This window comes from Cyanistes caeruleus, chromosome 6 (assembly GCF_971803275.1).
Source record: "Cyanistes caeruleus chromosome 6, bCyaCae1.hap1.1, whole genome shotgun sequence".
Classification (NCBI taxonomy): domain Eukaryota; kingdom Metazoa; phylum Chordata; class Aves; order Passeriformes; family Paridae; genus Cyanistes; species Cyanistes caeruleus.
In genome coordinates this window covers 65041252-65184545 of record NC_141706.1, presented here as the reverse complement: position 1 = coordinate 65184545, position 143294 = coordinate 65041252, and the positions used below count along the sequence as shown (strand labels likewise).

Here is a 143294-nt window from a genome sequence, read left to right as displayed (position 1 = left end):
CATTCCATGGGCATCCAAATGGCTTTGGTGCCCAGCACGAGGCCTGGGGACCTGCTGGGACAGGGAGAGGTTCCCTCCACCACTCCTGATGGGCTGAGACATCCACTGAGGTGATTAGCAAGGACACAGGTGGAAGGGAAGGGCTTTTTATTTTTTTTTATTAATTTTTTCTTTTCTGTTCTCTGGCTTTTCAGGAAATGTGTGCCCATGGTGTGCAGCAGAACCTCCTGAGACATCCATCCCAATGCACATTTCCATGCTCAGATGTGTCCTACAGCTCAGCACCCCACAGTTTTTATCCCAGATTAGGGGCAGGGAGACATCTGAGAAGTGCCAAGTGAACAACAGATTGCATTGCTTGATTTTTCTGCCCCCCCTAACAAATAAAAAAATAAGCAAAACCCACTAGGCATGAGATTTATGAGCCAGTAGCTTACTCTGCTCTTGGTGTTGGCTGCTGCCACGTGCCAAGCCGTTGTGGCTGTGGCTACTTGGGCTGGCTCTGCTCTATTTTCTCCCCTTGAATATTGTTCAGGGAGAATAATTTGGTTAAAAGGCAGCTTGCAGCTCTTTGGGGTTTTTGGTTGCTTGGCAAGAGCTAGCAGAAGAAAAGTGGATTTTATTTTTTTGTGGTTTTGAGGGAATAACAGGTGGCTTTCCCATTAGCAGGGACCTCCTGCATGCAGGGGACGCTTGGGTGGGCTCCAGAGCAGACCCTGCAGCACATTTCTGCACAGTGCCAGTGGCAGGAGCCTTCACTGGATACCACCAGGCACCTCCCCCTGCCAAATGCTGCTCTTGAGGGGAGATGAAACCCCCACCTTCACCCCATCCACCTCAGCACCCTGTAAAAAACCCTGCCCTTCTCCCAGCCCTTCAGGAAGTGTGGAATCTTCTCGACCTCGTGAGGGATGCTCAGTGTGAGAGGGTGAGGGTGAGACCCTGGAGCTTAGTGCTGTCAGCAGAGGGGGGATGCAGGGACCCCAGAAAAGTGATATAATGGGGTAGGGAGAGAGTGGAACCCTTTGGAGAGGATCAGGTGTGTCCCATGTGGTGACAACATCCCCTCCCTGTCTATGGACCGCATCTCCTGCAAGGTTGTTCCTAAAAACTGCAAGTTGTTTCTGCCATTCCCTGCGGTGTCTGTTCCCATGCATGGCTCTGCTACTGCCAGGAAGTTTTTCCCAAGAATTTTCCTAATGGATGCTTTTCTTTGCTTCAGATAAAGTCGATTTCCTCCTCTTGTAGCCGTGGCGGATGTGGAGAACAATGGGTACCATGTCTGCTCTGCCCACCCCATGGGATGGAGACTCTTATCCCACTTCCTTAGGATGCCCAGACCTCCACTGGGAATGAAAAAAATCAGAGAACCCACCCGAGGGGAAAAAAAACAACAACAAAAAAGCACTACTGCAAAGAAGTGATTTGGGAAACAGCTTTGCAAAAAATGCTGGAAAGCAGAAGTTTAAATCACAATGTTTGTGGCTGTTCCAGGACAGGTCCAGTGAAACACACACAGGTGTCCAGAGTGTAACTTTTGTAAAATTACTAGAAATAAAAGAATCTCATCACTGTGAGCTTCAGGAGTTAAGAAGCAGCCAAGGGTGACCAGCATGATGGAGGAAAATCGTGACCAGGCTTTGTGTGCTGCGTTGCATTGCTGCAAAGGGAAGGTGCTGCCTGGGAAACCTCAGCCCAAGAGCCAGAGACCCACTTTGGGGAGCCAACCACTGCTGTGAAGCTGCTTATTGCGAAACAGGCAGCTGAATGTATCCAATTATCACCCTGTCTCCGGGTAAAGCAGACAAAACCTGAGCTTGTTTTCTCTCTCTGTCTTTTTTTTTTTTTTTTTTTTAAATAGCAGATGGTGAAAAAGTCTGCAGCCCCCAATTCTTTAATCCCTTCTGCGTTGGCTGTTGTTTCCAGACCATGTCAGGTTGCTCTTTCCTGGACCAGCTCCAGCTCATCTGTATTATCCCTAAGCCTTGTGGAGTGTTGCCCTGTGCCCAGGGAGAGCTGTCACCTCTGTCACCTCCCATGGGTGCACCCAAAGGTGGTCCTTGCCCTGACCTTTCCCTCCCGAGCATCATCCCAAGCTGGGGCCCACCACAACCTCCTCAGCTATTTTTATGGTGTTTTAGACCTATCCAAATGCTGCTTCCCAGTCTAGATTTGGGTGTTATTTATCCATCCAAAGCACAGCCCCTTTGCCTCTTTGCTCTTACTGAATTTTGTGTAGCTCACTCAAAATAAATGGCATGAATTTGTTTCTAATTATCTGCCTTCCAAAAAGCTGGCACTCCTCACAGCCCAGGGTTATCCACACACTTTCTAACACACCCTTGAGTCTATCATTGAGTTGCTAATGCAAATTTCGAATCTATGGGGACTAGATGCCCCTTGCAGCCCTGAAAGAAATGCCTGGTAACACCTCGAGGGGCGCAGGTTTCCTCCCTTCTGTTGTGACCCCCTTTGTAGCCTCACCTGGCTCAGGTTTCCTTTGTTTGTTTGCAAAGTCATCAACCAAGACGGTGCCAGGAGCCTCCCCTGAGTGAGGCTCTGTCACAGCTACAGCCTCCCTGCATCCTCCCCTTCCTCCATCCTCCCTTCCCTCCATCCTCCCTCCATCTCCTGGCCAGTTTTCCTGTCAAAGAGCAGGAAGGATTGACAGGAATTTGCTCAGGCAAAATCCCTGTTGGCAATTTCTCTTCCCTTGCTTTCCCTCTGATCCAATATTTCTAAATTCCTTAATAATTTGCACCTGTAGCTTTCCAGCTGCTGAGATCCAGGCCATGGGATGCCCTGGGCACTGCCTGGACACTGCATCTAATTTCTGTCCTATCCTGTCATTGCTGACCCCAAACTGGGACCAGTTTGGCACATCTAATTCACCAGTTCTTTGGTGGGTGAAGAGCTGCCTGCTCCCAGTGCTGGCTGCTACACCAGCTGTGGGTTTGTCCCAGCCCTGCAGGGCAATTCTTCAGGTAGAACACTCCAGGGATATTTGGGAGAAGCTCCCTGCTCTTTGAGGCTGTTGCAGAGCCTTTCAATACAAAGTCAGAGGTTAATTGTGTTTAGGTATTTGGCGCTTGGCAACATTTAGGAAGGACAGAGAAAACATAAGGGACTGGCGTATGTTCCCAAATGCTCCATGATGATGTCAGCCGAGGAAGATTTCCATAGGAGCCGGAGCATATGGCATGCTTTAGCACTGCAATCATCTGCCAGGACATGTGCTGTCACCTAATTACACACCCACATTTTGTCTCCTCTGCTTTACATTTTGCCTGATTCCCTGCAGAAGCATCAGCCATGGGATTTTCAGGCAGAGCACAGGGTGGTGCTCCATCAGAGCAGTGGGACATCCCAGACAAGGACACCGGTGTCCCTGTGGGCATCTCCTGGGCTCTGTCTCCTCTTGTGCTTGTGGATGTCTGAGAGCTTGCTGAGGAGCTAATGCACCTCTTAGCTCCCATGTGGCTAAAATCCAGCTGGACAGACTCCTGTGGAGGTAAAATGCAGGGGATAAGAGCAATCAGAGCAAAGGGATGTCTGTTTAACACATCAGCAGTTCCAAGGTGACACTCTGTTCTGCATCATTCCTACATGCTTGTCCAACTTGTTCTTAAAGATTTCCAGTGACGTGGACTCCCGTGCTTCCCCAGCTAATCTATACCCCTGCTTAATTAACCTTGTAATCGGAAAGATTTCCTTAAGCCTCCCTGAATGTGCTGCACTTTAATTCACCCCTCCTTGTCCTGCCTGCAGTGGCTGTGGAGAACTGTCTCTGAAGGACTCTTGTGCCTCTGAGGACTGGCAGAAGCCCTTCCCTCAGTCTTTTTTCTCCTCATTTCCTCCAGATTTCAGGTTTTCCCCATCTCTGATCACCTTTTGTCTCACCCCTTCAGGCTCTGATCAGTTTGTTTGCACCCTTCTCCTGTGGCTGCTTTGCCGAAGGAGGACCTCGTGTACCTTAAATCCAACAATTCTCTCAACTCACCCCTTTTTAAAATGTCTTTTCCAGGAAAGAAAATTCCAGTGGCTCTCATGGCCCTGTGGCAGCAGTGAAGAGGGGGATGGACACTCTGATGGAGAAGATGAGGATCTGCCCATCATGGTGGGATTTCAGAATGGAGCCCAGGATGGAATCCCTGAGTGGTTTGGGTTGGAAAGAACCTTAATGCCCATCCAGCCCAACCCCCTGCCAGGGACGCCTTCCACTATCCCAGGCTGCTCCAAACCCTGTCCAAGCTGGCCTGGAATATTTTCAGGGATGGGGCAGGCACAGCTTCTCTGTGCCAGGGCCTCCCCACCCTCACAGGGAAGAATTTCTTCCCAAGAGCCCACCTAAAGCCACCCTCTTTCTTAATTTCTGACTATCTCCAACCATGTCCTTCTAGTATGGAAAACAGCATTTCCAAAGTGGGGGAAAAAAAGAAAGAGATCTCTAATGATCCAAATGTTTTGCACTTGGAGCTTGATTTCAATGATATTTTCAGGGCAGCTTTGTTTTTAGTGTGTCTCATTTTGAAAGGACGAGAACATTCTGTGCTGATGAAATTGTTGGGCTTAATTGCATGCTAAAAGCATGTTGGTGTTTATGTTTTGTGAGTATTAATTTTAATCTCCAATATTAATCAGCAGCAATGTAAACAATGTATCGAGTCCTATCTTTGCCAGGTTGTATTTGTATATAATTTAATATTTACAACAGGTGTTTAATATTTTATATTATGTGATAATGTTTCTCTGTTATGGCTCATCAGGGACATGAAAAGAAATAAAGGCTCTAAATGGCAGCCAGGGAATTTGGATTAAACATCTGGAGCATTTTTTCTTAGGGGGAGGGCAGTGAAGCACTTGGGCACATTTTTTGGGGGTGGGGAGAACTTGCTGTGACCTCAGCTGTCACACCAGTTGGTTCTCCCCATCTGGCCATCACCCCAAACCCTTTTAGCTCCATTTTCCCAGTGGGGAAGGGAAACCCTAGCAGCATCAGCCTGTGGGAGGGACTCATGATAAAATAGCTCTGAAAACTCACAGATTTGATTGTCCTGATGGAACTATTTCCTTATTTTTGCAGGAAACAAAGAAGATTAAAGGCAAGATCTGGAGTGGCCAAATTTTGCTTTGATTGGGACATTGGGGTCCTTGAAGTGGCTTATAAATGAACTGCTCAGAAAATCATGGTCCAATTTCTCCTGCTGCCAGAGTCAGATAAAGTTTAGCCATCACTCCTTGTCAGGACTGAAGACCACAAATCCAACTTGCCTCCAGATCAAGGCTGAAAACATCTGCATAAGAAATTATTTTTTCCCTGTAAAACTGATATTTATCCCTCAGGAACACCCAGCACAGGCACAGCGTTGGGAGCATTTTCACCCCAAATTTGTAAGGCAGAAAGACCTGCTGTGATCCAAAATACAAAATAACCTGGTATTTAGTACATTTAGTGGAGATGTCTGCTGTTGAAGACATGGCTTTTGATTCCCAGCACTAGGGAAGAGCAATCCACACTATTTTCTTCCAAAATTATTTGGAGATCTCATGGAAAGACTTATGTAAGAGCTCAACAACATTTTTATTTTTCATGCATGAACCACTTTGACATTTTTTGACTCTTAAACTAGAAAGGCTTTTTATTATTATTATTATTTTCCAGGAAGCTATTTAGTTAAATTATATTTTAATAGTGTTTCAACAGACTCTAGTACAGGAAATAAAGTAGGCACAAATTATGCACCTAAGCACTGATTTGCATTATATTTCCCCACCAAAAAAAAAGTATTTGTTGTTGCTATGAAAGCAGAAGTTTTGCTTAGATCAGATCATTTTGTTCTTATGTCATGAATAGAGGGGATGAATGAACAATGTACTGCTAATGGTGTTCACGTTAAATCTCCTTAAAGGAACTTTTCACCTCCCACACTTCCCCAACAAATAAGGCTTTTTGAAATGGTTTTGGGTAAGTTCTGTGCTCCTGAACGTTCCTGCTGGGAGAGGCAGTGAGAGGAGTGCTGGGGCTGTGTGTTGGTGTGGAAATGTGAGTTTTGCAGTGATTTATGTCTTGGTTGAGGTGTGGATTTTGCTGTTGCATCACTTCCCTCCTTCAATAGAGGAGGATCCCTTGAGAATCCTCCTGCTCCTGTTGGAAGCCCAGAGTGGCACCAGGATGTTGATGGTGACACGTTGATGATGAAAGAATAGTAATGAGTAATTTTTGATTAAACAGCTTTTTCCAATTGCCTTTTAGAAGAAAACTGTGGTTAGAAAAGATTCACTTTTCTAAAAGAAAAAGATTCCTGGAGTTGGGTCTTTAAGGGGAAAAAAAAGGTGAAATTCTGGGATAAAACTTCCTTTAGGTGATGATGTGTCAGGCCTTGGGCAAGGCAAGCAGGTTCTCTGCTTCTTTTGGCTGCTTGTGTGTATGTACAGTGTGCAAGTATCTATATAATCTATCAATAGCTATATATATATAAATATATATATATATAAATATTTATGCATGACAGATATAAATATATATGTATAGTGTATAGCTTAAATTTTAACAAAAACTCTTGAATATATGAATATATGTGTTCATATATATATCACATATATATGTATGTGTTCTTGTGTCTATATATGTATTTATATATATGTTTATATATATATAAATACATATGTATAGATGTATTTATATATATAACAGCATATAAAACCATATATATTTTTTTATATATATAAAAATATAGATGTATATATATTTATATATACATATAATAGAACATATATTTAGATACATTTATATAAATATAATAGCATGTATATTTATATATGCATATAATAGCATACATATTTATATATACATAGTACATACGCACATAGAGGCATACATATTTATATATATCTATATATCTAAATATATCTAAATATATCTAAATATCTAAATATCTAAATATGTCAATATATCAATATATCAATATATCAATATCTAAATAGATATAAACATAAATTTATTTATATATAAATATATAAATATATAAATATATAAATATATAAATATATAAATATATATATTAATATATAAATATATAAAATAGATACTTATAAATATATATTTATATATTTATATAGATATAAAATATATTTATATTATATATAATATTTATATTTATATTAATATATTCATATATTCATATATAAATATATAAATATATAAATATATATAAATATATAAAAATATATAAAAATATATAAAAATATATAAATATATCTATAGATATAGATATAGATATAGATATAGATATAGATATAGATATATAAATATATAAATATATAAATATATAAATATATAAATATATAAATATATAAATATATAAATATATAAATATAGTCCTGCAAAAGGGCTCGAAGACAAAAACTTTCTCTTGCCCCTGCCCTCATTCATTCCTAATTGTGGATGATGGATTGCATTTATATGGCTCTCTCTAATCTCTTTTCTTAAATACAAATATATCTCTGTAAGAATTCCTTGGGAAGAGCTGTGGGCAGAAAGCTAATTCAGCCTCCCTGCTGATTCATATTCCTTGCTTGCCTCAGACATAACAGTGATGGGCTTGTGGAAGTTGGTGCTTGCAGAAAAGCCCCACCTGTTTGAGGGAGCAGCTCTGGGGTGTCTCGTCCTTCCCCCGTTATCAGCACTGGGTGGCTGCAAGAATAGAGCCTGTGTAACAGCCCGGGAATGGGAAACGAGGCACAGCAGCCAAAACGGGAATGAAAGTCTCTTTTTAGCTGCTGAACAGAAGATAGGAGTTAAAATATGCAAGTCCATGATGGAGCCAGGAAAATGTGTGCTTTGTTAAAATTAACTGGTGAGGGCTGCTCCCCATCCTTCCTCCTCAGCCACTGTGGGAACACCATGGCTCTTCTCCAAACAGGGGCTCAGTTTTGGGTTCACCTCGTGTAAGCTTCCATCCTTGGGATGGGGGCACTGGGAGCTGCAAAAATCTAAAAATTTCCTCAAATATCCATCCTGAATATACACATTTCTATGTGTGCTCAAGCACATATATAAATATATATACACACATATACACACACGCACATGTAAAAATAAATACATGTATATACATATTTACAAGTCCTCAGCTGCTCTGCTTGCAAAATAAACTTCCAGTGTAACTAAAATAAAAGGAGCAGAAAAATCAACAGTGAGTAAACCTGGAGTTGTTCAGAAGGAAGTGATGCTGTCTGGAAAATCAGTATGTTTTTAGGCCTGCCTTTGCTGGTGTAGCCACAATTCCTGTCAGGAGTTACCTCCAGCTCCTGTGGCAAATTCACACTCTTGGACTGGACTGAATTTGCAGGGAGCCTGAGGGAACAGCCCTGAATTTTAACCTGGTTCCTACCCCTGTTGCCTTAAAGAGGAGAATCGTTAACTACAACTTAGCTCATTAAAAGAGAGATGAAAGGAGAGGGCAGCTCAGAGGGAGGGGAATTAACTCAGCAGTGAGCAAGGCAAGGGGTAGAGATGGAGTGGGATGGAAAATCCAACATGAGGGACTCCAGGAGTTGGTTGGGAGGGCACAATCACAGGGAGGCCTCAAAATTTTGGGAAATCCTTTTTCTACTCCCGCTGCAGGATTTGCCATAGTGGTGAGATACCTGAGAGTAACTTGGGATATGCTTTATGCCACAAACCCACAAATCCAAATGGGTTTCTGAGGCTCTTCAGAAACTCTGGCATTAAGCTTCCAGTAGTTTTACTGGTTAAACTGGTGGTCTTTTATGGATACAGAGCTGACAGCTAAGGATAAGGTGTTCCCTCTCCCTTTTGCAGCCTTGAAGAAAATCCCCTGTAAGAAAATGTCCTCAGCTTTTGGGGCAGGAAAGGAGCAAGATCCACTATGTTTCTGCTGTGAAACCAGTGCTAATTCCTGTCTGCTTTGGATGGGAGCAGGAGAGGGATTAGAGGATGCATGAAGTGTAGTTTTGTGATCAAAGTGAATTTTTAGGTTTGTTGCACTGGGCTGTGACACACGGGGTGGCTGTTTATACCTCCACTAGGTTAAACTGGAATCCTTATCCCTTGAGTATGATATGAGTACATATTACCACGCTGCCTCTTAAAAAAAAGCAATTGCTGCATCCATTGGGCAGTGCATTAATTGACACTGTTTAATTACAGCCTGATTTATTTCAGAATGAAATACCTTTAAAATTTCCAGTGTGTTATTCCTCAATTACTGCAAATCTCTGTCTGTTTGCTGCCACAGACGAGCTGGGTTGGCAAAGCTGGGCACACACACCAGCAAACACTCAGCTTTTCCCCTCCCATTCCTGGGGAATCAGCTCCAAACTCAGCCCCAGCAGCCTGATTCCTGCCTCAGGTGGCTTTTCCAAGCTTTAGTGGAGGTGGGATGTTTTCTAGCCGTTCCCAGGGCCAGGGAGGTCAGCTCTGGGGCCAACAAGTGAATCTCAAATCAAGCTGATAAAGGATTTGGGAAGGGGCTGAAACATCTTTATGGAATGTGGGATGATATCCCAGATTTACTGAGAACAGAGAGAGGTTGATGACTGTGGCCCTGGGATTGGGGTTTCTCCTGGTGAGGTCTCCAAGGTAAACCTGGAGTGAAGCCAAGCTGAAATCCAACATCCTTTTAGTCCTTCCAGCAGAGTTGCATCATCTAATCCCAGAACTGGAAGGTACCTTACAGTCCCTCTTGTTCCAAACCCCTGCCATGGGCAGGGACACTTTCCACTATCCCAGGTTGCTCCAAGCCCCATCCAACATGGCCTTGCCCCAAAAGCTTACATTTCACAAAATCCCTCATGTTTTCAGCCACAGAAGCTCAACAAGTGAAATAATCATGGGAAGATCTGCCAATCTGGCATAAATTTGTGCAGAAAAATCTTTCTAGCCAAGGACAGCCAATTTGTTGTCCGTGCTTCTAGCCAGTTACAAGAAACACACCTGTTTGATGAGTCTGTGACTAAGGGACCACTAAAACAGGGCTTTGAAATTAAATAAATGAAAAAATAAATGAAAAAATAAATAAAATAAATGTACCTCTGGCTATATATATGCTCTTAAAACCCATCCCATTCCAGCCCCTGCCATGGCAGGGACACCTTCGCTATCCCAGGTTGCTCCAAGCCCTGTCCAGCCTGGCCTGAAGCTCTTCCAGGGATCCAGGGGAAGCCACAATTTCTTGGGCTTGTGGCACACCCTGGGCTCTCCTCCTGGGCTGGCTGTAGCACAGAGCTGTGGGAAATGGGAGAGAAGATTCCATGGCTTTGGGAATACAAAGAACAAGCACTGCTGAAAGAATAACAGTTTTGTGCAGCAAACCAGAAGACACAGCTGCCCACTGGAAGACTTTTAAATATATGATGGCCATTAAACAGGCAATCACAGTCTTGCAAAGTGCAGTGGGAGAGGGAAGGTTTTATTTTATTATTATAATTATTTTGTTATATTGGCATTTTCTGAGCAGCCTAAAACTGGGGAGGAAACTCAGTGGAGTCTGGGAAATGACACGGGCAAAATTCCTGCTGCTTTTGCCCTAAGCTACAAATCTCTGTGTGTTAAACATGTTTTCTTTAAACGTGGATGCCCTCACTGCTTCATCCTGGGGCTATGAAATACTCAGGCATTGTGAAGAGAAGGAAGACAACCCCTTTTCCAGGGACTCTCCAGCTCTGTGGCAGTGTAAACTCTGGCTCTAGTGCATGGATTGGAGCACATGCTGAAGTCCCAGTGATTTCAGCTTTACTAAAAAGGTTTTCCTTAAATATATATTTAAGGTTAGGCATTTTCTAACCTGAGACCTAAAAGATAATTTTGTTCCAGCCCTTTTCCACGGGCAAGGACACTTTCCACTATCCTAGGCTGCTCCAAGCTCCATCCAACCTGGCTTGGGACACTGCCAGGGGCCCAGGGGCAGCCACAGCTCCTCTGGTCACTCTCCCCACGCTCACAGGGAAGAATTCCTTCCCAGTCTTTAATATCTTTGAACTACTCACCAAGTGGGCTTCCTTGAAAAGAAAAATTACTTTTCATTCCAGGTTAAGCAATACTGTTCCTTTTCTTCTCCATCCCTGCAGTTTCTTTTTCATTATGTCTGGGAGAAGGGAACACAAATAGAGACACAGGAGAAACCTGACATTATTCAGCCTAATAGGGAATATGGGACAGCATTTTGCTTTTAGATCTGAACCAAGCCTCTCATCTTTATTAGAGAAGATGACAACTGAGCTTATTTCTCTGTGTGATATATTCACTGTAGTAAAAGGCTGTTTCCAGATGGCAATAGCTGGCACATAGGAGTAAACACAGATATAAGCAAAACATCAGATACTCCCAACCAAAACTGTTGGCTGGTCAAAAATTCTTCAGTTTTAATGGTGTGTGAAACGCCACATGAAACACATTCCCTCAATAAAAATCGTGGGGGATGTTATTTCAAATGAGTTCTTTAATTAAGAATTTTTTCTTTAGCCTCCACGTTTCCACTTCATCCTGGATCAGCAGAAAAAAGCCAACACGGCTGATCTTATCGAGATGACATGGGAGTATTGGAAAACTGGGGGTGGGTGGTGGCAGGGATAATTTAGGTTGTAAAGTGCTAATGACCTCCTGGGATCATCAGAGCATTTGTTTGGGTTCCTTTGGCTATAAATGCCTTTTCCATGAAGGCACAGAACTGCTTTCAGCCTAGGGAAAGCCAGGCTGGATGCAGAGGCTGCGCTTGTGTGTGGTGGGAGCAGCACTTTGCATGGACAATGAGATTTCACAGCTTGGACGAGTTTCTCAAAGCAAGTTCAATCTCCTGCTCTTCACTCCCGTATCATCCATAGGTTTGTTTCACACTGGGATGGTGTCCCTCACATTCCCAGCCTGGATGGGAGGTGGGCAGGTTTGGGAATTTGAGCTGTGTCCTCCCCTTCTTCCCTCTTGCCACTACTTTCTCCTGCTTCTGGCTGCAAGTCTAATAAAACACAAACCCTGTGCATTATGCAAAGCCTTTAATTTAAAATGCTATCCATAAATCCGGTCAGTTTTATTTTGCCATGGATGGGGTTTTAGCTATATTTGCTGTTTTGCTTTTTTTTTTCTTTCCCCTAGGATTTCTGCTCTGAATCCTCTTGGAGCTGTGGTTAGGGTTTGCTTTAGGGAATGTCTGCCCTCACCCTCCAGCCTTCAAACTGCTTCCCTGTGTAAATCCTTCCATGCAGCCTCAGAAATGTGCTATGTATTATGTGCTATATATTGTTTTTGTGCTATATATTGCTTTTGTGCTATATATTGTTTTTGTGCTATATATTGTTTTTGTGCTAAATATTGCCTCTGTGTTATATATGCTCTGTCTGCTGTACATGGCCTGTGTGCTGTGTAGCCATATATTAGCATCCCAAATGCATTTACATTCCATAATTGCTATATAGACTCCTACAATGCTTTGGGTTAGAAGGGAATTTAAAGCCCATATCTTTCTGACACCCTTGCCATGGGCAGGGACACTTCCCACCCGACCAGGCTTCTCCAAAACTCATCACCCCTGGCCTTGAACACTCCCAGGGATGCCAGTTTTTGCTTAGAACCCCTCAGGTTTGGTTTATTTGATGGAGGCAGCCCCCTAGGCCTGTCCTCAGGCACATCCAGCCTCCCTGTAGCAGGCCGCGCCGTTTTCCCAAGGAAAACAGTCCAATATCAGCTCTGGCTCCCACTCAGAGAGTATTAGTGTATGGATTACGTGTAATGCAACCCATTATGCAAGGCAGCCGGGATTGCAGCCGGGATTACAGCCCGATAAACCCCTGGAAATGCAGGTTTGGCAGCCCTGGGTGAGCGCTGAGGCCGTGAGGCCTCTGGCACGTGGGGTTTAACGCCTCAGGCCCCGCGGGGTTTAACTCCTGCTGCAAAGGAACAGGGGAGCTGAGCCTCCAGCATTCCCTCCCCAGGGATACCCCTCAGCGCAGGAATCACAGAATATCCCGAGCTGGGAGGGATCCACAAGGATCAGAGAGCAATTCCTGGCCCTGCACACACACCCCAGCAATCCCACCCAGTGCATTCCTGAGAGCGTTGTCCAAACGCTCCTGGAGCTCTGGCAGCCTTGGAGCTGTGCCCATTCCTGTTCACCCTCTGGATGAAGGATATTTTCCTAACATCCAACCTAAACCTTCCCTGACTCAGCTCCAGGTGTTCCCTTGGGTCCTGTCACTCACAAGAATAAAAAGCTGGTGCTACCCCTCTGCTTCCCCTTGAGAAGATGTTGAAGGCCACAATCCTCAGTTGATGTTTCAGTTCCTGGTGCACATTCCAGCAGGAATGATGTGGGATAAATCCCTGCCACGGGGTACAAAGCCTTTTTACAGCATCCTCAAGTCCGTGGTGAATCCTCTCTCCACTCAGCCCAGAATGATGCAGCTGGTACAAGGTGTGCTGTAAGGTTATGATGTTTGTGGGTCTTTTTTTCTCCTTTTTTTTCTCCCTCCAATCCAAATCTACTATTTTTATCCCTGAGCTATCATAGCTTTGTCCTTTGCTTTTCTGGGATATCATGCTAATTGGTTTGGAACAGAGGCTTTCATTACCAAAAGCAATAGCTCACAAACAGAGTGGTACTAATTATTTCCCAACTAGACGCAGGATTATTTAATCCAAGGCTGGATTTTGAAGCCAGTGGCACAGAGGGATGGGGATGCCCCACTGGCCTGGCTATGGAGTCACAGGGATGGTGGTAATTATCTGAGGGAGGGACACAGGAAAAGCACTGACTGCTTTTCAGGCAGGATTTTGAAGTACGAGGAGGTGTCAGATTTGATGAAAGGTGACTCGCTGCAGAATCCAGCCAATGTCAGGATTTCCTCAGGCTGAGGTATGACCTGCTCAAACCTGTGTGAGTCTGTAGCAGAATATGATAGAACCTGAAATTGCAATAGTTGTAGAAAATGGAAGAGCTGGTGGGGATATTAATTCTCCTGCTTTCACAGAATCACAGGATCATGGAATGGTTTGGGTTGGAAGGATCTCAAAGCTCATCCATTTCCACCCCCACTGTCATAGGCAGGGACACTTTCCACTATCCCAGGGTGCTCCAAGCCCTGTTCAGCCTGGCCTGGAACTCTTCCATGGATCCAGGGACAGCCACAGCTGCTCTGGGCACCCTGTGCCAGGGCCTCAGCACCCTCACAGCCAAGAATCTCTTCCCAATATCCCATCCATCCCTGCCCCCTGACATTGTGAAACCATCACTGCTTGTCCTGTCTCTCCATGCCTTATCCCCAGTCCCTCTCCAGCTCTCCTGGAGCCCCTTTAGGCCCTGGAAGGGGCTCTGAGCTCTCCCTGGAGCCTTCTCCTGTCCAGATGAACTCCCCCAGCTCTCCCAGCCTGGCTCCAGAGCAGAGGAGCTCCAGCCCTTGGAGCTTTTCTGTGGCCTCCTCTGGAGTCACTCCAGCAGCTCCATGTCCCTCTTATATTTGAGGCCATGGAATTAAGCATAAGGTTAAGCTTAATTACATCTCTCTGTTAGATGTCAGGATGAAACCTCTCAGGAGGGCTGGAGCACCTGAGATTTGTTGCTTTCCAGCCCCGAAAACAATGGGGATTTTTTCCAGTCTGCCCAGTCAGCCCAGCAGCACTCAGCCCCTCTGTCTCTCCTTCCCAAACTGGGACCAGAGGGTGCAAATGGTAAAGCCACTAACGCATAGAGGAGAACCAAAACATTCTACAGAGGAAAGAGCACCTCTCCAGGTTGGCACAGAGGGGTGGAAGCTGCGGAACAGAGGCTGCAAAATATCCTTGATCCAGAGGAAATACTGATCTGAGCTGCTCTAGGGCATTAGGAGAGTACAAAGCTGGGCTGTGAAGTAGGGATAGAAACCCCTGGGCTGCCTGGTGCCTGCAGAGCCAGACCTTTGCTAATCCCTGACCCCTGTGCAGCTCCTGAGGGAATCTAGGGGGTGAGAACAGATGCTCTGCTCCCTCAGGAACACCTGACACGTTGGGTTTTGTCCTCCTGGAGATGTGGGGAGAGGGGAAAGCAGTGAGGAATCATCTGTGATGAATGAAATCAGAGCACACACATCCGCAGGGATCAGAGCAGCCCTGGATGGAGATTAAACCCCTGTCTGTCTCCTCCAGCACCCTGCACTGATACTGGCCACAGCCAGATGTTTCTGGGGAAGGTGTAAGAAATCTGGGAGCTGGCAGACATCCCCTCATCCCCAGTGTTTTCTCTCCTCTGCCCTATTTCTCTGCCATGCAAAGGGGACTGTGATGAGTGCTGTGCTCTGGGCTGCAGGGTGAGCTCTGTGTGCTGGAGGCTTTCATTTTTTCTTTTTGGCTCTGAGTTGCAGCTGCCAGAAGATGCTGCATTTGGGGCTGGTGGCTGAGGTTGCAACATGACTGGGATGTGGTGGGAACAGCAGGCTCTGAGACCTTGGCTGTGCTGCTTGCTCTTGGGTACACCACACTGGCCCAACCTCTTGTCCAAAGCATGGACATCCACTTACAAAGTTCAGTCAGCTCAAGGAAGGGATCAAAGCAGGGCATAGAAACACTTTTCTGCATTTATTTCATATTTGAAATTCTCCCTGGCAGCTCATACTTGGCAGGTAAATCCCTTTCCCTCTTTCTCTTGGCACCAAGCCCACTGGAGGCAGAGCTGCAGCCCAGCTCTGTCCCCAGCTGTGGTCTCAGAGGACATGGATTTTTCCGAGTCGTTCCCTCCAGCAAAGGCAAATGACGGGTGAAGCTCAGGCTGGGGACAGGCACGGGGTCTACACCGTGTTCTCCTGCCTCCATGGATGACCTGAACACCTTCCCAGCTCCAGGGCAGGATCTTGACTCCATCTGCCCCTGCTTCCACCTTATTGCCCTCCTTGGGAGCTGGACCCTGCCCCTCTTTGACAGCAAAGGGCTGGTGCTCATCACGCTACTGCCACTGCTGTTGAGCCTCCTTGACTGCAGCTTGCTGTAGAAATGCTGGGGTTTTTTTTCCCTAGAAAAAAAGATTAATATTTTCTTAGATCTGCAAGGCTAATTGAGCAGAGGAATTGATTACCATGGCCATGAAAAATGTCTTATCTCTTTAAGTCTATAAAAGACTCAAGCTGATGCAGTTATGAGATACCTGTGAAGTCCCTGAGGTGTGTTCTGCCAGAGACCAGAGCTGCTGGTGGGGTTCTTTCCCTTGGGAAACACAAAACCCAGGGAGCTGTGCCCATTGCCTGATGCCTCTCCAGCAGGGAGCTGTGATTTCTGCCTCAAGTGACTCTGTGTTGCTCCAATCAGCAGGACTTGTCCGTAGTGCTGGAGAACACGGAGGCAGCTTTTAAATTGCTGGGATGAGGGTGATGCTGGTGTGCCTCAGCTCACCAGTGCTGGTTATCCTTGTCTCACCTCTACCCCTTGGCTTGAAAACGTGGCACTTGCCAATCCTAAACGTGCTGGAAGAACTGAGATATGGAGACGCTTGGATTCACAGAATCACAGAATGGTTTGGCTTGGAAGGGATTTCATAACACTCATCCAGTTCCATCCCCTGTCATGGCAGGAACACCTTCCCCTATCCCAGGCTGCTCCAAACCCCATCCAACCTGGTCTTGGATGCTGCCAGGGATGGGGCAGCCACAGCTTCTCTGGGCACCCTGTGCCAGGGCCTCACCACCCTCACAGCCAAGATTTTTTTCCTAATATCCCACCTGGACCTGCCCTCCTTGAGCTTAAAGCTACTCCCCATTGTCCTGTCCCTCCATCCCTTGTCCCCAGTCCCTCTCCAGCTCTCTTGGATCCCCTTTAGGCCCTGAAAGGGGCTCTGAAACCACTCTGGAACCTTCTCCAGGTTGAACAGCCCCAGCTCTCCCAGCCTGGCTCCAGAGCAGAGGAGCTCCAGCCCTGTGATTGCCTTCATTGCCTCCTCATGGTTTCTGAGCTCCAGGAGGAAATACAGCGAGAGGCACCATCCCCTGGTGTATTCAGACAGCTCTGATGTTTTAACTCTGCCTTTTGCTTGGAACCTCAGCATCCCTTTCTGACACACATGCTTGTGCAGAGCTACATGGAGAATTACAGGCACCAAGTATTACAAAACCAGACTTTGGGGCATTCTATGTGTTTGGATGAATCCAGGGCCATTAGCAATTGCTCCATTTCTTTTTTCTTTTTCTTTTTTTTTCCCACCAGGATAATATCAGCAGCCTAAGTGGATGCTTTCTATTTAATTTTTTTGTGTGTATTCTCGGTGGTGAGAACCACGTAGCGAGCAATTCGTGTGCTCTAAACAAGATAATGCAGAGATACAGCAGCCCCCCTGCTTGGCTGGAGATTGCTGGATAATATATGGCATTCTGGTGAGATAATAACCCCAAATGGAGTGAGTTTTTCTCCCTGCAGCATTTACATCAAATACTTAAGGTAGCCTTTTGTGGACAGAGAAGTCAGAGGTGGTATCATCTGACTGGAGAACAGAAAGGACTTGAAATAGGGGGATAAAAAGAGCTAGTCATTGAGATGATTTCATTTTCTTGAGCTTGCAAGGCTTGGGAGGCTGTGGGATGAAAGGGGATGGAGGGAATAATTGGAGTTATGAAGTGTGGGCAGCGAGCTTGCTGCTGGGGGAGTTAATGAGCTCTATGAAAATGAAATCCCTGGCATGAGAACTCGCTATGAGGACGCTCCCCCTTGGTTTTTTTTTTCCCCTGCTGGCTGCCAGCAGGTACTAGAAAATGGGATTTTGCCATAGATGATGCCAGGCCAACCTGCTGTCACCAGATTTGTTTCTTCGAAAGGGAGCGGGGTTTCTAGGCAAGGGAAATGCAGTGTCTGGAGCGTGCCTGCCTTCCCTAAAGCACTGACCATGTGCTGATTGCAGAGGGAGTCTGAGGATTCCCCAGGCTATTGAGCCCTGGGGAAGGGCTGTGAAAGCTTAGGGGTGATGTAAAACAGGGCAAATGCTACATTGCAAAGGGTGAGCTCAAGAATCTGGGAGATGAAGCAGATTTTCTGCTAAACCGAGGGCTCATGAGTGGAAATTAAAAGGAGAACAAAGACCTTGGTGCATTCCCGATGTGCCATTGATATGGGATGCTGCTGGGAAAAAGAAAAATGGGACCCTAAAGCGTAATAAGCAGAATAAAGATGAGGAAATATTTAAGGACTCTGCTAAATGCTGGGGAAGCCTCTTTGGGAATGTGCCACAGAGTTCTGATGTTTACCCCCGAAAAGGGTGAGTTTAAATTGCAGCAGGTGCAGCACAGGGACGTGGGGAAGGGCAGGGGAAAAGGACCTATTTTAGGCAAGGAGCTGAAAAATATTGTCTGTGTTTGGCCAGGGATGTTGGGAGAGGACGTGATGCCTGTCTATAAATACAGCAGGAATGTAAACACCAGGGAGGGAAGCAAACTGATTTAACTGGAAGGGCCATGTCAGCAGAAAATCAAATCTCTCTGAACCGGGCAGGAATAAATCTGAGAGGGGATCAGCACATGGCTGCGGGATCCTGGGGTGCCTGGGGCTAATAGGATTGTTGGGGGTGAAAGACCTCCAAACTAATTTTGAGGCAGAGTTTGTTAAACTGATGAAAGATCTGGTGGGGCCACTCTCTGCTGGCAGCAGAGTGGGGGCTGAGCTGGGAAATCCCTTTGGGGTGAATTACTGTGAGCTCCCTGACTCACATCCACAACATCCCAGTGACCCTGAGCCTATGGTAATAGAAGTGGGGACTATTCATAGCCCTACAGGATTGTTTATTTGTATTTTCCATACCTAACCCATGCTATTTGTAAGGAAAAAAATAAAGAATATTTGAAATTAATACAGGAATATCTGAAAATGCCTTCTTGCATCAGGCTGGATGGATACCAGGATTAGCAAGGGGGCTTCCAGCAAGGTCCCTGCTGTAGGTACAAAGGAGATTGTGAGGGTCCTGTGCTGATGAGCAGAAGATGCTCGTGGTGGGGGATGGCCAGCCCTGCCTGAGACAAGGATGTGTGGGCACAAACCCTCTCTGAGCTGCTGCATATTGCTCCTATCGTGGGAACCACAACATTGCGTTAGCACCTTAAGGTAGCAGACAAGAAACGGGCAAAAATTTACTTTTTTCTCAGTTAATTTGAGAATTTCCTGCAACCTGAGAGCCTCCAGACAGATGGATCATAAAGCTCTCGGTGTTTTTTTGGGATAGGCCCTCGCATGGAGGTTTTGGGCTGCCAGCCACACTTGAGATTTCAGAAGGGGTCATGTGAGGGAGGTGGGAGAGGCTCCCCTGGGGCAGAAGGGTGTTTGTTCTGCAGCAGGAACAGACCCAGGAATGATTTCCCTATTTTTTTTCCCCTAGGCATTTCAGTTTTGTTAATCAGACGAAGCTTGCAGAACTGTTAATTCGTTGGGCTGGAATTAACCTCGTGATGAGGGTGTTTGGATAAAGCCTTTGGGAGGCTGTGCTGTTTGGACACAAAAGGGGTTTGCTGAAGCTTATGTGGGGTCACAGTGGCCTAATTAGGATTTAGGGGAAGTGGTGTTTTTGTAAATGGGTTTTTAGGTGAAGGAAGGAGGTGGCTGGAATGTGCTGTTAGATGTGGAGTGTAGCATTAAATGAGCATGTAAATGAGATGACTCTTGTTAGAAAAGGGCAAGTTTGATGAACAGTTCCTGAGAGCTTTCCCTGGAATGGTGCCTTTGACTTCTGCCTCCTGCCTTATTATGGCAGGACAGGGAGGCTGGGAGGGTGGGAGGGATAATGAACTGCTGGGAGCACTGGGAGAGCACGGCTTTGATGCTGGCAGTCATTTCACCTCTGAGCCCAGCACTGTTAAATCTGAGCATCATCCCAAAATTAATCTGTTTAGGAATATGGCAAAACCACCAGCAGTTCCAGGGGGCTGAGGTTTGGCTGAAGGTTTTGGTCAGTGTTGGTGGAAGTTTTTGGCAGGGCTGGCATGGGCAGGTGAGTCTCTCCTGGGTGTGCTTATGCTCAAGCCCAGGGTTGCACGGGAAGTTCTTCCCAGCATCTCCCAAAATTCTCCCCAGCAGCATCTCAGCACCCAGGCCTGCCACAAGCCATGGTGGAGAACAAGTCCAGAATTACCTCCTGATGAAGCAGTGCTGGATTTTTCCTGCCTAAAATAATCTTGAGTATTAAGCCTCGATCCCTAGACCTTCTCAGCCTGACAATAGCACTTCAAGATGATTCCTCTTGAGCTCTCTCCTTGCTGAAACAGCCTGTGTATGCTGGCTGTGTGCTCCAGCCCAGCCAAGCACAAAGGCTCCAGGGATGAAAGCAAAATCCCATTTGTCTTTCCTGAATGCAAACAGTTGGAGGATCAGAGATGCCCATCCCATTTTGAAGCAGGTTAGGGCAATTTTCAGGTGCAGGGGATGCATTTTGCTGAATAAGATGATTTTTATTACCACTCCTGCAACTGAAGATGAAAATCTTGCTTCTCATCAGCTGCCTTCCTGAATTTGGTGATCACCTCCTTTGGTTTACTGGAAATAGGCTGACAGACACGAGGAGAGCCTTGGGGATTAATGGAGTGGAGCTGTCCTTATGGAATCTCTGCTGGATCCCCCAAGTGAGACTGAAAAGGATTTTCTGAGCTCCTCAGCACTCCTGGAGGAGGTTTTAAGCTCTGAGACACATCTCCAGTCAGATATCCCCAGGTGATGTAGATGTTCATGGTTCTCCTGGATATCTTTCCTTTGAGACAAGGAGATTGATGCCCTGAGCATCTGTGAAACCATCAAATCCAAAGTATTTTCCTTCTGGGCTCATATTCTTCTGGGCCAGAAATGAAAGCTGTCTCATGCTCCCTCCATGCTGCTTTTCCTCATCCTTCCTGCATCTTTACCCTCTAACTGTGGGTTTTCAGGGCCAGGATTACTCCCCACAGCCAGCGCAGGTTTAGGCAATGAGGTCCTGGTGTTGATTACACCCCTCAGCAGGAACTGACATTACACAAACCAGCCCTCAAATTCCAACAGCTCCCATGCTGCTCCCCTGACTCCGACTGCAGCCAATTGGCAGCCCTGTAATTGTCACTGTAATTGCAGGGGACTTGGAAACCCTGAGCCCTGCCAGAAACATAACTTAATCTTTCCTGAGCTGTAGCTTTTGAGGGCTGAGCGTGGGGATTTGCTCTTCTCATGGTGGCAGGGGATCAATCCTGATCCCAGAGCTGGCAGGGAGGGTCTGGGTGCTGCTGCTCCCCTCCCAGTGCACAACAAAGAGCTCAGGTAAGCTCGTTACAGGGGCTTATTCAGCAGATGGACGAGCTGTTGCCAGGTAGATCTTATTGCTCATTAATATGCCATTGGCCTCATTTGTGTGCCCTGCTCACCTCTGGCTGTATCCTCGTCTGGTGCAGGGATTGCATTTCCAGCCCAGCCTGTCGCTGGCATCCTGTTTCCATTGTTCCTCACCTTGCCAGATGGAAATGACTGGTGAGGGACCTGGATATGGCTATACCCATTCCTGGGGTTTGAGAGATGTCCTGAATGTGGTCACAGTTCCAGGGCTATGGAGGAATGATGCCCCTGGATCCCTGGAAGTGTTCCAGGCCAGGCTGGACAGGGCTTGGAGCACCCTGGGATAGTGGAAGGTGTCCCTGCACATGACAGGGGGTGGAATGAGATGGGCTTTAAGGTCCCTTCCAACCCAAACCATTCTATGAACCTATGATTTGACTGCAAGAGATGCCAAAGGTTTCTGTACCTTCTCCAGCTGTGCTCTCCCAGTGTTAAAAATCTCCTGGAGAGGGTGTTTGTGAGCACGTTGACATGGGGACAGGTGGGTGACACAAAACACCTCGTCCTGCACCACAGCAGGGAGAGATTTGGGGCTGTGAACCTGCTGCGTTCACCTGTAGCATCTATCAAAACTCCCCTGAAAAACCAAAGCCTGGCAGAATCCCTCCTCCTGTGCCATTCTTTCTTAAATGTTTGCCATCAGTACATTTGGTTCTCCATTTTCCCTGGTACTGAAGTGAGAGATTTCATAATGATTCACACTGTGCTCTGCTGAGCAGCTTCAAGCAGCAACTGGGGAGTCTGTTAAACAGGCATCCAGCCTGGAATATTTTGTACACTATCTAAATGCAGTGCTGTAATTAAAAGACATGCTTGAAATAAATGACAGAGGGTTTGGGGTTTGTGGTTTTTTTCCCTCCTTTTTTTTTTTACTCTTCCCCAAGGGAGATAGGAGGGCGGGTGGAAGTTGCACTGAAGTACCAAAAGGCACAACAAGCACATTTGAACAAATAATATCCAACAACACAGGTCGACAGAATTGCTTTCAAATACTGCATGTTGGGTTATCACCCAGGGAACTTTCTGCCTGATTAAAAATAATTATTGCTGGCATTAAATCTGTTCAGAATTACTCAGCGCAATTCGTCTCCTACCGCACGCCGCTACCATATGCCTGGTCTGTTGAGTGAAAAATGTCTCTTTTATTCAGATAAATAATGCTTTGTAAATATTTAGAGATGAATGTTCTGGATGAGTGAGCGGCTATTTTTTTCCTGATGATAAATATGTGCAAATGAGCTTGTTTTTGGCGGTGGCTCCATTTGAGGCAGGCACTATATGGGGCCAGATTAATCCCTGTGTGAGCATGCAGGGGCTGTGCCAGGATGGGGACAGCAGAAGGGTCACAGAATCATGAAAGAGCTTGGGTTAAAAGCCATCTCCTTCCAAAATTACTGCAATGAGCAGATACCTTCCACTATCCCAGGCTGCTCCACACCCTCTCCAGCCTGGCCTGGAACACTGTCAGTGATCCAGGGGCAGCCACAGCTTCTCTGGGCACCCTGTGCCGGGGCCTCACCACCCTCACATCCAAGAATTCCTTCCCAATATCTCACCTAACCTGGTCTTCTGGCAGTTTGAAGCCATTGCCCCTTGTCCTGTCCCTCTGTCCCTTGCCCCAAGTCCCTCTCCAGCTCTCCTGGGGCCCCTTTAGGCCCTGGAAGGGGCTCTGAGCTCTCCTTAGAGAACTCTTTCTCTCTCTCCAGGTGAACTCCTCACCTCTCCCAGCCTGGCCCCAGAGCAGAGGAGCTCCAGACCTTGAAGCAGCTTCATGGCCTCCTCTGGACTGGCTCAGACAGGTCCGTGTCCTTCAGTCAGGGGTCCCAGAGTGGGATGAAGCACTGCAGGTGGGGTCTCATGAGAATGAAATAGAGGGGAAGAATCCCCTCCTTCACCTGCTGCCTGAACTGCTTTGGATGCAGCCCAGGACACATTTGGCATTCTGGGCTGCCAGTGCACATTGCCAGGTGATGTCCAGCCTTTCATCCCCCAGCACCCCAAATCTTTCTTGGCAGAGCTGCTTTCAATCCCTTCAACCCTCAGCTTGTAACACCGAGGCTTGCCCCAATCCAGGTGCAGAACGTTGCTCTTGGTCACTTCTGCTGCTGAGCAAGCGAGGAGAAAACTTTAAAATATTTAAATTCTATTAAGATACCTGCAATTCCTTCCAGCCAAACACAGTAGGTACCTGGATGCTGGGCAAATGCCACGAATTTCCCTTGTTCAGGCTGCTGAAGTCTCAGGAGGATCCATGGGATGTGGGCAAAAGTACATGAGATGGATCCCACATTGTGTCTGGCTCCCCAATATACCTGGGAGGAGGGTTTGTTTAAGAAATAGGATATATTAGTGTCACTCTTGGCATGCCCAGACTCCTGTCTGGTGCTGACAGAGGCACGTGGGACTGGATGGGATGGTAGATTATAGCTCCTGGAGCCGTGTGATGGCAGTGGAGCTGACGCTTTGCATCTTTCCCCTTTTACACTTCAAAAGTGCTGCAGGGAAAACGCTCATCTCCGTGCCAAAAAACGTATTTGCTGAGCACATACAACCTCCAGGACAGCTGCTCTGGCTGGGTCCTGGTGATTCATGGAGAGGGAACACGGCTGTTGGAGGGTGCACAGAATATTTAAAGCAATGCAGTTTTCACATGTTTTGTCCAGAGGCGTTAAAGGAGATGAAATCTCTCCCACAGGCGAAGTAACGGGCTCTGCGAGAGGTGAGAGTTCAGCCAGACACATCCCCTCCCAAAATGCCTCCCAGGGAGTGGAGGTGTTGGAGGGCACGTCCAAAAGATGAATTTCTTTCCCTCAGGATATGCACAGGAAGAGGGATGCAAATCCCAGGCCTCCAGGTCTGCCACCTCTTCACCTCCTTCACCTCTTTCTCCCAGGCAAATTCCAAGTGGCTGGAGATCCTGGCTCGTGCTGCCGGCCTCAGCGAACACCCTCTGGATGTATTTGCTCTGCATTCCATTAAAACACGGAGGCAAACAACGGGCATTAATGAATTCCTTCGTTTATGATGACAATACGTTTTTGAGTCCTTCTATTGATTTGCCGAGCAAGCTGATAAAAAGAGCAAACCTTGCATATTTACCGCCCCGAGCCTAAGTGTGATGTCTGAATCAACAGAGCCTGTTTGCTTTTCAAAATTCAAATGAGGACAAAAATAATCTCCTTTTCAGGAGGCCCCTGCAGGAAGGGTTTTGCCAAACTCACTCAAAGAGATGTCACAGCTTGAGGCCAGCCTGAAGGGCCTGCTTGGTGTAACTGGGATTTCCCTGAGCTTTGGGGTCTGTACTGATGCACACAGGGGCAGATGCTGGGTCAAGCTGTGATAACTGGAAACCAGAGCAAAAAAGCTTTTGACAGTCAGCTGAGTCATCAAGTCCACGTGGTTAATTAGGCATAGTTCCTAATCAAAGTCATTATTTACCTTGGAAAGCAGGAGACTGGGCTGCTCAAGCCATTGCTGAGTGCGGGGCTGGGCTCTGATGTGTGTTCTAGGGAGGACAGTGGGAAACGGAGGCACATGGTTGCTTTGGGTGTATGGAGACAGGAAAAAAAACATGAAACAAAGAAATTGGAGCGACTGGGAGGGTCAGTGTCACCTCTGGTGCTCTGGGTTTCTTCCACACTGCCCCATGTTCAGTGGGAGCTGCAGGATGGAGAGGGATGAGCTGTGTGATCAAAACCACCCTGCTCAGATTAACTACAAAAGAAAAACAAACCAAAAAAAACAAACAGGATTAAATAATTTCCTTTCTCTCTCTGGAATATTGGAGACCACAGGCCATGCTTCTGCCTCCGTGCTCGCCCTGAGAGCAGATGGAGCAAACCCATCCTTTGCTTTCCATGCCAAAATGCAGCAGCATGCCCAAGCCTGGACCAAAGAGGCTATTACAAAGGCAAGTCAAAGCCTTGATTTAAACCAGCTTGTTCAAATATTTTCATGCTCCTTGTGGTTGGATTCCAGACTTTTACTCCCTGATTACTTTAGCCTGGAAAAAAAAAAGGGAGAAAAGAAAGGCCTGATTCAGTGATGAGGGCATGGCACTGCTGAGCACAGGGTGCTACAGTTTCCCCAGGAATTCTTTCAGGTCTCAGAATGCCCTGAAGTAAATAAAAACAACTAAAGATTGCTAAAGATTGAGGGAGATAGCTTCACTCATCTCAACAAGTTATAGGATGTTTTCTGGGAGAGCAAAGTTTAGGAGATGCTCCATATACACTATTAACAGTTGTGGTTATTAATGAATATCCTGGGCTTTTGGCACCATCAAATTGTTTTTGTTCAGGATCCTGAAGGGGCTTTAGGTTTCCTGGATACCCCATTGAGTATTTTTTGTTCCTCTGAAGTGGCAGCTGTGGGAGGCCAGGGGAGGCTCTGGGGCTGTGCTGGCTCCATCACTCACTCCAGCTTCCCTCACAAATTATTTATGGTCATTACTGGCTTCTCATTCTTGGTGTCATGGAGATGCTCCACAAGCAAAAACCTTCCAGTGAACTCATCTTGATGTCCAGACTCATTTATTTTTATTTGCTTTTTCTGCAGCCAGGAATGTGCTTGCAGGATCCCCTTCAGAAGTCAGAAGCTTTGACATCCAGGGGGGACACTGGAAGGTCTCCCCCATACCCTACATGTGACAGGCACTTGTGTCACTTGTGTCCTGGCTCCCTTTGTTGGAGAGTTTAGGCCTGGAAATCCCCTCATGGCCACAATCATCTCTCCAAGGCCACAGAGTAGGCACAGGATCAATGTTTTTTGTTTTTGTTTCTGCAGAAGACGATTTTTAGGAGGAAGGAAGCAGCTGATGGTGGTGTGTGCTCTTCCCGAACAAAGATAAAGAAGGGTGCTCCAAATAACTCTGTTCTTGCTGGCAAGGGGTATTTTTAACCAGTAACACGACACAAAAATAACACAGATGGCTGGAAACAAAAAGGAATGGCTGCTTTGCCGGGAGAGGAGCCTGCTCTGGTTCACGGGGAAGGCAAGAAACATTTATTTTGCAGCCTTCTCCCAGCTCCCCATTAGCCATGCCATCCCCAGGAGGTGTTACCCATGGTATTTGCATGGACATGGGGGATGATTTTAAATGGCTGCTATAAAGTAATAAAGGTTGAAAGGTCAGGCTTGCATATAAACAGCTCCCAGGAGCCTGTTTTTAACACCCTGGCCATGCCCTGAGCCAGGAAAGAATTGGTCAACTTTATGGGCTCCTTCCTCCAGAGATACTTTGGACATCTGGGTGCTCTGGTTAATGCTGTCAAAAGGCAGAAAATCCAGCTCTGACTCAGTGCCAAACCAAGAAATAACCTTTTTCTACCACTCCTGCCTGCAGCCCTCCTTCCCCCCTGTGCTGCAAGGCCAAGACTCCCCTGGACCATGCTGGGAGAGGGGCTGAGCCAGCCCGAGGCAGAGAGAAAGCTCTGCCACGTCCTTTAGGGAGTCTGGGATTTTCTAGCTCTGATGAGAGCCTTCATGGCTTTGGGGCAATTTTTGTACATGCTTGACAGCTGTTTTTTTCCCATAGTAAAGAGCAGGAAATGAGCTGGGGTAAGGATGGGATGTGCAGCATGTGGGGGAAGTTTTGGAAAGCGGCTCAGACCCCAGGGCTACGCAAGGCATGCAGAGGCTGCTGGGGATGTTGATATTCAGGTGGAAAAGCGGGAGTATCCCCTTGCAGGTACACGCCCACACATGCAGAGGGGAAATTAAGGTTCTCTAGTGCTTGTCAGAGCATCGTTTGGGGAGAGCAGTCAGGAAAAGGAGCACTTGTGGAGGAAAATCGCGGTCTGTGCTCATGGAGCAGCCCCAAGGCTCCAGTGTCTCCAGCCCCTCTCTCCGTGGTGCTGTGATGTGAGTCAGGTCCTTCCCTCTGCCTTCTCCTCCGGGATGAGTAATGGAGCTGGGATGACCTTTAATGTGTCCTGGGGTCTCTCCCAGCTCCTTATTTCACGTGTTTTATCATCAGGGATGAGGATGGAGCAAAAGTGCAGGGGTGTGAGATGTGGAGACGTCTGCTGGGGGTTCCAAGGAGACCCCCCGAGAAATGCTCTCAGTTCGTACAGCAGCATCTGCATTCTGTGGGGAGGGAGACCCGTAACTCAGCTTTCCTCAAACTGCAGCAACCCCCAGTAAATCTTATTTGTGTTTTAAGGCTTAAAAGGGAGCCTTTGCCGCAGTGTTGCAGCACCTGGAGGGAGCCCAGCTGATCCAGGTGCCGGGGCTGTGCCTGGAATGGGGTGTCTGTCTGCAGCTTGGCCCTGGAGCAACCCAAAGGCAGCCAAAATTCAGAGTGAGGAGCAACAGGCACCTTTCTGGCTCAGAACCCCTCGCTTTTCTCAGTGCTTTGTCGGACAGGTTGATTGCACAGAACTGTAGAATCATTTAGGTTGGAAAAGACCCTTAAGGTCACCCAGACAATTGTTCACCCAGCACTGCCCACCCCACCGCTCACCCATGACCCCAAGGGCCACGTTTCTGCCTCCATTTGTTGGTACAATGGCTTGAAGAAGTGAGCCCTGGCCCCTGACTGGGGTGCAAATAATGACCTCAAGCATGATGGGCTGAGTCTGGTGGGTGCTGAAATTTCCATAAATAAATCATTTACTGTGGGAGAGGGGAGTGGCACTCATACCAAGCCCTCTCCTTTTCAGGCTTACACGTAAATTGCATGGTGTGATTTTTAGGGTTGTCCTGTGCCAGGAGCTGGACTTGAATGACCCTTGTGGGTCCCTTCCAAGTGAGGATATTCTGGGATTCTGTGATAAAGAATCTTTTCCCCATAACCAGTGTGCCAGAATTGCTCTCAGGTTGGTGAATCAGAAGCGAGCAATTTATGTCAAGATTTCCCCTCTCTTGCAAATTATAACCTACTATATTGTCATTATAGGATTATGATTATGTCTAATAAGCAGGAATTTTGGGTGCTGGCAGCTCTTTAAATTTCACTGCAGTGATTTCTTTGCCTGTCCCGAGGCAGAGGCAGGCGGCAAAGTCACGCAGATGGAGAGGGCTCTGTGGTGACCCAAGATGAGGTGGGGTTTGGAGGTCAGGATGAAAGGAACCATTGTGGGGGCTTGTCTGCTGCCCAGCACGTGAAGGACCTGGTGTTCAGCAGGGCTCATCATGTGTCAGCTCTGAGCACAATTGCTGACCTTTGATTTTGAGACCCAGGGGTTTATTTGATCCCAGGGGTGATGCTCAGCCCATGGAACAGCCCAGGGATGCTTCAGGCTTTGAAGCTGTGGGGTTTGGCAGAAGTGAGTGATCATTCAAGGCAGCACAAGGCCTGGGTCAGGGAAGGTTTAGGGTGGAAATTAGGAAAAGATTCTTCATCCAGAGCGTGGTTGAGGACTGGAACAGGATTCCCACGGCAGAGATTGTGGCATGAAACCTGTCAGAGTCCTAGAAGTGTTTGGACAGTTCTCTCAGATACATGGTGTGACTTTTGGGGTTGTCCTGTGCAGGGCCAGGAGTTGGACTTGGTGATCCTTGTGGGTCCTTTTCAACCCAGGATATTCCATGATTCTATGATTCTGTATTTTAGAGAAGCCTTTTGAGCACCTGGGCTAATTCAATTCCTCTGCTACCTGCAAAATAGTCCTGCATGGGGTATTTAATTGTATTATTAATTTCTCATAGGTACTGAGCAGTTTCAAAAGATGAAATCTCAAAACACCAATGTCAAATTAAAAAAAAAAAAAAAAGGTGAATGGTTTCTGTGATCTGCTGATCTTTCCAATGTCAGTCTTAAGATTTTGGGGGCCTTGGTGTAGACTTTAATAATTGCAGTTGGTAAGGCTGGATTTAAAGGGCTATTATCGGTATATTAAATTTCTGGTATTCAGTTATGTGTCATTTGTATGAAAATTGGAGCCACCTTCTCCCTCAGATCTCCTGCTAATAGTGTTGTTTTAATTTAGGCTTGTTAATGGGCCATGTAATTTGAGGACAAACCCCTGTGTTTGAAGCGCTCCCAATCACTTCAAGTCCCTCATCAGCACTCAGGACTTTCCTGGTATTGCAGAAGGAGGCAGATGGAAAACACAGGGGCCTCCAGAGGCAAACTACAGGTGGATATCTCCCCCTCCAAGAAGAGTTATGTACATGTACATGTGAGTGCCCAGGATATCAGGGATCTGCTCTTGCCCCATCCCTGGAAGTGTCCAAGGCCAGGTTGGACAGGGCTTGGAGAAACCTGGGATAATGGGAGGTGTCCCATGGCAGGGGGTTGGAATGAGATAGGCTTTAATCCCCATCCAATCCAAACCATTCTGTGATTCTATGAAGACATGGAATGTCTTTGGGAAGGTTTTTCTCCTTGTAGGAACAGCCTTCAGACACAACAGTGCTGGGATAAATTGTTGGGACATGGGATCCAGGTATCATGCCCAGCTCAGCAGCTGATGCTCCAGCTAGGAATTCTTCTCCAAGATTTCATCTCCTGGGATTTTCCTTCCACTGCCTCACTAATGGTCTGCTGGGCTCTTTCAGCACCAGGAGGAGGAGGAGATGGAGGAAGACTGTCACAGAGCACTTGCTCTTCTGAGGATTTTACAGCACCCATGTCTGCTCCTGAGCTGCTCACCACATCCTTCTCCTCTGCAGCAGGGTCTCATGTCCCATCCCATTTCCCCACCACAGTTCCTACCTCACTCTTGGAAGGGAGTTTCTACATCTCCTGGGGCTTTAATTCATCCACCTCTCACCATGCAAGACACAAGAGCATCATTAAACACATGAACATATCTCTGATAATTTACGGTCCAGCTTGGGAACTCCCTGGCTTCTGGATGCTGCTAAGTGGTTCTGCAAGTGAAATAAATATAATCCCTTCAGGATTTGAGCTGATAGCTTTATTTTAGGCATTTTTTCCCAAGGGGAAAACGTAGAATCTACATTTTAATTCTTCGCTGGTACCTGCTCCTCCTGAAAAATGTTGCTGAACCGAGTCACGAGGAGAAGGAATGTGTCTAGGTGCAGTCAGTTGCCACCACCTGGGATTTATGCCATGGAAAACACCATTCCATCAGGACATAGCTGCCGTGGGCACCTCATCAGCATGATGGGAAGTTGCATTTATCCTGTTGTGTGGATGCAGAATGGGCACCTCCACGATAAATCCAGTGCCAATGCCTCACTGGAGAATTTTGTGCCTGTGGTGGTAGGAGGAATTTCATTAACACGAACTTCAGAGGGATCCTGCCAGCCAGAAGACAAATGCAGCAGCACTATCATCATCTATCAAATGGAGAATGACCTTTGCTATCCATTAGGATGAAATGAAAAGCTTTGGGCTTTAACTTGGTTGAAATGCACAGGGCTGTCTTTTTAGATTCTGGAGCTGGCAGATTGCTGAGATTAATCAAATTGTGCATTTTGCAAGTGCTTAAGCAGTATTGTTATGTAACTGCATCTCTTCATGGCTTCAAGACAGAAAGCAGAATAATTACACCGAGCTGGGCTGTGGAATCATCCTGCTGTGGTCAACAGCTGAGGAGGCAGGAGGGGTTTGGAGCCCAGTGCCAACCCCATGTTCTTACATCTTGAATTCAGCTTTTTTTGCTGGTCAGAATTAAATATGTGGGTCTCTAAGGCTGTGTGTGTGCCCAGCAGGGCTCAGCTGAAGGACATGGGTGCATCTCATTGTGATCTATCCTAAATCTCCCCACAAAAAGGGGGTGTGGGAGGGGGTTTGTGGGTTTTTCGGGTATTTCAATTTGAAAAATGCTGATGTACCAAGGAAATGTAGCCGTGTTGAAAAGAGGGAGAAGAGAGAATTGCTCTGTTGACATTGGCCATCAGAAAGGGAACCCAGAGAAGGAAGCAGGGCCTGGTGGGGGTCTGTGCCTCTGGGGTGGCCAGGGAATGGGCTGGATGCCAGTGAAGAACATGCCTAGAAAACCCTCTTTCCACCAGCTATTTAATCAAGAGAGCTCTGAGGTCTCAAGGTCCCTCCTTGTCTCTGAGACAACACTAATTCAGCCGTTCCCTAAGAGAAGGAATTTCCCAGATCATCATGTCCAAGGTGTTGTAGCCTCGGTGTCCCAATGGAGATCATCCAGTGGTGTCCCTCAAGGGATGGTATTGGGACTGGTTGGAGCTGGATGATCTTTAAAGGTCCCTGACAGCCCAGAACACTCCATGGTTGTAAATCCTCACAAACCTTCCTGAGCTCCTCGGCCTCCATTGTGCATATCCTGCACACTCCTTGTGTGTTTCTTCCTCTCTCTTTCTCCTCTCAAGCTCTTTCCTGCTTTTCTCCTGGGCACAATGAAGCCCACCTCCATCCTGGTGCTGTGTGAGCTGATAATTTGGGACCATCTGTGTCATGGGCAACTCTTGGTGCTGCCATATTAAAGATGAATCTATTTTTCTGCATAACTTCTCCAGTATTTCAATTTTCTTGGCAATTCTTGTGCAGACAGTTCTGCCAAGCCATGCAGGCAAGGCAGTCAGATGGGAACTGATACCTTCTTGTCTTCACCTGAGAGCTGCACCCAACTCTGCATCCCCGGATTTTTGAACGTTGCTGCTCCATGGGAAGTCGGATCCTACTGTACAGCCAAATCCCATTCCCAGCTGACTTGAGCAAAAGCAGGAAACTCCTGGAGCATGCAAAACAAACCCCAAAAGTCTGTGCAGCTGTGTGAATCAGGCTGGATGGAGTCAGTCTGAGGTCTCGCCTTACATCCCTGGTTAGAAAAACTGCTGTGTTTAGAGGTTGCAACCTCACCTGTATTTATTTCACTGTCAGTCTAAGCAGATGCTTTACTTAAGCCTATAAATACCTTTTTTTTTTTGCCTGCTTAAAGTATCTGCTTATTTACAAACAGAAATTAAATCCCGTTTAGAGGATATGATGTAACAGGGTCTTATACTGAAATAACGACAAGCTCTGGGTTCCAGCTGGTGTAGCTCAGCTGGTAGATAAGACCATAATACTACTACATATAGACAAGCCTAGAAACAAACATATATTCTTGTAGCTCCAGTGCAAAAGGCAAGAAAAAGTGATGATGAGGAGAGCTGGAGTCTTGTAAATCAACGAAGCACCATTGGCTGATCTGACAGGAGTTGAACAAAGAGGAGCTGATACCTCAGTGGAAATCAATCCTTTAATGGACACTTTCCCTTGTCTGTTCCTGGAGCTGATGCAAGTCTCTGGGAGGATCTAAAATGATTAACTGGAAATACATTCTTGTTTGAGCAGGGTCTTTGGGAAGAGTCTCTTTAACTCAGGTTGTGTGGACTTTCAGTTTGATGGTGACATCAGATAAATCACCTCTCAGGTGATTTATCCTGGATCCTGGATTTCTGTTATACCAAATCTGGAAGAACTTCCTCATGGAAAGGGTTGTTAAGCATTGTAATGGAGTGCCTGGGGAGGTGATGGAGATTCCTGGAGATGTCCAAGGAACTACTGGACGTGACATTTAGTGCTCTGGTCTGGGTGACAAGGTGGTGACACTCACAGGTTGGACTCGATGTCAGAGGTCTTTTCCAACCTAAATGATTTTGTGATTCTGTGATATAGGATGTGCTATTTACGTCTGTGTGCTGGTAATAAACAAGTTTGCATGACTCAGTCACAAATCCATATGTAAAAGCCATTTCCAGTATGGTCTGTCAATACCTGGAGGAGCTGCGTGGCACCGGATCCACGTCCTGCTCGGACCCTGCTCTCCCCTGGGAATGCCTCTGCTCTGAGAAACTGAGCTAGGAACCTTGAATGGGAACCAGTGACTAAATATTAACTCAGCAAAAACAAAGACCCCATTTAGATGTAAATGGAACTGCGGGGAGAGAGGGGGAAGCGGGGGAGAAGAAGGAAGGAAACAGAAATACATAAAATAGGAGTCTACAAGCAGAATTATTTCTTTGCAGGTTCTGTTTTCCAGACTTCCCTTGGTGAGTTATCAGTGCCACTCCACATATTTGTGCAGGGTGGAACTGGATGATCTTTAAGGTCTCTTCCAACCCAAACCATCCCATATTTCTGTGATTGCAGATCTGAGCACGGACATCAGCACTGGGCTGCTCCTGAGTTAGAGCAAGGGGAAGGTGTAGCAGGAAAACCCTGCAAATCTAACAGAGCAGTTTCCTCTTTGCCAGTAACACCTTGCTGGGAAATGTCAACACTTCAGCATTGGCAAAGCAGGGTCTGTCAGACCTCTCTGCACCAACACTAATTGCTTTTAGTGGTGAGGCTGCTCAGCTCAGCCACAAACCCAGGTGCCTCTGGCCCCACCTCAGCTCCTCTGTCATCAGCCTGTCCTTGAAAAGCAAGCTGTCCATCGGTGCCACCCATCTGCCTTCCTTTGGGTGGGGAGCTGTCACCCCTGGGTCTGCGAGTTTGCAGCTGCAGAAAAGGCTGCAGCAAGCTGGAGATCAGATGTGAAAAGGCAGAGCTCGTTTGTCTCCCTGAACAGCAGAATGAGTGCTCAGGATGTGCAAAATGAGGTTAAAACAATGTAATATATATCGTTCCAGCTTTTTTTCCTCTCTTGTATTGGTGTCACTGACAGTAACTGACCAAGACAGAGAGGAGATCTGGGAGAGAAGGGAAACTGCACACTCAAGGTCAATGTTTTTTCTGAGCTCCAGTGGGAAAATAAAGAGCAAAAAGTCAAACTTCTGCCACAAAACCCCAAGGCCATGTGGCAAATTTACACCTCTAAAAGGGGTTTCTCCACTGCTGCTCACACCAGTCCAAATGTTGGCATCACACCTGTGCTTGCCCAGCTGGCTTGGCTGCAGGTGTGAGGAGTTACCTGTGTCCTACCCTTGACAAGCAGAAACACCCTCTTTTTCTGTCTTATTTTTTCCACTTGATGGGAAAATGGGGGCAAATCCGAGAGTCTGTCATCCAGGTGTGTGGGATTCAGCAGCTGCTCCACACTGGGGGCACCAACACAAGAAGAAGGTGTCCAAGAGCCCTGCCAAGGGACTCTGCTCTGTCTGGGCTCCCAGCAAACCTTGTTTATTCCCACCTTGAATTTTTCCTGCGGATGGAGAGCACACTATCCTTGGAGACACAACCCAGAGCTGTGTTTGCAAATTGAAATCCTGGGCCCTGCATGCTTCCTGGGAATCACCAGATCGCTGCTGAACACTCACAGCACGCTGCCCTTCACAGGGGCACGTCTGCAGAGGCTTTGCTGCTTGCAAGGGTCTCCTGCTCCACAGTGGGGGAAAGTGTGGTTTTCCTCTGTTGGTTTGTTATTTATTTAATTTTTTTTTTTTGTGAAAGGCTTTACAGGCTGGGATTTGGAAGCATTCCCAGTTTTTGAAAATAAAACTGTGAGTCTGTCTGTGAGCGTTGGAAGAGGAATCTCAGGAACGTGGGAGCGTTCTCCCTGGAGCCGCTCTGGAGTTTCTCCTCTCGTTGCTTCAAAATATTCCTAAGGCAGTGGCTGTTCTGCACATCCCCAGGTGCTGGAAACAAAGGAGAAGTGAGACTTACAGCAGGTTTGCTTGGCAAAAAATACAGGCCAGAATTAAAAGCAGGATTTGCCCCTGCTGTTAATTAAGAACCAAAAGAAGGAAATATCAAACTCTGATTCTGCACGAGTGAGGACAATGATGGAACAAATTCACCAGAGAAACTGTGAGTGCTTCAGTTCTGGAAGTGTTCAGACCTGGTTGGACAGGGCTTGGAGCAACCTGGGATAGTGAGAGGTGTCCCTGCCCATGGCAGGGGATGAGATGAGTTGATCTTTAATGTCCTTTCCAGCCCAAACCATTCTGTGACTGTGAGAAAACACCAGCAGTGCTCCCTGTGTCAGCAGCTGCAGTTTGTGAAAGACCCCCAGCACATCCTTTTTCCCCACTTTTCATGTCCCCACACAATGTCAGGATGCCTAAACAGCTTCCAGACTCAGATGGGACTTGAGGAAGCCAAGAGACATCCAAGGAGCTGAGATAAAAGGCTGCAGTTGTCTCCCAGGCTGTCTGTATTAAAACAAGAGACGTTCTGTGCTTGTTGTTCCCCATCCACATGAAGGATATGATGACTAATCATAAAATTTTACGGAACAAAAGCTCACGGGTATTTTATTTGCTTTTTTTGTGACTTAGGAGTCACAGACAGTTCAGGAATGTGATGAACCCTGAGAAGAAATTTTATCTTCTTAACCAAGGACTGGAGCCACGCAGTACCACCGGTGGGATAATCTATTTCCTCCAGGCTGCTGCCTTAAAAATGTCAAAAAGTAAAAAGGGATTTGAGTAAAAATAGAAAACAACATCCTGGATGATGGGGGAAGGCTTTGTGTCCGATGGGAAGCCAGGGAAGGCAGGAAGTCACCAGTCAAAGCCCAGCACTATCAGGGAGCCTGGCTCACATGGGAACCTGTGGGCTGGGATGGGAGGAGGGAGAACAAACCTTGTGGACAGTCAAAAATCCAACCTGGCTCTTATTCTGGGGTGGGAGAGGGAAAATGTGGGAGTTTCTGCTTGTTCTTGCTACTCTGCCATGTGTCATAGTGAGATGGGTGCCAGGGCTGGGTTGGCTCTTGTGGGGACAAAACACTTTCTGCTTCCCACGGCAGCATCAGTGTGAACAGAAAACCCTGGGATTTATTGCTCAAAGGCCATCCCAGCAAACAGGAGCTCTTGGAATTTCCATCAGAGCAGCAATGGATGGGCAGTGCCAGTGGGATGGAGATGTGGAGTCATGGAGAGCTGAGGGGTGGCCTGTTTCCAGGGCTTGGTGCTGAAATGTCATCTCGGTATAACTGAGTGAAGAAGACTCAGCCTGTCCTCTAACAGCAAATTAAACACAACTTTGTGGGTTTGGTGGTTTGCTGCCAAGTGCCAATACAGCTCCATACTAATGGCTTATGACAGGATTATTCACCCTGTTTTTGGCAGGAAGCAGCTCTTTGGCCTTAATCCTGCTTGTGGCTGAGGGAAGAAACCCAGCCTATCCCATGTATTTACCCATGGTGTAACTCCCAAATATTGCTTAAATCCCAAATTTTCAGAGAGGAGCGGAGCAGAATGACCCTGCATCAATCCAAAAATGCTTCCAGGAAGCAGAGAGAGGTGAGGAACCTTCATGCACATCCCAGGGTGAAGCTCAGTCTACCCCATGAACAGGAATTCCCCTGTGTAACTGTGGGCATCCATCCTCTCAGTAGAATGTATAAACATCACAATAAACATAAAAAGATAGAATATTTTATATCTATATAAAAATACAATAAGGAAAAATACATGTGTTAGATTGTTAAACCAACAGCTTCTAAAAATTTTTTAATACCAGTAGTGAGCTCAATATTTAAATGCCTGAAAGGGGGTAAAACCCCCAAACAATAGCATTGGAAATGGGAAAGGAAAAGGGATTTGAAGCAGTAGGTTTAGGAGGGAAAAGTACTCAGCACACTGGTCAAAACCTCTTTGGAGGGCATCTGGATGGAGGCTCCCACAGCATTAATCCTTTTTAAAATTCACAGGCTCCAGTCAGGGACCTCAGTGGTCACAGAGAATCTGTTTAAGTGAAAATCTCCAAATTACACAGCCAGCATCCCACCCTTCCCTGTGCTTGCAGGGATGAGAGACCGGCCAGAGAGGCTACAAGGGCTTGATTTTGGGAAAAGCTGAGTTGTCAGCACTGGCAGCTGAGTTTCACTGAGCTGAACTGGCAGCATCACTGGAAATAAAAGCAGGGATTTTTAAGATTATTTTTTCCCTTTTGAGAATTTTCAAAATTTCTCCCTGATTATGGAAGTTTTGGCTGGGTGTGTGAGGATTTGCTGGTGTGGGCAGCAGGGCTGGGCTGCTGTGGGGGCTGTAGGACTGGTCAGGGCTGGGGGTAGGACAAAGACACGTGTGTGCAAACCACCAAAACCTCCAGGAAAAACGAGGACAGGCTTGAATTTTCATAAGGAGGTCAGCACAGCCATGGCTTTGTGCTTCCCACGGACCTGCGGACAATGTCCCTTCTCACTGTTACACATTTGCAAAGAGGAGGAGGGGAAAGAATAAAAGTCAAACTTTGTCTCCTTGCCTTGCCCGTGCCAGCCATGCCCTGTGGGCACAGAGGAGGTGACAGGGTGGCCAGGGTGGAGGTGACACCCCAAGCTGCCATCGCACAGACAGGAGGAGAATTTTGGGAGGTAGAAATGTTTATCTTCACGCTGGAAACTGTGTGGATTAACCAGGAGTCAAAGCATGAATAGCTAACTACAGGGAGAGAGAAAAAAAAAAATAACTAAAGAACCCTAAAGCCCTCAGGACGCTTCAGTCTGCTTTAAAGTTCTCATGTGGCACAAAACAGAGACATCTGGACTTTTTCTGTGTTTCCTTATCTTCCCCAAAACAGAGGAGCATTTACTCACATGCACACAACATTTGTGAGAGGATCCAGGCACAGACAACGCTGAAATATTTAAATGTAGCACCACGCTCAGTCAATGACCTTTGCATAATTAGCAGCTCTTTCTCTTTCTGATCATGGAAATGGCCTGTGGCTTCTGCCTTTGTGTTGCCTGCTATAGTCTCCATATGCTCCATTTGCATCCTGGAATTATCGATCGCCCTGCATCTCTAAATGTAAAGATTTATAAGCAGCCGTGGCAGGGTTGGGGATCCCAGGTGGGAGGGTTGAGGTCACCGAGGCTTTGGCTGCTGCAGATGGGACGAGCAGAGGGTTTGGCTGTGTAGGGCCTCGCTAATGAGTTGCAGGTTGGGTCAGTTCTTGGATTGGGAGGTTTCCTGTGGCTCTGTTCCCACCTCTTCCCCAAAATCAGGCCAACAAAACACAAAATAAATGAAATAATACATAAAATGAATCTTATGGAATGAAAAATTTTGGGGCAAGGCCAGGTTGGATGGGGCTTGGAACAACCTGGGATAGTGAAAGGTGTCCCTGCCCATGGCAGAGGGCTGGAACAAGATGGGCTTTAAGGTCCCTTCCAACAAAAGCCATTCCACATCCCTGTGATTTTGCCACCACCAAATTTGGATTTATAAGGTTGCTTTTCCTTTCCTGGATTTGATTTCCTTGGATTTGACTAAAACATCTGACCCTAGATCTCCTTCACCCCAGAAGGCAGATGGTGATTTTTATTAGCAAGTGGTTTCCTGTTCTTTTGATTCCTTCCATAATGTATTTTCTGTTGCTGGGGTTGGATGTACTCTCTGTATATGATTGCTAACCCTTAGCAATGAATTCACGTTGATTTTCTTTCAGCTCAAAGGCTTTTCTCATTCATCTTCTGTCTCTTAATGGCAACAGCAGGTATGTGTGCGCTCTTTTTGTACCAAAAAAAAATGTATCACACACTTTCCACAGATTCTTCTGGTGTTTCCATACAAAATCTTCTCTTTAACAGAGCTGGTAAATCTCAGCCACGCGAGCGCCTTTTCCCTGCCCAAAAGGCGAGGAGCTCTCAGCCTCTTCCACGATAACCGGGCTCCTTTGTTAAGGAAAGGCATTATCTGATGAGGTACAAGGCATCTCCATCCCCTAGCGATTCCAGCAGCAATCAGGGCCGCACCAGGATTGTGTTTCTCAGCCATTACCTGATTGCTGTGCAGCATCTTTCCAGCCGTCCATCTCCTAAAGAGCCCATAATAAAGATAACTCGACCGGAATCCCAGCCGCTCCCGACAATAGCGAGCCTTTCAGCACCTAAAGATAATGACTTACTAATTACCCAGACGGAGGAGAAGTGACCATCTCTAAGCATCTCTGCAGAGCAGGCTCCCACAGCCGGCAGGAAGGCAGAGCTCCGGATTTTGGGAGCAGCGCGTTGATTTTACAGGATGCTGCAGGATGTCGCTCCTTCTGCCACATCCTCCTGACATCTGTGCTCGGATGGTGGTCGCTGCTTTTTGGTGGTGTGTTTCTTGTGGTTTTCTTCCTTCCTTCCTTTTTTTTTTTTTTTTCCCTCTTGCTCAGATTTCAAGGATTTTGGGGGCTGTGGCATTTTTTATTTATTTATTTATTTTAAGGTTTTTTTTTCCCTGAGTTTATGCACTGGATAGCTGAAGGCAGCCTGGAAGCCTGCCAGGGGCACCTGGCAATGCCTCAGTAAATTATAGCAGTGAAAAAAATGTCAGATGCTGGGAGGGAGCTATAAGGCTTTACTGGTGTATACACTTTGGAGGCCAAATGCTGTTTTTCTAACATATTCAGGTATGACCTGGCATCTCTTTACCCTAACAAGATGTGGAGGAGGAAATGATGAATTGCCAGGTCTTGCTGCCCACGAAGATAGAACTCCCAAGTTGTTGCTAACCACAGAATGGACTCACAGAGTAGTTTGGGCTGGAAGGGACCCTTAAAGATCATCTTGTCTAAGCCATCTCCAAGAAGAAGCAACATCTTCAACTAGAGCAGGTTGCTCAGGGCCCTGTCCAACCTCTGCCTTGAATGTTTTCAGTGATGGTCACTCACCACCTCTTTGGTCAACCTGTTCAGTGCTCCATCTCCCCTGTCATAAAACCTTCCTCAAAGAACACCAAGACCCCACAGTCCTTTCTGTCCCACCAAGATCTCACAGTCCTTTCTGTCCCACCAAGATCTCACAGTCCTTTCTGTCCCACCAAGATCCCACAGTCCTTTCTGTCCCACCAAGATCTCACAGTCCTTTCTGTCCCACCAAGATCCCACAGTCCTTTCTGTCCCACCAAGATCTCACAGTCCTTTCTGTCCCACCAAGATCTCACAGTCCTTTCTGTCCCACCAAGATCCCACAGTCCTTTCTGTCCCACCAACACTCTGTCCCCAGAGCGTTTTCCCCCTCTTCCAAAATCTGTGCTGCAAAGATTGCCCAAGGCAGTGAGGAGGAATTTGGGGAGACAAGGGGATGGGCTCCCACAGGCTCAGTGCTTTTAGCTGTGGAGCTGAATCCTGCTTGGGAGCAGCCTGGGCTGGATCACCCTGGAGATGTGGAGGAGGTTTCTGTAACCTGCTGATTATCTGCTGGCAGAAGGGGAGCTGGGGGAATGTCTCTGTTTCTAATACGTGATAATTTCTAAAATGCATTTCATTCTCTGTAGCAGAAATATGTGAAAGTGATGTTTGATTTTAAAATGGCTTTGTGGGTGTTCACACGTTGCCGGTGGGTGAGATATTTTGACATCTGCAGACTGGAGAAGTTTTGGGTCTGAGGTTCACGGTGCTGGTACTGATGGCTCCCATCATCCTGAAACTCCTCAAGCATCCCCTGAAAAGTGGATTTCTTGGATGATAAAAATTGTCTGTGTGATGCCAGCTTTTAGAGGGGGTTTTCAGGGATCAGTGCAATTGCACGACAAACCCTCACCAAAGGAGCCTCTCACACCAGTGCCAGGCTGAAACCACAAATCTGTGCTTTGCCAGAGCTCTGGTGCTTGGAAGGCAGATCTCCTCTCCTACCTCATATCCTGCAATGATTTGGGCATTCTCATTATGTCTGACTGGGGGAAGTCTGGTTGATTTATGGGATGGCTGAGTTTCTCTTTGTGGATGGAGACCCAGCCATCTGCTCTGGAAGCTGCTCCCCTGGGGGATGGGGACCGTCATTGCCAGGTTTGGCTCCTGCAGGAGAATGATGTGGTCTGAGCCCAGGGATCCATATCCACCAGCTTTGCCTGCTGGGATAAAGGTCAGAGCAGCAAAATTTCCCCTAAATTATGCACAAGTAAACTATAGGGAAACTGTGCTCATCTTTTGCATCCCACCACTGCATTCGTGTTAACTTTGCAATGGAGCCAAAATTTAAAAGGAAAAAGGGGCGACATCTTGAAGAGCAAAAGTCCATTCCCAAAACAGCAACTGGGATAGGATAGAGGGATGTGGTGATTTGAGAGAGGACTTGGCTCTGAGCTGCAAGGTCCTCAGCAGGAGCTGGAGGTGTGGCTGAAACCTCCCAGGAAAAGTGCAATAAAGGCAACACCGAGATTTGGGATGCCAGTGTTCTGATTTTGGCAGAAACACACAAAAGGTGTTTATTTTTATTCCCCCTTAGCTAACACAAGTCCTTCAGGAACTGAGCTGCAAAGTGAGTGCACAGTGCTGGGGTTCCAGGAAAGGGGGTGTGGTATGGAGCACAGGAAAAGGGATTCAGAACTTCCCTCTGGAATAACCCAGAAGACGTTCTGTGTTTTAGACTTAGGTCATTCTCTTCCAAGAGAAGGACCTGTAGTTCCTGCAACACCTGGGGACGCCTTTCTGGAATGACAATAGCTCAATTAGAGCCAGCCATTAGACAGATATGGCTAAGGTCATCTTGTATCTACTTTACTTGGATATTTTCTTGCTGGGTCCTTCTAGAACTCCTTGCAGTCAGCTTAAAATTTTTTTGGCTTGTCAGCAAACTTTCCCATTAGAAGTCAGCAGCCTGGCCAGGGCTCCACGATATCAAAATCCCAGCAATAACCTCTCCCCACTGTGAAAATGAAAACTGATTTCCAGCCTTTGGTTTCTCTTGTCTCAGCTGCTAATCCATGCAGCCTTTTCTTTATCTCATGCAACTTTTATCTCTTTGACAGCTCTTGTGGTGCCAAAGCTTTGCTGAACCCCAGGTATGTGATACACATGCAATCACCTCCTCCAACATATTCATTGATTGCTTTAAGGGGTGTGAATGTGGAATAAAATTTGACTTCTTTCTGCAGAAACTTCCTATTGCCCTTTCCCTGGTGTATCAGATCTTCCCAGTGAATCCCAGCTATCCATATTTACCTGAACTTCATTGTGTTTTCATTTGTGTAGTTCAGGTCAGACTTCAACTCTTAAAGTTTAAGTTCTTAAACTTGCTTCTTCAGTGGCAAGTTTGTTATTTCTCATCCTGCAGACAAATGCACATTTATAATAATATATCTATACAATGTTTTATAGAAAACAATTACACAAATACAATTATTTCCTATCATTGTATTTGAATCTCTTTCCAAGTCTTGGGCCAGTGATGTGTCACTCTGGAAATTTTTTCCTCTGGAAATTTACTTGATGATACTTATATTGAAGAAGCTCACCAGAGCCACTGCAGAAAAGGAAGGTTTTTCTGTGGGAGTCTCAAGCACAGACAACATGGGGAGCTCATTTACTCGACCCACCAGTGTTTTATTTCACCCCAATCTTTTCACTTGCACTGATTGCTGGTCCCAGTGAGTCCCTGGTCCACTTTCTGTCTCTGCTATGTTTTTCTGAGCATTTTCATGCCTCTGGTAAACTGCTTTGCAATATCTTCTCCACTTGCCTTGCTGTGGTTTTATATTTGCCAATGTTTGTGTTATATTCCATTTCCCTCATTTTTAACAGCTATCTTTTTTTGTTCCTAAAAGCCTTCCCCACTCTGCTACTTCACTTCTTTGCTTTTAAAAATTCCTTTAGGGTCTTTATTAAGGAGTGTTACATATTAAGCTGGAGCCTGTATCATATCTTTAAACTGCTGCCAGGGTATTTGAAAGTATTTTATCCTTTTAACTCTTCCACTTATTTTTTAATGCAATTCTCCTCTCTAAATTTTAGGTGGTACTATGAATCAAGAAGATTACATGCTCTGATGGAAAATTAAGACAATAGGAGAGATTCTCAAATGGAATAAGGAAAAGGAAATCTGTTTTAGCCTGACCTAAGTTAGGCACTGAGCCCTGAAAAATGGACTGAGAAGCTCACCCAAACATGCTAATCTTGGTATTGCATCATTATGAGCAATCACATCTTATTTTTCCTGTAATTTATTTATCAAATCTACTTTTAAAGCACCTGCTGCTCTTTCTTCTGCTATTTCTACTTGGTGGCTGCTTGAGACCCCCACTCATCTTCCAGCTGGAGACTTTCCAGCCTGAAAGGCGTCGCCTACCCAGGTGATACCTGCTTGATCCTAACCTTAGAGCTGAGTTTTTCTCCTTTCCTGGGGTTTATTCCCCTCCCTGGAGCACCAAATCCAGGTTGTTATGACCTCAGAGTTTAATTTTCCCATCCCAAACCATCCCTACTGATGGATGAACATAAACCTGATCCCAGTCGTGGAAACCTCTGTGTGAACAGCACCAGTGCAGGACTGGGAATGGAAACCTTTATCCCTGTTTCTGCTCCCATCACATGTGCCATGAGTTTCACGTGCAGTGTAAGCTGCAGGTGTGATCAGGGGCTCTTCAGGCTCAGAGGATCCTCAGGACGCTTTGGGTTGGAAGGGACCTTAAAAATTGTCCAGTCCCATCGCCTTTCCATGGTCAGGGACACCTTCCACTACCCCAGGGTGCTCCAAACCCCATCCAACCTGGCCTGGAACACTTCCAGGGGCACCCACAGCTTCTCTGGGCACCCTGTGCCAGGGCCTTACAACCCCCACAGGGAAGAATTTCTTCCCAATATCCCATCTAAATCTCCCCTCTTTTACTTTAAAAACCTCTTTCAGTACTTTTGAAGCCCATTCCCTAAGCCTCGATTCATGAAAGCACTGAAGTACACTCAGTCCAGCACATCTGGAAGTACTTTGCTGAATTAGAGCATTATTAATCTTCCTGCATTTAAAATAACTTTTTATTACATTTTAAAAATAAATGGGCATGTACTATTTCTTCATGTTTGGGATTTTTTTATTTTTTTTTTCAAACATTGATTTTTAATGCTTGCCTGGCTTGGGTGGATATTCCTCCACCCAGCCAAGCAGCTGCTCGTGCTAAACCTGGGAGCAAAATCCCTCTTTTAGTGTTGATGCAGCCTAGAAGGAGTTCCAAGTTATCTGTGACTCCCACTTTTAAGTGGAAAACAACCAAACCTCCCTTCACTGCCCTGAAAAGCCACCCTGAGACATCCCAAATCTGAAAAGGAAGGATGTTTTCAGCTGAAAAGTAGCAGAGTGCAGCTGTGGGTATATTTCTCAATTATTTCAATGGGTTTGGGGAAAAATGCCAGCCAAGTGTTGCTCGTACCAGTGGCAAAAGGAATTTTTTGGAGCTGGGGGAAATAGAGGGGCTGGGATTTGGGGCTGGGATCTGTGTGGGACAGGGAGCTGTGTAATGTGTGGCAGAGCTGCTGCCTCCTCCTGCCTCTGCTTCATTAGCCAAAACGTAGAAATTTTAAATATTAAACAATTCTAAGCAGGTTTCCAGTGCTGGCAGCTACTGGTCCTTGGGAACTGAAATGAGAAAACCTAAAATTTGGGAAGAAAAGGCTCAGCAGCCCTCAGAACACTTTGTGGGGCTGATCTTCCCTCAGCCTAAAACACCCCATGGGGAGAATGAAGAGATTGGACATGAACAAATGAAGCACAATTCCTAAGGAAAAAAAAAAAAAAAAAGAGAAAAAGAAAAAGGATCAGCTCAAGCTCAGGGTTTATGTCAGTCTCCCACCACAGGTACATGGCAGGTGAGAGCTCCTCACCCCAGCACAGCTCATCCACCTCCTACGAACACCACAGATGTAAATATTCCCCTGTGAATCCCTCTGGGATCTTTTTCCCCCCTGCACATTTATTTTTCAGCAATGCCAAGAAGAGCATTTTCTGTATTTAATAACTTTTTTTCAGCAGTGCATTTTCTGTAGTCACAGAGTGGGAGTCACTTCTGTGTTTAATGACAGCAGATGCACTGGTTTGGGTGCTAGGAAAAAAAAACATGCAGGATTGAGAAAAGGGTGCAGAGCTGCCCAACTTCCCCGTTTTCCAAAAAGAGCAGTGTCAGAAAATGAGGAAGTGGAAAAGAGGGGTAAAATCAGATTTCCAAGGTCTTTCCTCATCCCTCCATCCCCAGGTGGGAGAGTGAAAGATGCTCTATGTCCAGACACATCATGGACTTGTGGAATCCCATCCGAGCTGAGCTGCTCGGGAGCATTTTTTGGAAGAGTCCTGGAGTTTGTTAATGTCATGAAAAGCCAGGCTGCTGTGAAGGTCCTGCTTTCAGGGGAGAAATGCAGAAGTTGAAAGGGATACAGCCAGGAGCTTTGTTTTCCACACTGTTTTTGGGAACTTATTTGTTTCCTTTGACAGTGACTTACGGCCCGGCTTTCTTTTCTATTTTGTTAGAGCAATAAAGAAGATAAATCTGTAATAATTCAGCTCCCTGTCTTCAATAAAATCTTGTCTTCTTCACACAGCCCCTGGGAAGATCTCCATTTTGCAGCTCTTCGAGATTGGTTGTGTTTTTCCATTTCACCTCTTCACCAGAACGACAGAAAAATAATATTACTGGTAAAATTAATAGCTAAATACAATTTCTGGCAGAGGGAAAGCTTTCAGCAGGAGGAGCTGGATCCTGAGTGTGACTGTGCTGGCCCCAAGGGTTCTCTTAAGGAAAGGTGGATGTTCCCATTGCTCTTGTCTTTGATAATGGGTTGGAAACCTCAAATATCAGCTAATGAGAATTTCTGTCCTCAACATGGATTAACATCAAGCCAATCTTTGCTGGTTTTGGGCTTTAGTCAGGTGCAGAGGACAAAGGAGGAGGGGAGGGGATGGTGGTGGGGGAGACACCGAAGCAGAAAAAAACCCCTCGGAAGTCATAGAACGGGCTGGGCTGGGAAAGTCCTGACAGATTGCTAAAGAACAAAGGGGGTGAGGGCATTTCTGTCCCCTCAGAAGAAGACAGTGGACAGAAGAGGCTGGAATGAGGCTTCCATGGCTCCTGCCACCTCCAGGGATGGGAGGCAGGAGATGGGACAGGAGAGCACCAAGTCTGAGGGTGGCCCCATTGCTGACACCCCATGGAAGGTGTAGGGGGTGGATGGTGGCTGAGCCCGTCTCTCTGGGGCAGGAGGTGACCCGGGAGCTCTCCACAGATCTCCAAAGCCACGGGCCGCGGATTCAGAGCCCCCATCCCAGACAGGAGGCAACGCAGCCCCGCACTGACCCAAACCTGGGGCGGCCGGGGTCTGGAGACACCCGGGGGATCCGGGCACGCCCCGAGGGCAGGAGGAGATCTGGAACCCCTCAGGTGATGTGGAGCCCAGGGTGAGGTGACCCAGAGCCCCCCGCTCGGGACCCCTCGCTGACCCCGAGCCGCGGCCGCCGGTGCGCGGCCCCTTTAAGAGCGGCCGGGTCCCCTTTACTCTATGTTTACATAACACGGCCGGGCCGTACCACTGCCGCCTGTGCCGGGGGGGGGGGGCGCAGCGCGCGGGAGGGGGCGGAGCGCACCCGCGCCCAGCCCCTCCCCGTCCGCCGACTGTTAATAGGCGCGGGGAGGGCGGGGCCACTCGCAGCCTCGCGGGGGGAAACGGCGCCGGTTCGCTCCTCCCGACCCCCCGCCGCGGCGGGTTGGTCCGTTCCCCCCGTTGGCTCCGCCCCTGCCCCCCCCCTCGGTGTAGTGGCCGTTGCCGGTGGCCGGCGGCGCAGAGCGGAGCGGAGCCCGCTCGGGACGCGCCCCCGCGGCGGCGGCGGCTCTGACGGGGGCGGCCGGTGCTACCATAGCGGCGGCCCCATGTTTTCCCCTAGCCAGGAGGAGCTGTGCGCGCTGAACAAGGAGCCCGTCAAGTACGGGGAGCTGGTGGTGCTGGGGTGAGCGCTGGGCAGGGGCTCCGGGGAGGGGGGAGAAGCGCGGCGGTCCCGGGGCGGCGGGGGCTGCCCCGCTCCCAGCCTCCGGCTCAGCGCCGGCCGCGGCTCCGCGCTGCGAGGGAGCGCTCGGAGGTGAAGGGGGCGCGTGGCGCTTCCCGCCCGCCCGGCGGCCGAGTGCGCGGCGCGGCCGCTGCAGCCGGGGGGGTGATCCCGAGGCGAACACGGGGGGGTCCCGGTGCCCGAGGGGTGCAGGGAAGGATGGATGGGGGGTGTGGGGGGGTCCCGTTTAGTGAGGGATGTAGGGAGGGAAGGACGGGGTCATGCCGGTGCCTGAGAGGAGCGGGGAGCGGTGAAGGGGGGGAGGTCCCGGTGCGTGAGGGGGCGCGCGGTGCGGCCGTTGCGGGGACCCGGTGCCGGGGGGAGCGGGTAGGGATGGAACGGGGACCCGGTGCCCGAGAGGAGCAGGGAGGGAGAGATGCATGGGGGGTGGTCCCGGCGCCGGAGGGGGGATGGATGGATGGATGGATGGATGGATGGATGGATGGATGGATGGATGGATGGATGGAGGTCCCGGTGCCGGAGGGACAGACGGGCTGGCGGAGCGGGCTCCGGCCGCTCTCGGGCCCGGAGGTCGCGGCGGGGCTGGGGAAGAAACTTCTTGCGGGGCTGGAGGGTGCGGGGTTATGGCACACAAACCCCCCCGCTCCCCGCTGCGGGCCCCGTCCCTCCGCCGCTGCCTCCGGGAGACGGCGTCCTCCTTACAGATGGCAGGGAGATGACTTTGGAACGCGGGGCGGGAGGAGGGTGAAGCACTTATATTCAGATTCGTCGTGGAAATGTTTATTTTCTCGGCTTGATATGGATCTTAAAGTAATCCGCTTGGCATTACGCTGTTGCCCTGCTGTTAAAGCTCGCAGCCGCTCTGCTGAGCGCCGCGGAGGCAGATGAGGGAGAAGCGTCTGAGCCGTGCTTGCTGAGAGCCCTCGCGAACCTCAGAAGAGATGCTTAATTTTGGTAGTTTCATCCGTGGTAACGCATGGTTCATGGAGTAATTTCTCAGTGCTAAACACGACGGAAAGGTTTGGGAGCCAGCCGCGAAGCAGCACAGTCACAGCCTCCCCCAGAATCTGGTACATATTTGCTGCAAGGTCGTAGGAAAACCCTGTTGTGGTTTCTTAGGGATTTTTGTTTCGGTCCTTTCCTAAAGAGCCGCGCTCACCTTTGGGGAATAACTGTTTTAAAAAGAGCAGTCCAGGCTGGGTACTCGTATCCAGTCGTGCACCTTTTTTTTCCTTAAGGGATGCTGAATGTTTCCTGTCATGAGACTGGGGCAAGATGCAGTTACCGTGGAATAAAACACAGCTGCTCTCGTGAACGTGGCGTAGCCGTTACTTGAAATCCTTGAATTTAAGTCCCTTGATTCGTGAGAAATACCCATATCTCACTAAATTTAATAAAGAAACGTTCTTACTGTTTCATTTGTGGAAATGGAGGGTGAGCTCAGCTGTGCAACACTGTCTCTGACAATAAAGTCGTAGTATAATGCAGAATCTTTAATTAAATTAGAGTGCATAAATTGATGTTGTGCTGCAGAGGCTCTTTGTGCACAGCTGGAAGCGTTTTTCTTTCTGTTGCTTTACTATTTTTAGCAGCAGTTGAAAGTACAGAAGTATGAAATGCTTTGGCTCTGATCTTAACCTGGCAAAGTCTGGTGCGCTTTGCCTTTAATATGGGGACGCATTGATCTCAGCTTATCGGTTCTGCTGGGCTCTTGATCTCCACTGTGTGTGTGTGTTGAAGCACGCCAATAAAATCTAAATAAAACGTGTATGGCTGAGTTTAGGTCCTGTTTGAGTTTCAGCCGTTCTCTAAAACTACTGAGGTTGCATCTTGTAGGTGTAGGATGTACAGAAAATGCGAACAGATCTGTCCTTGCAGTGCAGCCAGGGACAAGAAGTGCAGAGGGGCTGAGTCTCTCTGGTCACGCTGTCTCTGTGGCTGCGCTCAAACAATGGGGCTGTCACCGCTCACACAATGTGATGTAGGGCTAGGTGGACGTGATGGAAGCACTCCAGGAAATCTCATGACTTCAGTCACTGTATTTTTAATTTTTAGACCGAAGGTTGTTGTTTTAAGAGCCCTTTGCCACTACAGGAGCTCGTTACTCCTATCAGGGGTGTCTTAAATGTTCTTTGTAGCGCCACAGATAATGCAAACATCCCTCTCTTTTCTAATCTCATGACTTCAGTCACTGTATTTTTAATTTTTAGACCGAAGGTTGTTGTTTTAAGAGCCCTTTTCCACTTCAGGAGCTCATTACTCTCCTATCAGGGGTGTCTTAAATGTTGTTTGTAGCACCACAAATAATGCAAACATCCCTCTATTTTCTTTGGTGACTCAACGTTTGTGACTAGGAACTCTTGGAACAGCTTAAGCTATTCAGGATGCTAAAAAAACCTCTTAGTACCTGTTTTGTATTAAAATCTCGTAATCTGGAGTATCATTTAAATAAGACAGTGTAAATCTGCTCTCCTCCCTGTAGTGAAACTGAGATCTGGGGACCAGCAGAAGCGTAGTGTTGCAGCTCCTGTTACAACTGCCTGATTAAAATTGATAGCGCAGCCTCGCAGCTAGATTTAAAAAAAAAAAAAAAGAAAAAGCTGTTTTAAGACACTGTGTGGGTTGTTTGCTTTTTTTTTTAAAAAAAATGCCTTGATTGTGATGTTGATGAATAACTTGTGTCTTGAACTGTGAGACTTTTAAATTAGGTGGTGAAAAGGATGATGAACAAAGGAATTGGCATACCTGGCAAACTGCTGAGCTCCTGTTTTTAAGATGACAAAACTTTCCCTTTATCTTTTGCTCTCGCTCTGCCTTAGCAGTATTAAAGTGGGGCTGCTGTACCTTGACCTTTAAATGGAGGGGAAGGCGGTGTTTTGGCAGGAGCTGCCTCTCCCAGCAGGGCACACGTTCCTTATTGTCTGCAATAGTTGTGATTGCTCAGTCTGCGCCTTAATGTGAGCCCCAGTAAATCCCGAGGCGTTTCACAAACACATTTCTAATAACCTCTCCCAGCACCGCGCTCCGGCTGTGCTGGCAGTGATGTGGCAGCGTGTGTTTGGTTAAGATTTTGCCGAGGTTTACATAATCAATGTTGTAGTGAATAGAAACAGTTTATGTAAATCGAGCCAGACAGGTCAAGATGGCTGGTAAAGAAGAGATCATCTGCTTTATTGTGAATCTGCTTGTGTACATCTGCTCGTAGCATCATCTGCTCACAAAAGGCTCTGGATTTCTTGGTGAAGCAGAAACATTCATATTCTAATTCTTTTTGAAGAAAAAAAGAAAGCAGCTTTGTTTGAAGTCCTGTCAAAGTAATGGCTCATTATATATTTCTTGGAACGTGGGGCTGGAGGGAGTTAAGGAGATGCTGAATGCAGTACCAAGCACCTGGATAGTGTCGGGGCTTGTTTGTTACTGCGGTTGTCAGTAGCTTTTGTTTGACTTATCCAGTGCGTTGTTAATGTTTTGAGGTTCGTGTCCTGGCCCCTTCCTCCTGGTGCCCCTTTGTCCCCTAACTTTGAATTTTGGCCTGAGGACTTTATTCCAGCAGTGTCATTGCAGCCAGCATGGCTCTGCTGAATGTGAAGGAGCTGGTCCCTGGCTGCAGGGGGTGGCTGTCACTGGAGGCAGGTGTCAGTGGCCTGGGACCCTTAAATCCTTTGGGACTGCACCATGGGAAAGGGCAGCTGTGGCCGCTCAGGAAAGCCGCTTAATTAAAATGATGTAAATTGAAGGAGGAAGAGCAAAGAGACACGAGCTATAGTCAGTGGCTGAGTCCTGTAGCAGTGAAAGATTTGCACCTGCCATTGAATGCTTTGTTGGACGGCAGTTTTGGATGGGGTTTCTGGTGGTTGTGTGCATGTAAATGGAATATTCCTTATTAACCAAAGGCTTTCTGGGTATTTGCTACTCCTTAGCAAGGAGGTGCATCCTCAGCTGAGGAAGACTTTGTTGTACAGACTTACTGGATTTTGCAGTATCTAATGCATTTTTTAAATTGAACCAGACAAAACTCTAAGGGCTGTCCCTCAGTAGAGTAGTACAGTAGTAACTTTGAAATTGCTGTCAACATTTTACGTGTAAATTTTCCATTGTCAACCATTAAAATAAATGACATTGGTTAATTTGGAGGTTTCAGTGCTGAAAGAAGCTGCTGTGAGTTGTTATGGGAACATTGTTTAATGTGGACTGTTGGGCATACTTGAATAAACAGGCTGTAGTTTTGGTTCAATTTGACCTTTTGAGAAATTAGAATAAAAGGATAGGTCTTGGAGCAACCTGGTCTAGTGGAAGATGTCCCATAGCAGGGCGTTGGAATGGAATGGTCTTTAAGGTCTCTTCCAACCCAAACCATTCTGGGATTCTACAATTGCTACTTGTATTTAGTCTTTTGTGGTAATTTTTGGGAAGATCTCCTCATTGATAGACTGCTTTATACTTAAAGCAACTTTAGATTTGAAACAATCTTTCTGTGTTTAATCTAAATGGATACGCATTTTTAAATTCCTGTTTTTCCTACTGGCTTTTTTTGACTGATCAAAGTTCCCATGAGTAAATGAAGTTTCTGAAGTGTCTTCTTATAAACACATTTCCATTTTTTTTTACTTACCTGTCTAGCTTTTCACGTAACTCTTGTTCATCTCTTGTTATGCAGTTCAGGAAGAAGCCAGTGCAGGTTTCCAGTGGTGATGCAGTGTGGGATCTGTGCTTGTCCTTGAGTGCTCTTTGCTTGTGTGCATGGTCTGAAGGAGGAGGGAGTCATCCTGGCTGTGGAATTAAACTGGGGACTGAGTTTGCACGTAGATGGATTTGCTGTCTGATACCAGACTGAGGCTTGGTTTAACGACTTGGTGATTTTCTGCACTGTCTGGTGAAAATACATTGGTGGAACTGCTTAGGTGACTCGAGTTCTGCTTTTAAACCTTATTTGAAAATGTACTTTAGGTTTCATTTAAAGCACATTATGGGAGCTACCAGTTAAATGTGTTCAGGGTCATGATTCTGTGAGAATCATTGACTCCAGCAGTCATTGCTGGAAGGCTGCTGTTCTAGAGAAACAGATTTTGGTTTGGGCTTTCTTTTCTTTTTTTTTTTCTTCGTTTTTTTAATATTAACAGTGGCTTCCTGGAGACCTTTGTCTTGTGCTGTGTTTATAGTGGATCTTACATGTGCATATTGCGAATGTGTGATCAGGGTCAGTTCAAACTTGCAAGGAGATTAATCAAACACCAGAAGAATTGTGTCTGAATAGAACATTAACTGCAGTGTAGGAAAACAGTGGAAAGGATTATATCTGGGGAAAGGTCTGTGGATTTTTTTGAAATACTTGTGTATGGCTGGATAGAGCAAACGTTTTGCTTCATTTAAGCTAAGAAAGAAAACATATTTGAGTTGGTTTTCTGCAGCTATCCTATTCCTTGGAGTACTTTTGACTTTCTCAGAGTGCAAATTTGTATCCAGCTGTAGGCTTTATTCACAGCATCTCAGTACCGATGTAAAATCAGAGAGCAGAAACGTCAGACTCCAAAATCTATGTTTGTTGAAGCAAATCACAGCCTCAAACGTCTGCATGTTTAATGTTTGTTATAAAAAGGAAACTGAGTGCATTCTGGAAGTTAAACTAATCCCCTTGGTGTGTACAGGCAGGAGGTCACACATATGGAAGTAAAAGGCTCAGACTTTTTTTCTTAAAATATGGAAAACAGTTTACTCTGAATAAACAAGTCTGGGAAATGAAGGACTTTGCCTTTGATGCACTTCTTGTGTAGAACCAAGTAGAACCACTGTTCCTCTTCAGTCCTGGCAGAATCAGGGATGAATAGTTTACCATTTTCAGCTGGAATTTGTAAATGTAAATTTGTAAATACTGTAACAGTCCACTTGGTTCTACTTTAAAATATGTGTATAAACCAAGAAATTACTTTCTAGGCTGTTAAGGTTTGTTTTTTGCTGCTGAAACCAGTATCTTACTTAAGCTATTTCATGTTCCTTCTTAACAGCAGGCTGTTCTTTGACTGTAATTACAAGGTTGCTTGAGAACAGATTTTCCTAAGAAGTCAGGAACTTTCTATTATCCAGTTCAAACTGAAATTATGGCTGGTTTATACTCACAGAACTCTCTAACTTGCTCAGTAGTGATAGAAGGTTTAAACTTGATCTTAACCTTCATCTTGTGTACCCTGATGAGGAGGTGTGTGAGTGTAGTACCTGCTCTAGGTGGGGTTTGTTAGTTCAGGGTGCCAGCAGAGAAGTTTTACAACTGTTTGCAAAGTCCTGCAAAAGTGTCATGTTTCCTGTTGGTATTGTCTGCACAGCCTTTGGTTCTCAGTTTGTCCTGGGCACTTGTGACTGGTGTGGCTGTGAAACCTTCCAAAGAGGACTCCTCTGGTGTGTTTGTTTGTCTTTGTTGAGCGCTTCTTGTGGTGTCATCTCAGTTGTGTCTGGTTATTCTGCACCGTCATATTCGTGGGTTATTTGTCCTGTGGTCAGCAAGGCAAGAGAAGTAGAGGAGGATTTGTTCTAAGCTCCCAGCTTGAAACAGGATCTCAAGCTGGTTTCCAGTGTACTTTGTGCTGTCAAATCCTTTTTTGCCTCTACTGTTTGATACCCTAAATCTCATTTGTGTTGAGGATGCTTTTTCTTTTATCAACAGAAATCCTTATGTTTATTCTCGCTCTGTCCCAAGGTCACCACTGAAAGGTTGCATGTGACTTGTCACGAGTTTAAACCTTGAGGGACAGGAATGAGGATGCTGGTATAGGGAGTGTGCCTGCTTCCAGAGACTTCTGAGGCAAAGCTGCTCTTTTTTTTTTTTTTATGAAGACATGACTAAATGGTGCCCTTGCATTTTCACTTGACCTGCATAGACCAATTTGTTGAGGGGCTCCTGCTTTTCCTTTGAAGGGCTTGTTTCCCTCTTGAGAGGATGCAGTTCAGAATTTTATGCCTCCCTTATCTTTGCATCATACTTGTTTTTAGGCATCTCCTGCTGTAGCTTTATGCAGGTTAGTCCTGGGTCTTGAGTTCATAGTGACATTCCTGTACTTTGGGACACCAATTATTGCCTTGTCTGACAAACTGTAAGTAACATCTGGGATTAGACTGCTTTAATCCTATTACTTGCTAGCCTGGAATAGTTTTGGGCTCATGTTAAGCAAAGAGTACAGTTGAGAGCAGTGGGGGTTCCAAAGCAGAGATTAGTGAGCTCTGAGGGCAGAGCAGGAGCTGTCCCAGCTCCTCGCCTGTGCTGCAGCATCCTGCAGCATCCAGCACCTTCTGCACCACCAGCTGTGCCCCTCTGTGTGACTGTTTGACCTTGCAGTGTGACTTCCCCTGGGTCTCTGCAGTGGTGATGACTGAATAATGGTTTAAAACCAAAGAGCAGGTGAGGACAGCAGGCAGCACACTGTTTGTAGGGTTTTCTTAAAGTCTGAGCAGGTGCTGAGAATTCAGCACTAAGAGTAAGCTGACTTTGGGTTTGCCTGGGAATAAACATCTCTCCTGCCCTTGCCACAAACAGCACTTGTTGGCTGGAGTTGAGAGATTCTAGGATTCAGGAAGACAGTCTTTGTAGGAAATCCCTGTACACTGAAACTTCAGCAGTTTTAAATAATTGGTATTTGAAGACTTGTCACTGAGGAGCCGTGTGGCAGGAGGACGCAGCATTTTAGTGTGATGGGGTTATGAGTGGTGTGTGAACAAGGTGACACTGGACTTGCATTGTCTTCATCTAGGCAATGCTTCTACACTTACTCCTTCTGATTAGTATAACCTCTGTTCCTAAAAATAGCAACTATCAGCTGTTTTGCAATGAAGTTTCGCTCAGTTCTTCATATTCCAGCCTTGGAAGTCCTCGTGTGAGGTCACTGGGAAGCACGCACGCAGCTGGGTAGTACAGCAGTTATTGGCTCATGGAGAAGAGAGTAATTCAGCTAAAAGCTTTCCTCTGTTTCACAACAGAAATGTCATCTGGAGGGAACACATTATAAACAGCAGTTGTGAAAATGGATACAGACAACGTCTACAGAGCTGAAGAGTTTGTTGTGTTAAAAGCAAAGTGGTTTGGAGATGAGCTCCATTTGATGAGGAATGATACGAAGGTGCTGATAGCTGAAGGACCTGTTTAGGTTGAACTGCTTTCAACAGCAGTTTGTTTCTGCTGGAGGGAGGGAAAGCAGGCAAGCTCTGTTTTGTGCTTCTGGAAGTGATTTACTTCAGGTCATTTAACAGTATAATTTTTAATATTGCACGCTGACCTCACTGTAGAGACAACTCAAGTGTTTCAAGGAGGATGGAGTAGATGTGGGCCTAATCTGGGGAGCACAAGGCTTCCTGTTCTAGGGAATTGGTACAAAGGCCACACATGCCCTCACTTGAGTGTTTATCAATAAAAACCTGATGTTCTTCTGTCATATTTATTGCTTGCATTAACTATGATAGAGCTGCATTGCTATGTAGCAGATAATTGTATTTACCAGAGGTACAGGCAGGCAGCTGCACAGTGAGTAAAATACTGTGTAAAATATCTGTTGTGCTGCCTCCCCAAAGGAATGGGGACGGGCAAGAAAAGTTATGAGACAGCTGGCATGTGGTAGGTTAAAAGGAGAAGGCCAAGAAGTGTTGTGGTCATCTCCTTGAGTATTGTGGTTAACTGACCCCTGTTGCAAATTTTTTTTTCTCTTTGCATTCAAGGAATTGAGGACAAAAAGTTACCAGTCTTTCTTTCTGAGGAATGCTTTTTAACTTTTTGAAGCACTTATTTAACTGTAATGATGTGTTTAGTGGGCTTTCAAATTACTCTTCACCCAGAAATGTGTGCTGTCTTTAATTTAGATTCTAGTTCATAAGCTGTCATGAAACAATTTTATTCTTCAAACTGGCTGGCTTTAGTAATGCCTCAACTAACAGGTAGGCTTCAAACTTCTAAGGTGTATCCTCTTAAGGCATGGAAATGTCATTGGTGAGGACAGAGTGGAACTGACTGTGAAGACAACTAGTCACTGTATGAAAGTAAACAAATTGAAGTGAATAAAAGCTTAAATCTCTGCTTGCTTGTTACAAATAAACTGGAGCCCAAATGTGCAAACCCTGGAGCATGTGCCCCTAGGAAGAGTGAAAGAACTGTTTAGTCTGGACACAGAAGTTAATGGGCTGAAACTTTGATATAAGCACAGCTGTATTTCTTCATGTGCAACAGCGTGAATTCATTTTGATTGTTGATGTCTGATTTAGTGCTGGTGGGGGCAGAGCCTTTGAAACAGGAGTAGAGTTTGTGTGTGTCCTCCTCTCACAGGAGACGCCGCGCTGGTGAAAGATAGCGAGGGCTGCGTGGTTCCTGCTTCCCAGCACATCCTGTGGCAGGGTTCAGCACCTCACAGATTGACTGTGTTTTTTATGGAACATTGACTAATATACCAAAATGTTGCTGTACTTTCAACTTGCCTTTCTCCTAGTGCATGTTTGACCTCTGAGAGCAAATAGCTGTGCAGCTCAATACTTGGATTCAAAATCATTTTGATGTTGAAGAAGAATCTTTCAGGCTTGATAGGATTCATTACCTTGTGCTTGCCCTAACCTTCCTGCTAACATACGTGCAATATTTACCTTGAATCGCATTCTGAATCTTAAAATTTGCTGGTGTGATTTCTCAGTGCATCAGGGAGTGAGTTTTGATTCATGAATTTGCTGTGTGGCTTTCTGTGCTGGGCAGTGGGCAGAAGTCCCATTGCAGAACCACGTGTGTGATGGGAGAGGTGGCAGTGTCTTGCTGCAGGTCTGCAGTACAGAGGAATTCTTTGTAAGTGTTCCCTCATCTGACTCTGCCAGAAGGTTTAATTAAATGGGCTGTCATTACCTTGATGGCTTTTGCCAAAAAACTACCAGCAAATTAAGCAAATGGAGTGATTTGGTGTGGGGGCAGATCTATGAGGAGGCAGGTGTTGGTTCATATGAGCAGCTGAGTAATTTCTTCCATCAGAGCAAAAACTGGAGAAGGAAGTTTGGAAACAGCCAAATGGACAATTTTGCATGTTTTTTTTACTCCAGTTTTTTTAGGCTGGGCTTCACTGGAAGAATGAGAAGAGTGAAAGATGAGGGATGCCTCAAAACGCCACTGGTGATGGAGCTGCCCTTGGGATGGTGCTGGTATTCCAGGGGGTTGCAGATCTGGCTCCATGGGCAGTGGCCATGGAAGCTGTGGTGCTTTGGTCTCACTGCCTGTGCTGAGATTTGTTCCCTAGGTGCAATGCCTTGCTCAGGGTGCCAGGGTAGAGAATGCAAGCTGCTTGTTTGCTTTTAGGGATGTGTGCTGCAAATTTTTCTCCATAATTTCCACAAATATTTTCTTAATACCCAAATGTTCTTTTTTACCCTTTTTGGTCATGAGTCCTTGTGCCCATTTAAAAGACTTTGATGGAGCTTTCCTAAAATCTCTAGATGTGTTTCTTCTTTTGCCTAAGAAAGATAACTAAGCTGGGTTTTTTCCAGTATTTTCACAGTCTGCTTGCTGTCAGAGCAAAAGAGCTTTAACTTTTGGCTTGGATTTGGGGCTTTTTTCCATGTTTGAGCACAAAATGCTGGAGTTCCATTGCTTGCTTAGCTGTGCCTTATCTCTGGTTGTGCAATCCCACTTCCAGCTGCAAAACTGGAGTGCCATATATCCAGTTTTATTGCAAGTTTGGAGTTTCCAGCATGCAGAGACTGGTGTTCTCCAGCAAATAGCTGTCCATGTAAGGATGCAGGAAGAAAGTACAGTTCCCTCTGTAAGCAAAGCCAGGGCTTAAGTGATTAACAGGGTCTAAGTCAAGCTCTGTGTATCTTACTGGTTTATTATGTGCAATGTGACTTCAGGTTCAACCCAGGAATTGGTCTCTGATCACATAGTGCTGGTTTGCACCTTCAACTCTTTGGAGGAGACTGGTTTGTGCTAGGGCTTAACCTACTGGAAATCTCTTGGTGTAGAGAGAACAATAGAGAGAACAATGGTAGAATGATATTTTGTTAAAGGGTAAGCAGATTCTTGAAGCAAAAGTGATTTGTTCTTTGACTTCTGGGCATTCTGTAGCCAGTGCAGGCGAGAAGGAAGGAACAGGATTTGGGGCTGGCTGGGGTCCAGTTGCAGACTATTCAGACCCAAGCCAGAAGGAGAATGGGCTTATTTGTAAGTTTTGGGCTGAGATGACAGTTGAGAAAAACCAGGTGTCTCACTTTTGTGAACTGATGAAATTAGTTACGAATGTGTCAGGTGGTAAAAGTGGGATGCTTTGTGCTGTGCAGAGATTGAGAAATGCATTAAAGATCAGTTTGTCATGCCTAAGTCACAAGACCAAAATACTTAGCTGAGTTAAACTAAAAGAGATAAGAATGTATGATGCTCTTTAATATCCAGAAAATAAGTGTATTCATTTGTAAAAACAACTCATTTATTGTAACCACGAGTACAAAGGGATGTTCTCCCACCTCCTGTACCATTCTTACTTGTGCATGAACTGAGTGGAGCTTGTATAAGTGATTGGGAGCAGCCTTTGGTTTACTTAGTCATTATTAAATTAAAGGCTGGTCTGGTTAGAGATAACACACATTTCATTTTCTTCCTGCTTCTCTTCCTAGACTTTACTCTGTATTTGGAAAAAGACAGAGTTTATTTGATGTACAGACTTAAATGTGCAGTGTGACAGCTTTTGTCAAAATTTAAAAAATACAGTATAGCAAGCAGAATTTGACAGGACCTTTTATTTTCCTATTATTTGTTGTTTGTTTTGGAAGAACAGAGGTCCAGATAATGATTGTTCAGAGGGGCAGTTTGTCTTGTCATAAACGAATGGTGGTTAAAATCTGGAGAAGTTCTGAGCAGGTCCTTGTTTCACACCGATGGTGGTAAGTGCCTGTAGCCTCTGGAACTGCTGCTGTTTGTTGGTGTGGGATAAGCTGTTTAAGGATCTGGTGCTGGGACTGAGCAGTCAGTTTTGGGGTGGTGATGGCACAGCTGGAGAGAAGCAGTCTCTGGTCCTGGCTGTCCCAGCAGTTTTCTTGCAGGAGGAGGACACTGAATCCTCAGCTCTGCTGGCGCCACTGGCTCCCTATCCCAGTCATTTTCCATCTGCCTCTGGTGAACATGCCGTGATTTACTGAGAGATGTAGTGACAGGTGAGGTTGTAGTCTGTAACTGGAAATGAAGGATGTCACTGAACTGATTTTATTCCACAGCCTCCCGATGCTATTTGAGCTCTGGTGAGGAGAGGCTGTAAGATGAATGAGATTCCCACCCCCCTCCTTGTTAGACATCAGGGAATCCGTGTGACTGATTCTCACCTCTGAGAAAAAGCTTCATTTGGAGCTGTCACCTCAGTAGACAAAGAAGGAATCCAACTGCAAGACATGTACCCAGAGGAAATCATGCTTTGCTGGTTCCCTGGCTTATGAAACTCCTTGTTTTTTCATTGTTCTCCTTGTCACTACTATTGCTTCACCTCTGCTGCCTGCAGTAGTAATAACAGCGTTGGGATGTCGGGTTTGAGTGAGTGTGAATGGACACAAATGTTCTGCTACCCCAAGTAACCGAGGGGTAGATGTAGAAGAGTTAGGGAATGTTGTCTTTTCTTGGAAAACCAGCTTTTTGGAGTCATTTTGAGCACAAGCTGGAACTTCTTTGAGAACTGTCAACAATGTCTCGTGTAGTTTAGCAGTCTCATATTTTGCCTCATGTATGAGCTCAGTTCAGAGCTAAGAATAGTATTCTGTGTTACTCAAACATTTAAATTTTCTGGATGTGGAATGTCTCCTTTTCCTACTGGTTGTAAAATAGCCTAGTGGAGGATTTTTGTCCTTGGCTAAAACTCTGAAAGGAAGAATCTGGGATTTGTCCAGACATGACTGTCTCTCCAGTAGGTTTCAGGCTTGTTCCTTTATAATGGGCAGTTCCAGGAGATTTGCTTCTGAGTTTCACAAAGATATGGAAACAAACTGATGGGGTGTGAATATTTCTGGATGTCATTCTTATCTTCTGCTCCCCCTCAAGGTGGTGCAGCCTGAGAGATTTCTACAAATGCTCCTTTTTGATAGGGCTGTAGGAGGAAAGGAAAACAGTTGTGGGAGACCCTTAGAGATATTGTAGTGAGTCTAATGCCAGAGAATTGACAGAGTAGCAAGGGAATGTGTGGTTTATGTTCTGAAATGCATGTGCAGCACCTTTAGCTGGGCAAGGGAGGACAGGAAAGAATTTGGTATCTCCAAAACCCACATAAAAATGAGATAGACTCAGATTATGTCTGTACTTACGCATCCTCATGCACTGCGGTGGCTGCAAAGCTTTTTAGCATTATACCACTCCCCTCTTCAGCTGGAAACATTGCAGCATGGCCAAGGTGCCCTTATGGAGAGTGATGTCAGGTATAAAAACTTGAGGGCAACAGGGAATCTCTCGAGCCAGGCAGCTGTAATCAATTACTCGATTTCAGTGTCTCTGAACTAGCTCCTGCAGTCATGCTTTGCTGGGCAATGCACTTCCAATTTCAGTCTTGAGCTTGTGAGCTTTATTTCCACAGCTGAATTTCCATTTGGCTTGCAAAAGCTACTTCTGAGTCCTGTAATGCTGTTTGATACTATGGCCTGTACTTGGGGAAACACTGCTTTAAACAGATGCTCTGTTTTCTTGGTCTGGTTTGCCCCATAGGGCGTCCTTGCTTTTAAAATCAAAGGAACCTAGAGAAATAGAGGGAAGCATATGGGGTGGCTTGTTTTCTTGAAAGCTGGTGAATAAAAATAGTAATAGTATGCTGTCTGTCTTTGTGGGTGTTGGCAGAGAAAAAGAGCTGTATTTCCAAAGGAAAAAATTTGAGGGAGAGCTATCTGCGGTTTTAAACTTATTTTCTGTTCTACAAACCATTGTGCCACTTGTACACATTACTTAGTATTTGTTGGAATGAAACTTCAGCCTGCAGAGTATAACCAGAAGTAGGGAAGCTGGAATAGCCCTGCAAATGAGCTGAGTGAGAATTTTGCTCTAGGAAACTTCTCTGCTGTAGAGCCTTCAGTGTGGCTTCAGTCTCAGAGCTTGTGTTCATAAACACAGTCTTGTGTGATTGTCTTGTGTAAAAATCTCTTGTTGCTTCAGTGAGGGGGAGATGCCTTCCCATCTGCAGTGCAAGATCTCCTGTTCAGGCACTGCTGCATGAAACTCTGTAGTGAGATTCTTCAGAGATCAGAATCTCTGAGCATTTGGATTTGAAAAAACATTAGGAATTCATCACTTGTGTTGCTTTGATTCATTGTTAGTAAGTGGTGTTTTCTCAGGCCCGTGAAAGGTCAGTGTTTGTTTTATGTAGCATTTTTTGGGAAGCAAAATCTCAAAATTCTGTGGGGTGAAAATATAAAACAGAAAGACTTTATTGTCAGGAAGGGACATAGATCAGAATTCATTCTGCTGATCAGCAGTAAACACTTAATAGCTTTGCAGAAATGTTTTCCTGGCTAGAGATGTCTGATTAACTTTGTTACAGATTATGATAAAAGCAAACACCCAAGGTTGCTGTGAATTAGTAAGCTGTCAGTGTGTTTTAAGTCTGAAGAAGATATATTGAAGTCCAGCTCTCTGTAGTGCTGCACTGTTAATTTCTGGTTTATTAAGACTTTTTAAAAGCCCCCCAGGTACAGCAGTGCTGTGATGCCTGTGAACTTTGGGTCCACACACGGATCCAGTAGATTGGTGGCAGTTCTTTCAGACTGGGTATGAAGAATAATTTATCCTGTGTGGATTTTAGGGCACATAACACAGTTGCTAACCAAGAACAGGCAGAAAGGTAATTCTTGGCTTTTCCTCTTTACTTTCCCACTCTAAATGTGCTAGGAGCAGGCAGTGCAGTAGATTATCTTCCCTTTGACAGCCTGTGCCATGGAGCAGTTGATATAATGCAGAATCAGTGATATTAAGGAAGCTGCTGTGTTCAGAGGCAGCAATGTTTGCAAGTGCTACAAAGAAGGAAACCCAATTCTTTATTTTCTGTTCCTGAGGCAAATATTTGGGATTCTATTGAGCAGTTAGGGTTGAACTGAGGGCTGTGAATTTGTAAGGGTGTCTTTTTTCCCTGGGAAACTAAAAAGAATGTTAAAATCGATAGAATTAGACTCGGAGCTGCTCTTGCAGCTCAGGATGCAGTAGTTGAGTGCCTCACTTTCTATGCAGTGCACTGCTGGTGAGATCACTTATATTCACAAAATGGATGCAAATTTTGTCTCTTCCTCTGTGCTAAATGGTACCGAAACCAGCCTAAGAAGATTCTTGTCATGCTCGAGTGTTTGAAAAAGCTGTTACAGACATCTTGGAACTTCTTCCACTCTCTGTGAAATCACAAAAATGACATTGCCACTGCCTGTATTTGGAGGTGAAGTTATAAGAAAGTTATCACCTTTTCTTGTGAAAATGTGAACTATCAAATAGCCCTTGATAGGGTTTTAGGGAAAGCACTTGATTTCCTAGGAAATGACTATTGGGACTGTGCTTTTATTTTCAATGGCTCAAATGGTCCTTTGAGTGAAATGTAGTTTCTCCATAATGTTTAATGTAGCACAGTTTCAGCTGTAACATGGTGTTATTACTCTTCATTCCTCAGACTAAAATTTGAGCAGTTTGGTTTTGCACCTTTGAGCGTGTGGAAAGTACAAATAGGTTGGGAGGATGTTCAGAATGTGGGGGCAGGTGGGTTTTAAGGTCTCTCATCCTCTTAGATGCTATGAAGTCTAATTTGTCTCAATTTGGAAACTTGCAGCCTTTTCTTGATCTGATATTTAAGAGCAGATTGTAAATAGTTTCCAAACAAAGCTGTGTGGTTCTGAGCCTCTGGTGGTGTGTGGATCAAGTCTTCCTCCTTCCCTTTCCTCCTGTGCACTGAAAGCCAGCTGTGCTTAGTACTTTGCTTTGAAAGGGATTTTGTGTTTTTCTGACTTGTTTTGAATGCAGTGAAAGTCAGATCTCGCTTTGTGCTCTGTGTGTATTTAACCAAATTCTATATCAAACAATTCCAGTGGCATTTGGTAGATTATAGATCCTTCTCAGATGAGTAGAGTTTTCTCCGTGCTATAAGAGGTTTAGGGTGGGAAAGAGGATCCTCCAAACGTGGTGCTTTGCCCACCTCTTGTGCTCTTTTAGCTGGAATAAAAAGCATGATTTGAAATGAACCTGATTAGTTTATACCCTGTGTTTTGCTGTGCACTAACATTGCTGGTTTTATGCAGTGGTGAATGGTTTTAGCTGACAGCTTTGGAGATGGGCTTAAAGCACTGAATAAAATTGCCTCCTTGTTAAATGAATGCTGGGGGGAGCAGTAAAATGTTGGAAATACGGATTGTTAAGGAAATTATTATGTGAAAGAAGAGGTTTCCTTACCCTTTGCTTTGTGAAAGGGAAACCTCTTGCATTCTAATGTTCTGCTGGCATATTACTTCTATTGGAATTGGTATAATAATATCTTAAATATGGGATTTTTTTTCTGTTAAAGTTGCTACCTTTCTTTTTCCCTGATCATATCATGATTATGGATGACTTCTGTGTTTTGTGTTGTGAGACTCAGGTCATCCCTGCTTTTGAGAGCTTTTAGCTATTAAGTTGTTTGGAACTCTCAGGTTATTTGACTGCTTTAATTGAAGCTTAACCTGATGAACTAGCAGGCTGCATCAGCATGTTCCTTGGGATCTTCCAGAGTGTCAGCTTTTAATCAAACTCTTGTGCCACTTACACAGCTATCTTTGATTTCACAAAAACAAAAGCAACAAGTTATTTTCCAGAAGAATAATCTGAGACGAGTAACAAGCCACTTGCTAAGAAAAATAATCAAGAAGGTAATAGGAAGTTTGTGCAGAAAGTTTCTCCAAGCCCAGAAGAAACGCCAGCTCTTCTGTATTCCTGATTGGATCTCCCTGGTCTTCTGTGCCAAGTGGCTGCAGTAATAAATCCCTGACTCCTGTGCCCCTCATTTGGGGACTGGTTCCTTCTGCTACTTCTGTATTTTCTTTCACAGTTTCTTCCTCTGCCCCTCAGTGAGGAGAAGAGTATCAAAATAGCAGAGTTTTGGGAATCTTGGAGGAAGCTGGATGTGTGGTGTAAATAAAGCTGATTAAAAGCAGTTCTTACACAATCCATGTGGTATTTGCAAGCCAAGAGCATCCTTTAACTTTCTGTATGGAGTGAAGTTAATACAGATCAGGTGTGTTTTTCTTGAAGTGCCTGTATTACGTAAGCTAAACATGCATGAGGATTAGTCAGCTGTATTTTCTATAAATATTCTCCCCGAAACAAACTTGATTTTTTATGACTCTTAAGTTACAGCTGTTATAATACCTCTGCTGGTGCTGGTGGGGGATGTGGAGTGGAATAATTAAAAAAATGATTTAACCTCATCTGTAGAGTACTAGATTCTTTCATCTCTTGCTGGGTGGAGGTGGGAGGAGCAGGAGGAGGCCACAGCAGCCAGGAATAGCCTTTCCCCCCAACCCAGAAGAGTGACCAGTTCTGTTCCAGATCACCAGAGAATAATTAAGGTCACTCTGGAGAACCTCAGCTACGGCACATGTGACTTCTTGTGGTGTTTCCACTAGATAAGGTTCCACTTAATTTGTATACCCTGTGAAGGAGGAAAGTCAGTTCTAGCTTATCTGATCTGCAGTAGGTGCCTCTGAAAGCTATTTTTGTTGTTTTTTTTGTGGTGTACATAACCTTTTACTGTGTGCTGAGCTAATCCATGGGGCTGGCTAGATGGATATGAACATAAAAGATCTGTGAGGCTTTGGGGCCAGCTCACTGCTGGGTTCCTGATGGTAGGAGCAACTTTTGAAAGGTAGATATAAAAAGTAATTAAAAGTAACTCCTAATCATGAGCCAGTGATGCAAATCAGCCTTTTCTCTGAAAAATCTGGAGTCATGGCACAGATCAGGTCAGGCTGCATTTCCCTGAAGCACTGCAGCCTCTTTGAAGGCTTGAGGAGAACAGTGCAGGGAGCTGCAAACAAAGCAAGGAGTACTAAAGTTTGGTGCTGGGGAGGAGAAGGCTTGTGGTGAACACACAGGGCTGATCACTGTGCCAACGAGTATTCCAAAAGTGCTGAAGAAGGGAATGCTTCCTGAAGTGTTTTATGATAGTAAAATGACTTCACAAATGCAAGTTGTAAGAACAAACACTTGTCTCAGAAGCAAAGAAAACCAACCCAAAACCCCAGACTGATTGTAGCCACAATTAATAACTCCAGCATACCTTTCTTATGGATAATCAAATTCAAAGATGCAAAAACATTGCTTTTAATTGGGTAAAGAGATGAGATTATTTGGGACTTTGGAACTTGTTGGTTTGGATTTTCTTGCTCTGCAGGAAGACTGGCTTTGTTAAGCTGTACGACTGGTAGTGATTAGGAAGCATTTATGCCTATGGAGATGTCTTAGCCAGCAGAGTCTGAGGTGGGACTGTGTCTTTCTTTCAGGACTTCCTCCCAGGCTGCATAAACCAAAGGTCTTGGATCAGTGGCTTTTTGTTAATGAAAGGATGGAATTATCCATCCTTTGGTTATCCATGAGTTGCTTATTGCTGTAGCCTTTCTGCTTAATACTACTTTAGTTTTTCTGTTGCAACTACTTAAAACATTTTCCTTCAGAAAGAAAGCAAAATCTGAGGGGAATTAATCTTCTAGCACGTGAGCCTGCAGTGAGAAGGAAGAGAGAATAGGTTATTTCAGATCTCTGGTGGATTTGGCAGGTAGTGCAGGAGATTTGCTTGATCTGGATCTGCCTTGCTGTGTGCATGGGGGGAAAGTTTTAAGTCTGAAGAAGTTGAAACACAACGGGGAGACCTGGATCTTCCAGATGAACTCAAACAGAGGTGCCATGGATTGCCTGGATCAAGCCTTTGAGTTGGGTGGGAGTGGAGAAGGTGACTGCCAGCTCTGTTTTCAGTCATTGTGTGGTCAGAAAGCAGCTGTATGTTTTTCCAGAGGTGCATGAAAGGGAACCTTCTGGTCAGTCAAGGCTTGAGTGCCTGGAAATGAGGGCAACAAGGATAAAACAGTATCCTTCTTCCAGCCTCCAAGAAACTTCAGTGTTAAAGGTGTTTGTTGCCATCTGTTGTAGTGATCTCTGAAGCCCTGTGATGTTCAGGGAGCAGTTGTGTGTTCACTGCCAAAACTCCCCAACAGGAATGGGATTAGCACACCTCTGGTGGTAGAGGCTGCTTCTGGAACAGGCACTGGAGCATGCAATCAGCTGGAGACAAGCTGAGACCTAAATTCATATTGAGTTAATGCCTGTGACACTGATATAGCACCAGAGAACACAGCTCCAAGGAGGAAATGAACCAGGAGTATCCCCTTGCTACAGAAGAACTCCTTAGCTTTGCTTTTGCTATTTGGCAACTCTTCCCCATGAGATTAAGTTTGAGAATAACTTCAATGTTGTGTTTCACTGAAATTCTCAGATAGCTGGCAGACAGCAACTGCTTGTTTTTTGAAGCTGTGATGCAGAAAAATGTGTTTCAAATAATTCTTGCCTATTTTAAAAAAGGAAATCCTTAGCCATTCTTTTGCTGAAATATTACTAGATACAAAATGAATTGTTGAGGTTGATACAAGGGAAGAGGGCGTAAAGACTGTGAAGTACTGGTGGTGATATTATATAAAGGGAGACACAAATACGGTTATTTTGTTGTCAGTGTTGCATATGTTGAAGCTTTGTGTTTTGCTATAAGCTATAAACATGTGACTTTTCCCTTTTAATGTATGTTCAAGGGAGGGAGTGCTGGTTGCTTCAGCAGCAGAGGGTTTTCCAGTTAGTCAGGACTTGAGTGTGAAGCCATGAAAAGCCCTGGGACTGGGTGTTGCAAAGGTGACTCTTTTCAGATCTAAAGAAGAGGGATCTTTAGCCTTCATATGTGGTGGATGTCATGACAGCTGTAGACTCATAGTAATTCCAAGGGAATCTCTCCTGCTCTCTGCTGTTTTCCATGTTGCTGATAAAAGTGCTTCTGTGGCTTTGCAATGGGCTGGAGAGTGAGGAATGTGGTTTTAAAACTGAACTTAAAGCATAAATCTAGTTTTGTTTCCTCTTCATGTGAACCAAGGAGAGAAGTAGTGGGAATGAATTAACAAGCTAAAGGTGAGATTGCTGCTTTTGGCAGCAGTGTGGGACCACACTGGTTCAGGGATGGTGAAAATACACTGTAAGCACAAACTGAATTTTGCTATGTGTGGAGTATGTACTACAGGATTCTACCAAATATGGGATCAGAATGTACTTACAGAGAAAGATTTATTCAAGTCTGATTCCACTTCTGGACCTTTATTGTTTAGTGAGCAAAGATGTGCTGTTTGACTCACTAAAGCTATGGAAACAACTAAACTGCAGCATCTCATCTGTTTATAGCCAAGTCTGTCATTTGGGATAGTTTTCATCCAAAAACGACGAGGTGTGCTGTAGATCTCTTAGTAATAGACAAGGAAAGCAAAGTACAATTTTTTTTTGTGTTTTTTTGTCTGGGGGAAATATTACTGGTGAAAATCAGGAGTTGTTCAGTTTTAGTCTTTTGGGAGATAGTTTGCATAGGTATGCAGAAGTATTTAAGTTTATGATGGCTTGTATGTTGATAGCATTGTAAAAAAAGTCAGCTACATGCAGCACCTTCAATGTCAGCTAGTAGATACCTTAATTCCATAAATACCATAAAAGGATGATTTCCTTGAGTTACAGTCAAACTTTCCAAGCTGCAGGTCAAGATTTAGAGCTCTTGTACCACATAACAGAATTGTCATTTACTCTTCACCACTGTCTAGGTTGGATTTATTTTAAAAAACAAAACCAAAATAACCATAAACCAAAAAAGCTTGTGTAACAAGCCTTCTGACAAACAGTTCAAAGCTGATCTCTGAAGTAGACAAGTCCTTGTAGTAGTACAAGTAGTACAAGACTTGTAGAAAGTAGGAACTTGCCACAGTGGACTGTGGGAGAGAGCATGTGTGGTCTTGCTCTCCAGACAGCCCTGAATCCAGGCAGAGAAAAGGCTTTCATTACATATCCCAGCCATGGGAAAAGCTTAATTGGAGTTTGCAGCTCATTGTATACCAAACTCTTCAAGTGTTTGATGTAAATCTGTAGGAAACTGGCTTTGATAATTATGGTGCCCATAGCCCATGCCAGCACCACTCCCTTATTTGCAAGGAATAGTGCTATCAACTGAGATAATTATCCCAGAAGGTTTCATGATGCAGCTTGTCCCAGTTCTGCTGTCACTGAGCATTTGGAAAAAGTACAGGGCTGCTCCTTCCACATGTATTGGTCTGATGAACATCTGGGGAGCTTCCAGAGTGCCCCATGGATCTGTGTGTGGGCAGGGTGCTCTCAGAAATGATTGTTCTGTCGCTGTGAAATTGAGGTTTTTCCTAGTTTGTTTATTAGTTGGAAATGTTTGTTCCAAGCTTTTTGGTGGGGTGAAGGAGAGTTGCAGCTGCGGGTTCTTTTGGTAAGACTGGCTTTGTGAAGCAGAAAGCTGTGTGGTCACTAAGCTGATCCTGGAGCTCTTGGAAGAGCACAGAGGAGAAGGGAAATGGCTCTCCTTTGTGAGAGGAAGCATTTGGTGACGGGGAATTTGTATCCTCAGTCCTTGTCCCTTCTCCATGTGTGATCCCATCCTGTTGCTGCTTGCAGGGAAGCACTTGTTGCTCGCCCAGACACTGCTCAGTGCAGGAGTTGAGAGCCATGGAGAGGAGAGGGCAGGGCAGGTTTTGCTGTAGTTCCTGGTGCCTGTGCTTAGAAGAGCTGACCCAGCAAGGTGTGGGCAGCTATTCCTCCTGTTGGGTGCTGAATCCAGCTGTGGAACAGCTTGAGAGACCTGGCCTAGGAAAAATGAACACCTCTTCTGGCTGTGGAAAGAGGCAACTTCTCACACCCTCTTTTCTTTTCCCCTTCTAAAACGTGTGTGTATCCCTAGGAATTGTCCCAGCTATTTCTACCGCTGTTGGATCAAAAATCAAACTTGCAGGTCCATAATTGAAGCATAACAAATCATAAAACTACCACTCAATTCCTCCTGCCCTTTGTGAAAAGGAAATGTGAAAATGGGCACAAGGAAAACCTTCATGAAAATCTGTCAGTGCTAATCAGGATGAATGAGTTCAATGTTCACTTTGCTTGTATTTCCTTCCTATTTGAAGATTCCAAGAGGTCTTTTAACCTTGAACTTTTCTTTATTTATCTATTTTAACAGTAATTAAACCCCACAGAGACCTGAAATTAAATAGATTTGCCTTCCCCAGTTAAAACTGTGTTCTGAAAATGAGAGGAAAAAAACCCCAAACAATAAAACCCCAATTGCCTGGTTTTAACTTCCAGTGGAACTACTTTAATTCATTACTGTTTAACAGTTACACAAGTATAAGAAAAATCAATTACAGGATATAAAGCTAGCAATGGTAATATATAGTAGTAATATATTATTTCTGAGGGAATTGTTACTTTTTTAGGTTTCCAGATAAAAATACTTGTAGAAAGAATGTTGTCTTCAACAAGTTAAAACTTGCTGGCATATTCCTGATAATAGTGTCTTTGAAAGAAAGCATGTGCATATACCCAGGGAGATTGAAGTGGGGAATCAAATAACTCTATTTTAAGGGCTGGTATTTAAGCTGCCTGTGGAACATTTTGATGTAGCTTTCTAGGGATTGATCTCTTCTGATGAGGATCCACAGGCTGCACTCCTCTGCAGTAGAGTTAATAAGAAATTTCCAAGGTGCAAGTAGGCCTGGCATGAAATAGTAGTGATTTACTCCTGTTGGTTTTGTGCTGTGTTTGGGAATCTCCTTTAACATTCCAGAAAGACACAGTGGTCTTCCCTATGAAAATGGGAGTGAGAGGAGAAGTTCAGCTGGAAGTCTCAACTTTTTATGTGGCTTTAGCATTGTGTATTAAATGTCCATTTTTTTAAATGTCTGCGTTTTAAATCTAGAGCAGTGAGATTTGAGACAATTTTTATCTTAAATCTGTTCTTGCTTGTGCTCAGTCATTCAGCAGTCCTGCCTCTGGGATTCCTAGAAGGGTAGGAGGCTCTCCAAGTACATTCTCCTGTAACACAAATAGTTATATATACAGGATGTAATAATAATTTAAAAAAATATTCCAGGTTACTGCACTGCTGCCTCTTTCCTTTTCATATTCTTTTTCTGCCTGCAATATTAACCTGTAATCATAAAGACTGTAGGAGAGGGATAGTAGAGAACAGACCTCACCAGTAGGACAGAGGAGATTTATCAGTGGAGTAATATCTGTAGTTTCTTGGACAAAAGTCTGAAATCTCTGAGGATCAGGAATGGAAGAGTCAGTAAAGCCCTGAAAGCTCTTCCAGCTGAGAGCTGGCAGGAATGGTGGTGAAAAGTCTCTACCTGACCTGTCTTGGGGATGAGGTGATGGTGAATTCTATGCTTGTGCACTGCAAAAAAATTTCCAGTTGATCCCTTCCCTGGGGAAGGAGCTCTGTTCCCTTGAGGCTTCAGACTTCTCTGAATGATTAATCCATTGGGTCTGTGTCCTCAGGGAGAGATGAAAGAACTGTCGAGGGCTCCTGTGTTATACCTGATAAAGAAAGTCATTAGTGAGGCTTCACATAAATTAAAAAGACTTGGATCCCCTTTCCTTAATAATAGATGAAGCCTTTAGGATTAAAGTTTTTTTTAAAAATAGGGGGAGACACAACTAGCAAAGCATTCTATGTGAGTAAAATTCCTTTTCACATAATTTTACTTGCCCCTAAATTATTTTGGTTTTCCATATTGCCCCTGTTCTTCATTCCTGCATGAGATGTGGGCAGACAGGTGGTAGGGTAAAAACATTTTAGAACTCCTCATACTCTGAAATTAAAATGAAGTTGTAAAGTTTGTTCTTCTAAATTCCTTTGATTCTAGATGTGAACAGGTGTTTCTGTGGCTGAAAAACTGAGCATTTCATTTGTAAATTGTAAATGAGAATAAAATTTCAACCATTGATAGGTAAAGAATGTTTGAATGCTCAATTCAGGAAGCAAAACTTAGCCTGATTGTTACTTCTTTTTGTTTTCCCCCATGCATTTGGTGATACCAAACTCTCTTGTGGCCAAATTACCTCTCTCTCCTTAGCTGGATTCCAAACTGGGACTGTTTTATGCTAAACTTTTTTTCCTTTATTTCCAGATATAATGGATCCCTCCCTAATGGAGACAGGGGGCGCAGGAAAAGCAGATTTGCCCTTTGTAAGCGATCGAAGGCAAGTGGCGTTAAACCCAGCACTGTTCATGTCATCTCTACTCCTCAAGCATCAAAGGTATGTGACCCTGAGCAAATCCTGGTTTTGGATCATCCTGTGTGGAGAACAGCTCAGGTATTGCTGCTGATTTTCCTTGCTGCCAGTTTATTCTGTGCTTGTAGGATACTTTTGTTGTAATGGAGAGGCTGCAGTGGATTTGCTTTCTGGGGTGTATAGCTTTAATCCAGTTACCTGTTTAAAATAGTCTGTAAACTCGGGTATGAGATAATCTGACCTTCCTGCCCTGGTCAGAAAGCTGGCTGTCAGTGCTGACTGTTTTATCTGAGCCATGGATTACACAGGAAATAAAAACATGGGAAGTATTTTAGTTTCTTTCTCATTGGAGTGATATTTCTTTCCTCTTCAGGAAGATAACTGACATGCTATAAAAAAATGTTCTGATCCCTTTGGGCCTTTCATTTTTCTGAAAAATGAAGGGCAGATTTTTTTCAGACAAATTTTTGCCTGAAGTTTAGTGTAGGTGAAGGAGGAAAAGCAGCAAAGGTAATATATTAACATAGTAACATATTAATGTATAGGAGTGTCCACGTCAGAATTCTGATGGTTGAATGTACTTCAGGCTGCAAAAGGTCTTCCTACCTCTCTTGACAAAGCCTTTTCTTAGAAGCAAGAAGTTTGTAGAGTTTCTGCTAAACTGAGTTACATGGTGGCACTCACACAAGAAGATGGTTTGTGTGAAATGTACCTCACTGAAATATCTTTTGGGGCAGAGAGAGACTCTACACTGTGCTCAGAAATGTGTTGTCTGACTTGGACCAAGAGAAGAATATGGAATTGTTTTCTTTTCTAATGCACACCATACACAGTATATGCCTAAACTTACCAAAACACACAACATCAGAGCTTGTTCTCTTTGAACATTGTATAGGTGTTGCCTGCTGCAGATAAAGGAGTCTTTTGGATTAAAAGTTAGAGTAAATATTTTTCAGTGTTTCTATTACCAAAATGAAAGCTTTTGTGAGTTAAATCTTCCTGATGAAATCAGCCTTCAAAACAGACCTGTAGTATATGTTGGTAATTCTAGTTTGTTGCTTAAAATGTAACAAATGGGGGAAAAAAGTGTTTTACATAGTGGATGAAAATATAAACATTTTCCCACTGGATGATCTTAAGCATTTAGACTGCAGATAGTATTTCAGCATTTGAGTTGCAAAATATTTAAACACCTGGCAGACACCAGTAGGAACCTGGTTAATGTTCATCTGTGGTGTTATTGTAGTGCAGATAAAATATGTGTGCTGTACAAATTCGTGCCCTTATAAAGATAGCAGAGGGTCTGGGGCATTAAAGCCTTTCCTCTGAGCAGTTGGATTTGGGTAGATGTGTCAAGTTGAGTGTATTTTGCACTTTCTCTGAACCCTTAGAAAAGAGCTTTAGTGTATTTGTGCTGCTGTCTGGGGCAGGGCTGGTGGATGTGTGCCAGAACAGTGGTGCAGTGGCTCTCAGTGAGTGCTCTTCCCATGCACAGAAAGGACACTTACATTTTAAAGATGCTGTCATCAGCTTTTCTCACATCTTGGGCACCAGAGCCTGAATTGTTTTACTGAGAATTGTTTCTGCATGTAACTTGTGTAAATGACTGCAGAAACATAGGCTAATAGAGTGAGCTGCTTAGTTCTTAGAAAATAATGGGCAACATGACCTCAAAAGTTTGGTTGTGCCCTCAGTCTTTCAGTCTTAACTCGTATTTAAGGATAAACAAGCAGAAACTTGTGCTGCCTAGGATGTTAACAAGTTTCCTCCCTTTACATCCTTCATTTTAACTTTTCAGGTACCAAATTTCTGTTTTGTTCTACTTATGTCACTGTAAATCTGTGAGCAACAAGTCCTGTTGCTTTTTGGGTGGTGGATTTAGCAGAAGTCCTGCCTGCCTCCATTGGTTTTACCTCTGACAAACAGAGGCTTCAATAAGGTGCATGGCTGGTTTTGTGCTGATTACATTAATGCAGCAGCTCAAGAACTGTAGCTGTCACCAATTTCAAGTTGGTGTGTCAGCCTGAACACTGCAATAGATGGTGAGAGGATGCTTGTCATGTTCCATTGTCCCTGCTGTGCAGGTGTCAAGGACAGCTGGAGTAGCAATGGCTTCAGTAGTAAATTTAGCTGAGCTAATTGCATATGAATCACTGCCTTTTGTTTTTTCCACTGAGCACTTGTTTTTTGCCACTCTGCCTTCTGAGGTGCTGAAGAAAGTCCAGAAATGTTTGGCCTTCTGAGGGTATTTGGGTGTATTTAGGAGAAAAGTAGTGCATAGAATAGTAAGTCTCAAGTTTTTTTTCAGAGTTGTCATTGTTAAAATACAGAGGCATCTCTTCAACATTATGCACTGGACTTTAAAACCTATTTTATGAACTCTGTGCTTAGGCACCATTCAGTAAATTGTGTGGCATCCCCTATTTGACAAAAATCAGACCATTTGAGATGGACTTTTTCCAGCATTGTCCAAATTGGTTTGACTGCAAGAAAGAGCTTAAAACTCTCCTGCTGTCCTAAGCTTGTCTTTGTGGACATGCCTGGGGTAGAGTTTTCTCTACCTGAATATGGATATTTCTCAAAATTTTAATAGTCCCCTTTGCTGAATTAGAGAGTTCAAAATCTTTCAAAATCATCACATCACAGGAGAGAACATTCCTTGCCTCTTGACCTGGGTCTCGTGATGAAGAGGAAGGTTTATCAGTCACAATAACAGCATTTGGGAAAACCTTTCTCTGACTACCAAACTCCTAGGTGCAAGTTCACTGTTGGCTCTTCATAACATAGGTAGGGTTGGTAATTTTTATTTTCAAGCTGCTGGAGCTGTTTAACAAAGTCAGAAGTCAGTTGTAATGTTCATTTCATTTAGTTGAGTTGTGTTAACTGTTGTTTTCATGCACAATGTTTAATGCTATGAAACTCCAGTCAGTGTCTGCTGGTGTCTGAAATGATCACAGGGTTTTCTTGGGCAGAAATTCTCTAGTAAGTGCTGAACTTTAGGTGAGAGTGGGATAAAAGGTTGTCTTTGGAATAATCACCTGTGAATGATGGGATGCTGAACTGGACTTCACTGGGTTTTGGGAGGAATAGAGGAAGTTTTGATAAGGTTTTTTTGTATTTTGGGGGTTTGTGACATTTTTTTTTTTGGTTTGTGATATTTGAGTCTAACAAGGAAAGAGGTGCCTGACTGAAAACAAAACTAGCTTAATATCACTGGAGTGATATTTGGGGACAGATCTTTTCTTACAGATCTTAAGCAGGTCAATAATATGCTGTCAAAATAAATCTGTATGATCCCAATTTCTGCAAAGCATGGATGTTCCTGTTCCAGTCCACATGGAGTCTCTTGATTCAGTGGATCACTCAGTTAACACTTTGTCCTGTACAAGCACAGGTAAAGCTTCACTCCTCATTGCTCCTCTCCATGACCATCCCTGGCTTCTTGCTGGATGTTGTTAGTTGGGATTCTTTGTGGAACTCCCATATGAGAGGGGTGCTGGCAGCTGGCATTAACACTGAGCTCACTGGTGTTACTGGAAACTCTGATCTTGGAATCCCCTGTGACTTTGGCTCTGCAAGCATTTAGATTTCTCTATTGGCTTCTGATGCTTCAGAATTCTTCCCATGGGTGTGAAGTTTAGAGAAATGAAGGGGCTTCATGTACATTTGAATTACCTGAAGTATGGCATTAGGAAGCAGGAATTGTTGACCTGCTGTCAACAATTGCTACCTGCTGTAGCCCTCCAGGATTCCCTAGGATTACTCTGGAAACATGACTGAATTTCCTTGTTACAGTGTGGATGGTAATTGAGACTTTCCAAAGTATTCAGTGGGCAAGAGAATATAACTGCTGAGCATTGGAAGTATTCCTTTTTAACAAGGGAATGCTGTGCTTTCCTGAGTGATTGCATGTATAAATAGTGACTCCAGAAAAGATTCCAAATGCCTTTTGAGTTGTTGAACACTTGAAAAACCCCACATTTAATACCTTTCTATGGTGGTGTGTCTTGGTATTTATTATGTTTGTCTTTCTTAGGGTCAAAGTTTTCCTTTGGTAACCTGTGGTAGATAAAGGCAGCCTATTTTCTGTCCCATGTAATAACTATTTCAAGCTGACTGAGGAAGATCTCTCTGACTTCCAAGTCCAATTACCTGCCGAGTTGGCTTCTGCTTTGTGCTATCACAACAGCAGCTTGGATAGTCACTGGCTGGGTTCCTGCAGCTCTAATCAAGTTTCCTGCTGCTGCTGGAGAAGAACAAAACACAGCCATACGAATAATTATTAGGTCGGGGAGAGAGCTGCAATTTGTGCTTTGAGTGACGAGAGAAAATGAAAGTATAGGAGTCTTGTGATTAGTTATCTACTGTAGATATTGCATCTGCTTTGACGTACTTTGAATTGGGAGTAAAAAGGCCACAAATCCTTTTGGCACTGACAGCTTTTTGGTGTTCATTCTGAATGAGAGCTGTAGAGCTCAGCTGCTGTCAGGTGGATGCTGTATCTGACAGTGGCTTCTCTCTTTCCTGTTGGGCTTATTTATGGTCTGATCACTTCATGGAGCACTAATTTGTTCTGAAGTAACTTAATCACATAGGTGTCTTGAGAGCCCTGGCTTGTGCAGAGGCAGCTTTTTATTGGCTCATCAGACTGGGTCTGCTTGAATAATAGTTTCCTTGGTGTAATGTCCTTTTCTTCTATTAAATGAGCATCATCTTAACATGTTAACTCCCTACCCCTGTGCCCTGCAAATAGCAGGGAATGGTTAGGCAGGAGAAAATGGTTACACCAATTTCACTGGTAGGGCTGAATAAAGAACAGCCTTTACTTGGTTTTGAAGCTGCCTCCTGAGCTTTTGGGTCCTGTTGAGTAGAATGCATGTCAGAGGTTTTGGAAAATCATTTTATAGTGTTTTCTAACAAAACCCAGATGTTTAGTGAAGGAAGGGGAATTAAAAATTGCTGAGGTCTACAACAATTATTTTTTTATGACTTAATGTTGTTTTTTGTTTTTGTGCTCTCCCTTCAGAGGATAAAAAAAAAGATCAAAAATACTTTCCTTGTAAACTCTCTTTAAACTACATCTGCTCTAAATCAATATTTTCGAGCACATTCTACTTGAACATGGTGCCCTTTGAAAGCAGAGGAGGATGCAGTGATCACCAGGGCTGGTGTCAAGAAAGTGGGGAACGTTTCATTTCCCCATCCGCTTCCCCTTGGCCTCCTGCAGGGAGCCAGGCTGTGGAAGCGCTGCTGTGCAGGATCTGTCACTTTGCAGCTCCCTTGACCATGTCAGAAATAACCTGGGGAGTTTGGACTTGTGATAATGCAGAACCAGGGAAAGGAGAGGCTGCATCTCAGCTGAGGTTTAAATGCTGTAGTGTAAGGTCAGACACTGCAAAACTTGCTGCCCATCACGGAATGTCCTCGATTTTTTTTCTGCCACGGGAAAAGCGACGAGTAGGATTTGTACTGGAGATGGCAGAGCCACTTGTTTCACTGGAAGATGAAAATTTCACAGCTTGAGCTTAATGTAGCATGACGTTTAAAACTGTCTTGTTCCAGTTTGACTGGTTCCTGCCTGCTTCCCCACCGTTCCCCAGAATTTAGAGTGGAAATTTTGGACCACCTGCTGTAGTGGTGAAGCTCTATCCTGTTTCATATTTATTCTGTTTGGACTCTAAATTGGCTGGAATGGATCTCTGGTCTTGGAAGTGCACGTCTCCTGAGAGCTGGGCTGCTTTAAGCTTCCTAAAATTCAGGAAAACTCCCCTTTTTTTTGGGTCAAATGAAGCTGGATGGCCTGAGCATGGTATTTCTGCCTTTGGTGGTGCTGCCTTTGGAACTTGTTTGGGATAACACCCTGTAAGTTGGCAGTACTGAGGAACATTCTCTTTAGAGTATTGAAGTGATGGGGATCTGCTGTGATATTCCAGGTATTCAGGTGGGCTGTGCTGGGGCACAATTGGGAACAGCCTGGTGACTGCAGGGGCTTGTATACAACTATTAGAGCCTGGGACTGTCAGCATCTGTAATACAGGAATTCCTCTTCTCTGCACAGGTTGCTTCATGCTCAAAAGAAAATGCCATGACAAGGGGAACATGGCAGCTGATGATGGATATGCTTTTCCTGTTATCTCAAACTGATGTCCAGACGAAATTGTCTTAAATGGATGGAACATTGTGTTTTGGAAAAGTCAGGTAGTGTGTACTCAGTCAGAGAGCATGGAATTGTTCTCCTGGAACAGAGGGTTTGGAACTGCATCAAAGAGGAGATGAGACTTCTCTGCTCCAGGGCTTTGTTGAGAGGGGCAATTATTTTGAAAACACAGAAAGCAACTGAAGTATCATGGGCCAACAGCAACTTTTCAAAGAAACAAACAGCTGCTACTCCTGTTTTACAAATTAGAAAATACTTGTTTTCCAGAGTGCTTAGAGATTTTGTTGATGGAAAGAACAAAATCTAAATATTTCTCTTTTTGAGAGTCTCTTATGACTCCATCTGTAAAATGAGTAATGTTATCTGTTTGCCAAGGGAAGAACTAAGAGGGGTGACTCTCATGACACTCAAAGATTCCTCTTTCCACTCTGTAGGTCTCTTGTCTGAGACATGTTTATGCTTTCTTTTAGATGTAGATTTACTTTGTTTTGAGATCCTGCTGGTTTGCTCTTATTCAACACCAAAGACCTCGCAAATATTTTAGGAGAAACCAGGGAGTATTTTATCCCGATAATCTCTTTTGAAGGGATGTATTCCCAGCAAAGTGCTTATGGTGATGCTTCATTGGCTGGATGCTCCAAGCTCTTCAGCTCTGCATGCAGAAATTCTCTGGCAGTCATGAAGTAATTCAGAATTCTTCTGCATTGTGGCCTTGCTTCTACAAGATTATTATCACTTTTTTTTATCATCCCTGAGGTGTCCTTTCATGAAAACGAACGAGTCCAGCCCCTGGACCTACATCAGAGCTTGTACTTAGGTGACCTCTGTGTCAGACTGAGTGTGTTCTGTACAGACTTGCCTTGAAATTCTGCATGTCTCTCGTCCACAGTGATTCTGCCAGTTCTTCAGGAAGTTCTGGACTCTGCAGATGCCTGCTGTGAGATAATGCTTGTGGTAATCTATACTTTGGCCTTCTAATTTCAGTAGCAGCAGATACCTATCGCTGTGACTTGGGGAAGCTCATTAAAGGCCCAGCATTGCCAGCTTGCTCTGTTGTTCAGCCCTCTGCCTTCTCCCAGCTCTGAGGGATCTCTCTTCCACTGAGTTCAGCACAGCCAGGGAATGATGGATGCTTTCTTCTCTGCTTTTTGATACCAGCAAGCAGGGAGGGGTATCACACTCTGGCCACCTGAAAAACTCTGAGCACTGAGCTCAGGATTGCACATTTCCCAGGGACTCTGACTCTGGGGGCTGTGGCCTGAGAGCAAGGCCAGTGTCTGAACAGTGATCTGTCTCAGGCTGGGGTCAGCCTGGATTGTTGCACTCTCAGCCTTGGATGTTGACAACAACTACCACTTCTGTGGTCCCAGAGATTTTTCCTGGGAACCTCTCTTGTTTTGTAAGTTTAAGATATCGAGAGATGTTTTTCTTTCTCTTTTGCCCTTACCCAGGGTAAGAAAAGGGGAAGCAAGTACAGGTTTGATTTCTGTGTATTTTAGTTTTTTTTTCATGAAGATCATGTGGCCAAAGAACTCTGGTTCCAGGACCTGTAGCTGCACAAATCTGTTTCTCCTCCCAGACTTAACAATTGGTTGAAGGTTTAGATGACAAAGCACTCCCAGTTTGAAGCTTGGATAACTCTTGTGTTTAAAACAATTCTATCCAGCATTGGTTAAGGGTGTTCCTGAACAGGGGAATCTGAAATGAAAGAATATGGAACTTCCCTTCCCTGATGAGATAAACCACATTTTATACTTGCACTACAGCAATGCAAATTTCTAGATTTTATTGCTAACCTCAAATCCCAGAGAAGTTTAACTGAAGAGATGCTTTGTTTTGTAGTATCAGATGACCTCTGATAATGAGGACATTGTGGAACTAGAACATACACCTTTACCCCTGGATGACCAGGGCATTTCTGAATCTGTAGCAGCTTTTTCTCTGGCTCATTGGTGAATTCTGTGGAAGCTGTTCTTTGGGTAGTGAGTTACACCCTCTGAGGATCAGAACTTCTGTTCCCTTCCCCAGACAGTGCTCTTCCTAACAGTGCTGTTGCTGAAGCTTTATTTCAGCTGAATGAGTCCAGAATTCCAGAAGAGGTAATTAAAGAGATCATATGGTTCAGAGAAGGTGAGGGAGAGGTTCTGTTTTGTGCTTGAGGTTTTCAGAGAGTTTGAGTTATTAAAGCAAAACTTCTTGTGTGAATGATCAAAAAACCCTTCAGTGATTATGGACCAATTTCTGTAGCTTGCACTTTTGAGGCACTGGACTTTGTATATACAAGCCTTAGTAGTTTTGAATTTTCCAAAAAGGTTTGGAGGGAATGTTGGATAGGACTGTGAGAGCAAATGCACAAAAGCTGGAAGGGGGCCTGAAAGAAATTTTGGGGAAGCTTTGTGGATTACTTTTGACTTGTGGCCTTCCTATAGTGGCAGTTACCATTATAAACTTTGGACAATAGGCTACAGTGTAAAACATGCACAAGTTTTTCCTCCTCCCTGTTCTCTCTACATTAACATTTGGTTTTCCATACCTCTGTCTCTTAGTCAGCCCACCAAAGAATCTTCCACTGCTGAAGGTCAGGAATGAGGCAGTGCCTTGGTGGTCCAGGTGGGAGGCAGGGAGAGACAAAGCTGACCTTGCTTCAGCATGGACAGCTGCTCCCAGTTTGTTCCCAAAGAAAAGCTGGCCTTGGAAAGCTGGATTGTGAAACTTGGAAAAGCACATAAAGTGTTTTCCCTAACTTATCCCCCCTCCCTCCTCAAATCGTTCTCAAATCTTTATTTGGTGTTTTGTCACAAAAATTGACTCTGTTGCTACTTGAGTGTAATAAATAAACTGCAGAAGTCAAAACAAAATGTTTGCAATTTTGTTCCAGAGACAGCCCATGCTGACCGTCTTAAAATATCCCTGTGTTATGATCTTGCCTGTTACTGGAAACTAACTCTCTATAACTCTCCTTTCCTTGGTTAAAAATACCTTGGTTATTTAATGTTGTCTCCTGGTATATTTGCACTGTAGTAGCAAATACTGCTGGGGTTGAAAGTATCACTGTGCCATTATGTGATGCATCTTAAAACAAGGCTCTTTCTGAGGAACCTTTTTTTCATCTCCAGATGAAGATGTGCTTGCTAAATGTAGAGGTAAAGCTCTGATTTTTTTTCTCTGACTGCTGAGAAATTCTGTGTAGAAATCCTCCGATTAAAATTTAGCCATAATGGTAAATAAAAATCCATATGTGCACTCCAAATACAGCATGACAAAGGAGAAACCCATCATACAGTGTGGCACTGTGAATGCACTGAGGTTTTTTCTGGCTGAAGTAGTAATTGATTTTTACTTGGTGGCAGTGAGTTACCTCATTTAGCCTTAAAAACACTAAACCACTCTGGAACAGGAGTATGGAGGCACCTTCCTCAGTCAAAGGCTTTGATGGCTTCAAACACATCTGTGAAAAGGGGAAAATTCTGAAATTTTAACAACTGATACTTCTGCCTCAGGTTGGTTTGGGGCTATGCAAATGCTGAGAGGTGATATTTGCCTCAACAAGTGGATGTTAGATTTTCCATTCTGTTCCAGTGTTTACCAGCTAGTGCCTGGCTGCAGCACTGGTGGTGGAGCAATAATGTGAATTAGATGGTTTATGATACCCAGTCTTGCTCCCAGCTCGAGAGTAACAGTCCTGCCTAGATTTGTTCTGACTAAAGCACTTTGCATTAGTAAAACCCCACAATGATGCTCAAGGTACAGCAGTGGAGACAATCCTTCCCTGTGGCAGCCTGGCTGTGCCAGGGTTCTGGAGGCTGAGACTGGAGCCTGTGTTGGAACATTTGCTCTGTGTGGGAAGATGCTGAAGGTTTGGCTGTGCAGGGCCAGTGGAGGCTCAGGGGTGGCTCAGCAGCACGTGCAGGTTTAGGACACGTGGATTTGGTCAAGGCTCCAGTGACTCAGATGTGTCCAGAAGGTCATACCAATTTTGGGGATCTGAGTTGCTGCTGCAACCCTGGCTGAAGGTCACTCCAGAAGCAACTGTAGCCAGTTTGTGTACATGGGATGTTTGACAACTTGTGAGCCTCATGTAATCCATTGTCCTTCAGTCATTTTTCTGCCAAAACCTTGAGTGTCTGCAGAGTCACTTTCTGAACTCCTGCCAACATTCGGATACTCTTTGTTTGGGAGGCAAGGAAGTTGTCTTCAAGGAAATGTCTTATCCAGAATAATTTGTTAATTGTGCACAAATGGTACATAGGCTGTCTTTTAGCAGTACTTTCCTGGCTTTCACTTGCCTACTTGTGAAATATGTTGTTAGCACCAGTAAAAGTTCATAAATCACAGATATAATCTGTGTATCTAATCAGCCTGTCCAGTGTTCCGGGATTATCTCAGTCTTGTGTTTCTCAGGCTTAACAGGAAGGAGAGAGCACTTAGGACACTTGGTACATGATGTCTCTTCTTTATCACTTATATAACTTTATTCCTGGTTGTGTATCAACGTGTATTTGCAGAACAGTGAAGATAAAAAATAGTTTTGCTTTAAAACGGAAATCCTCTTCATTTAAATATTATGTACTCAGAGTCTCCAGACTTGGTAAAAGCTTGCACATTTATTTCCCATGATGGTTTGCTGTTTATGTGCTTTCATTCTTTTGTTTTTCTTTTTTTGTTTGTTTATGCATTGATATAGATACTATGTCCCTCTTATTACTGAAATAGATGAGCAGTGTTAAAGAAGACATACAAACTATTGGGAGAGGGAATGCAATTTACAATTATAATTCTTTCTCATAAAGCATTCACTGCTTTTAAATCTATTAAGTGCCTGCTAACTATAGCCAGTATGATGATTGAATGCTTTTTCATGCAGGCTCATGGAGACTTGAAGTGGAATAAGATTCACCTTTGGAATTCACTGAGATAACTTTGTCAACAGCAAGAAATTGCATGCAAAGTGGAAAGGCCAAGAATGTGCTGAATGTTTTGGCATCATCAGTACTGTATTAATCTAATTTCTGATTGTGCCTTGCTGTACTAGTTCTCTATTAATAGTTTCTTATACTGAGGGTAAGTTTTGCTCTACATTGGGGGAAAACACCTTGCCTTGAAAATAGGGGTTGTGGTTTTATGAAGGTGCTTTTGGCAGAAACTGAGATTAGTACCTGTCTGAGGCAGGTTGTGTCTCCTTGTCAAGTGGCAGGTGGGTTGGTTGTCTGTGTAAACAGTGAGACTCTTTCTCTGATGTGGTGTTCTTGCTGCAAGATTGTCGGGCTGGGACTTAATTCCAATTTTACCAGGAATTTTAAAGCATCAAAAACCGGGGCTGAATGGAACTTTTTGATAATTGACATGCAGAATCTGGCTGTGATAGAGTTATGGAAGGATGTACAGTATGAACTTTTAATGAGAGGATGACATTTCACGTGGAAATAAACTGATACAGAAGCTTGTGCTTTGTCTTCATCTCCTTGTACATCACCTCCTGTGCATCTTAGAAATGCAGACATAATACAGAGTGTAAAGAAGAAATGGATGCCATGAATTGGTTTGTAAGCCTGGGTTAAAGTCCTGCTGTTATTTTCCTTCCCCTCTCCCATCTCCTGCCACTGACCTGTCTTGGTGCTGCTCTCCTTTGCTCTTTTGTCCCTGGGAAGTGAGGGACACCAGGAGTGTGGATGTTGGCTTTTGCTTTTTCTGATTGGTCTATCAGTGAGATGCCTTTGAGCTTTTTTAGGAAAACATTTTGCTCAACACTTTCTTTTTGGGAAGAAGAATGTTAAAACTGTACTCATGGGGCTTTAAAAGACAATTTTCCTTCTCATTTTGCATTTTATATATAAAACATGTATACACTGTACTAAGCACTCACTACTGGTGTAGAGCCTTGCTCCTGCTGGAACACAACATAAAGTAAAAATAGTCTGGTGTGCTCAGGAATTGTGAGATTTGCTGTGTCCCAGTTTTCATTTATAACAATCACACTTGCACTGTGTTTGTCTGTCACTCCATGTTGGTAATATTTTGATTTTTATTTCTTTTCTCTTGAGCTGGCAAGATGAGAACCTTCTTTTTGTCATAGTGAATTTCTTTGCAGCAGTGCACTGACAGAATGGAGGGGATGTATTGGCAGGATATTCCATATATCATTAGATCTAGAAAAGATTTTTAATAATCCAAAAATGTAGAACTACAAATTCACCTCTTCATTATTTGTTTTGAATGCCTGTGTTCATGGAAGTAGTTTAGAGCCCTGATGGTTCTGGCTTAAACCCTAAATTCTTCACTGACTCCTAGGTTTGAATTTTCGTGAATAAACAGATCTTAACTTTGTAAAGCAGGAATTGATAGGATTTTGTTGCATTGCTGTTTGTTCATGTTTCTGTGAAGGGGAATCCTGGCCTAAGAGACATGATTCTGTAATTAGAATATTAGTTACACTAGATTACCTCTTTCAGCTTTACTGAAAATCAGTATTTTCCTGCTTTGCTAAGTGTGATGCACAGAGACAAGCACTAAAAATTACACGTTACATTTCAAACTCTTCTGCTGTCTTGATATTTTCCTTGGTACTCAGTTCTTTCTGAAGGGAAGAATGTAGGATACATGCTGTTCTTTCATAGCTCTTGTTTCCTCAAAACTATTATTATTTTCCTTGGAAGCCAGTCTGAACAGAAAGTGTCAGTCATGGATCTGTGTGTCACACACCACCGGTGTGTCATCTCCCGGTGTCACAAATAAAATGAATCTTTCCAGGTCAGGACAGAATTTCAGCTCATTTTTCCTGGAGTGTTTGTACTGGAGAAGCCTCATAGTAACAACTTTTTTTTTCTTTCCTCCAGGAGGAATGTTCTTTGTTCTTACAACTCCAGCAAATTGTTCATTTCTGAGCACCTTCCCCATAAGTGCCGCGTGGGTTTTTTGTTTGTTTTTCACTAAAAATAAAAATCTCGAATTAATTTGTGAAATGGTGTTTGAACTTCCTAACAGAAGTTAGTCAGGTTGATGTGCAGCGAGACAAAGCTGCAATTATCTCTATCTTTGTACTCCCTAGGGGCTTCATTACAGTGGCTGCCGTGTCCCAGCAAGGTGAAGTTCAGGATTCAACAGACACAACAAATTATTATTTTCTGTGTGTGTGTAATATTTCATCCCTGCTGATGGAACGTTTAACTGCGAGTTTGTTTTGTTGTTGTTTTTTTTTTCCTTGCTGTTGTTGTAGTAACAGGAGAATCTGTGCGAGTTCAGACAGACCTGGTATTATTGAAACCGAGTTATTTGATAGTGATGTGGCAAAAGTATCGACAGTTCTGCTGCATCAGCTCCTCCACTGCTATCAGCCAAAGACAGGGACACTTCCAGCCCCAAAACAGCTTTAAACTGCTCTATTTCTAATATTGCTTAATGCACTTTGACAGGCACGTAATGCTCTAACTCTTAAAGCCTCACACTCTTAACAACAATTTCATGATGGACTAGTGTGGGTTTAAGCAGGCTTTCCTGAAGTTTTAGCTTTGCTGATCCAACCCTGAGGGCAAGTACTTAATACTTGAGACCCTCCAGACTGTTAGTTACACTTCACAGGAACATTTCCTTCTTCAGGTAGCACTTTGTCTTTTCATAACACTTAAACATCATTTCATTTGACAATTTTAACTGAGCTTTGAGTGGCAGCACAAAACTAATACATTTTACTAAAACATAATACATATGTTTTATGAATGAGGATACATTCACTTACAGACACAAAAACTGTCTTATATTTATACTTTTCACTGCAGAATATTGTTGCACATCTGTTTTTTCAAGATCTTTTAAATAATTTTTTAAACAAATAAATTCTCTTTTTTTTTTTTGCTTGTGTTTTAGTAGGACAATTCTTTTTTTTTGTAGAGATATCTTTGCAAGCATTTAAGTATTGAGGCAAGTCAGGGGAACTGAATAGTTTATTCATGCATTTATAACTCCTTGTTAAGGGAATGTCTATAATATTTTGAAAAGAATGTACTTAAGTACCTACTTGCAATTCACAGTGCTCTGTGCCTGGAAAGTGAGCTTTAGCTATTGTTCAATATTTATTTTTAGAAATTGTGGTAATGTGGGCAGAAGTCTATTCAAAATATTTTACTTAAAAGAGAGTATGTCAATATATAGATTTGGCAGGATGCAAATCTTGGCTTTTTCAGCTCTCAGCAAGGAGAGGGGGGAAAAAATGTACCAAGACCAGTGAGAATGAAATGCTGTGGTGCTGTGCATTATTTTGTTGTGTTTCAATGGCAGATGGATTATATGAAGGACAATCCCAACCTTCTGCAGGTGGGATTTGTCATTGGGGTTGAAGACAAGGTAGAGCACCCAGATGAAGAGTCTGTAGTGAGTGTGGAAAGCAGCAAATGGGAGAAACCCATTTAGCAGGTTCTAGTCCCAAAAATTCCTTGCTTGCTGATATAACACAAAGAATCTGACATTTCTGTGACTTGCTGAGTGTATGTGAGATGTTGGTATAATAAAAGACGCTTTGAGAAAGTCTATGAGGATGCAGTCAAGAGGAATGAGGAATTCTAAACTATTTATCCTCGTGTTCATGAGGGAGGGATCAGTTCCTCATCCATTTGGGTTAGATTGGATCCCTTTTCTGTAATGAGACAATCTCTGAGTTTGCTGGGAGCAGGAGAGAGCCTGGCTGTGCCTTTTCCAAAGGAAGGGAGACATGGCAAAGCTTGCACAGCACCTCCCCACTGCCTTTTCATCCCTCTACACACATTTTTTCCCTGTATTTGGGGGAAAACTGCAGAACAGCAGGTGTCTGTTCAGTGCAGGGTTATAAGGTGAGTCCTGGTTTATTGAGGACTTCCTAGAAATACCATTTTCTAAATGAATGTGTTCCCAAGGATCCTAAGTGGCTAAAGAGAGAGGGAGAGAGCACCTGCTGGCTTGGTAATTGATTGCTGGAGTGAGAACAGTGGGGAATTGCTGAAGAGCTTTAATGGTCCGCTAAGAGCTGGAAAAGGGATAAGGAGGGACCAGATCCCTGGGCAGGATGGGAATACAGCACCACTGAACACTGGTATGAAAAGTCAGAAAGAGAGAAATGGAAAGGAGCTTTAGGTGATGTTATCTTCACTGTTATCAGCTGGTTATTAATTAATTTAAATCCTGGTAAATTATTTGTGAAATTGAAATTCCTGAGCTGGTTACTAATGGAATTCCATAGTAATAAGCAATTTTCCAGCATTAACTGCATCACATGAAAGAAAACCTTTGAAATACAGCAAAGAAAACTCCAAACCTCATAAATTTCATTTGACAAAATTGGTAGCAGTTCAAGTGTCAGAAAGGTAAATAAAACAAAATAGCTGCAAGGAGTTGTCTGGATAGCTTGGTGATATGTTTTTTTTTTAAAAAAAACCCCACATTAGTTATAATTAACTATAACCAAAATACTAGCAAAGTGAAATATTTGCAGGATTTCAGTTGGGCTGTAGCTGTTGCAACAGGAACAGCCTGTGCCTTGGAAACAAGAGTTGTCCCCAGTTAGTAAAAATGTAATGGATTTCTGGACTGCTACTGGGAATTGTGGAATTGAACAGTCTGTGCTGACGAGGCTGCGTTATCCAATACAGATCTGCTGTCAAGTGTTGAGAAGGATTCTGAAATACTGGAGAGGATTCAAACAGGAGTAGAAAAACTGATTTGAAGGAGGGAATGGAGAGAGTCTGCCTGGTTGAGCAAATGAAAACTGGCAGCTTAAATGAGTTATCCCACAAGTTACTCACCACAACTACCCAAGAAACCCTGGCAGAAAGTGCCTCACCAATTTGATTCTGAGCTCTGGAAACTGCCTAGGAACCGTCACTTGCTGCTCTATGAAAAAATGATTCCTTAAAAGAAATCTGGTTTGCTTTTAATTTAGTATATTTTACGTTTCATTGATGAAATCAAATCAGCATGAAGCAGATTGACGTGTTTTAGCCAAATGTGATGTACTTAAACCAATATGGGGGACAAGAGGATGACTTTGGAAAATAGCTAGTATGGGGAAAATTTAACCTGATTAAATAATTCTTCTTAAAAATCTAAATTACAATTTCTTTGTGCTCTTTTGGAGAAGACATTAAGTGTGCAGAAGTAGGTGTTCACTGCTGTCCTTAGGGTCTGGTAAGAGGGTAAGGTGAGTTGTATCCCAGTAACTGCAGGGTTTTGAAAATGATGGAAAATGTTCCTGTGTGTTGTTGTAGTCACTGTGTGCAGTGTGTGGAAGGGGAGGGCAATGGCTGTTGGAAAAACAAATTGGGGCTGTTTGTGAGTAAATGCAAAAATGGGGCCCCCCTTTTTTGATGATGCTTGTAGTGAAAGTGTTGCGTACATAACGTAGAGAAAAAACAAACCTGGGAGGATTAAAGGAAGATGCCATCTTTACAGATGTTGTATTTGTAGATTTGTAGCTGCAGTTCTCCCTGCAGGGACATCAGGGTGCAGGGAAGGGCCTGAAAACCCCCAGCCTTGATGGATGCAGGGAAACCCTCACAGCTCTTGGGGCCTTTTGTTCCTGCTGCTTCATTAGGCAGAGCAGATGTGAGATTTAAGGGATTATTTGCTACTCTTAGAGGCTCAACAACAAAATCTGATACCAAAAAGCCTCAAACTCGAGTTTATATTTCGTCTGGGGAATTGTAAATTTGGAATGATACTGTAGAAAGTGTAAAATGTAGTTTATAATCTACCACAAATTTTGGTTTATGGCTTCCGTGCTATCATTTTAAATCTGTTTTAAACCAGTTATCTGCACTCCCTGACCTGACTTAAGAGTCAGAGGGCAAATCTCTTGACTGGAAATAATTTTACATCAGTTGCCACGTACAGAAATGAAAAGGTCAAAATGAGATACCGTGATAAAAGGTGTTCTGAATTACCTATTACATGTAATAGCTGTATTAATAATAACAGTAGAGGCTGAGAGAGCAGGATGGGTTAATGTAGCTGAATAAAACACCTTTTAGGTGTGAGATTTTTTTCCTACATATTACCTTGCTTGTTAAAGAATACATGTCATTATCCCAGAGATTTAATAACACATTGGGGGATCAATGCAAAAATGAATGTTTTGATAGGACAAGATACACTGAGACAGGGGTAGTTGGTCATGCTGCAGGTGGGGAGTGCATTCAGTTATTGAAACACTCCAACCTTTCTTTTCCTTCAGTGTTTATAGAACCCAAGAGAGAGGTTCTACTGCAGTTTTCTGAAAGGAATTCTTTAAGTAAAGCCAACTATTTGTGTACAATTTGTATGTAAAAAGAATTTTTGTGTTGGCACTGCACTCTGTGGTCTGCATTTCTTCAGCACTGCTGTGCTATTAAGTTCTTGTTTTTAAGGATCAGTGAATTTGTACCAGCTTGTCGGGTGGTTGTTAGAAAAATGGATAAGTTTTTTTTCAGTTATAATTATATTAAATGTGAATTTGAATATACTCATCATTTATATTGACTTTGAAGTGATTATCTTTTAGGATTTCCATTTATTATATTTGCTCTAAAAATACGCACTCTCTTAATTATTTTTTTTATCTGGCATTTGATCTGGATTGCCATTTTTATCTGTTGTCTTTAATTAGGCTTCCTGCTGGGTTTTGTAGCTTTACAGTTCATACCTTGTGAAAGAATCGATTGATTTCAGTGCACATTCCCACGGTTACTATTCTTAAATTGCTTTCTTAGCTCAGCAGAGTGGTGACAGAGTTTTTGCAATTTGATCTTCACAGCCACTGCTGTTTATTTAAAAAAAAAAACAACAAAAAACCTGCTCATGATTTTTCTACAGCCTGCATTAGATGATTTGATAACTTATTTGTAGGCAGTGTTTGCTCCAAGGAGTCACCAGAGCTGCTTCTTAATTCACTCACCCCCAGCTGACTTCCCTGCCAGTTGTGCACAATATCTGGTGGCTTCCTCTGGATACCATCCAAGTGTTCCAGAAGTGCACAGGAATGTGACTAACATTGCATCCAAAGCATGTGATTTCAGCATTTTTAATTTTATATAAATGTATATAATGCATGTTTTCCAAATCATGTAACAACTGTCGTTAGATAATTAGTCAAGAGAACGTGAAGGGCAGGTAAGTGTGGAGATGAAGGCTGGTGCAGAGGAAAGGGACAGTGGAAATGATTTAGATGATTCTGGGATTTATGGGGAAGCTCTCTGGAAAGTCAAAATGGGGTTTTTGGCAGAGGGTTGCAGAAGGGAAACTTTATTCTTCTAATCCCCAGCATAAAAATGATGGGTGAGTAAGCAGTGGTCTCTTGGGCTGTGTGTGAAATTTGTAGTGGCTGTTCCAAGTCTTGCTCTCTGTAAACTGGTAAAATTGTGGTTTCAAATATGTCAAATGCTGCTCTTAAAGCTTTCAGAAACATGTGTGTAAATTCATGAATTTTTCTTCAATGAAGCAATAATATTGAACACATTTATCATCTTTATTATGGGCACCCTGATAGTGATGTGTACTAAATACCCTTAACTTTCATGAGATCAGGATTCAAAGCTCTGCCAGGAGAAGAATCAACACAGCAAAGATTTTCCTCCTCGTTAAAACCTAGCTTAAACAACCAATTTAAGAAAATCAAGTAGTTTAAGACACCAAATTAAAACCATGCTTTAAATTAATTTATACTGGGAAACACAATTAATTTTTATGTAAAGAACTACCCAGGCATGCTGTGAATAAAAAAAAAGGGCCTTGAAGTGCTTTTTGCTGTTTGTAATTTCATAAATCTGTTCTCCACATAAATGTGGGCTGCTTTATCCTAGGAAGCACTGGATATTCTATAACCCTAATTAAAACTGTGCCTTATTTACACTGTGGGCCTGCTAGGTGCATTGTGTCATTATTTAAGACTGTTACTCAGTGTATGTTTCATTTAATATAAAGCCCCAAATCCCACCTACCATTGGGTATTGTATTCTTCATAGAAATAGTGGCATATCCCATAATTTTGCTCCTGCAACTCTAGTCTTGTGCTCTACCTCTTTATTTTTAGAATAAAAATAAAATATAATTTTAAATATTTTTCTGTTCTTTTTCTCTGTGTGTTCAGATAATTTGGGTCTTATTACTAAAGGTAGAGCTGGAAAAAAAAGTGTTAATATAGGATGGAGTTGTGCAGAGCTTCTGTCTGAGAGAGCCTGTTTTGGAGAGGGGCAAAGCAGGTCATATCAGTGGTAAAATCATGTTGTGTGAAGTGCAGAGCTTCTGATGAGCTGTTCTCTTATCTGACATTACATATGAATAGAAAGCAAGTTGCCTGTAAAGCTTGCTTTAAATTTTAATAAACTGCAGAAAAGATAAGTGGTAATTTCCTGATGTGGATGCATCTAGTACAGCCTGCTAAACCCAAATTTCAGGATCATAAATTTTAAAATGAATCTTTGTGGCTTGAATTTTTAAGCTGGCATGATAGATTTAAATTTTAGGGAAATAAATTTCCCTTCCTCTCCTCTGTCTGTATCAATCTTACTGAAAAACGACAGAAGATTCGAATTTGAGAACACAATGAAAATAACAGGAACGGAGAGCAATAGCGGCGACTAATCCTCTAATTACTTTCTCTGAACACTGGGAATTGGGCTGCAGAATATCCTTCAGTACAATCTAGACTAAGCTAAATTTATTCCATTCCAAAGCTGTAAAGGGAGGGATTTTGCTACCAACTCAGAATAGTAATGGGTTGTGGTGGTCTTTATCTGATGGGAGCGAAGCAGATGTGGCTGCTCTGTCAAACGCCTGTCTACAGATTGGAATTTTCCTGGCTCTTAATTGCCCTGTGCTCGCCCTTTCACACCCTGGGGTTTGAAATGTAACCAAACAATTCCATGATTTTATAAACGGTGGGGCAGAGCAGTCTGCTCTGGGCATGGGGGCTGAGGATGTGGCACATTTACAGCAGTGACTGTTTGTGTTGGACTCTGCTGTAAAAGTTCTCTTTGGCTCCACACTGATATCAAAGCTATTTAGTGGCAGACATGACCTATATTTTGGCTCAAGTGCTCTCAGCCAGTTCTTTTGTGCTTGCTTGGCTCAGTAGTGTGCTGTTGATATTGAAATTTTCCCCAATCCCTTACTCCACACTGAAGTTTAGTAAATACACAAAGATGCTGAAGTTAAACCTCCCCATGGTGCTGGTGTTGATTGTGTTTTGTGGCTCTGGCTGGTACCTTGGACACCAAAAGTTCTGGAGTAATGCTCACAGACCAAACATTCTGGGATAAATGAATCTTAAATTTGGTTGAGAGGACTTTGTTGTAGTTCTGGTGAGTGACTGAGAATGGGATTTGCTTTCTCACTGTCTTTCTCAATTTGCAAGATGCAGAGGCAGTACTGGTCCCACATCCTCCCGGAGCTGTGACACCTCCTGGCTGCAGAGATCTTTTTTTTCTCCCTTGGATAACTTAGAAAGGTTTGGGAATCAGGGCCAGCCTTGTTTTCAGTTTTCCACAGATTCAGAGATGGCACCAGAGGGGTTTACAGTCACTTATGTTTTGAAATGAGCTTGGCAGCTGCACATGTGGAGAGGAAAGCTCCTTGCTTCCCACTTGTTAGCAACTTGATTTTTCAACTCCTGTGCAGCACGTAAATCAGGATTTAATTCTGACTGCTGTTTAATGTATTATCTTGTTGACTTAAATGACTTAAGTAGCTCAGTTAAACACAGTTCAGAGTGTGTGTGTGTTTTTAAATACACGAAGTTATGTGTAAGGAATGCGAGTAAGCTCTGAACTTTGCCCAAGAAGACGCTTGGTAATGCGTATAAATGAGAACTGGAAAGGATACAAATGCTGTGTTCACTGTGCACTTTGTAGGGCTAAAGAAAGCGATATTTTTCCACATGCAAGATGTGGGCTATTAACTTAAGTTAGTGAACTGGGAGGTCAGATTATCCCTTTCATCCCTGTAGGAGGCAGATCCTACAGATTTACCTGTCTTGTGCTTTTTGCCCCAGAAATCTCTTGCAGTAAGGATGCTGTTTGAAAGGTTCATACTTTTGCCAAGAGCTACTGTCAAGTTTGCTCAGCTTGGTTCAAGCACTAGTTGAACTATTCTATGGGATATTTTATTACTGAAAGTCTCCACAGGGGAAATTGCCACAAAGTCCAGTTTGCAATGACTTGTTGCAGTTCTTGTAGCAATCCCAGACCAGTAAAAAAGAATCTGATTTCTTCTGGATTTGTTCTGCCGGAGTGCCTTCTATCAGGACAATACCTCCATAGTGTGATTTCTAAAAAGCAGCTTCTGTCCCTTGCTAAGAGCTATAAAATGCAATTGCTTTCTAGAAGCACTGAATGGCTTTTTGGCAAGAAGAATTTGGGATTTTTTTTTCCCCTCTTGAGAGAGTTTTGTGCAGCTGCTTAACAGGTCTGTTCAGGTAACTGTCTGGAGAGTCTTTGGCTGTCTTAATATAAAGCTGACTTGTGTCAGATGCAGTTTATGGTTTCTGGGAGCTGTGGAATGATCTGCAGCTTCTCCTGGGGTTATTATGTGCTCTCCTTTGGCAAGGCAGGCACAGCTTGGTGCTCAGGGGTGCTTTGATTCACAGAAGCATTCAGTGCTGATGAGCCAAGTGTACAAATCTTTCAGGCTGTGTATTGATAGAAGCCCTCGAGGGGACTTTATCACTAAATTTTTCTTTTTTTTTTTTTTTTTTTTTTTTGTCTGGCTTTTAGTTAAGGATTCTAATTTGTGGCTATTTTGTGTGCTTGGCATACCCAAACACATGAGTGTAGCCAGGCATCTGGTGCTTTTGTTCCTGATGTGTATAAATGAATTGTAGACTGTTGGCACCAGAATGTTCAGTTACAAACATTGTTGCATCCTTCTCTAATTACTGATATTTTTGTGGGTGTGTCAAGAGTTTTGGGGATGTGATCCAGCTGCAGTGACAAAATCATGTTTATGTCTTCATGTTTAAATCTGTAGGCTTGTACTCTTCCTGGAGAAATCCTACTCTTAGGAAATTAATGCCAGGGGTTTTGGGGTCAGAAGTTTTGCTTTTCAGGAAGTCACACATGAGGGAAAATCTCACTGATGTCCAAAAGAATTATCTTAAAATTTGATTGTAATCTGTATTGACAGGAATATGGAAATGTAACCTGTAGTACAATGGGGGATCCCCATATAGTCTGTAGTGACCAGTTAAGACAGTGAAAAGAGAATCCCTGCTGGAGTAAATAAGAAGTAGTGGGACTTGATTTTTTTTAAAAGTATGAATAAGTTATTGTTGACTGAAAATATAAAAAAAAAAAAGCAAAACTTCCAAAAATATGCACGTGACAGTCTGATACAACACCACTTAAAGTCTCCTATCAAACAGGTGAAACTCTGCATAGGACAGCAATAAACAGAAATGTGTCTGGAGGCTCCAGAGCAGGTGAAATGTGTATTTCTCAGCACAGGATTCCCTGCAGGCAGCTCCAGAGCAGCTGTGATAGAAAGTGTGACAGCAACGTGCAGACACTGATGTGTCCAGAGGAGCATTCTGGATTTTGGGAAGGAAGATTTATGCTTTGGGTAGTTGATGTATCTGACACTGCTGAAGCTTTGTGTCATGCCTCTGAGCTGTCTCTGGTCTGTTTGGGGGAGGAAATTCAGCAAACTGACTGAAGGAGGAAAAACACAGCTAATTTCAAAGATGGATGAAGGATCACTTGTAATATAATGTTACTGAACACAGACAAAAGAAAATGGAAGGAGAGAAGAAAGATCTTAAGGGCTAGAAAAGTGAAAAGGAGGAAAATGATTTATAGATTGGTTCTGTAAAGTATTGGTTCACAGCCACCAAAAGGTGGTGATTTACAAAGCAACTCCTGAGCTCCTGGTGTCAAAGTTGGTGTGTGTTGGTATAAATTGGTGTCTACTTTGAGCTACTTTTACTTACTAGGGGAGAACAAGAGAGCTTGCAGAGCTGGTCAGGAGTCCTGGGAATGAGGTGGGACTTTGCTCAGTGGCTGTAAAAATGATGTTTTGGAGCCCTGACTTCAATCTGTGCAATTTCACCAACACCCCTGTGCATTTTGAAGATGTTTTGAATACTCCCTTTTGTTTGAGGAGTAGCCTCTCTACATTCTTCTGAAAAGCAGAGTATAGCCAAGTGTCTGATCAGCGCTGACGTAGCTTTACAGTAGCTTATCTTGGAAAACTTTCACCTTTCTGCCTCTTCCCTTGCTGCAGTACCCAAGCAGAGAATTGGAGAATGGCATCTTTTGATGCTGCCTCTCGAGGGAGGGTTGCTGTGTGTGGTATTGGCTGGTTGTCTAAAACAACACAGATTCAACAAATGGAGAAAATGCTTTAACATCTGCCTGTTGAGTTGATAAATGGTGAAGTGCTCAAGTGGCAGCACACAACCCCACATGTGCACTTGGAGCAGATGGCGTTGATGTGTGCTGGAGACAAATGTGCTGTCCCTTCTGTCCCCTCCAACCTCAGCAGGAAAGGGCGCATAGAACAAACCTGGGAGTGCTTCAAAAGCCATAAAAATGAGAAGTGTAAATAAACCACGCTGTTTCTGTGTAGTCACTGAGCCTTGAATTTTGGGGGGGTGATGTGCATTCAGTAAATTGCAGTGGGGTGGTGACCTGCTATTTGCATGCTCCAGCTCGTTCATTGTGACAGGGATTGCAGACAGTGCCACACGTAGGTCGTTTCAAAGTGACAAAATTTAATTTCTTCTTGGTGCCACATTTCCTTCTCTACATGCAGTTACTGGCTCTTGGTCTTTTTTTTTTTTGGCCATTTCCTAACACTCATTTAGTTGTCAAGAGAATATTGACAGCTGAAGTATTAGAGACAGACAAGGTGTTAACATTGGTATTTCAAAAATGACCGCATAGATGTTGTTGCAGTTGCAATGTTTGTAAGGAAAGGGAAAAAACCCTGGAAGAATGAGCTTGTATGGAACAGTGCAGGAAGCAGATGCAGAGTTAAAAGAGCTGGCCAGTGGTTCTGGTTGATATAGATATTTCAGCCTCTCCTACAGGCACTTGAAACCCTTAAGGTTTCCATAATAATGTGTCTTTCTTTGCAGAAGGCTATAGGGAAATTACAGTATATATATAATAGCTGTATCAGTAGGCAGAGGTCAGTGTAAATTTATTGAAATGCTGTGTTAGAGAAGCAACAATTCTGGGCTATTACTGTTAAGTTTGAGAGAGTAAAATTACAAACAGTCTTTAGCTAATGCTCTGTGAATTGGCATTTGTCTTAATTTGCTGGGAATCTTCCCAAGTGGTGGACATACTTTTCTGATGTGGGTAAAGTATCAGTGGCTCATGCTCATGAGCTTTTGTTATGTTTTCTTACGATAACTCAGAGTCTGCTGGCTCTGGCAGTCAATCTGTCCAAAAATCCAGTGGAAATGGGATGTGTTCTTCACTTTTGAAGGCTTCCTTCCTTGCTGGCTAAAGCTTCCTTTTAAGTTGCAAGATCTTTTGTCTGACATCCCTGAGTGTTTCTTGTGTTCTCTTTTTATAAAAGCAATGGAAGGCTGGCAGCCAAGTCTGAGAGCATTTAACTCATGAAGGCTCTGCTGTCATTAATTTTAAACACGTCACTGTGGTGTCGGTCAGCTCGACTACCAACAAAGAAATCTAAAGTGTTCCCATAAATCATTTTATTGTCCTAACCCAACCTAATTAACTAAACTAAAACTCTTATTCTGATGGAGCAGCCCTTCCTGTGAGACATCTGCCTCTTTCTTAATGGATTTTAGCTTTTATTTCTGCTATAGTGCACAAGAGTTGGTAACCATAATAACGTTAAGTCCCTCTTGCCATCTTTTGGGAGCTCACCTGGCACAAGGGAATGGTTAATTTTTAATTTCCAAATGCAGAGATTTTAATTTTTTTTTTCATTCCTCGGAAACATGGATTCCAAGCCAGGAGGAAGCAATAAAATCTCTATTTCTAGAAGTGGATTAGCCTTGTTCCCTGCAAGCTTTGCAAGCAGCAGCCTAAAGGCTCTGAGAATTTTGGGATCCGCTTCTGTAGTTCATTGACACGCTCCTGACACGGAAGGTTTGATTTAATAGTGTTAAGTTGATGTAATGGTGCTGTGAGCTCCTGACCTGTTGTTGAACTCTGGGGCTGGAGGTGACTGAGGGCAGTGTGCAGCACTGTCAGTGTGCAGGGCTTTGGCACATCAGGACATGAGCCCAGGTAGAGAACATCTGGCTGAGCACAGATGTACATTCAGTGGAGGGAAAAAAAGGTGGAAATTCTGACTAAAGAGCCATTCCTGCTCTTGGGGATTATCTGCTGAAGATTTGTTAAGTTCTAGTTTTGTTCCCTCCTTTTTCTATACCTTTGCTAAAAAAGCAGAGCACTAAGAAACACTGGTTTTAAATACAACCCTTACATATTCCTCCTCCCTTTATCTATGAGGTGACTTTACATGGGGTGAGGGAATTCTGTTTTCTCACTCTTTGAAATGATGGTAAAACCGATAGCATCAACCTTTCCAGGGGGGTGAGTGGAGAGCAAAGAATTCAGATGGACTGAGATATTCCAGGGGCTGGCAGAGTTGCAGTGTTGCTGCTGGGAAAGCAGACTCTGTTTGATCTCTATTTGATCTTGGCTCCTCTGAGACCTGACAGATTTGTAAGTCATAGCCTTTAGCTGCTGCTTTGATTGTGAGGGCAAAGTGCTGGAACGAGGTTTTGTTCTCAAAACGGAAAGAAAGGAGCAAGAATGAAAAAGTGTGTATAAGGAGGCAGGGGAAAAAAAAAAACAACAAGGCCAAGTGTAATTCCAGACAGCAGGAAGGATATAACTGGAAACTTGAGCTACTAGCAAAGTTGAAAAATGAAAAAGGAAAAAAAAAAAAGAAACATTTGTTTGGTCCATATTATTGTGAGCTCATGGGCTTTCTGCTTTCAGTCTCTGTTAAAATTGGGCAGTTTTGATCCAAAATCACCAGAGCACAAATCTTGAGGTGGTGGGGGGGAGCTGTGGGGTTTGCCTGGAGCAATAGGGAGGAATCTTCCTGCTCACTGTAAGAGCAGACTCAGCATAAAGTGAGGTTTGGAGCTTCCATCTGGGAAACCCCATGGAGATGGATGGATTTGCTGTGCAAACCTGAGCCCTGTCTTGGAAAACGTGCTGGGCAAATCTGTCCCTTTGTGCCACGTAGAATATGGCACTCAGGCTTCCCTTAATGCTTTTGTTTGGCATTTGGACTTTTAAAAATCCCTCAGCCCTGCTGTGGACACAGTCACTAACAGTGGAATTATTCTGGAAAAATCTCTTGCTGCTTTTTGTTCCCCCTGTTCCTCCCCAGGGTTTTTGTCAGTTCATCTTTGCTTTGCTCTGTGTTTCCTCCAAAGGGAGTTACTTGAACTCGACACCTTGAGACATTTAAATGTATAAAACAGCTACAGGTAGCTGAATTCACCCAGCCTGTGTTTCCCCACCAACATTCCCACTGGACAAGAGGTGGGATGTGCTATGGCCAGCCTGGAGCCACATGCTTTGGACTGGCTTGGTAGGCTCAGGCTATGGATGTTATTAGCAAGGTTTTTTCCAGTTTGTATCTGTTGGAAACTAATTCAGGATGGGGTTTTTTTTTGGTTTTTTTTTTTTTTCTGGTTCAATTGATAATTTTCATTAAACTTTCAAGAACCTGAGAAATAGGAACAAACTGCTCAAAGTGAGCACAGGGAAGAGTAAAGGAGCCCAAAATGCTGGAAGTGCCTGAAGGAAGATTTACTTTCCATGACTACTCAGGTGAAACCACAACCCTGGGATTCATGGTTGGATTTGATGATCTTAAAGGTGTTTTAAAACTAAAATGATTCTATAGTTCCACTCACTCAAAAGCTTAGTGGATTCTAAGAAAAATCTTTGAAAATACCTAGCATTGCCCTGGTGGATCTTGGCAGCTTTGGAGTGGAAGTGGAGAGACAGAGGTAACATTTAGTGCCAGGTTCTTGTTCTTCCTTGACCTATTTCCTGCCTGGAAGGTGGACTTGGTGTTCTCCAACCTGAAACTCTGAATTTATCTGCTGGAACTTGTGAAGCTGTTGTAATTCTTGTGGGGGTCAGGGCTTTTCTCATGATTTCAGTTGCTATACCAGGGCAATTATGTGACAGCATCAAGGGGTTTTGGGGTGGGAATCCTCCTGACAGGAAAAACAAGTCTGGAAATTTGAATGCTAAAAGCAGTAAAAAGGCAAACTCACTATTTTGGTTGCAAAAAACCCAGATTTGTGCAGTCAGTCTCCAGACTCTTTTGGGACTTGTAGTAGTGTGGTTCCATATTTCCTCAAGCAGTCAAAATCCTTCATGATTTTTCCTGTCTCTGCATTCCACTCACAACAGTGTTTTATTAGGAGTCTTCCACTGTTTTGTGTAGTTCCTAAAACACTGTTACTTGTCACTTTTTTTTTTTTTACTTTTTTGACTTGGAAGTGACCAATTGTTGGGAGACCAGTGCTTAAAATACCTGTAAAGTGTCTGAATTGGAGCAACTGTTGGTGCAGAGTAGCCTGAGAAGGCACACAAATTGAAATATTTCTCATAACCTTATTGGCTTTCCCCAAAAATTATTACACAGTTCCAGGAAATTAAATATAGCATTTCTTCACTGAAAATAACTGGATATAAATAATGGAAAACAAAGAGGAGGAGAAGTATATGGGGAAGAAAAGCTGGGAGGGGAAAGAAGCACACACAGAAAAGAAGATTATGTCCTACCCTGGAATTTCAGAGGACACACTGACCCTGGTCAGTATTATTAATATATCTAAGCCCTGAGCTCTGTAGGCGTAGGGCACAACCTTACTCAGTAATTCAGGAAATCCTTGCATTTCCCTCTGTGTTTTTTCCATCAGACCTTAAAACTTTGAGCTTGGGTTCTCACCAAAGCTTCCATGTGATCCAGAAGTTTGTGTGACACGAGTGTGAGTGAGCTTGGGGTACACATCCCTGCCCAGGAATTTTCCTGGGTGCTGGTGGCCAGTGCTGCGCAGTGGCAGGAGCTGCAGTCAGGACTGTCACATTCACAGCCTGTCCTCTGCTCTATTCCAGCTGCAGCAGAGTTTTGTGGCAATGAGTGAAATCTTGTGTATGAAAGCTGTTGCTCTCTGATGTTTGAAATGGTGGTATCTGATGATGTATGAATTGATTATTGCTATATTAAACTTAAGGTGTAAGGGTCTCCTGTTTATCACTTTATTTCTTTCATATTCTAGGAGTGCCTGAGACCTGCTCAGGGTTTGAGATCCCTTTCTTAGTTGTCAAACAGGCACAGAGAAAAAACTTGAGACCACAGCTCAGTGTCCTGGCAGGTCACAGCGTGTTAGTGACTTAATCCAAACTGCATCTTGGTGCCATTTGTTCTTGCAACTGTGTGCCACTGTAGTGGTTACTACAAAACACTGAAAATAATCTGTGAAATTCAGAATCTGGCTATTACTGATTACCAAGTGTGTTTACATCACTTTTCAGCTGTTAACAATTCTTAGACTTTGTCTTCAAGTTTTGTTAAAAGCTTTATTGCTGAAAAGAAGTACTGGGAAAGGTCCTCTTGTCTAATTATAGAATGGTTTGATGGAAAGGGACCTTAAAGATGATCCAGTTCCACTTCTGTGCCATTGGCAAGGACATTTTCCACTAGACCAGGTGCTGGAGCTTCCAGCAAGAGGCACATTGTAAAAGCTTTGTCTTGTAAATGCATGAGATTTGGAAAAAACAATTCTTCCATTACATGTTCTTAATAATTCTGTATCAAATACTCTTGCTAACCCTTAGCAGGCTTTTAGTATGCACATAGATGTTTTTAATACCTCCAGCATTCAGAAGGATTTTTAATGATTTGTTCAATAATTGATGGAGCTTTGGCATAATTTAGGCTTTTGTGCGAGATGGCAGGCAGATGAGTAGAATATATTTAGTTGTTTAGTTTAATCATCTCTATCTGTGAATTCTTTAGGTGAAAAGCAGAATGAAGGAATGGAACAAGTGAGAGAACCACTTGGAGAAAATTATCCCCTTAACTGAAAACTGGAGAAAACCTTAATTAACCTATTAATTCATTGCTTAAGTGTCTGCAAAGTGTTTTCTGAGCAGTAACAGTCATTACCTTCCAGAATTGTGTGTGGTTATATGGACCTTTATATTTACATCTATTTCCCTGCTAGCCAATAGATTCAGTTTCTCAGCTCATTTCCCTTAGTCTTGGTGAAATAAAACTGAAGACAGGAGCTGTCCTCTTCTTGTCTTCTTTTAAATACTGAAATCCTATTTAATCTTTGATATGTAGACACCAGTCTGCTTTGACAGGTAGGAAGAAAAGTACCCTTTAATGGGGAAAACCACACTGAAAATGTTTAGATTTTGTCACCAGTTATATAAAATTGCTGGGCTCTTTCTGATAAAACCATAAATTTGCTTAACCTGAAGTCCTGGCTTTTAACTGGGAATCAGTTCTATTGCTCACTTACTTCAAAAAGAAACAAGCCAAAACTCCCTCAACTCCAAGTCTCTGCTAGGGCACAAGTTGCTACAAGGGTTAGGAATTTAATATAATTTCAGTGAAGAAAGGTGTTTGGAGTCTTAAAGTGTAAAAATGGTAAGTATTGGGTACTTCTGAACTAGAAACAAGCAAACAAGCTTGGGATTTTCCATTAAAAAGAATCAAAAGAAGTCCTATTGTATGTGTTTACCCAACCTTGTAATAACATGTTATGATACACTGCTTTTCCTGATCATAGCAAAGGTGTTTATGTAGCAAAATGAATTTGATTACAGAGTTTTTGTGTGTAATAGATATCTTTTTTGTTTTTTTTAAATCCACCAGGCAATCAGCTCAAAAGGTCACCACAGTATCTCTTTCACCTTATCCAGAAGCCAGACAGTTGTAGTGGAATATATTCATGACAAAGATACAGACATGTTTCAGGTAAGGCTCTAAAATACTTGGATTGTTTTTTAAAAGCAACATTAGAAAAAAACCAGTTCTGCATTATCCTCTGGGTATTCTCTGTGACCTGTGGGATTTCCACAGTCTGACTTGGCTTTGAAATTTTACATTATTCTGCTCTTTACAAACCCACACCAGCATCTGTTATATTCTTACTGACTTAACTCCTTTAATTGTACTCTGCCTTTTCTCCAAAGACAAACAGTACTGGAGAGAAATGAGTGCTCTGTTTGGATTCATGAATGAACACAGAATTACACCCACCACCCTCCAGTTAATCATGTAGCTGGTGTAAAAATGAAGGAGTAGGACATGGGATGGAGAAAGAGGAAGATAAAAGGAGCTGCGCAGTAGAGGAGATAAATCAGTGATAAATGAATAATAAACTCTTCCTGAGGAGTGTGCAGACCTCTCAGGTGGTGTAGGGGGCTGGGCTGAGTTTCTCTAAGCTCCCATCTATTGCCAATCCTCTGCCTGCATTTCTGTTTTTCTGTATCATTTAAGATTCTGCTAACCTGAGTGATTTTCTCGTGCCATGGTTATTTTTATGTATAATAAGAGAGAAGAAATTCTGTGTGAACCTAGACTTCAAACTTGGGGAGCCCAAACATGCCAAACAACCTTTTTCATTCTGGACTGGTCCAGGTCTGTGTTTTCTTTGACTTCTAATTAGAGCATCTCACCAGGAATTGTTATCCCTCTCATTCAACCTTTCATATTTGGAAGGGTCAGCAATCGAGAGCTGTTGGCAGAGAGGAAATAACTCTTTGGAGGTGTTGTTGCTTCTCTTGACTTCTGTGTTTTTTTCTATATAAAAATTTTCCCAATGTGACTGAAACTATTAGGTCCAAATAGGAATTGATTAAAACCCAGTCTTATTCATTTGCTGCAGAATGAAGGATTGAACAGCCAGGGTGAACTGAAATAGGTTTTTCTGTGTTGACTAGTGAAAGAAAAATGTAACCCATCCAGTGGAGTTACTGGGTGATGCTTGTTTAGCTCTTGAGTAGCTACAGTAAAATTTTTTCCCTGTATATAAATTTTGAAAATCTATTCTTGAAAGCTGGATTTTTTCCCTTCAAGAGTACAGTAAAAAATGAATAAAGAGTTGCAGAACAGCTGCTTTTTCTGGGCAGATTGTAATAAAGAGATGTCTGTCTATGGCATAATGTCCTAGTGATGGGTACAGTTTTTTTGCAGGGGATAAGACACCATTTCAGTCTTTGGATGTGTGGGGGTCCTGCTGTGACCTCTGGTGCTGTGTCCTGGTTCAGGTTTCTGCTCTCTGGCTGTTTCCTGAGGACTGAATTCCATCATGGCCTGCAGGGGCTGATGCTGGGGAGAGTGGAAACAGAGTGGTCTGGTGGACTGTGGCAATAATTCCCAATGCCAGAGCAGTTGAAGAGGTTTCCACTATTTATATTTAAGGTGTTAACTGGTCTCATGAATCTGTTGGAGAAAAGTTACTTGAGGGTGTTTAGTGCAGCCCTGTGGTACATGGTGACAAAATTCATGTCTGTTAATCCACAGAATAGAATTTCATTGTTGGTCAGACAATTGTTGGAGTTTGATGTTTTCTTTCAAATGTGTGTTACTGGCTTGTGTAGGGTGTGGAGGTTGAAAAGGGGATGATAATTCCAGGACCACAGGATTATCCTGAGCCTTGTAGCCCCACTTTGACTGCAGTTAACATGTATTATCCTGGGCAAATCATGTGGCTTTTTGTTCTTTATTCCCACTATTGTGCTTTTTGAGCTGTTGTTCTGTTGTGTTGTTTGTAGTTTTGGTTTTTTTAAACGTAACTATATTATGAAATCTTTGTGCAAATGCTGCTATGCACCTTTGTCTCAGTGACATCCAGGTCAGATTTCATCATTTAATTACAAAAAGAATGTACAAATGTGTTCCTCTGGCATCCCCCATACTCTGTGCTTCAGCATCCATGTGCTGCTATAAATGAAGATTTTCTTCAGAGTTTAACCATTCTGTTGATGATGCATTAGGTGAATTCAGACCTGTTCCTTCGTGGTTTGATGGGGTGAGAATGGGTTGATTATATCTGTTCATACCATTATAAAGAACCAAAATGTGCAGCTCCTACCCTAAATAACTACAAGTTTATACAAGAAGCAGGTACATTCAATATGAAGCATTGATTTTTTTCTGAAGAATGGCCCTTCAGAAGATGCAGAATCCAATTCTTGCTTTCACCAGAGTGAAATTCTGTCGAAGCCCAAGAACCTGCAGCTGTTAAACTCTGCTGGCAGGCTTTTCCTTGTCAGGAGCAGTGTTTTACTGACAGCAGCAAAGCAGGGACTGCCTGCCTCTCACAGCTTTGAACAATCACCTGCAGAGGACACAACGCTCGCTGCCTCTGCAGCACCTGGAACATTGATGAGTTCTTGTTGGAAGTAACTTAGGGAAATCATATGACACAGTTAACAAGAAGGGTCCCAAAATACAGCCTGAAATTTGCTAGAAAGAAGAAAGTCTTCTGTGCTGTGGAGAAAAATGAGTAATGAAGTGTGTAAAGAGCAGCTCTGAATAATGGTCTTGGTCTGTAGTGACTGCAACAGCAGATGAGTTCAAAGTTTTGGAGGGTGGATGTTGACAGCATCAAGTTTTTCTTTTATTCCTTAGGCACTTGCTTTTCAGGTAATCTCAGAATCAAATTCTTGATTTAATACAGAGCTTGAGAAAATTGCCAGAGTTTGAAGGCCACTTCAAATAAATTCAAATGCTGAAAAGTGGCACAGTGCATTAGACTGATCCTCTAGAAGGCTTTCTCAACTGGAAAAGGAAAGAAAACCAAATACTTGAAATATTTGATTTTGCATAGACATGTGTCACAAACGAGATAAGTACTTAAATGTTTATGCAAAATACATATCATTCTTGAGATTTAAAGAAGCACATAGATGCTTTGTTTGTAGAGCTTAATGGTTATATCCAAACAAATTTGAATTTCATGGTGAGTGATTAGTGGGATGCAAGAAAGGCTAGGAGCACACATTTGTGTGCTTTGTCATCCTTTAAGGAAAAATGAGGCAATTTTTTCTCTAATTGCATTTAAAAGCTTGGAGACAATGATCTATTTCAGAGACTGCAAGAGGCAGAAACTTGTTATGAACAAATTAATTTCATATTTGTTATTGACTATCCTTTAAGAGACTCCACATACATTGAGAATAGTCAAAAGTTATTCATGAGGTTCCTGCTGCTGCTGCTGCTCAGTGCAGGAATTGCTTTGGATAGGAAATAGAAGCCTGGTAGAAACAATACTGTAAAAGGAAGAGGGATATTGCTTTGTAAGATTTAGCTTCAAGTTGTCAAGTTATATAAATCAGAAATATCCCATATTAAATAGTTTCTAAACTCTGTCTCCTGTGTATTCTAGTAGATACTTTCTGTGAGGAATTGAAATGTACACTTTTGATTAGGCCTCGTTGAGTATTTCCTGTGCAGGGAGCTCATCCCATTTTCTGCTTGTGCTGAGCCCTGTGATACAGAGGCAGTAACTGGATGTGTCATTGGAGACACAAATTCTGACATGTGTTAGAGTGAAACCCTGCAAAGCAGAGCTTCAGCAGGAGAGAAGTACAGGAGAGATCCCTGCACTATTTCTATCAATCCCCTCGTGACAAGGCTTAGGTGTGGATAATATTAATTTCCTTGACTCTTGAACAATGTTTCTTTAAAGCAGGTTTAGTTTGCAGAGATGTTTGTTAATGATGGAAGCATACATGGCTCCCCATAGCTGGCTTTCAAGAGCAAGATCTGAGCAGAATGGAACTTCTTGGGGGACAATGAGATCACATTTAGTGAGGAGGTTATTTAATATCAATGTAGCTACCTGATCCTGAAGGTAGTTTTGTGTGAAGAGTATTCCTAATTCAGTTTGATCACAAAGTGTCTCGAAAATTAATATTCTGTTCCACTTCTTGTTCCTCAGCTCCACTTTCCCAGTTAAGCTCAAAGTTGGTGTAACACTAATTTGCCTGTAGAAATATTGATAAAGCCTCACTGTTTGTCTGGCAGTCAGATCCTTCCATCCATGCAGTCATGAGTTTTCTGTCCCAGATGTTTCCAGATTTAAAATTTAAAATTTTTAGCTGTCAAGACAGAAAAATCTTCCTGTCTCCTGATGAATGTGTTTCATTTCTGCTCAACTCAAGAAAGTTTTTTAATTCTGTTAGTCATGCATGTGCATTATTAGGAATAAATTTCATCATATGGTGGGTTTTGCCTGAAAACTCTTCTTTCTGGGACTACAAATCCTGAAAACATGAAGGTGGGTAGCTCTGTGTTATGACATATAAAAATAACCAAGTTCTGGATCTAAAAAAGTCCTTTATTTTCATAGCAAACGTATTTGGAACTGTAAAATGTGAATTAAACTCATCAATCCAAGCTAGTATTTTCTTAACTGACAGAATGTAGTGGCAAGCAATTTGTTGTGGTTGGATGAGGAAACAGCAAGGTGATAATACTTTTTTTGGTGACAATACTCTTATCAAACTGATCAGCTGTGTTGATTTATTTCAAGCAAGCATGAACATCCCTTGTGGTAAGCAAAAATTTGTCATTCCATGTCCGTGATGGATTTCTGCCTAGGACAAATGTGGAAATACATGTTAATCTCTGGTTGGATCTTGCCATCCAAAAATTCAGCAGACAGAAATATTAACCTGGTAAAACTGTGTCCTTAATACTTCATATTTCTCTGGGTATTTCTAGTTATACCAGTATCTTAATTTTTTTTGCAGGTTGGGAGGTCTACAGAAAGCCCCATAGACTTTGTAGTAACAGATACTATTTCAGGAAATCAAAATAATGATGAAACCCAGATTACCCAGAGCACCATCTCCCGATTTGCCTGCAGGATTGTTTGTGACAGGAGCCCACCATACACAGCAAGGATCTTTGCAGCCGGCTTTGACTCGTCTAAAAATATATTTCTTGGTGTAAGTACTGCTAATAATGATGGTATGAGCAAGCTCTGGTTTATATTCTGTTGCTTTCAAGCCCCCAAATCTCCTTGTACTGGTTGGGAACTTGTACTGTCATTAGACTTTTATTACTCTGATGCACCAGCTGCAGTGTTGAGTAGAAACTACAGGTTTATGTGCCTGAGTTATCACCAGCAGAGACTCGTGGTCATAATTGTCTTCAACAATGAAGCTGCACTTTAGTAACTGTTAGTGGGTTTTCTTTAGGTTGGTTTGATGTATTTCTGATAGTCACTGTGACTGTCACACGTAGGAAAAAGCAGCCAAGTGGAAAAACCCTGATGGCCACATGGATGGATTGACAACCAACGGGGTGCTGGTCATGCATCCCAAAGGAGGATTCACGGAGGAGTCCAAGCCCGGAGTGTGGCGGGAGATCTCCGTCTGTGGGGACGTGTACACGCTCCGGGAAACCAGGTCTGCTCAGCAGAGGGGCAAGCTGGTAAGTAGCTAAAATTAATCAAGGTGTAGTTGTTTTCCTGGCTTGGAATGGCAGCAGGTACAAGGTGACTGTCTCTGAGTAGTGGGCACTGCAAGCAGCTGAGTGTGTGTGTTGCAGCAGATTCTGCTCTTCTGTTACTGGTTGTATGGGAGAACACTCCTAATGTCCTGCTACTGCCACTTTTCCAACTGAAATAGCACAGAGTGTAAAAGCTCTGTAAACTCTGCTCTGGAATCTCCATCTCTGAAATGTTCTCCTGGGACATGTCTGGAAGTTGCTGCATTGGGAGCTGCCTTTTGCAGTACTGCCAGAAGAGTCCACTTTTGTGCAAAAGCAGTTTGAGTAAGGCAGCTTCTGTTTGATTTACCTGCCACTGGGAAGATAAGAGCAGCCCTGGAAGTATATTCCTGTTTTCTCCTGTGAGGCAGGACGGGCTTTGCCTTTCCCAGAAGTGAGAGATTTCAGCTGCCAGGGACCTGTGACACACAAAACTAGGAGAGAAGTTCACTGAACTGACTTTGCAGCTCTGCCATTGGCTTTGCAGAAAACTGAATGATGAAAGAGTTAGGGGAATGGAGTTGGGCTGTTCTGCTTTCAGCAGACACCCTGCAGGACATAAATTGCTTTGTCACACTGATGGTGGCAGGCAGATGTTGCCTGGGGACCTGGACAGATGATGTGGCAATTGCAGCCTTTGTACGTGGTTAGCAAAACACCTTTTTAGTGCTGCTAAAGAGAGGCACAGCAAAACAAATGAATCCCCTCCCTGCATCCAAAATGAGTTGAATTCTCATTTAAATAAAATTGCATGGCACACTGGTATTGATGTGATCAGTATTCGTTGATTGGGTTCATAAAACCAAATGCAGGCTGTATAATGAATTGAACACGTTGCATATGAGGGAGCTTTTTGCTTTGCTGTTTGTGAGGGAATTATCTGAAAAGAGCATCAGATCAAGGCTTCTCTCATCTCTACTTGAAACACTACATTTTTCTGCTGGAATTACTTTGCACTGGTGACCTCTTATCTGTAGTCTGTATTGTACCACTGAGGTGTTTTGTGCAAGGATGATCCACAGTTAATCTGTGAATTTAAACTGGATTAAAATGTAAATGCTAAATTGGTTGTCATTCATAGTATTCTTAGGCAGATGTGATGATTTCATGTGACCTACTTAATGTATTTGTTTGTATTTGGCTGTTTGTTCTGTGTTAGTGGTATTTTCAGCATCCTTTCTGTGCATAAAGCCAGGCAGTAGGTCTGTTTTTATCTTCAATTTTACAAAGCCTTTTTAATATATATTCATCATTAATGAACTGATAGCAAAAGCACGGGTTGCTTATATGTTTGTGACATTAAAATAAGGAATATTTCACTCAAGTACAATGTGTATTTGGCATAATCCCTTGAAAATGATTTAAGTACCTGCTTTTAATCAGAGAGAAGCCTTTAGGCAGTGCAGGCTGGGGCTGTGTTTGCTTGGAATACCTCATTAAATAAAAGGCCTAATGAGTGGGGTGGGTAATTGTTCATAAGCTGAGCCTGCGTGGCTTCAAATTTGTCACCTGAGAAATTCAACTGGTAATTCTGTCTGCTGCAGTGCTAAGCTGTGCAGGTACCTGTGCTGCTCGTGCCTCTGCAAAATGCTTGACCCTTGCCACAACCCCAGAAAAAAAATGGTATCTGGCCTGTCCTGGGTAGCAGTTTTTAGTCCAAAAAGGACTTTTTTTTTTACTGTGTGAGCAGCTTCTGTCAAGTCTATGTGGACAAAGACTTCCAAGAGAGAATTTGCTAATGCAGCCCTCAAGGAATGGCATGTCTTTTCTTCAGTCTATCAGGACTTACTGAAATATGACCAAGGCACAGAGAATCAATATTGGAGTAAAAAAATGCATGCTCAGGGGCCCACTGTGTATAATAATTTGTATTTCAACTGCAAATGCAAATCCCCTGTACAAGCACAGGGTAAGAGAGCAGTACTCATTATAATCCTGGATATAGGTTAGGAGGTGAGGTGGTTTCAGGACAACAAGAAGACAAAATTAAGCGGCATCTGTGGAGGTTAATGCTGAGAAAGGCGATGAGGTGTCTGTAAAAGCTGTCAGGCTAAACGGCCTCCCCTTGTGTCCTGCCACCAGGTAGAAAACGAGACCAACATCCTGCAGGACGGCTCCCTGATCGACCTGTGCGGGGCCACGCTCCTGTGGAGGACGGCGGACGGACTCCTGCACACCCCGACGCAGAAACACATCGAGGCCCTGCGGCAGGAGATCAACGCCGCCAGGCCCCAGTGCCCCGTGGGCTTGAACACCCTGGCCTTCCCCAGCATCAACCGCAAGGACGTGGTGGAGGAGAAGCAGCCGTGGGCCTACCTCAGCTGCGGCCACGTGCACGGCTACCACAACTGGGGCCACCGCAGCGACACGGAAGCCAACGAGCGCGAGTGCCCCATGTGCAGAACCGTTGGCCCCTACGTGCCTCTGTGGCTGGGCTGCGAGGCCGCGTTTTACGTGGACGCCGGGCCCCCCACGCACGCTTTCACCCCCTGTGGACACGTGTGCTCCGAGAAATCCGCCAAATACTGGTCCCAGATCCCGCTGCCTCACGGGACTCACGCGTTCCACGCCGCCTGCCCGTTCTGCGCCACGCAGCTCTCCGGGGAGCAGAAGTGCGTCAAGCTCATCTTTCAGGGCCCCATCGACTGAGAAATCGCTCGGCAATGACCACAATAAAAGTTTCCTGTGACGGTTTACTGTGAAGATTTTTGCCACTAACTCTAGATTTTACCTTTTTTTATAATGTTATTAATAGGGGTGGTAGGGTGGGGATGGGGGAAACGATGAGGAAATGGAGGGACCGTGGTGGAATTGGGATACATTGATACCTGGAACTTGACAGATATCAGTGGTGTTGCATGCTCAAAAGCAGCATATTCATGGAGTCTTCTTGGTCAAATTGTAGTATATTTGTAATTTTTTATTAGTACCCTGGATCAGAAAAAGGTGTCTTAAATGATTTTTTTAAGCTAAGATTTTTTAATGGAAAGGTTTTTTCTTCTAAACTTTGACAAGCCTTTAAAACCTATTTTTCAAATCTAGAAGGAACATACAGAATGTAACTGTCTTTAATTTGCAATATAATTTAACTTGAATAGTTTCTCAAGGAGCAAATACAGAATGTGTGGACAACCATAGGTGAATGTTCACTAGAGATAATTGGATACGTAAGAGAAAAATTAGCTGCCTAAAGTGTAGAGGATAAAAGCTATTAAAATATCTATTATGGTATAACACAGCTGGCCAAAAAGGCATCAAAGATTACTTGAAACTGAGGAAATCCTGTTTGCATTGATTTCCTTTCAGTGTAATAGATATCCACTGGCTATTAAGTATGGGAGATGGCTGATTTTTTTTTTTTTTAATTTTTTTTTTTTCTCCATTTAACCTGCATCTGGTGAAACCACTTTACTCTTTTCCATACTTAGCTCTGGGGTTTAAGCTGATGTTCTGTCTTTGTGTAGTCTGGCCTTTTTATTTCTGCTCTGATCGCCCTCAGTGCTCCTTACACAGCATCTTTGGGCGTGTGGAGGCCTCAGATTCCCAAAATGGTTTTGTTGGAAGGGACCTTAAAGCTCAGCAGTTCCAGCCCCCTGCCATGCCCAGGGACACCTTCCACTACCCCAGGCTGCTCCAAGCCCCATCCAGCCTGGCCTGGAACTCTTCCAGGGACCCAGGGGCAGCCACAGCTCCTCTGGGCACCCTGATGGAGCCAGAGTCGTGTCCAGGCTTTACTGCAGTGATGAGGAGGTGGTGCCACAGCATGACACGAGGTTTAGGTACAGCTGGTACAGAATTCATTTACATAAACCTGAATTCAGGAAAGCACTTAGTCTGTGTTTAAATATAAGCCCACGGCTGGGACTGTTTAGATTCTCAAGAGCTTCAGTGCACTGTGGTTATTTGCTGTTACATTGGAAATAAAAGAAAAGCAATTTAAAATAAGTTATTTTTTAAGCTCACTTTAAAGCATTTTCAGTAGAAGGGAGAGCATCATTTCCAGTTCAGCTGAACATTTTTGTTCACTTTTCAACTTGCTGCCATCTGTCACCTTTTCTTTCACAGATTGAGTTGTGTTTGTATCTCTTTTTTTCCCCCAAATGTTTGCAAATCAAACAACATTCAAATGTAATCAAATACGTGCACCAGGGTGGTACATTTGAAGTGGATCACTTGAAATTTCGTGACTTTTTAAGAGAGCTGATAAATGTTTGCTATGGAAATAATTAAATCAGAATTTCATATGAGGTGTACCCTGCCCACTGTTAGGCTCATTTCACGTAGTGATAACTTTTTGATTTGTGGGATGTATTTTTTCTTTGTGCTTTCTGTACTCTTGGTATCTGAGGTATCAATCTATCCAGGTTTAAAAGGAAAAAAAAAAAAAAAGAATTTGGGAGAAATCTATAACATCTCTAGATGAAATTGATCATTCAAGCTCAGTTCTGTTTAATCAACTATAGCTTTTTGCTATATTTGTGCCCTTTGTATAAATATATAATTTATATGATTTTAATATATTCTGTATATATATATACTTGAATTGGCCTGTTCATATTTTGGTTGTAAAATTGTTTTATAGTTAACCTTATAAACATTTTACATGTCCCTTGCCAGTGGTGATGGGATGGACTTTGTCTGCTGCTGTTTTTAATATAATTTTGCTGTATACATGTTCAGCATTTTAATAATTTGAAAATAGCTTTACTTTTCTTTTTATGCTTTTGCTGTTAAAAAAAAATATATATATATAACTCTGCAGCATTTTTTTTCTAAAAGCCCCAAACTGTACAGTTTTTTGTCCCACTCAGTGATTGGAAACAGGAAAAACCTTATTAACCTACAACTATATGCTTCTTCCTAGTGCCTTTTCAAAGAGATCCTCTTGTGATTCCGTATTCCAAGTCCTTTCTCCTCCCACAAGGCAACCTTGGGGCTCATCTCCACGGAGAGGGGGAAGAAACACCTTTGGCCTTCAGTTCTGGACGCAGAGGTGCCTCTTCCTCGCTCCTAAGCCCGTGCAGGTTCCTCGGGTCCCCCAGGGCAGCGTCATTCCTGCTTAGCAGATACCTCATCTGGGAGAGGCGGCCTCACTCCTCCCCTCCCTGCTGGACTCTGGAAATCTTCACCTGCTCCTCGCAAGAGATGCTCTGGACACGCCTGTGGGAGCTGCTCCTGGCTGGATTCAGGCCCTGGAGCTCCGTGTGCGGCATTCCCGGCTCCGCTGGCAGCCCCCAGGCTGAGCTGGGCTGGGTCTGCACATGGTGGTGTCTCCTCTGTGCCCCCGTGGATTCACCCACCTCCCTCCCCCAGCTGCTTTACTCCTTCCCCTGGCTGGTGCAGTTTAATTGCTGCTTCAGGGCTTCATATCCCTTCCTGCTCCCTGTGGAAAGTGAATGTACGGTGTTGGAAGAATCCTCACTGGAAACACAGCACACCATCAGGCTTGCTGTGTTTGGCTGTGTGAAGCAGAACACTGGATAATGGTTTGTATCCAAGGGAAGTGTCTGTTTGAAGCTGTTTAAACAAGATTTTTTTGGGTTTTTTTTTGCTGTCAGCAGTTCTGTATAACACAAGGAATACTGCAGGAAGGAAAAGTCTCAGAATCCCAGAATGGGGAAGGCTGGAAGCGACCACGGGGGCTCATCTGGTCCCAGCTCCCTGCTCAGGAGGGGCCATCGTGGAGCACAGGGCACAGGATTGTGTCCAGACAGCTCTGGGATATCCTCAGGGAGGGAGACTCCACACCCCCTCTGGTCTCTGTTCAGGGAAATTCTTCCTCATGTTCAGGTGGAACTTGTGAGCATCAGTTCCTGCTCCTTCCTCCTGTCATACAGAGCAGAGCCTGGTCCATCCTCCTGGCACCTCTTTTAGATATTTATACACATTAATGAGGTTCCCTCTGTTGTCTCTTCTCGGGGCTGAACATGCCCAGCTCCTTTAGCCTTTCCTCCTGAGAGAGAGACTCCCTTCATCCTTCATCCTCCTGGGAGGATTTGCCCTGTGCTGTTGCTGTTCCAGCATCTCCGTGTCCCTCCTGTCCTGAGGAGCCCAGAGCTGGGCACAGAGCTCTGCCTGGGGCTGAGCAGAGGGGCGGGATTCTTTTCTGGGGAGCAATTCTCCAAGGTTTGTGTGGAATTCAGGGACTTTGCTGTTCAAATCCAGGGTCAGTCCTGCAGAGGTGGATTTGCTGGGGAGGCAGAAGTTTGTAAGATGATTTTCCTCAAACCCTGCTCTGGTGAAATGATGGAGCATTCAGCTCTTAGGCCTCAGCTCCATAAACACCTCCTCTGCTCTGGTACCTCGATAAGAACAAGGAGTTGGTGGATAAATAAAACTGGAGTCAGTAAACTTGAGAACCACCCTCAAATTTATTCATTATTTCAGTGTTACGATGTTCCTTGCATCCCATTTCCAATGCTGGCAATGAATTCCATAAGGATTTTTTTATCACCTGTTACTGTTGATTCTATTTGAATGCCTCAAAAGCAGCTTTGACTGCATAACTTAGAACTAAAAGTATTTTTCTAGTCTTTTTTTTTTTTTAAAGATTATATCTGTCATATTCATGCACACTGGAGCTGGAACTTTTTCCTGGCAGCTTTTTGGGAGAGCGCTGAAGTCTAAATAAAATGAGTGTTGAATGCTGTTCTTCCAGGGAATTGTCCAGTTGTACAGGAGAATTCACACATGTTTTGCTCATTAATTTTTTTTCAAATGTGGTCATTTTGTGCATCAAGGTACAGTCATAGTACTGTACAGGCAGAGTAATTAAAGAAGAATCATTTTTTCCATTGTGAGTGAGGGAATGGGGATCAGAAGAGATGAAAGCTGTGGTTGAGCTGGTTCCAGTAGGGACAGAACCACCTTGAAGCAAAGGCGTGCCCAGGAACTGCTTGGAAATGTGGCTGGAGCTGTTGCTGCTTTCTGACCTCATCCATGCTCTGCAAAGGATTCTCCTCAGTTTGTTGGGAAGTTCTGGGATGCCCTGGAAAGCCTGTGACCTTCCCATGAGACATTCCTTGGTGTTTTAATGACACTTGCTGGAATTTGGAAGGTTTGGCTTCAGAGCCTGAGCGAGGAGCCAGAGGTGCTGAGTGTGTCATAGTGAGAAAATTCAATGGAACTGTGAACAGGACTTTAATTACATTTTAGTGCTCACACCACTCAAAGGCAATCTGGTTTGGCTGTGGTCTCTCTCCCTTTAGTACTCTTGCAGTAGCTGGTGACTTCCTCACCATATTTTCATTTTTCTGGAAGTGGAAGGAAACTTCTCCTAGAGCATCGTGTTTCTGTTCCTCCATCCCACAGTCTCGGCACTTTCCTGGGGTTGGAGAGCAACCCAGGAATTGGTGGGAACCTGCCTTGTGGTGAGGACTGGCAAGCATTTAAATCTATTTTTATCCTGGTAGGAAAACTGACCTGGCTCTTCCTCCTCATTTCCTCCATTTTTCACCCTCCTGTGAGTCCTTGGCTTCTCATTTTCTATTTAGCCATGCAGTTGCAGGTACAGAAATAAATACAGCTTGGAAGGAAAACAAGGAAAACACAACGGAGGGTTGCAGTGTCTTTTGACAGATTTTTCTCATGATTCTGGGTTTTCTAAGCACTCATCACAAGTCTGCACACTCGGTGTTGTGAGTGAAAGGACAAACAGAAGGTAAGGCTGGTTTTGGGGGGTGGAGAGGGGTTTCTAGGATGGAGTCACAGTGGCTCTGCAAACTGTGTCCCACTGCTGCAGTGGACACTGGGTCTTGGAAGAGCAGTGGAGTGACCCTGGACAGGCAGTAAAGACAGAGCTTTAGTGTCTGTGCTGCTCAGTTTTCATTTATTGGCAGCAGAACAAAAAATTCCCAAAAATAATGGAAATTCAGTTGTTGGACACCCAAACACCAGGAAAAAACCCAATGTCTGTCCAGATTTCTCTCACTGGGGGAAAATTTACACTTTCCTGGTGGACAAGCCAGTCTCCAAGTCACCTGAAGTCCCTTGTGCTGGTGTCCTGGGGATGAGGGATGGGAGTGGCTCTGCCCTTGGGTGAGATCCACGATGGAGAGCCCTTGGAAAAGCCTCTCCCACAGCAGTGGAGCTGTGTGATGGAGGGGTGATGTTTACCTTAAAACAGTGTGAGCAGCTGTTCAACTTCTGGGTATATTTGTAAAATTGGTCTTTTTATATGCCGTGTGAAATGGACTAGAATAATTTCTTTTGCTGTTGTACCTGTGGAAGTACAAGCCATTTTACAGGAAAAAAAAAATATAAAATTAAAATATTATCTTAGTATTGTCACTGACTCCTTCAGTTTATTTTCCCTGCTGGTTGGTTGTCAGAGCTTGACTTGATTTGGAAAAAAAACCTATATAAACAACTTCAAAAATAAATGGTTTCTTTTACTCTTTTATCCCCTTTCTACTCAGCAAACAACACCCGAAGCCTTTTGATTGAGGATTCTTAAATACTGGAGGTAGTGGAGTGCATTCAGGTGTGAGTGCCCTGGAATTTCAGTCAATTCCCTTCCCTGATTTTTAAATTGAACCGTTTGTTTTCAGTGCCAGCTGCCTTCTTGCAGTGTTAACGTAATTGCTAAATAAAAACAATTTCCAGGAATAATATGCTTTGTGACTCTTAAAATTAATTTCCATAATGGGAATTCAGTGGTTTGTTTTCCATTTGTGTATTCTGGATCCCTTTTTTGCAACTGGCCCCCGTGAGTACAGGAGCTTCATTTTTTTAAAAGGAGCTGAAATGAATTGTCAGCTTTTTTTGGGACTTGGAAAATAAAAGTGTTGGCGTGAGCCAACAGGGAAGGGAAATAAGGATATCTGCAGTGTTTTCTAGATGTGGTCACCTGCCAGCTGGCTCTTGTGCTTCCATGAGGAGTGCTAAATCCTTTCCAGGGAAGAGGTTTCTGGGTGAGCAGGAAGCTTTGGGGTGTTTTGTCCACCTCCCAACAGAAGAGTGAGAGCTTTTTCCTGTGGAATTGCTCTGTCCAGCTTCAGTCCAGGACACCATAAATGCACTCCTGGTGGCACAACTGCGGTCCTGGTGGGCTCCTGGGCAGGAATTCTGTGCTTGGAGAAAGGCAGTGCACAGAAAACAGTGGAAGGTCGTGGGTTGGGAGTTGAAGTGAGATGATCTTTAAGGTCCTTTCCACCTCAAACCACCCCAGGGTTGGTCCTCAGGCAGCCTCAGAGCGGTTCTGCTGGGAACCTGGGTGAGGGAGAAATTTCTGCTGCTCCTCAGAGGAGAGGAAGAGCCTCAAGGCCAGGAGCAAAGGCTGAGAGGGAGGAGCAAGGAGAGTTCAGAGCTGGGGTGCTGCAGCTGTAACCCCAGCCTGGGGAGGGGGCTTTGGGAATCACTCATCCCATTCCACCCCTGCCATGGCAGGGACACCTTCCACTGTCCCAGGCTGCTCCACACCCTGTCCAGCCTGGCCTTGGACACTTCCAGGGACCCAGGGGCAGCCACAGCTTCTCTGGGTACCCTGTGCCAGGGCATCCCCACAATATAATAGTGACAACACTAATTGTTGTCAATTAATAGCCAGTAATTCCTTCCCAATATCCCATCTAACCCTGCTCTCTGTCAGTTTGCAGCCACTCACCTGTGTCCTCTCACTCCATCCCTTGTCCCAAGTCCCTCTCCAGCTCTCCTGGAGCCCCTTCAGGCCCTGGAAAGGGCTCTGAGGTTTTCCTGGAGTTTTCTCCCCCCCAGGCTGGACACCCCCAGCTCTCCCAGCCTGGCTCTGGAGCAGCAGAAGTGTCCCAGCTCATATCCCAAAGCAATCCTCAGTACCCCTCAGGACTGCCCCTCTGTGAGCTTGTCATGCAGATAGTGTGGATTTTGTATCAATTCCATCACAAGTTTGTTTTTTAATTGAAACCTTCAGCTTTCAGCCTATTTTCCATACATTTTATGCAAGACAGCAGGACCACACATCATCTTAATGATCCCATTCCCTTGCTGCTTTTCTCCCCATCCCTCCAGCTCCCTGATTAAAGATGCTGAGGTCTTTTTTTCACTCCCCTCTGAAGGGAACATTGATTCCTATCTGTGTTACCTGGCTGTAAAATTTCACTACTTACTGCAGCTTGTGCTGCTGGGAAATCATCTTTGTGAGAGGTTTCCAGGGCATCTGCGACTCCTGCTTTTCTTTGCCTTTCAAGGCATGGCTGTATGGATGCATATTTTTAGGAGGAACTTAAGAAATCTCTTTCATGTAAAACTAAGGCAGACAGAAGTTTGACAGAGGAGTCTGAGCCTGGTAATTCTTTTCTTTTCCACTCGCTGAAAACTCTGTCTGAAGACAGGCTTGAGATGAGAAAAGACTTCACAGCAGAAAGGAGTTCAGTAGAACCCCAGTTACATCAGGGCTTAAAATCCTAGATGTGCCTGTAAATAATTAAATCATTTTAAATGTAAAGAAATACTCTTTGGGGAGTATTGGCCTTTAATGCTGTGTTTTTAAAGGAGACTGCAAGGCCTGGCCTTTGAACTGAGCCAAAACCTGTTAATTCTGGTTGGAATTGTCCTTTGCAAGGGGGGAGCAGAAAGGGAGCCAGGGATCCAAATGGGATGTGCTGCTGTCTGTGCTGGTGGGTCTGGGTTTCCTCAGGGGTGGTGTCTGTGTCCCTGCCAGGCTGCTGGGATCCAGCTGTGGCTCTGCACAGCCAGCTGTGCTGGCAGGGACAGGAGGCTCAGCCCCAAGGGGGACAGGATTTGGGCTGAGGTTGAGCAGAGGCCACAGATCCAGCTCAGCTGGGCATTGCAGGGAGCAGCATCTGGCACATCTTGGGTCTGTGGAGCATCCCCTCCCCTCTCTATTTCTCCCTGATTAAATGGAAGTGAGGGCCAGGGAAGGGCTGGAGGAAGGGAGAATGGGCCAGAGTAATTCCCCTGATGAGAGGGTCCAGATGAGGATTAAGCTGAGCTTTGTCCAAACTGTGTCTGTACACAGGGAGTCTGTTCTGGCTTTAGATGTGGTTTAGCAAACCCTGCCTGGAGGAATCATGGAATGGTTTTTTATGGAAATTAATCAAGGACGGTCCCATTCCACCCCTGCCATGGCAGGGACACCTTCCACTATCCCAGGCTGCTCCAAACCCCATCCAGCCCGGCCTTGGGCACTTTCAGGGATCCAGGGGCAGCCACAGATTCTCTGGGCACCCTGTGCAAGGCCTCACCTCCCTCACAGCCAGAAATTCCTTCCCAATATCCCATCCATCCCTGCCCTCTGGCAGTGGGAAGCCATTCCCTGTGTCATGTCCCTCCATCCCTTATCCAAAGTTCCTTCCCAGCTCTCAGTGGCAGAAAGGCCTCAAGGGTTGCTGCCACAGCCATTCCATGTCATGGGAGCTGCACAGACACCTAAAGCCAAAAAAATTCACCTTTCCCAGAGGAAGGCACGAGCTAACAGGGGGGCAGGTTTGACTTTTGGCTTTTTCCTGCTCAGCCCTTGGCCTGGCTGTTTTTCATTTCCCCTTTCCTATCCAGAAAATAGAAACTACAGGGCCACCTGGCACTGCCTGAAACTATTTGAGATTTTTCTATAAATATCTGGCTTTTGACTAAATGGTTTTATCCCCTCCCTGCAAGCTGATGATAACCCTGTCCCTTTTTTCCCAGTGGGAACGTTCTCTGCAGAATCCAGTGTTTTCCTTCAGGTGTTTGTTCTTCTTCACCCTTTGGCTGCTCTCAGGAGTGTTGTCCCCTTGGCAGGATCTGTTTTTTCCCTTCCATCCCTTCCCACCAGGATGCACCACCCCAGCCCTGGAGTCCTCTGGCTGGGCCCCTGTGTGGAGTTCCTCCTGCCTCTCTCCTGCCTGGGGAGGGCTGTGCTGGCAGGGAGGAGGCTCAGGGTTTGGGGACTGGAGTGCCTCTAACCAAGCCAGGAGGCTCCAGTGCAGGGAGCAGGAGTTTTCCAGGCAGTCCCTGGAGCACCAGGGGAAATCTTTCCTCCCCAGCACATCTGGGGCAGATGTTGGTGCTCACCATGGTGCAGGATCCCGAGCTCGTGGACAGTGAGTGGTGGCAGTGAACTCCTTCCCACTCTGACATTCCTCATTCCTCTGGACATTCCCGTGTCCAGTGAGTGCAGAAGGGTTTTGGATACGTGTGGAACACCAAAAACCTGAACTGAGAGACTCCAGGTTTGATCTGTCCAGTGCAGGATCCAGCTCAGCCACTCAGATCTGTTGAGTCCCACCTAAAGGCTCATGGCAAACCTGAGATTTCCAGCACACAAATAAATATCCAACCCCCCTTTTTCTTCACTTGGATAGGATTTTTAGGCAGAGGAAGAGGAGGTTTCCCATTAAAATAATTCAAAGCCCCCAGGCAAGAGGCAGGATCTGCAGCCTCAGTGTGTTGGGTGTTGTATTCAAAGGAGCAACTTGTTGTCTACGTCCTAAAAGTTATCCCATCCAGCTCCTAGGGAAGGTAATTTTTGTTGGTCTTTGCTCAGAAATGCAAAGCTCCACTGCTGCAGATTGCTTTAAACAGAGAAACTTCAGATCTGGATAAAGTTTTCCCAGCTCAGAAAATTACCACCAGTTGGGTGTGAGTAAATTCCACAGTGAGCACCGACCCTCCTCCATCAGGTTCCAAACACAAGTGTTGGGAGTGGTTTGATCTGCAGCAACTCACAGCATTTTTACCTTTATCTCAAAGAACAACATCAATTAAAATACCCAAAACATCCTTAAGGTGACTTTTACAGAAAAATTCAGGGCTTTGATGTGATTCTGGTTACTGGAGACATCACAGGTGCCAGCAAACACACCAGAAATTCCCTCTAAAGCCCAAAGTCTTTTCAAATGTCTCAGGGTGCCAGACTGGCTGGGAGCAGAATCCAGACCCCATTTGCAGATATGGAGGATTTGGCATATTTTGTATTCAAGATTGATTGAAGATTAATGAACAGGAGCCTGGGAGGAGAGAGAGAGACCCTGGCCCCAGCTCAGCACACTGAGCCCATGCCCTGCTGCAGGGCTGGGTGCAGCTGCTGCCCTTCACTGCTCTGGCTCTGCCTTTTTTAAGGGAAGTTTTTGGGAACTTTGGCAGTTCTGTGAAGCACAGCTGTGTTTAGCCTGAAGGAAAAAGCACCATCAATGTCTCCACCAGCAAGGATGAAAGCAGCCAGGTCTTGCCCTTCTGAACACGCTCACACTGATGGGTTTCTCTGAATAAACCCCAAACATCTTGGGTTTGAGGCAAATAAACCCACAATGGGGAAGCGTCTGATGGATGCTGCAGCCCGGGGTTCACTTTGGAGCCCTGCCCTAGGCACAGGTTTCCTTTGGCACCCTGACCTTCAGAGCACCCAGCAGCACCAAACAGCAGCTCCCAGCCCTGGGGCTTGTCTGAACCCTGCTTTCAGAAGGGATGGGATGAGGCTTGAGCTCTCCCATCTTCACTGGGATGAAGCTGGGGCAGCTCCCACAAGTGGAGGTGTGGGCATGGTTTTGGTTTCTTCCCGCTGGAATCAGCAGTTTCTGCTGTGTTTTTGTTCCTGTTGACAGAGAATCACTGTGGGATCATGCACAGGTTTGAGTTGTCTCCTGCTTCTCACTGCTGAGGAGTGGGTTGCTATTGTGTCTTATTAACTCCCCTGGGTAAATGAGTGTGTTAATTAGTGCTGGGAGGTGAAGGAAAATGAGGGATCAGAAGTTCATAGAATGGTTTGGGTTGGAATGGACATTAAAGCCCAACTCATTCCAGCCCCTGCCAGGCTGGGGACATGGCAGGGACACCTTCCACTAGCCCAGGTTCCTCCAAGCCCTGTCCAGCTGGCCTGGGACACTTCCAGAGATCCAGGAGCAGCCACAGCTCCTCTGGGCTGTGCCCGTGGCTCCCCACAAACACAGCCCACCACTTGCAATCTTCTTTCCCTTAAGCAGGATGAGATCCTTGTGGTATTCCCACACGTCTTTTTCTCTGCCCTTAAGACCATTTCTGTGCTTTTCCTGTCCCTTTTCCGGTTCCCTTGCTGGATCTGGGCATGTGGCTCTCCTGTGGTGTGATGGGACACTGTGGTGTAGGGTCACATCCCAGCCCTGCAGCCCCTGTTCCCACACCAGGCAGCTGAGAAGGGTTGGGAGTTGCTGGTTTTGCTGAGCTGAGCTGAACCTGGTGGGATTGAGGCTCCCTTGGCTGCAGATCCCCATCCCATGGGGCTGGAATCCTGCCCACGTGCCAAATTCCCCCTCCTGCCATCAGTCCCATTCCCTCATGGAATTGCTAAGGTTGAAAAACACCTTTAAGGTCACAGAGTGTAATGATTCTGCAGCTCTGCTTTCCAATGTCAGGGCTTTTCAAATCAAAATCCTCCTGGAATTCCTCTCTGGAGTTCCTTGCTGTTGGTAAAGCTGAGCATTAGCTCATGAGGAAGGAGAACTCTCGTGTTTGGTGCTTATTCCTGCACATCCTCCCAGTGGAACCTGTTATTTTTGCATTTCTTTATCCTTTGAGCTGAGTCCTGCACAAATACCTGTGGTTTTCCACCTGGGACAGACATCTGGTGGGAAACGACCTGGCTCATTCCTTTTGCCTTATTTGACCCTGGATCTGCACTAAACCATCTTTCTACTTTTCCAGAACTTCCCTGCTATCCACAATTAATCAGACATCATTAACAGCTCGATGTTGGCTCTGGGAGGTTTCTCACTCTGCACTTAACATCTCCTCTCCTCTCCTCTCCTCTCCTCTCCTCTCCTCTCCTCTCCTCTCCTCTCCTCTCCTCTCCTCTCCTCTCCTCTCCTCTCCTCTCCTCTCCTCTCCTCTCCTCTCCTCTCCTCTCCTCTCCTCTCCTCTCCTCTCCTCTCCTCTCCTCTCCTCTCCTCTCCTCTCCTCTCCTCTCCTCTCCTCTCCTCTCCTCTCCTCTCCTCTCCTCTCCTCTCCTCTCCTCTCCTCTCCTCTCCTCTCCTCTCCTCTCCTCTCCTCTCCTCTCCTCTCCTCTCCTCTCCTCTCCTCTCCTCTCCTCTCCTCTCCTCTCCTCTCCTCTCCTCTCCTCTCCTCTCCTCTCCTCTCCTCTCCTCTCCTCTCCTCTCCTCTCCTCTCCTCTCCTCTCCTCTCCTCTCCTCTCCTCTCCTCTCCTCTCCTCTCCTCTCCTCTCCCTCTCCTCTCCTCTCCTCTCCTCTCCTCTCTCCTCGTTCATTCCCAGTTCATTTCACGCACATCCCCGTCACCCCAAAGAGCTTTTCCTGGGATTTTACCCTCAGGTTTATTGCCAGCTCCTGATTTTATGTCAGAACAAAAAGGAACCTGGCCCATGCCCCACCTTGCTCTTACTGCTTGACATGAACCCCCAAAACACCCTGGATTCCAGGCAGGATTTTGGATGTGGGAGGAGATTCCTGGAGCTCCCCACCAGCTATTGTGGCATCATCCTGATTTCTTTTTTTCCTTCCCTCTCCTGTCTGCTTTAAGGATTAACATCTAGAGCTGTGTGAATGTATCAGCACTGCAGCTATCTTTTATTTTCCATTTTGTAAAGCCCACGTGGTTCCAGGGGGAAGCACAACCCCAAGGAGAACGCACATCAAAAGAAAGCCAAATATAGAACATTAAAAAAAAAAAAGAAAAAATTAAGACAATTCTGAATAATAGCAATCTATGAGTGAGATTTTTAAAAACATCTGCTGACTTTGAAGGCAGTCTCATGATTTATGAATATTTAGAGCTGACAGTTCTGGATACAGGCTTTTCCTTGGGTTTATTTGGGAAAGTGGTGCTGAAGTCCAGTGAGTGATGAGCTCAGAGTCAGGGTGTCAGGGCTGTGTGAGCTCAGTTCCTGCAGTTTCAGTTCCATGTAGATTCTGTGGAATCATGGAATGCTTTGGGCTGGAAGGGACCTTAATCCAATTCCATTATCCCAGGTTGCTGCAAGCCACATCCAACCTGCCCTTGAACACTTCCAAGGAAGAGACATCCACAATTTCTCTGGGTACCCTGAGCCAGGGCCTCGCCACCCAGAGGCACTGAGGCTTTGGGAAGCAGCCCACCCTAGGAAACCTGCTCCTCTCAGTATTTTGGATCATGGTCCTGAGCTTGGAAAGGGGACTGGGGGCTGGTTTCGCCTCCTGCATCCTTAGGAGAGCCCTAAAATGCTGTGAGATGCGAGGAAATCGCAATTTGGGGTTCATTTCCCCTGCAGAGCATGGGGGAATCAGAATCCCAGAAGGGTTTGGGTTGGAAGGGACCTCAAAGCCCATCCAGTTCCACCCCTGCCATGGGCAGGGACACCTTCCCCTGTCCCAGGCTGCTGAAACCCCCCTCCCAAAAAGAATCTGGAGGGTTTTTCCTGGCAGGAGAAAAAGTGGAGCTGAGCAAATAATGAGCCAAAGGTGCAGCTCGAAGCCTTGCTGTTGTTTTTGTGATAAAGGTCCTGGGGTGCTCTATTCCCAGGGAAATTCTGCTGTAATAAAGTGATTATACGTTTTTCCAGATGTATTTAGGGTTAGGAGGCTAAGAGGAAATTCCTAGCTGAATTCCTGTCTGTGGGATAATGCTCTTTCCATGATCCTCCCTGCCAAGAATCACTTAATTATGAGTAATTAAAAAAAATAACCCAACCTATAGCAGGGCTTTGGTTTGGCTCAAAAGTGCTGAGGGATTTGGGGACAGGAAAATCAAATAAGGGAATAAACAACATAAAAATACGAACTGAGTGACCTTCTGTGCAGATGGGACTCAGCAAAGTGAGGGGTGCTGGGGGGAAAAGGGATGGGGGGGAGAGGGCATCTCCTTATCAGGGCAGGGATTTTGGCTGCAGGCAGAGTGTCCAGGGATGCTGTTTGGTTCTCTAAAAAAAACACAGCTCCTTCTCTCCAGAAGAGTTGCTAATTCTGTCATTTCCCTCTTTATCCTCCCTTCCAGATTGAAAAAAAAAAAAAAAAAAAAAAGAAATCTGTGTTTTCTGCTGGGATTTGGGATCGCTGCAATGGGGCTGTAGGTGGTGTGTGTAAAGATGCAGCTTTCCCAGGAAAACCTGATGTGTTTGGACAGGGCCTGGCTCTCAGATCAGGTGAAATATCTAAGCCCTGCAGCATTTGTGATCAAAATCTGAGGGGATTAATTTAATTTTCCCCTTCCCTGCCAGGGGTTTGATTACGGACCCTCCAAAATGCAACACTTAAAGCAGCAAAATGATTCCAACATGAAACTTTATCCCTGAGAAATCAAAAGTTTCGCTCAAGCCTCATCTTAAAGAAAACAGCAGAGGGAAGTTTTGACATTTACACCCCTCAGCTGTGTGGGGTTGAAAATGCCCTTTGCTAATTGTTTGCCCTGGAGATGGGCACCAGATATTTGGTTTTTTTAAAGTGCTTCAAACCCACAGAAAGATCTGGAGCTGTTTCACACCTGTGCTGGGTTTTGGGGATGGATTCCCTCATCCAGTGCCCTGGGGCTTTAGAGAAGCATTAACCAAAGTGGGATCTTGCTGTGCTCCATCCTGTTATCCTGTAACTCAGAGATCCAGGATATCCCACCAAGGGGACAGGGAGGGATGGCACAGGGACATTTAACCCTGCCAGGGCTGTGGGTTGAAGCTCCTGGCAATAATTTCTCCTGTTTTCAGAGCCCTGGGCACGGGTGGGTTTGTGCCTGGAGGGGTTGGCTGTGTTTCAGTGAGATATTGTGCACATCAAACCCATGGAGGGTAAACTCCTGGGCTGAGGGATTTGGAAACATTCCTGGCTTTGTGGCAGAAAGGGAGGGAGCTGGAAGTGAGGGAGGGAAAATCTGATGTTGAGGGGAAAGGGTGGGGGAGGATGGAAAAGGAGGGACATTGGGGTTGTGATAACCACGAGGGCAATAAAACAAGTGTGAGGCTGGGAGGGAGCCTGTGGCTGTGATCTCCTTCCCCAGGGGTTGATGAATCCATCTGGCTCTGTGGCCTGGATTCTGCCCAGCCAAGGGGGAAGGTGGGGAGGGGGCAATAAAAAAATGCTTGCACCAATTGCATCTCTCCAAACTCAGAGCTGGGTTTGGGTTGGAAGGGACCTTAAAGTTCATCAAATTCCACCCCCTGCCATGGGCAGGGACACCTTCCACTAGTCCAGGTTGCTCCAAGCCCTGTCCAACCTGGCCTCAGACACTTCCAGGGATCCAGGGACAGCCACAGCTGCTCTGGGCACCCACCCAGGGAATGATTTCTGTGGTCCTGCAAGGTACTTTGTTCCCATCAGTTGAAATTTGGGCAGAGGTGGGACTGCAAGCAGCCAGGCTGGGATGGACTGGGATTATTGTGTGGGGGACAGGAACTCTGTGCATCCACCAAAGGTTGAACTCTGTGACCTTGGAGGTCTTTTCCAACCTCAGTGATTGTGTGGAATGTGGGTGGGATGCCCAGAGCCAGGGGCAGGACTCTGCCAAATGCCTCCTGTTTGATCAAACCAGGTGCCAAGGCAGAGGGATGTGGGGAGAGCCAAGTGTTTGGTGGCCTGAAGGGACCCAGTGGTTGCAGTTTGTCCCAGCAGCCGCAGCATCCTCCCAGCACCTGCTTCATCTCTCGGGGCTGGCTGGGAACAGCAGATCGTGTCCTCTCTCCCTTTAAAAACCCTTCTAAACCTTCTGAAAAATGCCTGTAGGTTTTGACAACACGCTCCTCGTGAAAAAAGCCACATCAAGTGTCTGGAGCAGCCCTGGCTGTGATCTTGAGCTGCCTGGGAGAGAGCCACCGGCACACGGATGCCGGCGGAATAATAAGGGCTCGGCGGCTGCAGAGGACAGGACAATTTATTTTTGCAGGGCAGTAAAACCCCCTCGGTGCCAGGTTCTGGCAGCAGCTGAGGCTCTGATTTTCTCCTTCCTCATCTCCAGGTAGAGTTTTCCATGGATTCAGCCCTGTGCTTGGCACAGCACATTCCTGACACCCCCTCCTCGAGGTGATGCTGGGCAGGGGCTCTCCTGGAGCCGGCAGCTTTTGGGGAGCTGTGGAAAGAGGATCCCCCCACAGGGAGCCCAATTTGTGTTTAATCCCTCCCACCTCCACCTAAATCATGGAGGAAGGGTTTGAATGTGGCTGTTACAGAGAGGGGTGAGGGAATTCACCGTGCTCTGTCTGCTGCCAGTGAATATTCAGGCAGGGCTCAAGGATTTCTGGATTTATGGGAGAGGGAGTACAAATGCAAGGCAGGAGCCAGCTGGGGATATTCCCAGATCCAGCAGTTTAACCTGCAGGGCTGAAGGCTCTCAGGGCTGGTGCAGGGGCACAGGGAATGCCATGAGGGATGGCCAGACACCCCCTCCCCTCCTGGGGCCAGGGAGGGCACCCCCAGCGGAAAAGCAAAATTTTCTGATGCCAGACAGCTGCAGTGGGGAGGAGAGGAGAGATGAACAGGGTTTTGGGGTGGGATTTGATGCCCAGCAGCCCAGGAGGTGCATCCCAACCCTGAGCAAGGCTGGCTGGAGGTGCAGGACAGGGGCAGAGGGCACCTGCATTTCCCTCTGGCCACCCCAGGCCCTTGCCCAGCTCCCTTAAGCCAAAGCAGGAGCCCCTTTCTGAGCCCAGCTGTGTTTTTGTAGGTGGGGAGACAGGCTGAGCTTATCTTGAGCTCAACAGAGGTTGTTCTCTCCCAGGATTAACCTTTTCCCTGGGCACACTGAAATCCTGGTGCGCTGCTTTTGGTGCTGCTGGGGATCCCCTGCAGCAACCCCAGCTCTGCACCTTGTCCCCAAACTCTGCCCACGAGTCCTGCCCCCAGGTCCTGCCACCCTGGCTGATTTTCCATTTTAATATCTTGTACTCTCAGTATCTTTGAGTCTTCACTGGCTTGGAAATGTCTTTTTTTTTGTTCTCTCTCTCTCTCACTCTCCCTGCTATCATCAGCTTTCTGACACAGGGGTTTTATTGGAATAAAAGCAGATTTTTATCTCCCAAGCCTGTTTATTAAACTCTCTCCCTTCTTTCTACCACCCACCCTCCCGGACGTTTGTCGATTCAAATCAGGTTTAATCAACTCACCATATTGGACACAGTAAAATTGGATTTTTGAAAGCCCAATAAAGTTGTGCCAGTGCTCTGAGCCATCACTGGAGGAGCTCAGATTTCATCACATCGTGTCAGCAGCCACAAGGAGCAGCCCATGAGGAGCTCATCTGCTGGCAGCAGCAAGCTGCTAAAAAAAGGATGGAGCCTCTCCCGAAGAAATATTGACTATTAGTATTCTTATTAACATTCTGCTGTCAGAAATGACCAGTGGTAATAAATACAGCTGTACCTCCTCATCCCCCTGCCCATTCATCACTGTCTGCCTGAGCTTGTCTCGGTGCCCAACTGCTCCCCACTGTGCACATGAACCCTCACTGGGCCCCATCTCTCTTCCCAAAAGGAGCTGTTTGCCCTCATGTTGTGTCCACCAATATTATTATTATTATTATTATTATTATTATTATTATTATTATTATTATTATTATTATTAGCATTATCATTATTATTATCATTATCATTATCACTATCATTATTTTATTTTTATTTTATTTTTAATTTTATTTTTAATAATTTTAATTTTAATTTTAGTTTTTTTTATATTGTTTGGGTTGGAAGAGACCTTAAAGCCCATCTCATTCCACCCCTGCCATGCCCAGGGACACCTCCCACTATCCCAGGCTGCTCCAAGCCCTGTCCAGCCTGGCCTTGGACACTTCCAGGGTTCCAGGGGCAGCCACAGCTGCTCTGGGCACCCTGTGCCAGGGCCTGCCCACCCTCCCAGCCAGGAATTTTCCCAGTTTCCCATCTATCCCTGCCCTCTGGCAGTTTGAAGCCATTCCCCTTTGTCCTTTCATGCCATCCCTTGTCCAAAATCTCTCTCCAGCTCTCCCAGAGCCCCTGGGAATGGAGGCTGCAGATCCCGATATCCACCTGTGGATCCCAAAATCTCCACAAGAGCTTTTGTGAGTCTGTGCCAGTGGAACCAAACCTCTGGGAGTTTTGGGCTGGGGATTCAGCATCACTTGTTGGGAATTCAGCTGTGGGGTTAGGGCATCCCTATCCCAACATCCCAATGTAGCTGTGGCCAGCAGGAGCAGCTTGGAAGGGACTTGGCTGCTCTGAAGGAATTAAAAATTCACTGAGCACTCAGCAAGTGTCTCTGCTGCTGAAAATCAGCATTTTAATGGCTGGGAACCACTGGTGACTGGCCATTTTGGGGTAAAAAAATGCCATAAAGGCAAAACAGGTTTTCTTGCTGGGCCTTTTGAGATGGGATGGGCTTTGCTGGGCAGAGCACAGCAGCACTTGGACCTCCTGTGGTCCCAACCCAGCAGGAACAGTTTAATTTTTAATTAAGAAGAAGCACTAAAGCCCATTTTAAAAATATGTTTTGAATGGCTGCATCATAAATTAAGGTCAAAATGCAATTTCTAAATTCTCAAGCTATGATGCAGAATTCGCTTTATTGATTTTCTGTGTGATTTGTAGGAGCTCCCATCATTGTTTTGACAGTTTTATCCTAGTGTAATAGACTTCCTTTTGGATAATTACAGTTCCTACATTAAATTTCAATCTTCTGTTGGACTTGGATAATCACATTTAGATCATGTTTCTTTCTTTAGCTGTACATACTCAGTAAGTTTTGGATAACAGCACTAATTGTTTTAACACGAATTTCAAGGATTACAGAGGCAAATTCAAGAATTAACCATGCAAAAAAACCCCTTTAATCTTCAACATCGGTGGCAACACTCACTTTGTAAGCAGTGAACATCTATTTTAAGGAAAGAAACAGCCAAATAGGTGATGTTAATCCACCACAGAGGATCCTGAAAGCTGAAAAATTGTACATGCCCACTTTCACTGTGTGTCTGTGTCTCATCCTGGGTCCAGCAGGGTCCCCAGGGGATGCCACTGAAAGTGCCAGCACTTCCCTCTCCCAGCCCAGCACTGTGTTTGTTAATTAGCCTTAACCAGAGTATGAAAACAGATTTTCCCTCTAGAGCAAGCACAGGAAAGGTGTTTTATAGCTGCTGCTGCCGTGTCAGGGCTATCTCTGCATCTCCAGCCTGCAGTGATCTCTCCCTCCGGTGCCCGGTCATTAAAAGGAAATTAATTTCACCAGGCACTGACGTAAGTAAACTCTCCAATTGCTGCTCTGTTCTGACTGTTAACCAGCTAGATCTCACTTTAATAGCTTATTTAAAGCACTGGGCTCCTGACAGGCCGGCTGATGGATGGAGCTGTCAGCGCCCGCTCCGTTTGGAGAGGAGAGGAACATCTCTTAAACCACCAGCTCTATAAATCAAAAGGATGAAAACCAGCCAGTGCATTTTCCTGGGCAGGAGTGTCCTTCTCCCTGCAGAGTGTAACAGGCACTAAATTTGGATTTATTGGGTCTGGAACCCCTTTGGACAGGTGCTGGAATGGGAGGGAGGGGGAAAAGCTGGACCCTGGGGACCAGAGCAGCCCTCACCAGCCCCTTCATGGCAATTCCAGAGCCATTGCTCATGGAGCCAGGGAATTGATGCTCATCCCTGTGCTCAGTGCTCCCAAAGTCTGCTCCAGGGTCCATCCTGCCTGTGATCCCTGGAGGTTTGGCAGCGCTGGAACCACCACTCTCGTTCCTGTGGGGAAAGCTTTGCATGGGGAGGTTCTGCCCCTCGCTCAGCCCGTGCAGCTCCAGCAGAAAATGAACTCTTGGCTTTTTCCTGCCACAAAACCATCATCATACAGCTCCAGGCTGAGCAAAACTGAATCACCATCCCTGGAGGGATTTAAAAGCTGTGGCACTTGGGGACATGGGTTGGGGGTGGGCTTGGCAGTGCTGGGAAAATGGACTTCATCTTAGAGGTCTTCTCCAGCCTTAACAATTGTAATATATCAAAAATTCTCAGGCCAGATCGTTACTCCTCCACTTTCTGCCAGGTTTGAGACCCTGCTGGCACTGCAGCCTTTTCAGGATTTTTTCCAGGCTGCCTTTCCCCCAGAGCTGATGGATGGGAGCAGGAGCCACCCCCACCCCCCTGCAGATGAGCTCCTCGCAGCGCCTCAGTTTTGTTTAATATTGAAAGACGTACAAAGCGTGGCTCTGACCTAGATTGGAGCTCTTGGGGGAAGGCTGTCGGGCTGGGGAGCAGCCGGCAGAGGCAGGGCCTGTGCCTTGCCATGGAATGCTGCTGCTGCTGTGATAAAATAATCATTTAGGGATGGCAATTAACCCACTTCATCAGCGCCGCTCTGGGCTGGCTCCTCGGCGAGTGCTCGGAGGTGGCTGGAGGTGCACAGACCCTGCTGGGCCCCAACAGCTCCTGTGGCTGCTCCCAGCCTTGCCTCGCTTCCAGGATGGCAAAAAAATGTCTGAGCCTTCCTTTCTTCCCCTTTTCCTTTCCTTTTTCTCCTTCCCATTCTTTTTTCCCTTCCCCTTCTCCTTTTCTCCCCTTCTCCTTTTCATATTTTCTCCTTCTCCTTCTTCCCTTTCTCCTTCCCTTTACCCTCCTCCTCCTTATTTTTCCCTTTCCTTTTCTCATTTTTTTCCCCCCATTTTTCCCTTTCTGTTGCTTTGCTGGGGGTCCCCTCTAGCAGCCCCCAGCTCCTTTGGGATCAGCTGCCCTGCCACAGCAGGAAAGCAGAGGGGTCCTTTGGAGTGCAAGGATGGACATTTTTTAGAAAGCACACCCAAGGAGCTCTTTTTAGGTCAGAATATGCATTTTTAAACACTTCCCATCACATCCCAGACATCACAGAGAGGTTTGTGTTTGACATAGAAACCCTGGAATGCTCCCACAACTCCTCCAGGCTCGTCCTAAATCCCTTGGTCCCTCCCTTTTTGGAAGGAGGAGGCATTTTGTGTCACAGCAGGGGCAGACTGTGGCTCCCTGTTTGGCAAATCCAGGAGTTTCACAGCGGAGCTGTCGAAGGAAAAGGGAAAACTGGTGAACCACATAATTAGTTTTTGATTCAGTGATTAATATCACTTGCAAACAGGTAATCACAACCCGAGCAGGCTCTTCCATGATGCTCTTCCTAACGAAGCAGCGTGGCCGGCTGGTCCTGGGAACAGAAATACAGGGAGGTGCCTTTGGAATAAACAGGGGATGGAACAGGGAAAGCAAAGCTCTTCCTTCGGGATCAGAGACTCCCTGAGATCCCCCAGCAGCTCTTGGCCTCTGCCTCATCTGACACCATCCCCTTGCCAGTGGCCAGCCTGGCATCCTCCTGTCACCACCTGGCAGTGACAGTGGCCCTGCCAGCCGGGAATTCCCGAGGGTTTTCCACTGGCAGCGCTCAGCCGCTGTGGATTCAGTGGAATCGGATCCTGAGATTCCCAGCATTTGTGCTCCAGCCCCGGGCTGTGGGATGCTGATGGCTCCCTAATCTTGTCCTGCAATAATCCGGGAGCTGGGGCCGGCCCTCCCTGAGATGTGATTTAACAGGGCTGGAAGCTGTGCCCGCTGGGGGTTTGCAGGGGTAAATATCAATATCATTTGTGGGGATGCTGTTTTGGGGCTGAGAGTGGGGATGAGCCCGGGGTCAGCGCCAGGGTATTCCCAGCTGGGATGGAGCTGCTGCAGCTCAGTGCCCCGCGCCTCAATCCCCACCCCAGCAGCTGCAGCTTCCCTTTTTGTCTTCCCCTCTCTTTTTCCTTCCAGGATTGCTCTCCAGGGGCACACGGAAATATCTTCCCATGGCTGTTTTGGGTGTGCACGGGCAGGCTGTGCCGCTCGGGGACTGCAGGTGATCCCACCGCTGCCACATCCCGGCACCTCTCGGGCAGCAGCAGCGATAAGGACACCGATAAGGATGGGGGTCTTCATGGAGGGGAACGAGCTCCATCAGCGAGCGGATCTCCCCGGGAGATGCGGGAGAGGGCCCGGGGAAGGGGATGGAGGGTCGGCATGTAAGGAAGCTGCGGGGTAAGGTTGGGGTTGCTCCATTTATATATCTATATATCCATATATCCATATATCTATATATCTATATATCTATATATCTATATATGTATATATCTATATATCTATATATCTATATATCTATATATCTATATATCTATATATCAATATATCCACTATCTATCTCTATCTCTATCTCTATCTCTATCTCTATCTCTATCTCTATCTCTATCTCTATCTCTATCTCTATCTCTATATCTATATCTCTATGTCTATGTCTATATCTATATCTATATCTATATCTATATCTATATCTATATCTATATCTATCGATCCACATATATATATCTACATATCTACATATCTACATATCTACATATCTATCTATCTATCTATCTATCTATCTATCCACATATATCTATATATATCTATATCTCTATATCTATATGTATGTCTATACATATATCTGTATCTATCCACATATATCTCTGTATCTATACACCTCTATATCTATATCTCTACTTATATACCTATATATCTATATATCTATATCTACATCTACATATCTATCTATATCTATCTATCTATCCACATATATCTCTATATATCTACATACCTCTCTATCTCTATCTATCCACATATATCTATATTTATATATATCTATATATCTATATAGTTATCTACACATATACACATATATATATCTCTTCACATATACATATATATACATACACACATATATAGACATTCATATATATATTTACATACACATATATACACATACACATACACATATATACACAGACACTATAGAAAAAACTATATATAAAAACGCACATTTAGATATATCATTTTATATAATAATATATATTATTAAATATAAAATATAGATTTTATAATATACGATATATTTATAGATATAAACGTTATATTTAAATTTTATATATATAATTTTTATATATAATTATACATTTTTATATTTTATAAATATAAATATTTATATATAATAATATAAATATATAATATTATAAATATATAATTATAGAAATATATAATTATATAAATATACGATAATATATAGATATATAATAATATATGTATAAATACATATTTTATATGAATATATGAATATATAAATAGATATAAATATAAATATAAATATATAAATGATATATATTTAAATATATAGAATATATTATATAATATATAAAAATATATAATATATATTTAATATATTTAAATATAATAATATACAAAGATATATAAATATATAATTTTAAATATAAATATAAATATAAATATAAATAAAATATAGATATAAATATAGATATAGATATAAATATAAATATAAATATAAATATAAATATAACTATAACTATAAATATAAATATAAATATAAATATAAATATAAATAAAATATAGATATAGATATAGATATAGATATAGATATAGATATAGATATAGATGTAAATATAAATATAAATATAAATATAGATATAAATATAAATATAAATATAAATATAAATATAAATATAAATATAAATATAAATATAAATAAAATATAGATATAAATATATATATAGATATAAGTATAGATATAGATATAAATATAAATATAAATATAAATATAAATATAAATATAAATATAGATATAGATATAGGTATAGATATAGATATAAATATAAATATAAATATATTATAAATATATATTATATATAATATCTACATCTATATATATATAAGAACACCCAGCTCTGGGCGTTTTTAAGCTCCAGGGAAAAGCTGCTTTGCCTTCCTTCCCAAAATCCACGTGGATAACGGAGCAGATCCTTTCTCAGCCTGCACTCGCTGCCCTCTGCGGCCCAAATGGCCCCACAGGGGATGCGATGGGGAAGGGAGAGGGGCAGGTCCCGGGCAGGTGTGGAGGGCTCTGGCATTCCCTGGCTGTGGATGGAATACACGGAACGAGGCTCGGGATCAGCGGGGCAGGGCAGGGGCACTGCCGGGGAGCTCATGGGATCCAGCAAATATTGTCCCCCCGTGGCTGGGGAGGGCCTGGCCACGCTTTGGAAAAGTGATTTATGCTCTAATCGGTCTTGAAGCTTCATTATTCCCAGCATTAGCGTGTCTGAGCCACTGGCCTTATTTGTTAATGCACCGACAGCGGTGGCAGATGCGCTGGTTTTCATCTGTGACCCCATCAGCTCGCTGATTCATCTACTTCCATTTTCATTTCTGTCACTGATTTATTAATGATGTCTTACTTATCTGGGGCTCCTCTGGACGGCTCCTCCAGCCCCCAGAGAGATGCTGGAGGAGCCCTCTCCCCCTGCCCAAACATCCCATTTTTCAAACCATTCCCACCCTCACTGTTCCAGAGATCAGATGCTTGGATCATTTAATAAGTGTGGCTTGTAGAGTTTGAGGGTGATTTGCCTGCTGAGATAACAACATCCCTTTTTTCTGTGGCAGACAGGGTACCCCATCCTCCAGGGATGCATTTGGGAATCCAGTCCATCCAGGATTCCATCCAGGAGCTCCACAGGATGCAGAGGGCAGATGTCCAGGCTGAGAAAATTGACTGGCTTTCTTGCTTTTCTCTGCTCTCTGGGCTGCTCCAGCTTGGAATAATCCCAGGGACAGATCTTGTACAATTCCCTCCTTACTCTGAAAATCTGGTGAGGAGTTGGATCAAACTGTGGGGAGATTGTATGAATTTCCTTGGTCAAGCACATCCTTTCTATGCTGCCTATTTGACCTGGGCCATGATGGGTTCATCAGAAATTATTTATTTGATGCACCCTGTTCTGGAAAAACACCTTTATTCCCACAGCTGTTTTAAGAGTGAGCCTCGAGCAGGTTATTGGTTTTTCTTTGCCTTGCAAGGGGATTTTCCTCCTCCTCTGATCCGGTGGTGGATCTCCTGGACAAGCCACAAAGCAGAGGGAGCTGCAGGGAGCTGGGAAAAAGCTATGGCAGGCTCTGTCCCATGGGATGTCTGTCCCAGGCTTTTGGCATCTCTCAACCTTTTGGCTCCTGACTCCTTCTTTTTATTCTATTTTTTTCTCTTGGCATCCCACTTTGAGCCACCCAGAGCAAACCCTGCTTCTCCTCACTGAAAAGCATCTTCTCACTGAGCAGCTCTGCCCTTCAGGGCTCTCCAGAACCCAAACTCTGCTGTGAAACACACACACAAACCCATTGGATCTAGGGAAGAGCATCCCAAGTTTATTCCTCTGTGCTTTTACTCACCAGCCCTAAAGCATCACCCCTTGCCCCTCAGATTTGCTCCTTGCTCCCACTTTTCCTGCTGGGAAGCAGTGCCTGTTTCCAGCTGCTCACCTGGATGCCTGGCGAAGCTTTTTTTGCTTCTGGGGATATTTGAGGGATTTATGGTGTTGGTCCCTGAGCCTCAGATGTGCCAGGGACCTCCCTGCTCCCTCTGACCCCCACTGATTCCCTGGATAATTCCTTGGCTCTTTGCAGGGTGGTTGGCTCATGACAGTATCCCAGCCTTTCCTGGAAGGTTTAGCCTGCTTATTTTTTGCAGGAAAAATGAAATTTCCTGTTTTTTTCCCCTTTGCATCCTTCCCTTGTGATGAATTTTAGGTGCTGATAAGGGACTTGCCAGCCTGGAGCCATCAGGTGTGCGTGACATTATTGGCACTGCAGACAAGCCCTTGCTGTTTTATAAATGTAAGTACCCTTCCTAATCAATAAATCAATATTCATGCTGGTTTAAATTGCCATGATGTGGCGAAAGAATTTTCTGGGCAATTCTTTTTCTTTCTGGTTAATTTACTTTGTCTGTGTAAAATTCAGATTTGCTGGGGGCAGATCCACACCTCAGTGCTCTGGATTTTCACCAGTGACATTTCCAAACACTTGGATACAGAGTCATAGAATCTTGGAATGGTTTGGGTTGGAAGGGACCTAAAGGAAAATCCAGTTACAACCCCACTTCAATATCCTCCATGTCCAGATTGGGTTGGGAAATGCAATAAGGGAAAAGAAATGAACTTGAGGTTTTGTTCTCTTTCAGAAAGGAAAATATCCAGTGCCATGGTTAATTAGGAATTCTGGTAATGTGCAAATCAGCCTTTTTCCACTGGAAAGGGACCTGGGGAGGACCAAAACCCCTGTGCCCTGCATGGATAAACCCTGTGCTGCTCTGAGAGAGCCAAGACCTGTTCCTGTGAGCACAAAAAACACATTTATGGCCTGGCTAGGAAACTTTCCCAGTTTCTTTTCCCTGTAACATCCTGAAAACAAAGCACCAGAGCACCTCGGGCTCACCTTCCCTCAAGGGGCAGATGCTGCATCCCTGGAGAGCCTCACTGCATCCCACACTCCCCCTCCTGCCCCTTAGGATTGGGGAATGGGTTAACCTCGCACCTCTTACAATTTTCTTGCCCAAAGGCAGTCAGCAATTTTACAGTGTCTGCCTCTCCATCCCTCCAAAACTGGAGTCTCCTTTTGGTTTCCCTCCTGTGTTTTTTTTCTCCCACCGTTTTGACTGACTTTTTTCCCCCACCTCTTTTTTCCCTCCCCCCACTCTTTGTTTCCCCCCTGTTTTCTTGTTAATCCTTCTCCCAGATTTATTTTTTTATTTATTTACTTATTTTATTTATTTTTAATGTTATTTTTTTTAAAATCTGCTGGCTCCCACCATCCTAACACCTCGGTGTACAGCCTTGGGAAAAGCCAGGCACTGATGTGGTGGCTTGGGCTGCCCTCTCTTGGCACTGCTGAATGTTGCAAAGAACAAAAATAAATTAAAAAAATCCACTTTTCTTGACAGCATCTTCCTCTCTACAGCTCCCTCCCTGCTGGAGAAGGGCAGGTTTGAAGCTCTTCCACCCCCTCCTTTCATCCCATGGTGGTCAGGTTGTGTGTTTTAAGGTCAGGGACCATATTGTGACCCTGTGATTCGGCCACATCTGTCTGCCAACTTCCTTAATGAACCTTTTCAATCTTGCTTTTGGCCCAGCAGCAGCTCCCAAACGGCCCTTGGGGGAGTAATTAAGGATTTTATTTATTTGTGAATGTGACCTCCTGCTCCCCCCCGCTGCACTTGTGAAAAAGCACGAAACCCCCCCAAGGCAGGAGGGCAGGGGCTGGATGGAGCTTGGCACATCCTGCCACTCCTCCTTGGCAGGTGGGCTGCACAATCTCATCAGCCAGATGGAGAAAGGGCACAGCCCAAGCTTATAAGCAAGCTCTCTCTTTATTATTTATATTTTTTTTTAAAATACAGAATTGGTTAGTATTGATCTGGCTGATTTCTCTGCTGCTTTTTCCCCCTGCAGGGTGCAGTGCTGGATGGGAGCTCCTGATGCCAGGGACAGAGCTGCTTCCCAGCTTTTGGGGCTGGCTCAGCTCATCTGTGCTTTTCTCTGCCATATCTCCAGTTTGTTGCGGGGCTTTTCTCTATGAGGGTTTGCATTTGCAGAGATGAGGTTTCCACTCCCCCCACGGCACAGGGGGTGGAACCAGATGGTTTTTAAGGTCCCTTCCAACCCAAACCTGGGATTCTCTGCTGGTATTACAGCAGACACTGAGGATCAGCATCTTTCCTTAAGCCCTTGGAGCAAAAACAGCTCCAAAACAAAAAAGTGATTTTTATTTTCCTGAAGCAATGACTTTCTAGATTCACTTCATGGCCAAGCACCTACTGGCATCCAGGGCTTGAACCTGCTGCTCCCTGCAGGAGTTTGGGTGTGCTGGGTGTTTGCAGAGGTGGGACCAGGAAAAATAAAACTGAAAGTCACATCATCTCTCTGACTTCTTTTGGAAACCTGGTGTGGTTTCCAGGCACCCCTATCTGCGAGGGGCCAAAGGACACACTGCTCCCTGTCCCTGTGTTTGCCACACAGACCTGATAAAATAGCCTGTGATTGCTAATTTCTCTGCTGGGTTTTTCTCTGGGGCCCTTATCAGAATGGCAGATAAGATAATGTGAGGCTGAGAGAGTGGCTAAGTCAGATTAAATAAAATATAAATACTGTGCTCTGCAAGTCCCCTCCTGCATCCAGGAATTTCCTGCAACAACAGCCCAGACACCTTTCTCCCCTAAAGTAATAATCTGTTCCTGATGGGCACAGAAACAGAGAGATGGGGGTGTAAACATGTTTTTTTTTGTGAAAATACCCATCCAAGAGCGGCTCTCTGGCTCCTGCCCAGGTGTTTGGGGCTGAGTGCACTCCTTGGCTGCACATCCTGCTGCCACCCTGGGCTGGTGGTCACATCACCCCTGCCACACCTGGGTCTGGGGAAAGGACCCCCAGCATCTCCTGAGGCTGAAAAGCCGAGAGGATTTATTAGCTGAGGTTCTTCAGCACATTCCAGTTTTGGCTGGTTGGCTCATGGGAATTACCTGCTTCACCATCGTCCTGGGCACCCTGTTCCAACTCTTGGGCACCCTTTCAGTGAAGACATTTTCCCTCATATCCAACCTGAACCTCCCCTGGCACAGCCTGGGGTGTTTTCCCCTTGTCCTGTCCCTGTTCCCTGGCAGCAGAGCCTCCCCCGGCTGTCCCCTCCTGCCAGGGACTTGTGCAGAGCCACAAGGGCCCCCTGAGCCTCCTTTGCTCCAGGCTCAGCCCCTTCCCAGCTCCCTCAGCAATTCTCCAGCCCCTTCCCAGCTCCCTCAGCAATTCTCCAGCCCCTTCCCAGCTCCCTCAGCCTCTCCTGAGACTCCATCCCCATCCCTGGACACACTCCATCCCTTTCATGTCCTTCTTGTGAGTGTCCCCAAACTGTCCCCAGGGCTGGAGGGGAGCAGTGCCAGCACAGGGGACAATCCCTGCCCTGCTCCTGTCTCTAAAGATTCTCTGGAGGTCACTGTCAGCAGCAGATCAGCATCCAGGATAACCCTGCCAGCCCAGCTCTGTCCCAAACACTTCCCTGCCCTTCCCCAAGCCCTGCCTGTGCTGCGGAGCTCCTCCATCCCTGAGCGCTGCTGCCATCTAATGCCACCCTGCAGGAACATGAGCTGAGACGGGAGCATCACCCTCCTCCTCCAAAAGGTGCTGTTTGTGCCGGAAAATGATGCTCCTTTCCCCAGTTCCAGCCTTAAGGATAACTGTGAGCTGTGGGAGCAGGGAAGCAGGGTAGCCTGGAGTGCTTTTGGCTGGTCATTTTTGCTGAGGATAGCTTAAAAATGCAGGAAAAACATCTTCCAGCTCACCCCGGCCAGGATTTCAGTCCTGCTGGGGCTGCCCTGTTTCTGCCAGGGAGGGAGAGATGATTTCTTGAACAGAGTCATATCATAAAATCCTAGAATGATTTGGGAAGGGGTTTTAGGGAACCTCATTCCAACCCCCTGCCATGGGCTGGTGGCTGGGATGATGGGCTGGGTGGGACATCTGTGTAGGGGAATTTTTTTTCAAGTCAGATCTTCATTAATCTCTGTATCTGAGTTGTGTTGCTGCCTGTAATTACTTTTTATTTATTTGGTACTCACTGAAATGCTCGGGGCAGGTTCCTTCCATTGTGTCACTTCTACAGAAGGTTTATTATTTTGCCTTTTTTTTTTTTTTTTCTTAATATTAATATTTTTTAATATTCACATATTTTAATATTCACAATCACTCCCCAAAATGAGTGTGGGTGGATATGAAATGGATTAAAAACCTGCTCTTGTCCTTCCCAAAGAGATCCTCAGAGAGGGGTCTCCTCTCCTGAAGACCTTCCAGGGGATTTTGGTGATTTCACATTTCCATGAAGGGTGCAGAGGGCATGGGGGGGTCTGTGTGGCTGGAAACAAACACAGAATTTGGAGGCCACAACATTTGGGGTGGCCTCTGTCTTTTGGAAAGGTGCTGCTCACCTGGGGGGTGAGGAGGGCTGGGATGGAGGCTCCTGGTGCATCTGGGGCTGATGGGCCACAACCTCCTGGGACCCACCCAAGAACTTCCTAATCACCATGCCCAAAATCAAGGCTCGATTTCCTTTAGTGGCTTTCAAGGATTTTACCTGTGTGCAGGTCATGATGCTCCTGGTGGGAGCTCCTGGGCATTGTGCCAGCCAGCTGACCCCAAAATCACCCAAAAATCATGCAGCTGGGCATTGAAACACTTGGTGGCCTCCAGGCTTACTCCCAAATAGGAGAAAAGCTTTTTTCCTTTATTTTTTCCCTTCACCACTCTAAAACCCTCTGCACACACACCTTTGATGGTCACAGGGCATCCACCCACCGTTTCTGAAACCTCCTTTGTACCTCCTGCCAAGATACCTTTTATTTTTTATTTTTTTTTTTATCTTTGCCCATTGCTTTGGATGATCCCAACACCCAAAGAGGTTTCCTCCAAAACTTGACGAGCAGATGTTCATATTTTTTGGATGAAGCTCATTGTGAAGGAATGGTGACCTGGAGACTCTTGTTCTCTGTGAGGACAAGTGGTTCTGCAGCAAAGGGGACCTTGGAGAGGGGTCAGCTGTGTTTGGATGGAGCTGTGGGGATCACTCTGTGCCCTGGTGCTCCCCAGGGCCTGGCCAAGGCTCCCTGGTGTCCCATCCCCTCCCAGCAGGTGCTGGCCAAAGCCACGGCTGTGTGCAGAGGGATTAGGTAACACCAGCTCTGTGTTTGGGGTCTGAGTGCTTCTTTCAATTTAGCTTAACTCGCTGAGGAATTGACTTAAACTAGATTGATATAAGCCACTCTTAAAAGATTTAAGCCCCATCGTAAGAGGATGTGCTCATGGGTTTACACTGTATTAACCCAGGCTTTTAAATAACAGCTCCAGGCTAGGTCTATACTTGGTTTCTACACCAAATTATTGCAGCTCAGGCCTGCCTGGTGCTTTAATTGAATCGGTGAGAAATGTCCATGTGGATTCACTTGCACTGGTGGCGAATTGTCTTACAGTGGGATAGCTCTGGGAGTCATCCAGCTTTCCCAAGAGTGGGAATGACGAGGGCTGTGTGCTCAGAGGAGAGAGGGTCTGCCAACCCAGGTAGTGCTTAAAGCCTTTTAATCAGTAGGGAGAAGAAAGGAACCAAAATTTCAGTTAAAAGAAATTAACCTCCTTCACGTTTTCCTGTGGTCAGCAGCCTCTGGAAAGGAGGGAGGACAGAGATATCCCGATTTATGGGGCAGGCGGGACGCTTGGCTGGGATGCAGCAGCAATTCCTGTTGGTGGGTGGTTTCCCCACAGTTTCCAATCCTGAACCCAGAGGTTTTGGCTAACACTTGTTTTTTAACACCATTTTTAAACATTTTTTAGCAGCCCTTGGCTGTGCCAGCACCTCACTCTGCTCACAGCTCTGGCTGAGGGCGATGCCGGTGCCACACCGGGGGAAAGCCGCGCTCAGCTGCAAAACCAGCAAGTTTTGGCTAATCCCTCTCCTAGCAGAATATATCCTTTGCACGAACACGCCGCTGCTCTCTAATAGTATTAATAATTCTCCCTTTATTTCTCACTCAAACACTCTTGGAAGGATCATCCAATTTAAATCACAGCTTCTCTAGTTAGCGTGTGTCACCACGAGAGGGCAATAAATCATCTAATTACAGTGATGGAGCCGCTGTCCTTTCACAAAGCCACCCATGATGAACTTAAATGGATTTTAAACATTAATATAATAGGCATTTAGTAAAGAATGGGAAGGAAAAAGAACATTTTAAACAAGCCAGCAGGTTTCCCTGAATGTATTTGGGATGCGGGGCTTGGATTGGCCACCAAAACCATTCTGATGTGCGGAGCGACGCTGGAATTAAAACCTGGGAAGGGAGTTCTGCCTCTTTGAGATGCTAATTCAAGTAAAAGCTCATTTTGAGGAGTGCAGACGTACTGACCCTAATGATTCGGAGCTATTTGGAGAGCTAATGGAGGGTTACTAATTTCAAAGCATATCAATCTCATAAAAAGTGAAAGGAGATGGTTCCTTACTCGGCTGTCCTGGGGGATGTCTGGGGGCTCGCTGGCCCCTTCCTGAGCCCTCCACTGGCTCCACATGCCAAAATGCTCTGCTACATCCACTGCTAAGGCTTGGCCCTGTGGAAGCCAAGGAAAAGCCACTTTATCCCCCAGGCTGATGCTGTCAGGAATGGGTACTCTAATCCCCAGCCACTCTAACCCAGGGGGGTATTTTTGCTGTAAAATGGTCCCACTCCCTCCTTTATGCCCCAGTGTGATGTGGCAGGGTCTTGGTGGGGGTTTAGAGGCCCCCAATGTGGCCTCTGGTGGTGGCAGGAACAGATAGTTCCCACCTCTTCTGGGATGCGTTTTTGTGGTGACCTTGGCTGGTTTCTGACTGAGGGCTGCTTGAAGGGCAAGGGTGGGAGACGTCACTGAATCAGCCAAATCTTGTCTTGGCATTCATCAGCCTCCTCAATATCCTCATGTTCCCTGTTCCCACATGCCAAGAGGGCATCTACCCATGAGGCAGGAGCAGAAATCCGTCAGAAACAGCCATTCAAGAGGTGTGGGAGATTGAAGGGCTGCAATACAAGATGTTGATGGCATATTTGGGTCATTTAATCCCTTTTTTTTTGACTTCCCATGCTTGGATGGATGAGACACTGAGCTGGTGAACCTGTGACTCTTGGAGATGGGGAGAGACCAGAACTTTTCTGCAGGAATCCAAAACAGACCTAGATGAACCAAGGTCAGAAATGAGCAGTTACAAGTTCTCAAAGCCCAGGTCTTCCAGGTACATTTAGGAGAGCAAAATAAGGCACACAAGTATGAAACAAGGGCTGCTGGGCCATAGCTGGTGGGGGAAGATGGGCTACGAACCTCCTGGAGCAGGATTTGGCTCTCCTGTTCCTTGGGGAAAGGTCAAAGTGGCACCCAAGGAAAAACTGGTTTGAGCTGGAAGAGCAATGCCATGATGAGGGGACCATGTGCAGCCTCTGCCTTGGAGCTTTCCAGAACAGGGAGCTCCTGGGGAGGGGCTGGGTCATTCAGATCTTTTCCACTTTGTGGCCACCAGGAGCAAAGCAAGAGTGGTGGAGATGCTATCAGCTCCATCCTGGGGCCCAAGCTGGGGAAGATTGGGAAATGCTCCTGGCTATCCTCTCTGGAGCTCTCCCGCAGCTCCATGTGTGCCTGAGCCCTGTGGCTCTGCACAAGGCTGGAGGTTGGCCTCAAACCACGAGAAACAGCAGTGCAGCCAATGTTAATCTGTTAAAAAGACCCACAGCACAGCCAGTGCCTCAGTGCTGCAGGAGAAGGGAGAAGCTGCCAGCAGGAGAAGGCTTTGGGACAGGAGATTCCTGCTCCGAGTAGTTACCAGGGAACACAGGAAGCCCATGCTAAAGGTTGTCTTGAAAAATAAGGGCAAGAGCTGAGGGTCACCACTTCCCACAGCAAGTCCTAAAGTTAAGGTTTAAGGGGCTGAAGGTTATGGGTTCATATGCAGATTTATTCTCTGTGCTGATATCCATCCACCATGGAAGCCATGGTCACCATGGGAATCACCTGGGTGCCCCTGGCAGCATTCTTCAGCCTCTTCCACTGGAATGAGCAGTGGGATGGAGGAGAACAAGGCAGTCCAGGTGTGGTGTGGGTGATGGACACCCTGGTAGGTTGTTTGCAGCAGTCCTGGGGGGATATTTCCCTGGATTTCCCCTGGACCGGCGCTGGGAATGCTGCAAAGGCGTGTTCAGTCCTGAACAGAGCATGAAACAGGGGAGGAGAACATGGAGACACAGAGCCCAGCCAAGTTCTGCACTGATTTTCATAACTAATAAAGATCCGGTATGAATATGAGATTGAAAGGCCTCAAAGCTGATTAAATCTGTTTGAT

General features: G+C 44.6%; 1 protein-coding gene and 2 long non-coding RNA genes across 4 annotated transcripts; all 3 read left to right on the top strand.

Moving 5' to 3' along the window:
* The first annotated feature begins 23004 nt into the window (after nt 1-23004).
* LOC147652785 (uncharacterized) lies at nt 23005-24401 on the top strand. Its single transcript, XR_015288386.1, has 2 exons — nt 23005-24017; nt 24113-24401. It is a non-coding gene; the product is annotated as an uncharacterized LOC147652785 (long non-coding RNA).
* Nucleotides 24402-46402: 22001 nt separating this feature from the next.
* On the top strand, nt 46403-109418 carry PELI2 (pellino E3 ubiquitin protein ligase family member 2). Of its 2 annotated transcripts, none has more exons than XM_086891978.1 (6): nt 46403-46743; nt 70987-71116; nt 101085-101186; nt 105974-106171; nt 106470-106658; nt 108798-109418. In XM_086891978.1, the coding sequence occupies exons 1-6, from the start codon at nt 46667-46669 to the stop codon at nt 109362-109364; spliced, it is 1263 nt and encodes a 420-aa protein (XP_086748104.1). In that variant the 5' UTR covers nt 46403-46666; the 3' UTR covers nt 109365-109418. The 2 variants fall into 2 exon arrangements, with proteins under 2 accessions (XP_086748104.1, XP_086748103.1); XM_086891977.1 differs by having other exon boundaries at nt 46409-46743; nt 70987-71173.
* Nucleotides 109419-130456: 21038 nt separating this feature from the next.
* On the top strand, nt 130457-136278 carry LOC111929588 (uncharacterized). Its single transcript, XR_002864745.2, has 4 exons — nt 130457-130635; nt 131301-131385; nt 135150-135236; nt 135583-136278. It is a non-coding gene; the product is annotated as an uncharacterized LOC111929588 (long non-coding RNA).
* Nucleotides 136279-143294: the final 7016 nt, after the last annotated feature.

What these genes read in the sequence shown, in the direction of transcription:
- PELI2 (XM_086891977.1), top strand. Translation starts at nt 46,667, where the DNA reads ATGTTTTCCCCTAGCCAGGAGGAGCTGTGCGCGCTGAACAAGGAGCCC. An exon ending in AAGATACAGACATGTTTCAG is followed by an intron (nt 101,187 to 105,973) that starts GTAAGGCTCTAA and finishes TTTTTTTTGCAG; the next exon opens with GTTGGGAGGTCTACAGAAAG. An exon ending in CTAAAAATATATTTCTTGGT is followed by an intron (nt 106,172 to 106,469) that starts GTAAGTACTGCT and finishes TGTCACACGTAG; the next exon opens with GAAAAAGCAGCCAAGTGGAA.